This window comes from Arvicola amphibius, chromosome 11, assembly GCF_903992535.2.
Source record: "Arvicola amphibius chromosome 11, mArvAmp1.2, whole genome shotgun sequence".
Classification (NCBI taxonomy): Eukaryota; Metazoa; Chordata; class Mammalia; order Rodentia; family Cricetidae; genus Arvicola; species Arvicola amphibius.
In genome coordinates this window covers 28,855,099-28,999,277 of record NC_052057.2, presented here as the reverse complement: position 1 = coordinate 28,999,277, position 144,179 = coordinate 28,855,099, and positions in this window count along the sequence as shown.

Genomic DNA, 144,179 nt, shown 5'->3' with positions numbered 1-144,179 from the left:
ATGATTTAAAATACAATGAATCAGCCATCCTCTAAAGTAGGAAAAGATAACCAGAGGAGGTTCAAGGCTTGTTTTGTTGTTACTTCTTTTCTTCTTCTTTCTCTCTTTATTTTTTCAGTTGTGAAGGCTAACTTCAAGTAGACAAATGCATTGCTAATGTTTATCATAACTTAAAAGGGTGCTGTAAGAAGATTCATGGTACAGCACTCTCAAGAGAAAAATACAATTCCACCAGGACACAACCTAGAGCATCTGATAAAAAGGAAATTAAATGAAAGAATTGCCCACATCACATTGGCCTCTGGCCACGCTGTGTGATATTGTCTTTATGGGTGAGCGTTGTCTGAGGGCCCCACCCACTGTGGATAATGCCACCTCCATGTAGGTGGTCCTGGATTGTACAATAGCGCTAGCTGAGTATGATCTAGTCAGAAAGTGAGGGAGTAATCAGTGTTCCTACAGGGAATTTGCTTGAGTTCCTGCCCAGTTACCCTCAGTAATTGATTATGTACTTGAAGTTTAAGACAAATTATCTCATTTCTCAAGTTGCTTTTCCTTAGATTACAGGTGTAGAGAACAAGCTAGAACAGCTACTTCTCATGTTGCTATAACGTATGTGTGTGTGTGTGTATAACCTTACAATCCTTCCTATGTTACTATATATATAATATATATATATATACACATTGAATAGTACATATTACATATATTCACACATACATAAATACATTTATATAACACAGGAAGATGGATTTACTGTGGCTTAAAGTTTGAAATATAATCCCTAGTGGCAGTGAAACACAGTGGCAGAGAAGTGGCACTGGTAGCATTTGGTAGCAGCTAGTCATGCTGCATTTACAGTGAAGTAGCAGGGTAGGAAGAATTCTGGTGCTCACCTCACTTTGTCTTTAATATTCAGTTCAAAACCTCAGGTCAAGATATAGTACAACCCAGAGTAGGTGGGTCGCCAATCACAGCTAATATAATCAAGATAATACCCTATAAGTGTGCCCAGAAGAGAAGTTCCCAGATGATCCGAAATCTCATTAACCAGAAAATTGAGAAGAGCCATTATATTTACCAAGGAGTTACTTACCCACAGTCAACAGTGAGCTCAAAATTTTACATGGAAAATTATAGAAGTGAAAGTTTCATATATTTCATCTTTCACTGTTGTAGGAGATTGACAATAGTCAGGACTATCCTAGTTTGTAACCCTGGGACAGGAATCATCCCTTTGTCTGGTGGATACACACTGTATCTTAACTGGATGTTATCTACTTGGTAACCAACTCAGGTTACATATTGACCATCACAATATTCCCATTCTGTTAAAACCCAATGCTTGTATGGTCCTCACTAGGCTGAGAATAGGTTAGACAGCCACGAGAATTTATTACAAAGGAAATAAAATAAACTCAACTAACTTACACTGGTAGTGATTTTTTTCAAGGAACCAGAGCGAGGCAAAGTTTATAGCAAAAACGATAGTGAATAACTAAGAAACAATAGATAGGGAGGTGATATCGTATGCATAGAAGCAAACAGATCTGATGTTGAAGAGTGTAAAACTTACTTATGCACAGGAGAAATATTAGCACTGTTCATGTCAATAAATGGTTTATTTTAAGAATTGCATCAGACGTTTAAATTCGGATGATAACACAAAAAAAAAAAAAAAAAGAGGAGAAAAGAGATTGCTTTAAGGTACACCGGGAATGTAAAAATGACTGGTCAAATGGATGGCAGATAATATGGTGTCTGAGAACAGAAAAAAAATCAGAAGGATGGTTCTAGAATGACAGGAAAAATGTCATTTACAATAGAGATAATGAATATGTAAGAGAGGTATACTAGTATTGAAGACATTCAACATGTCTGCAACTATGAATCTAAAGGGACTCCTAAGGGACAAGTTTAAAATTCATCATATATACCTAGAAATATAACTCTGAAAAATATGTGGGCTATAAAGATGCATGTGATAATCAAGCACATAAATATAATAAATTCAGTGATTGCAATTCATGAGATATTTATGGAAAGAAAATGACTTTCAAATGACAATTATGTAAAGAAAAAATTAAACAGCAATATAAAATTGAGTTAATGAAAAGATCTTTAAAGAGCACATTTGTAACAGTAATCACTCAGAAAAAATGGAATAACTGTGATAATAGTGTCATAAGTATGTACATATGAGAATTAAAGAGACTTTAACACTTGTCATTAATTACGTGATAGCACACCAATAATATCTGTTAAAAGAATGGGACAGAGAGTCAAATATGGTGGACTGACATGTGAGTTTGGTGCAAAGATGTAAGAGTTTTAAGATTAGGTCTTCAGGAGCATAGTAATGAGAAAACAGAGAGGGAATGGGTCAAGTTTAAGGCAAATAAATTTCCATTTTTATAAATATTTGGTAGTTCTTTTGTCTCGATTATAGTAAAGGGTTCCTGGCTATGGTTATGCAACATACAATAAGACAAATAGATTAGAAAATATTAGGGCTGAGAATTTGGCTGTCACTCAAGTGACCAGTGCAAGCATGAAGAGCTGAGATTTCATCACCAGAGCTCACACTGAATAATCTGTGAGTATAACCTCTGTGCTCAAGGAACTGAAACATGTGGCTCCATGGAGCTCAATGGCCTGAAAATTCTTGCCAATCAGTAAACTGCAGTGAATGTCTCTGTCTCAAATTATTTGATAGAAAATGATTGAGGAAAAGACTCAGTGTTCATATTTTGGACCCCTATATACACGTACATATGCATGCACATGTGCACACATGCACACATACACACGCAAACACAATACATACACACATAAACACACAAAGAGAGAGAAAATAAAAGAAAAAAAAACTTCAATGATCCCAGGTAATGAAAAGATCTTACATTAGCTTATTCTTAGAAGTGGAGAAAGACAATTAAATCAAGGATAACAATAAGTAAAGTGATAAGATTCATAATTAAACAGCCTCTCATTTTCGGGAGAGAATGCTGTTTATTTTTTTTAATTTATGACCTGCTAAATAACTTTAGAATTTAGAAAATAAATGGGGGCATTGCAAAGACAACCGACTACATTCTTCTTTACCTAATGTGCCTCTTAGTGCCTCCTCTTTTTGTATGTCCTTTTGCTTGTTCATTTTGTATACTAATTTAGTAATACTATAATTGCCATTTTGTAAATATCTATAACCATATGTATATTTACAAAAAAAAGAAAAACATACAGGATTCTCAGTTCATCCTGAGAAGCAAAATGAAAGATCATATACTTTAGTAAGGAAGTATATACACATTGAGGTACCTCTGAACTTGACTCAAAGTCTAAGTGAGGTAATGCTAAAGGTTCTATTGCCTCTACAAGTAGTGACCTGTTTGTATTAGTCTCTCTACCTCAGGCAGTCAACAATTATCCATCCATAGCCTTTTGAAGAGTCTGACAGTTGTTGTCATACATACAGACATAAATCCATTAGGGAGATAATAAATCCAGATGGAATTGGATGTTAGTTTACAGACTATAAAGGAATGATTGATAGAATCAGTTCTTCACAATTCTAGGGATAGAGCACAGGAAAAGACCTGGCTGCTCCACATTAGAGGAACTAAGTTTAAACTAAGTCAAGCAAGGCTGTCAACTGTAGCTGTACACCAGTGAGCAGGATGGAATGTTCTAGACCAAGTAAGAGTAAAAATACACTTGGGAAATGGCCTCTCAGACACTTCCTGCAGCTTGCCACCTACAGAAGATATAATTTTGTGACAGTTGTCATGACTGTGTAGCCTGTCTCAATCAAGAAAGCATTGTTGATAATTCCATCAGAAATGTGTGGTTCTTCCTTACATTGCCAACTTGTAGAAAAATATGGTGGCCATGATTCCAGGATAAAGCCATAAAGTATGCAATAGTCTATTCATTCACACATACTTTAAATATACTCTGGAATTCTTATTATATAACTATCTCTAAAGACCTATGATTTTACATGAATAAAATATGTGATTTTTTGCACAAATTAAGAAAGATACCGACATGCTTTCATTTTTTTCAGGCATAATTACGTACTAAATTGCCTATGGTATGACAATTATTTTATTAAAGGAATGAGTGTACTGCATACTTCCATCAATGTAGAGTGATCAAATCTTGGCATTAATGACTCACATCAGTGCATTAAATCACCTCTTTAGGGTTTTAGTAAAATAAAAAGTAAAACTAACGGTTGAAAATGAGAACAAAAAAGATGTGTATGCAGAAAGAACTACTAATCAAAATTATTCAGAATTCTTTGAAGATAGAAGTGCAGAATAGCTTAAAATGAATGAACAGCTCAATGAGCAGGTAAATGAGAATGAAGAAAGAACATTTTATATAAAATATGTAAAATGAAGAATATATGCAATTTATATACATTTTGTTAGTTTCTTTTGAAAAAGTCTACATTTTATATTTGCTATTTTAGAATTAAAATTCTTAAATTAATTTGCTGATCTTTTAATTGCTTTTGTTTTTTTACCATTACCACCACTAAATGAAAACAAAATACAAAAGCTTTTACTTTCATCTATCTCCCACACTTGAGAGAGAGAGAGAGAGAGAGAGAGAGAGAGAGAGAGAGAGAGAGAGAGAATTTTGGTACCTGTTCTATAAAGACAACCCACCTAAATATATTTTGTATGTGATCTCGTTAAAATAACATTTTATAGATTTTTCCATCTAAAGATTAAAAGCTGCTATTTATAACATGAGAGTTACCTCTACCCTTGTGGTGGTTAATCTTGTCAACTCGATAGGATTCAGAGTCAATCACCTAAGAGACGCACCTCTGTCCTGTTCCATAAGAGTGTTTCCAAATGCATTAAACTGAGATGTGTTTCACTGGCTTTGAATGCAGTCTGCACCAGATCATGAGCTTGGGCAGCATCGTTCATCTCTACTTCCTGACTGTGGACACAGTGTGACCTACTGCCTCACACTAAACATCAGCAACTTCTTCCTCCTGTAAAGACCTGTACCCTAAAACTATGAGCCATATAAACATTTCCTACCTCAATTTATTTATTATTATATTAATATAACTGCTACTGTCACAGCAATTCTCAAGCAGACCTGTGAAGACTCTTCCTTGAGAAGGTATAGAACCAGAGGCAGGATTCAACATCATAACTGTCTACCTGGCATCTCTTCTCATAAATATTTTCCTCATTTCATATCAGTTCCTCCAAGGGATATTCCTTCACCCTGGGGAGCACATAGCTGACTCAGAATCACTATAGAATGTGAGTTTGAATTTGATCACAAAACTCAAGTTCAAAAATATCTTTATATTTTCCACAACCTACCAGGTTTTCCAGCATGAGCATCTATTTCAGAAGGTGGAAGTTAATTAATTTATTGACTCCTTAAGGTCTTTCTCAGTCCAACAAAAATGACATTTCTCTTACAGGTATTGGAGATGCCTGTATCTTACTCAGAAACCTGGGTTTCTGGGGGCAGCTTTAGGTTCTAGTTCAATCTGTGATCCTCCAGGAAGGACACTCTAACACCAGATTTTGCACAAGACTGAAGGATGCCAGAGTGTGACTGAAGGATGCCAGAGTGTGACTCCGTGCATAATAGTGTCCCTTCTGGTGCATGTCCTTTCTGAAGCCCATTAACTTTCCCATCCAGATGCAACTAATTGTCTTAGTATTATTTCTGGAGTTGACGATTTTCACTCTGTTTCACAAGTATCAGGACTATGCTACTGCCCTCTGGTTTCCAAGTAGCCCCAAACCTGCACAACTAAATCCTGCAATAATTTTCCTGTGAAGTATGGAGGATTCTTCATGATGTGTCAATTGCAGGTGACCAGTGTCTCTCTGAATTCATATTCGCAAAATTTATTTGGATTTCCACAAGCGTCTCTTTTTTCCACTCAATATGACTGTAAGTGAAACATTCCCTGATAATTATAGGAGAGGAATGCATAAAACTTATGAAGTTGAGTTCACTTAAAAAAAACACTTACAAAATTCAAGATTTCCCTAAAACTTAGCGGATTCATGAAACTTCACAGAAGTATGAAGTGGCTAGGGAAAGGGACTCTTAGATTTTCCCAACTCCCTATAGTTTCCAGAGAGACTGAGTGTTGGAACATGGCATGACTCCTCACTCATGCAGGAATAAACTCCTCAGTGATTTTCAAAGGTTTATTTGAGTGTGTGTGTGTGTGTGTGTGTGTGTGTGTGTGTGTGAGAGAGAGAGAGAGAGAGAGAGAGAGAGAGAGAGAGAGAGGCATGTGCAACTGCTTGAGTTTATATGCACCGACTGTGTGTAGGTACCTACAGAAGCCAGAGGGACTGGACTTATAAATACTTGTGAAAACCTGTTGTGAATGCTCAGAACCAAATCTGGATATCCTGAAAGCACAGCATATGCTGTTTACTACTGAACCATCTTTCCAGTCACTTTCCTGTAACTTTCAAGTTAAATATCCATCTATAGTTGTCAAAGAGTGAGTATTTGATGAGTATAAACAACCAAATAAAATCTAACATAATTATATTTTGTGTGATTAACATAAGGCAAATAAATATAAACCCCTCCTAAAGTGTTCAGCTACCTAGAACGTTAAATTGTATGTAAAGGAACATAAGTGAACATTTGAGATACTTGTGTCTATACTTCATCTTTAACACTGAGGTCAGGCTGGGTACTGTTCAGTGAAATAGAGGGTTTAGTGACTGAAAGAATCAAAACAAAGAAACAGAAAAACAAAAGTATTAAAACTTCCCTGATTCGGGTACCTTTCCAAATTTAAATTCACAAGACTTAACGTATTTTCTCTTTAATTTTTGAAAGTGACCCCCCCCACACACAGTTAATCAAGCATTATTCTGGAATCTATATTGTTACTTATTAATTTCAAGAATAAACCAAGAAGCATAAAGGTATTTTTTGTATACTTAATGACCGAACTTAAGTAAACAACTCTCTGAATATACTATCATTGCTCTTGTTAATTACAAAAAAAAAACAAAGCTAGCATTGCTATTGGCTAAATTAAATTAGCCAGTGCAATATTCACCTAAAGCTGTGCTGGTTGGAATGCGGTTTGGGAATGCCCACACAGAGCACTCGAGACTGTTTTCTCTTCTGAGAATTCTCTCTCTGCTTTTCAGTCTCAGGACTTGCATAATTAGTATGAATAGATAGCTTGTTTGTGTATTGAGGAGCTCTGGAATTAAAGGGTCTTTTTGAAGTTTTTGTTACAGGCGATAAGAAGAAAGCTGCATGTATTTTTCTACATTTTAATGAGTTATTTAAAGCTCTTTTCTTTATATAAAAAAAAAATAGAGCACAGGGCTTCGAGTTGCTAAACACAAAAGAAACCATGTTAGTTCCTTTCTCATGAAGGAGTGCTGTTTGTTACATTTTTATCTGGTTCCCCAATCCAACGAATATTCTTATATTCTTAACGGAAAGCTAAAGGCACACAGTTTATCATTCTGTATTGCCTATTAAGCAGTAGCCTGCTTTACATGTTCTTACAAGGCTTAATGGTGGCTCAGAGACACGTGCTGAAGCATCCTTCCTTTTTTTTCTCCCGTTAGTTGAATGATCGTCTCCTTTGTAGATGTTTGTGGTGATTCCCACTAGGCTCAACCACCCTTGCGTTTTCATAGGCAGCACCTATGGCTTGTGCTGCTGTCTGCATTGGGTAACAACCCACTTCCCCCAGCAGTCCTTTTGGTCATAGAGCCAGCTCATATATGTGTAAGGAGCATCACATTCATACTCACTGGGAGAAAGAAACTAGCTCTGTTTGACCACAATGTCTAAAATCACTTGTATGAATGCAGGAGGCCAATAGACACAGCACAGTGGTTTATTCTCAATGCTTTTTCCTCTGTTATATACTAGATATCCTTTAAAATGAAATCTGGCAATAGCTAAGTTTCATTTAAATAAGTGAAACATTTAAAAGTAATCCTGGAGATCAGGGAAATTCCATCAAAATTAACATTATATTTCACCGTTTCAAGAGTCTCTTTGAATCCTATTTAGCTTCTATTCATTTTAATGTGTCAGAAACAGTGAAACTGTCTCAGAAGTCCTCATTTTTCTCCTCTGGCCTATAAGAAGCAAGGAGAACGAAAGAACAAAGATAAGAACAGAAGAAAATAATCTAGTCATTGCCACAGAACAATGACAAATTCCTTCCAAATCACAGAAGACAAGAACATTTAAAAGATTGATAACTCTCAATGTAATATAAATCATATTTTCTATCTATCAACCTGGACCTATCTATCTATATTGTTCCTGGAGGAACCATCCTTTTTTGACAAGCTGTTGCTCATAGCAACAAGTCATTCTGATATTTTTTTTTGATTTTAACTAAAGAGTAATATCCATTCTTGTTACATGGGTGTAAAGTACAATTTAAAGCTCATTAAAAGTGTAGCAGGTGTTCACATATAAAATGCAAAAATGAAACAGAAATGTTTTTATGACTGAGCTGTCAGTGCTCTAAAAGCCTAATTTTTTTTGCATAACCTTTTAGCAAACAGACATGATTATACTAGAGAGAAGAGGAATGCAAACAATGTATAGAGAAAACTAAAAGGGCTTAGCTTTTGATTTGACCTTGGCTCCTGCTCTTTGATAACATTACAATCCTTTTCCAATTCCCTATCACAACATGGACTTCATTCCCAGGAGATAGGACATCTTCAGACATTTTTTTTTTTTTTTTTTTTTTTTTTTTTTTTTTTTTTTTAGCATAAAAGCTACTACAAAGTAGAAAATGAGTAGGTGCCACCTTAGCTGGAAGAGATTTTGTTTAGTCATGGCAAAGCCGGGAAGGGATAAATGTTCAAGCAGCCCTCAATTCACACATTCCTTCTTCATATGCAAATCTATGACTCTGTGGAGAGGAAAATCCTCACACTCAGACTCAAAGGTGACTAAATATCTCACTATAAGGACTGTTTATCAATATTTTCTTTTGTGGGATCAAATCTGATAATCGATGAAGAAAATATCAAAAGATGTAAGATGTAGAGTCAGGGCTGAGAGCAATTGTACTGTCATGACCATCAAGACTGTATGAACAGACTACAGGCTTGCTCCTTTCACTCCCCAAACCTCCCGCAAACAGAAGATTTGCTGTCCACTGCCTTTGAATATTTTTTTAATATGTGTCTGCTTTTAGAATAAAACAAAGAACTGCTGCCTTTAATCATAAACATTATTAGATTCCAAGCTACTAGACGAAATTTAGTGCTAAAGATAAAATTATTTTTGAAGCTTTAGAAGACAAATATTTACAAGAATAAAAGTGAAACAATATTTTAGTCTGAATGGACAGTTTCTCCCTCCCTATGTTTTCTAAACTGGCCATGAACACCTGGACTGAAGTCATTCTTTGATCAAAGAAATGCCTTAGCTTGTTGTTGCTGTTTTGCTGCTTATTTGTTGGGCTAGGCTCCTCTCTATCCTTGGCTGACATCAAACTCTCTCTGTATCAAAGGATGATCTTGATCTCCTCCTTACTCTGCTTTCAACTCCACAAATCCAAAGTGCTAGAGTTACTGGCTTGTGCTTCCTCATCAGACTACAAGGCAGAAATTCTAATAGATGGTTTTGATGACTCAGGTTTTGCTTGTTTTTTTAGTAAGTTAATTTGTCTAGAAGCAAATTATTTTGCATCTATGAAATATTGTGTAAAGTCATTTGGGGCCTTCAAGTCAGTGGCATTCAACAAATATTAGTATTGAGAATGCTGTCCCTCTTCTCCAACATATTAGAAATGGGCTAGCAGCTCACCAAGGTGACACAGTGCTTTTGTTCTTAGGACATTGAGCTCTCCAAAGTACTCTGCATTTGTGCTCTTTCCCACATTCAGTGACTGTATAAATTAGTCATTGTAACAAATCATAAAATGGTTGTACTTATTACTAATAAAATGTAATCAATTCATTCATTCCCTTTTTTCCATAAAGAATTCCCTCAGTAAATATTCAAAGGACTAGACTTAAATACTGGATCCTACCAACTTAAGAGGGACGTAGCTTTGAAACAATTAAAGGCAATGTGTTCTCATAAATGTTCAAAGGGATATTTAAGTTCATTTTATATCTAGAAATGTCCTCGGCTTTGACAATGTTTCAATTTCTGGAGAAATAATTGTATTATGTACTAAAAATCAGACGCCCCAGAATCCACACTCTGGGATACATATGTAATGGTCTGCATTTATCAGAAACTGATAACATGAAGACCTCATCAATTTTGAAAACATGTTATCTAACATGTTGAGTAAGAAATTGTATTAAATAATTCCTTTCTTTTCCTCATTGCTAAGATTAGAGAATTACTTCCTATTACTCCTTCAACACTATCAGGTGTGGTTCCTTGGCAACACTGCTGCTAAGACCCCAGGGAAATAAAATGTGTCTTGTACAAATCATACAGACAATGGCAATATGGCTTCAGGGGATGAAAGTATACAAGACACTGCAGTGTTAGAGGATCCGGCTTTCAAGTATGTTCAGTTTTATGCTGTGGTGATAGCCCAGTCAGTAGAAGATTTCAATCAGAATCCATAGAAAAGGCTGCCCAGTTGTTCATCCTCCCAGCATGGGAGAATCAAAGGCAGGATGATCCCTGGTATTGATGGCCAGCGAGAAACTCTGTCTTAAAGAATGAGGTGAGGAGAGATTGATGAAGACACGGGATGCTGCGTTCTGGTTGCCACACAGGCAACACGGCTGTGCCCATGAACCTGCCCTTGCACGAGCCCTCACACAAACATGTGCCCAACCTACACATCTGTCAAGTTTATGGAAAACTTTCATCCTATTGGAATAGAAGAATTCATAGTTCAGCAGAGCACATCTTGTTTCTTGGAAATTATAGAGCACTTCTCATAAAGACCAACAATTTTATTCACCTGAAGACTGAGTAAAAAAAAAATTTTACTTACTTTCAGAAGTATTTTTTTAAGGAAGCTAACATATAAAATGTGAATCATGCCCTCGAAACTATCATTAGAATAAAGAGATTTCCATATATTTATGGGGTGGTCATATTTAATGATTTATCAGCAATGTTTTTCTCAGATGTTCTCTGTTTTATGTTGTACAGTTTCAGAAACTACTTCTCTCCTTGATTCAAGAAGTAAATATGCTGATTGGATACACTGTAAAATTCAGGATGATAATATTTGTTTCTCTGAGGTATGATTTTTGAGGAAGCCTAATAACATAGTAACATGTAAGTTCAGTATTTTGTAGTAGGCAAAATGACCTGAGAAGATAAAATTACAAGAAAACTTTATTGACTGCAGCATTTACATATTTTATCACTGAGAAACAAAAAAATAAATAAACCACCCCAAAGCTATATAAAAAATATTCTTCATTTTTATTCTGTGTTGTATTGCAATAACAAAGTATTATGTAATGGAAATTTATAAAAATAATAACAAAAAAGAATTCTCACTGTGCTATTACATGGGAAAACACTTAGCTAGCATCTGGGAAAGACCTTTGTGCAACATAATCCATGGCATAGACAGCAGGTCAGAAGAGTGTCAAAGAGTACTTGAACCAGTAGAAGAATATTGGCCTCATTATATACATGAGTACTGTCTAAATATTAATCCCTTTCTATGATAATGGTGTCAAACCCTGTTACCTTTTACTTGGTTCCACTTCCCCATACCATTGCACTGTGTTTAAGTTTTCTAAACTTGAACTTTGGGGTAAATATTCAATCCACTAGATTGTATTACTAGAATAACAAATCTTACATCAAAGAAAGAACGCATTTAATTCATCCATTTCACTATCACTATAGTGAGAATTTATGTTACCCCTCATCATCCCAAGTATACATGGTTTCCAAGTTGATAGGATAGGCAAACAGTAGGGACAATTGGAAAATGGTCGGAACATGGCTGTTCTGCCCTCACGAATGTGATTAATACTGTAACGAAACAATACTGTCTTGTCTCTTTTTCCACATGAGAACACAAGCAGGTAATGTCCTGAACAGACCTCATCAATCACTCTATGTATCTAAACCTTGATCTTAGACTTCTTGGCAAAGAGAAGTGAGAAAATTAAGGTTCTGTTTCTCATAGTAGTTAGAACTTATAAAAAATGATAAAATCATCATCTTTAATTTGACTATCAACTTCTTTCTTATGGATTTTAATGAGTTAGATGGACACTGTAAAAAACTGTGGTTGTACCCACTGTAATAAAAAATAGTATCAGTGAAAGGCAATTCATAGAATCATCAGGAAGAGTGAAAAAAGGGATCATTGGGAGAAAATCATCTTGAGAAAGTATGACTGCCTGTAACCCAGTGATCAATAACAAAGTAAATGTAAGGTGAGGTAGATAGAAGATATGTAATGAAGTCAAGAGTATAGCTAAGGCTCTGAAGACTTAATTGAGATACTACAGGAAACCATGGCTCACAGATGGTTTGTTATGAATAAACTGAAGGATATCTATAATGCAGCAGGCTGAGTTGCAACATTACACAACTTAAGACTCCAATGGAAAACAAGAAAAAAGTCCAGAATCACCGAACTGTGCTCATAGAAAGTGTCTTAGAGCTTATGGGCATTCGTAGGGCAGAGAGGTCAAGTAGAACCTTCCTTTCTTCCAAGTTTAATGCAAATATCACATTTGCTTAATAACTTGTGTAAAACACTCATCAGTTTCTCAGATAAGCCATTCACAATGGTTTTAGATGTTTGTCTATTTGTCTAATTTACTTTAGACAAGTAAAAAGCGCTAATTTTTTTTTTCCAATGAAATATTTTATTTATTCAAGGAAAAGTAGAAAACAATGTGTTTTATCCTCTTGTAGTTCATAATTTCTTTCAAATAAAAGTATTTGTACTAAATTATTTTCAGTACTGCTTGAATCAATTCAGACCAGTCACTCAGTATCATTCACATTCTAAAGAGAGAATCTTAACTCCAGATTGAGGCTCCGTTCATTGTACTTCCACCTTGATGCTGTGAGCATCCTAGATGATTCTAAATTAAGATGTGGCTCCCTTTATTTATACTTCCCTGAGAGTTTCCGATAAATATTCATTTTTCACTCTAGCCTGGTGTGTCCCAATAACTGTCTTTCAAAAAAAAGTCTTTTGAACAATCTCTTACTGTACCAAGCCTTTTCTTTCTCTGCAGAATATGTGAAAGAAATATTGTTGAACTCCCCTCTATTACCACATGGGAGTTAGGTATAATGTTACCTCTAACAATAACCAACATAATAATATACTGCACAAGGGACACTGCAGAGAAACCCACTTAATGTATCCTTGCAACAACCTCACCAGCCAACTCTATGATTAGCCCAATTTTCTAGATGAGGAAACGAGACCTTAGTGTAGTTGAGTAAATTGCTCAAGATTGCTGAGCTAATAATTAGAGTAATCAAGGTTTGATCCCATCAACCCAAACTGAATTCGCCAAGAACAGTTTCTCTTTTTACATCATATACTTCATACAGACAATCCAGGATAAATTATTTGTTTGACACTACATAAATAGTGGTATGTTCTCTGAAAGCTATGTATCCTGAAAATACCACATTAGGTAAAGCACTCCTGGCTTTGTGACTTAGTTCACAGGAGTCTAAATTCATTATCTTCCTTAGAAAGGCAGCTAAGTATTGCCAGCTATGCATGTCCCCAAACTTCCATTCAGGTTCGTGGCATATTATCATATTCTTTATGGAAAGAAACCAAGTTGTATCCACAGCAAGTAGATTTCAGGGCATGGTATACTGATGGATGGCTTAGCATCTGTAGGAGGTTCTTCTTTCTCCCAGTCAATTGTGGCGTGAATAACAGACCTGATGTTGTTCAGTTTCCTAAATTCCCTGTGTTCAAGTAACTTCTCTGACATAGAAAATACTACTTCTTCACAACAATTCCTGATTCTTTATCCTCACTAAATAAATAGAATTTGTGATTTATAATTTGTAGAAATTAAGAAATTCCAAAGTTCTAAGTATCATGATAACCATGTCACAAACAAACAAAACTAGAAAGACAGATGATAGATAGATAGATGATAGATGATAGATAGATAGATAGATGATAGATAGATAGATAGATAGATAGATAGATAGATGATAGATAGATAGATAGATAGATAAATAGATAGATGATAGATAGATAGATGATAGATAGATGATAGATAGATGATAGATAGATAGATAGATAGATAGATAGATAGATAGATAGATAGATAAACATCGTCATGTTTATCAGAGTGACATCCGTATTCTCTGGTATAAACTTGTATTCTGGTTTATTTTCTGTTACTGTGATAAGCAACATTACAAAAAGCAATTTGGGAATAAAGAGTTAATTTCATGTATAGTGCCCCACAGACATGCTACCGGGACATTTTGCTGGAGGCCATTCATCAATTAATGTTCTTTGGTGACTTACCTATCTGTTGAATGCTAAATATAAAAGTATGTAGAAAAGTATAATGAAACAATAATAATGAGAAATTAAGAAAAACCCAAGTAGAAAAGAAAGTCTTTGGATTTGTTTGACTACTAAAAACACACAAACAAAACAGTGGACTGAAGAGATACCTTATTGATCAAGAACACTTCCTATTCTTTCAGGGGATTCCTTTGGTGCCTAGAACCCACACCTTCCTATAACTACAGATCCAGTGGATCCACCACCATCTTTCATCTTCTACTGAAACACCACCATCTGTGTTTATAAAATAGGCAAACACACACCATTACAAACGAATTAAAGTGAAACGAACGGTTACAAGGTGAAAAGATCCATATTAAGAGGGAAAGAATATATTGTGACGTGGGATTACCCTGTGTATGCTGTGATTACCATTAATGAATAAAGAAGCTGCTTTGGGCCTATTGATAGGGCAGAACATAGGTAGGCGGGGAAAACTAAACGGAATGCTGGGAGAAAGAAGGACAGAGTCGGGGAGAAGCCATGTAGCCCACTGGAGACAGATGCTGGGAACTTTACCAAGTAACCACTGCCACATGGTAATACACAGATTAATGAAGATGGGTTAAATTAATATATAAGAGTTAGCCAATAAGAAGCTAGAGCTAATGGGCTAATCATGGATTTAACTAGTACAGTTTCTGTGTGATTATTTCTGGGCTAAGTGGCTGGGAACAAACTAGCAGCCTCCTTACTACAATATTGTAGGTAAAAAGTTTTAATTAAAACATAAATAAATGAAAAGGAATGGAACAAAGAAAAAAGAATAGAATAAACAATTTGTAACTTGAGCATGGAATCTTCATTTTCTTCTTTAAATATTGCATATTTAAAGGACAATATTTTGTTTGGAAAGTTTGATTTTGTATTTCAAGATAGTAGTGCCCTATACTAAGAATTGCACAGTATACATATTTGTTTCATCTCCATTATTTCATTTGATCCTCTTCACAACCAAAGTTAAGTCCATTTGCAATCTAAGGCAAACACCACTACATTTTCATAAGCAAATTACAAAGTTTCTGACTAGCAGAGATCACACATTCTGGAATTATTGACTCACTAAGCATTGTTATTAAGACCATATTATCATATCCAATTTACAAATGGAGCGTGATATTAAGTATAATTCAGTGTTATTATGAAACATACAGTTACCTAGCATTTTGGATTAGCCCAAAAATGTCACAATAATTCAAGGGTTTGAGGAGAAATTTATGGAAAAAGACAGTTATCAGGGGAAATATGTAAATGGGTTATTACTGCTAATGAGTTAATGAAATAAGAATGATCATTTTTGCACTGAAAAGTTATAACAAAAAGAAATTCATTTTGATCATATTAAAAGTGAGAGGAAGAGTGGGCTGACATGTTTGAACAGCTATTGGAAATGAAGAACAGGAAATATTCTAAAAAATTAAAGCTACTTGAACTTGATGTAAGGCAAGAAACAGTGTAATATGAACCTTGAAATGTTAGTTACTGGAAATCTCACTTAGCAACCACAGTAGAGCTCCTTTGTCAGTTTCCATTCATTTGGAACCACGCATGTTGAAGGTGTCATGCCCTCTCAGTTAATCGCTGGAAACAATGGCACAGAGGTGCCCTGAGGTGTGTCTCCTAGACAATTCTCAGTCCTGTCAGGTTAACAGCCGAGTCAGTTCTCACAGTTGCTAAGAATGTGAAGCTATCAGCTGAGCAGATCTGCCCTAACAGTCACTCTGTCACCACAGTAAATACCCATGATTTCTTCACCTTAGGAGGCTTACATATCTACTGTGCGAGAAGACGTGTGGAAACATATTTCCATGTGTTTCTATCCTACCAGGTCATCAAAACATCCAAATTTTGATAAGTTAATCTTCTTAGGTTTTATGTATACTACTGAATATGTGGCACACACACATGTGCATGCTTTCATATACATATTCTACATATATATTCATATAGCAGTGTGTGTGTGTGTTGTGAATATGTGTGTGGTGAATGTGTTTGTTTTATGTCCACATGTATGTGTGCAGGTGTACCTGCACATGGGATGCAGAGACCTGAGTACATCAGGTGTCCTCTATTACTCTCCACTTTATTCGTTTGCAACTTAATTTTAACAGACAGCAAACTTCAGGCTGCCTCCTGTATCTTCCCTCCACAGTTTGGGGACATTGGCACATGTAGACGTACTCAGGTTTCTACCTGAGCCTCAGGGATTTGAACTCGGAACTTCATGCTGTGCAGCAAGAGCACTTAGCTGCTCATCCATCTCTCTAGCCACCACTTTATTTGGTTTTAATCTTCTGTTTCCTATCAACTATTTTTACAACTACTAATACAAAATAATTCATCAAAACAATATTAAGTCATAGTGAAGGAATAAAGTAAATTCTATGCACTGTCTAGCTCTGTTTATATATATCAAGGCTGCAAAATGTGACTATCTCCATAATTACATAATCACATTATATCTTTAAAAGTCATGTAACATGGAGCGGATGGACAGCACAAAAACAATGTGACATGCACATCTAGGTCCAGTTCAGAGGAACAGTTTGAAAACCACTCTCAGAAAGCATGCATGGAGTTATCTAAAGTCAACATTATAGGCATTGTTTATCTGTCTGAATAATAATGAGGAAAACTGAATTGTGAGTTGTTTCCTGGGAACATGAACAAAGATTAGCTGTGATATGACAGCTGTGGAGCAACCAGGTTAAAACTGGAACTGGAGTGAGGAAATTGGAAGCCACTGTGATTGAGTAGAATGATACGTACAAAATACTGGCTGGTAAAAACAAGTACAAGACACGTAAATATTTCAATGTGACTCTAGAAATAATCATAAGGGAACAAATATATTTATGATAAAGCCCTTCATAAGTATATCTAATAGCAGTACAAAGAGACAAAAAAAAAAGCAGCTGAAATCTTAGGGTGAACCTAATGAGACAACAAAAATACTTTGGGCAAGTTGCCAATATCTTTCATTCCCAGAAAGCAAATCTTTGAAATTTTACTGTATAAGAAATTGCAATTCATATTCTTTCCCTTATCCACACATCCCTTCCAGGAAATTGATGAATGCCTCCGACTTAATGAGAGATGAAGGGAATATGTTCATTAGGCTTGAAAATTTCCAAGAAACCTAGATTTGCCCAAGGCTAATGAATATTAAAAGTAAAGACAGTCTTTATTCTAACGAACCTTTTCTAAACAATTATAGAGACCACATGGACAACAAATCCATACATTCTTCTTGTGACAGTCTTTTATTATATAATAATTTAATATTACTTTGTGTCTCGTGTGTCTGGAAATGATCTCATCACTTGGAAAGTCATCTTTGCTTGCACTGTCATTTTAAAATCAATTTTATAATTGAAAAATCAATTAGATTTTTCTAATTACTTTTCTATTTTATGTGGTATCCCAGTGGCTGTCTTCAGGAAGTATGATAAGTTTTCCAGTGCTCCAGTTACTAACATGTGCCCCTGGAAACTTCTCACAAAACACTTGTTTTTGTCTCTACAACAGATTTTCCTGTCTCTAATTATTGGTATACAGTTTTTGAGCAGCAGTCTAAGATAAATAATAATATTCAGAAACTGTGCTCTTAAAGGACAGAAAAATAAACATGTACATGTCAGGGGAAGAATAAAGACCTCTCATCTTACACAAACCTATGAAGAGATATGCATTGAGGAATTAAATATTCTACCATCTTGAAAATTATAAAGAAAGAAATAATTTTAATTCCATTCCTTACGTTATCTTCTATCATCATATCGAGGTCTTTGATCCATTTGTTGTTGAGTTTTCGAAAGAGTTATGAGTATGGATCTATTTGGTTTCCTTTACACGTAGCTGTCAAGTATGACTAGCAAAACTTGTTGAATACACTCTTTCCCAGTGTATTTTTGTCTTCTTTATTAAAAATGTGTTGTCTATTAGTATGTGGATTATACCTAGGCCTTCAGTTAAATTCTGTTGATGGATGTGTCTGTTTTCTTTATTTCTATTATTATAGCATTCTAGGACAACTTGATATTGGTGACACTAATAAATCCAGCAACTCTGTTCTTATTCAGTCTTTTTAAAATTATTCTGGGATTTTTGTGTTTCCATATGTATCTGAAGATTGTCCTTTCAAGATCTGTAAAGAACTGCATTGGAATTCTCCTGGGAACTGAAATGAATCTTTAGCTTGCTTTTGGTAAGATGGCCATTTTACTATATTAATCTGACTGATCTATGAGCATGGGATATCTTTCCATCTTATGATGTCTTCTTCAGTTTCTTTCTTCAACAGTCTAAAGTTTTCGTCTTGCAAGTCTGTCACTTGGTTGGTTAGAGTTATCCCTGGCTATTTTATATTATTCAAGGCCATTTTGAAAGGTATTGCTTCCCTGATATCTGTCTCAGTCTTTTTATTGCTGCATATAGGAGGTCTACTGATTTTTTTAGCTAATTTTTTATCCAGCTACTTGGCTAAAAATGCTTACAATCTTTAAGAGTTTCCCAGTAGAATTTTAGGATTACTTATATATGCTATTCTGACTTCGGTAAATAAAGATACTTTGATTTCTTCATTTCCAATTTGTATAACTTGGTCTATTTCAGTTGTCTTATTATTTTAGCTAAGATTTCAAGAAATATACTGAATTTCTATGTAGACAGTGAACAACCTTGCATTGTTCTTTATTTTAGTGGAAATGTTTTGAGTTTCTCTCCATTTACGTTGATACTGGATATGTCCTTCTTATACACTGGCTTTATTATATTGAGATATGTTCCTTGTATCACTAAGCACTCTAGGACTTTTATCAAGAAGAGGTGTTGGATTTTGTTAAAGGTCTTTCATGCATCAAATGCTTTGATCAGATGTTTTTTCTTTCATTTTGTTTATATGATACAAAATCACATTCACTATTCTTAAGGGTAAGTTGCATACCCAGCAATAGATGGTCAACAAAAAAGATGAAATCAATGACATCTTTGGCAGTTCCTTGTATCATAATGTCATGTCAAAGCTTTTCCACTTTTTAAATTTTATCTCATGTTTTTATATTTATCATATTTTTCTTATATATATTTTTCTTTTGTTCTTTTTTCATAGAATTATAACTTCCAGTTTAATATTTGTATGGGATTCCTGAGAGTGTGATGAGTGGGTCAAGGCATCTTTTGTCTTTTCTTGGGATTCTTTTCTTCTGATTGCTTATATTGTCCAATCCGATCTGTCAATATTTGTTTTACTTTTATCATGTATTACATTTTATTTCATCAGTATCCCATAGCTGCCTGTTTTATCATGAGAGACAGAAAGAATATAGATCTGAATTGGAAGTTAGATGGAGATGAACAGGGTTTAGTTGAGGGAGGGGCATCCAAAATCAGAATATATTGTGTGAAAAAAATATTTTCAATAAAAATAAAATAAAATATAGGAATTAATTATCTTCAACAATAACAAAAGCATAATAATAAATAATTAAAATAAATAGAGATATAGGCAATTTACTCAAAAGTTAATGAACCATACACAAAGATAATTTATAGAAAATGTGTTGTGTCAAATTAAAGAAATCTATATGAGTCTGTTTTTTTGTACATGAATAAAAAGCCTGACACACATTTAGAGGGTAGGCTCCTATAAGAGAAGACTCAATGGAAAAATCCACAGGGAAGTGCAAACCTCCCAGCTCTGAAGTCTTGAGTATTTTACAATTTGGAGCTTAGCTATTACAGTGGAAATATTTCCTAAAATATTTGAATAATTGAATATTTGAAACTGTTTTATGTTGAAGTGACTTAAAGGTGTTTCTTTACTTGTTTTTTTTAGAAAAATAAAACAGCCTAATAAACCTTCCATGAAATTACATCATAATATGATATTGCCATCTTTCAATAAATGTATACAAGTACAGAAAACAAAAGAAACGAATGAAAAAAATAATCTGGCTATTCTGGAAATCCACTTGTACAGTAGAAGCAACAGTTCATTTTCTAGTACTTAGCAGAGAGAACACATTCATATCATCACTGGTTTAAACCAGATGTGTTAGCTAACATCATTCTTAGAAGGAGCTCAGGAGAGCTGTCTACTAGCATAATGGTGGCTATTACAGAAAAACTGCTGCATATAATTTTCCAAGACATAAGTCACAATGCAATGATGCTAAAATTCCCATTCTTCTACACAAAGATAAACAAAATATAGTTAATATATGCCATTGTTGCTAATATTTCTAGCTGCAAATGTCATTGTTGATACATAGGTGAGTTTACTGAAATTTAGCATTATATATAGAAATTTAGTATACAATATGTAAAAGACTTGTTTCTTTCCTGTTATCAGTACATAGTCATTCCATAATGGTGTGGGGGTTCTTTCTGTCTAGGTGTTGCTTTCATTGGTTAATGAATAAAGAAAGTGCCTTGGCCTGTTGATAGGGCAGAACTTAGGTAAGCAGAGAAGACAGAACTCAATGCTGGGAGAAGGAAAGAGTCAGATAGATGCCATGGATCCACTGGAGACAGACCCTGGGAATTTTACCTGATAAGCCACTGCCACGTGGCAATACACAGATTAATAGAAATGGGCTAAAATGAGATGTAAGAATTAGCCAGTAAGAAGTTAGAGCTAAAGGGCCAAGTGGTGTTTTAAGAATACAGTTTCTGTGTGGTTATTGCGGGGCTAAGGTAGCCAGGTGGCCAGGGCAAACAAGCAGGCCCTCCTCCTACCCCATAGTCTTCTTGGAATAGAGATTCCTTTAACCCAGTATCCATGACAATCAAACAAACAATATAATGCCGGCATGGCTGGGTTTGCAGTAATGGGGTTACTACACTCCCTAGTAGAAGGCTAAAATCATAAAAACAATATTCATCTGAAATTGTGAACTATGATTCTCCTCTACCAAACTTCACCCAACCCCACTGTCAAGCAATCATAGATATAAGAGAACCACAGTAATTGAAAAGTTAAGTGCATGGTGTGGGGTCACTCACATTTTTTTAAATAACCAATCAGCCATGCTTAGTAAAGAAACCAATGGACTCACTGTTCCACTAAATAGGACATATTAGAATCCTATTGTTATCTCCTACCACTAGTTATCAAGGTTTTATTATTTGTTTATGTCTCCCCAGGAAAAGTTAACACTAAATATGTCATATTCCTTTTTGTAATACTTCAGCAAATAAATACTTTGAGGCATCTGGAAAGAAGATATAAGTATTCCTTTAGGGGAATATTACATTTATGTTCAATACTAGACTTTCTGAGTATCTATGTAAGTATATCATAAAATAGATTCACGACTGTTACTCATTTATGTCAAACTTCTATGTTTCTTCATAGAACTCCAACAGTAGAAGAAATTAAAGAATGAGGTAGGAGGCATACTCTATAGAAGGACTATTTTCTATATCCTGGTAAGGAAGATCTCTCCTAATGGAAATGCATCTTTTTATAATTTTTATATGAGAGTAACTTTCAGTTCAGATGCAACTGTCTTCAGCTCTATATTTTTTTACTATTTTATTTCTATTTTCCAGCAAGGAATTAGATCCCCACATGGACTGTGGTAATAGTGCCAATGTTTTGATTTGCTTTCTTGGGAGTTACTGGTATTATAACTCTTCTTGATTCACATTTGTTTGCTTCACAGTTTGGATAGAAAATATTTGCATTTTATTTTGTCAAACACCAGGGAAGTTACAGAACTTGCATTTTTCATATTTTTAAGTCTTATCAATCTTTTATAATAAACACAGAATATATTAAAATACACATAAAATCTTTTAACTAATGATTTAAAACATTATGTAAGTAGAGATTATATTTGATAGTCTTTTTACTACAGCAAAGTATTTATTACAAATACAGAGAACTTTGGTATTGCCACAAATCTGTAGAATCATCTCTATATATCTAAGAGTATATAGAGAAACACATTTGAGGAAATTATTCAAGGTATTCTCAGTTACTCAAATCTACTGCAAAGAATCATACATCAATGTAAAAACCATGCGTGTACACAAATTTATGGCTCACATCAATGTCTTCCTTTGAAGACAAGTGACAATATCTCCTTAATGGAAGTCATTGTTTCGCCTTTTTCTTTAAAAAAAACTTTCCTTTTATTGTGGGAAGCTAAAGTCACACTCAGAAGCTATGATTTAAAAAGGAAGAAATAAACCACTTTTTGGAGAAAAAAATTAGTATTTTTAATTTTTCATATTTAATATTTAATTATTCATAAATACATTCAATAAAATAAATCTGCAGTAATATTTCTATGGAAGTGAGAATACCTTCACATATATTTTTCTCTCTTTCAACCTTCAACACAAAGTGACTTCTTTTCCTTTGTGAGATATTTTCTGTCAAACACAGCCTGCCCCGTGACACAAATGCATTCAGTTCCTTGATAGACTTTGATACATCTGCGCTCTTCCCTGTGTCCTGACATGTGTCTGCTTACAACATGGAAAAGAAACTTCAAGAATGGGCTTCACTCATCACAGTAATTGGTATTCCAACCTTTTAGTTCAGATAAATTATTGTTAATGTGATGGGCAGCTAACATTAGTGTCAAATTAACAGAAATTCTAAGGAGGGCTGCATGCTGGAATTTGCATAATTTTCTTCAGAATCTAAAGGCTTTCCCAAAATTGATGATCAGGGGGCAATGCAGACATATTAGTATACTTAATATAACATTTTGGGGGATGTCATTTTAAACGTTGCATTCTAATATTTTAAGCCAATGATCTGCAATTTAAGATAATGAGTGATATGTGAATTTAAGACACAAATAATTTACGTGAAAACATGGCTCCTCATAATTATTAGTTACCCTGTATATGGACTAAAGAAAATAATTTTAATATTTAAAAGATGGTACTGAGTGAGGCAGTGGTGTCACAGGTCTTTAATCCCATCACTTGGACTGGAAAGGGAGAGGAAGGGAGAATGTGGGAGGGGGAGGGAAATGGGAGGAGGGAAGGAGGTGAAAATTTGTAATAATAATAATAAAAATAAATAATATCAACACACAAAAAAGAATGTGAAATGCCAGTCAGTATGAGGATTAGGATCCTGGAAGTTAACCAAAGCATTTGGGACAGGCCTTGCTCAGTCCACTAGGATTCCGACAGATAGATAAAGCTACACAACTGTCACACATATGTAGAAGTCCTAAGTCAGTCTATGCAGGCTCCCTACCTGTCGGTCCAGAATCTGTGAGCTCTTATGAGCCCAGGATAAAAGCTTCTATGGGTTCACTTGTGATGATATTGATCCCCCCCCCCCAGTCTATAAAATCCTTCTTCACTCTCCTCAATGGGATTACCAGAGCTCTGCCCAGGGTTTAACTGTGAATCTCTGCATCTGTTTCCATCAGTAACTGGATGAAGGCCCTCTGATGACAACTCGGGTAGTAGTAACTAATCTGGCAAATCAAAGCAACTCTGAGATTTTATTTTATAAGTATGAATGGAAAGAACACTAATGAAAACTTACAGTGGAAAGAATATGAAGCAAGGGGAACACTCTACCACTGTTGGTGGAATGTAAACTTGTACAACCACTTTGGTAATCAATATGTCAATATGGATGATTTTTAGAAACTTAGGTATCAATCTACCTCAAGACCCAGCTATACCACTCTTGTGTTATATCCAAAGGATGCCCAAGCATTCTACAATGATACTTGCTCAACTATGTTCACAATAATGTTTATTCATGATAGCCAAAACCTGGAATCAACCTAGATGACCCTCAACTGAAGAATGGATAAAAAAATGTGGTACACTTACATAATGAGTTATAATTCATTTGAAGCAGTCTTATCAGAAAATTCAAAGTCAAATGGATAGAACTAGAAAAAAATCATCCTGAGTGAGGAAGTAACTCAGACCTAGAAAGACAAACATAGTATAGGCTAGCTAAAAGATAGATCAAATATATTTTTCTTTATTAAGAGGAGCAAATAAAGGATACAAGAAAGAGAAGTCCAAGCTCAGCCTTATAGATCAGGAACCAAAGAGAGCACACTCTAACTTGGTCCCAACTCTTAAAGATAATTGACTGACAAAGATTCCCTATTAGCCAGGGAGGCTTAAAATTCTCTGGGAAGGGGAAATAGAGGAGATCTCTTGGGTAAACTGGGTGCTGGTCGAGATGGGAACAAAGAGCAATAGGTTGTGCAGATGATGGAGGATCTATGCCAACCAATTAACTTTAAGAGGTGGAGCAAAGATAGGGTGTGGTTTTCTGGGACCCTGCTCAGGTGTGCTCTCTCTGTGCGGTTCCCTCCCAGCACAGCTGAGCTTGTACTTCTCACTCCTGTTTCGTGGGTTTTCCCTTTATAATAAATTACATATAAGATTACATATATGTAATATTTTAGCTAGCCTGGTTATTTCCTACATCGAGCTAACTTCTACATGGGGATGGATAGAGGGGGAAAATAATGAAAGATACATCTTCATCTGGAGCATTTTGGTGTCAGATAGAAACCTGATGCAAGGGAAACTCCCATGCACCTACAAAGATGACCTTACCTTAGACTCCTAGCAAAAGCGAAGTGATAATAAACAACTCTTATGAACAGAAATAACCAGATGTTAACTCTCTGTGGTTTCAATGCTCCCTGTACCACCCAATCAGTTGCATCATCTTGAAGTCTGATTGGTAGTTTCTCCTATCCCCAGAGGCTCCGGAGAACAACAGTGTGGGAAGAGTAGGCAAGAATGCCTACAGGGTATCTCACATAGTCCTTCAGGCAAAGATCAGCTTCTCCAAAGCTCTTGGTGGAAACACCAAAGCCACCAGTTTTTATCCTGTGCAGAGACAGTAGTGGGTTTTACTAATGATCACATGTCATTGACATTTATTTGAGTCATGCTTGCAATTTGTTAGGGCCAGGTGTTTGACAATAGGCTTTATGTTACCTCTGAGGTGTATCTGTGAATCTGAGGAGATAAAAACCCTTGGTCACAAAAAGAGCTCTTCTAAGTACGAGCATCAGTCAGTCCCTGAGATGAGAAGGCCATTGCTTTGAAGAGGGAAAGAAGATCATAGTGGTAGGAGAAGAGAAATGTAGAGCTGCACTCCTGTAAAATGGTGGCTCTTGAGGGACTCAGTCGGGACGCAGCAGGACATCAAATGTGCTACAGAACACATAGCAGGTCACGTGGCTTGGCAAACAGAAGTAGACAGCTTGCCTCATGCTCTCAAGAGATCCTCATCCAAGTTCACAGTTAGAGTTGGCTATCACACTCTCCGACTCAATTATGCTCCATTTTCCCAATGAGGAATACTTTGCCACCAGTGCTGTTGGCAAAGTTGTATGTTTGAAAGCAGAAGACAGGAGAGAAAGTATATACAGTCAGAGGAAGCAAGGTACAGGTGCAAGAGTTTATATTACTTCATGGTGGTGCCCAAATTGCTTCCCTTGAGTTCAAACAGTCAGGATCAGCAAGTCTCCTGTTAAGGGAAGAATAGCTATGTGGGCACCTACCTATAAGACTTGAAAACTGCTTAGACAAGAACCCCAATGAGCCTACTGGGGACATTAGCAGCCATAGTAAATTAATTCAGTATCTTAAGGCTCTTAGAAAGAAGACAAATCTCTTATTTGTCCTCTAGACACTATGAGAAATATCTTATTTCCTGGGACTCAGCAGTGGGAATATAACCTTACTAGGAAATTCACATGAATCAAGTGTCCTGGCTGAACATGGACTAGTCTAATAACAATTCATTAACTGCAGCATGGTACACAATGTGTCAAGGTATCATGCAAGTGAGTACTCAATCAGAGTATTTATCTCTACCCTGAGAAGAATAGCCTAGCAGTGTGCATATCCAAATAATTCTAGTTAAGGACCAGAGTGTTTCATCATCAATATTCTCAACTACAAAACTGAAGTTGTATTTATCATATCCAGTGTTGACACAGAGGTTGGAAGACATACAGATGGCAGTATCTGCAAGTATAGTTTCCTAGGCCCCATATTGAAGGATGAGGATAAACTCTAAAAATTTATCTTCTTATAACTACTGTGATATCTTCCTAAGATGAAAACTTCTTAGCATGACTGACATTATTAAAATGATTAAAGTGTTTAGCATTTCCCAAAGCTACTTGGAGTTCAATGTTCTTATGGAATCCATACAAATGCTGTAGTTCTGACATGGCCAATAACTAAACCTTGAATCCTATTTTCATAGACGTAGCCATAATAGAGTTCATCTTTGATCCAGAATCCAGAATGGAGAGCCACGCTCCTGATCTGGACAGGATGAGCACATACTCATCACAATTATTCATCAGGTCTCTATTGATTCACACACTGAGAATTTTCTCAAGTCACGAGACTAGAGTTTCACCTCATGAGACCACAATACCATGTCTCTATAAAAGGCATACTCTTCCATAAAAGAGGTATGAAGTTCCAGGACAGGATCCAAAGCCACAGAGAAACTCTGTCTCGAAAAACCAAAAAAAAAAAAAAAAAAAAAAGAGGTATGAAGAAGCAATCATGATCTCTTGCATGTGTGCACAGGTTTTTTCATGTCTGTTCACAAGCTGTACAAATTCCTACATAGTAACAGTTTTCATATGATGTGTACAAGTGGGTTAGATGGGAAAATTCACCAAAACTTGAAAATGTAAAACATGAGAAGCATCTGCCTCAAAATAAAAATTACAATATCCAAGATTTTCCATACATGGAGGTCTTATGGATGAAGACATTTTAATCTTAGAAGAGACCACATCAGTGATGGAATGAGTGCTTTAGTGAGTTTATCCTCATTTTTAAGTGTGGTATGTAGGATAGGGACATGCAGACATTGAAACCTGCCTCTTCATCCTGACTGCTGGAACTAAAGGCACATAACTACCACACCCAAATGTTTCTTAAACATAAGCAACTTGTTAAAGCACATAGGAAAATAAGTAAAAAGAATGAAGAAAAAAATAGTGAAGAAACATCAAGAGAAGACAAATGTCCTGGCATGAACTGAACCTGTGATAAGATATTTAAATCAAAATGATATATTCTAAGAATGGGAAGAAAGACAAATAAAAATAGAATGGCAAGTAGAAAAAGACAAGATCTTCTGAGTAAATCAGGAGCATGGGGACCATTGGAGAGAGTTGTACGGGAGAGGAGAAGAAAGGAGGAGAGCAGAGAAAAATGTATAACAGAATAAAATCAACATAAAGAAAACAAAAGATAAAAGGAGGAGACCCAGAAAGCATCTGGTTGAGCAAAATTCTCGCATATTATGGGGGCTATTTCCCATAATGTAGAAAGAATACAATATTCCAAATATTATGCCTTCACCTTCACTGGGGCTTCAGCACCCAGGAAGACTCCTGCATAGAATATTCCTCTCATTAGTCGGTTGACTAGGCCGTACCAGTAGTAATTTCTTTGAAAATAAAATACATATATTGTTCAGAGTGTTATACACTCCTATTGGTTGGATTTTTAGCTGGAATGTTGCTGTAAGTAGATGTTCTATCAGCATGCTCTCAAAGGGACTGACATTGTGCAAAAGAACATGGCAATCCCACTGTTATATTGACTAAACAAGCAGAGCTTGGTGGATATGGACTATATCCCCTTCAGGCATTCCCAGATATAACAATTAAAAAATAATTCCCTGTGGAGCAAATAGAAAATAATGGAGCAGAGAGATATGCCCCAACTATAGAATGAGAGGGTAGTGAAGATAAAATCACAGTCCACAGTAGAGTAATCATGGAAAAAACTTAAACTTCTCTATTACCAAATATCCCTCCGTTCTTCCTGATTTCAGTGAAGAAGAGAGACAGGGAATTAGAAGGGGAGGAACAAACATCCATCATCTGGATTATTTTTATGAAAGGGACAGAATTTAAAGCATTGCCTCCTTCACTGAGTAATAGAATATTCCAAGGCAATGTAGCTTCAGATGAAAATGAAAGATTCACTATCGCTGGCCTTTTAGTAACTAAAGGAAAATCTCCCAGCATAGATATAGATACAAAACGTAATTTAACATCATCTCCTTGCCCAGGTGGAGCAAGTAAGCTGACAACAATAACATTTAAGTAGTTATTTTTCCTGTAATCGTGAAGATGGTCCCTAACTAATCTGCTACAAATGGTACTGGACATGGAGCAACAAAGTATGCCTTCTCTGTGTGCCCTTTTTTCTCACTTTAGACAGCAGCAGAGCACTTGGTCTTCCCAGTCCTGCAATTTTTCTACAAGGGCTACAGAAAGCTGAGCCTGCACTCTGGTATTCCTAGTATGACTTGTCTCATCTGGAAGTCCTTGGCATGCTAATTCTACCTTAACCTTCAGTAAAAGGCACTTCAAAGATTCAGCAGAGTTCACTATTTCAGGACTGCCCACCAGTCTCTGCAAAGTGTATCTTACTTTACTTTAACCTCCTTTCATGAAAACTTGCTTAACTTTGCCTATGATCTGCAGATAGTTCTTGGTCTGGAAAGGAGTAGACTTGCCTCCATTTACCCAAGGACCGCAGTGAGTTTCCAGTCCTTTTGTTAGACATAGCAGTTGATTTATCTGAATATCATCATTGTAGTAAGGGCTTAGAATTAAACAGTGTTGAAAATTTGCCTTTTCAGTTCACAATTTTTTTTTCAGATTAAAAACATCATGTAAGCACCTACTGGAAGACCTAATAGAGTTCCTGAGGTATGTAAACACAGTATAATACATTGGGGAGTCAGCGACTTTCAAGGAGATAATGCATTTTGCTGATTGAAAAGGTGTAGGTATTGATTCCAGTCGTTGAGTGGGCGATGGCCGCTGTTTATACATGTAGTCATGGTTCTTCATATTCCCTTGGACCACATCCTTTGAAATTTGACATTGCACTTTTTTACATAGGATATTAATCTTTCTTGCTCGGTGCTTTAACGCTCAGGTGGATATGAAGAATGCTTTACCCAACATTAATACAATGAAAGTGATGTGACTGTAGTGTCATGTCTCAGCAAGGAGCAGCCTGTGTGTCAGTCTTGGCATCCTTTCCTCTGTGCAGAGTGCTTTCACTCCTCTCGAGAGACCCTGGTCAGTTGCAGCAGCTGAGGCCCTAGACAAGTGAGAAAACACATGTGGACATCCTTGCCAGTTGGCGACAGATATACTGGCAAGATGTAGCTCTTCCTAGCTCTCTCATACAACAAAACCAGTTTGTGCATCCCTAGACTGGTGAGCCCAGATAAATGTTTATCCCTGTTTGCTAAGGAAACTTTGTTGCTAACTGGACAGATAATTACTTATGGACATTTCAACAGGCCAATGAAGACAGAAAAAATATCTCTGCCATCTCATCGAAGGTGTTTGAATCTTTCCTCCTCCAAATAATACTGGGAAGCAGTGGACAACTCTTCATGCATCCTACAGTGAGTATTTTCTTATGAGAATGTAAAGAGCAAGAGTCTGACTCACAGAGTCGTTTTGAGGTTTAACCATGATAATGTATCAAACTACACAGCCCAGTGTTTGGCACTTGTTATATACTAAATAAATTACGAGTGTTTTCCTGCTCTTTTAAAATAATTTATAAGCTGTTTCTGCATAATAACAAAACCTTTAAATGGATCTTAGCATTAAAATTGTATGGCATAAACATATTATTATGTGTCAAAATTATACTTATAAATTATTATTTTAAAAATTCTTAAGTAAATGATAAAAAAAAACAGGTTCCACAGCACCCTGTAATTTTCTCAAGGGCAAAGATGATGTTACAAGCAACTATTTTATTTCTATCACTTAGCATATGTGTGGCCAGATTGTAGGTGCCTTGCAAGTGTTTGTTGGATTGAACCTATGCATAATAACATGGAACAAAGTCTTCATTTTTGCTGCCATCACTTTTCTGGTTGAAGATATAATTAATGTAAGCTAATATCAACATTAATTAAATAAAAACATTACCTAACTCATGGTGGCCACTCACTAAGCATTTATGAATTGGCTATGAAACCAAATAGAAAAACACGCAAAGGTCATAGAAATTAGGTAATTAGCTTTTCGGAGGTGAAGAGGGCAGGATGAATTATTCAACAGAGCTTCTGTATTTCTAAATAATTATTACACGATTTATCAAATATCAGCAGAAAAGACTACTGAAGTTTGTGAATAAACACAACAAACGGGAATAGCAATTTGCCAAAAATTTAAAAGTAGTGTAGAATACACTGAAATAAATGTATTTTCTGTTTTCACTATATATTTTTCTTACACCAGGAAAGTGAGAAAACAGTTGACAATTACAGTGTCTTTTTTCTTTGTTGTATAAGACATCATTACAAACTGATTTTAGTATGGTGTTATAGTTTATGGCTTTTTGTATGCAATTAGAATAATACAATCATTAAAAATTTTTGTTTTTCCTCATATGTCCCTTTTTTCATAATTGTGCCTGGTCATAGAAGAAACCCAGTTTATAAATTAATGTCTACTTTCACATTCTAATATCAGGAGGGTCTTGTTTATTTGCCCCTTAAATCAGAACATGCCATGTATAGATTTATTCAAGCATACAACTAAGAGTGTCCCATGCACTGGTTCATTGAATGGTGTTCTAGTTACCTGTATTTTCAGATTTACATAACCAAGGATCCCCTGGGAAGAATGAACCAGAGCTGTAGGATTACCAGGTCAAATTGACCTGTGGCCATGGCAAGTCTATGGAGAATTCTCTTGGTTACTTATTGGTGTGGGATGGCCGAGTTTACTGAAGGAAGTGATTTCTCTGGGCAACTGGTCCTGAGTTGTGTAAGAAAGGGCCTAAGCATCAGTGAGAAGAGACAAGGCAGTTAGTAGCCTTCCTTCAGGGTTTCTGCTTCAGTTTCTGCTTAACTCCCTACCCCTGACTTTCCTCAGTGATGAAGTATCACCTGCTATTTGAAATCAAATAAACCATTTTCTTCCCCCAAGTAGCTTTTGGCCATATTTACCCCACAACAGAAAAGTACCAAGGGAAAGCGGACAGTATCCAGCCCTCTGTCCTGCCCTGTTTGGATGGAGGCCTTTTGACATCATCATTTTGATTTTTGATACATTTTTGGATCTAAGTGTTACACTTTGATTTTCCTTGACTTAACACCATAAAATTGGGAAACTGTACTTCCTATATGTCATCCAAGAGAAAGACATTAACCGTGGCATGTGCTGGTTTTAAAAGAATAATGAAAGTCATTGTGGGGACAACTTCTTCGGAAAACCTTGAAGCAAACAATAAAGTCACAATAGTTAGTATAAACCAACTGTGCAATAATCAAAGTTAAAAATGGAACTGGATAATGTATTTAAAATTTCATAGAGAACCATGTATTACATAGTATCAAACCTTATGCAAATGTCACTTTTGGTCAAGTTTACAAACAGGAAGGTTTTAATTCATGTCTGTTTCCTGACTGACACTTGTTACCCTGATCTTGTAAAATGATGATACATTGAATCATTTCAAGTTTTTGCTTAAACAGGAAGAACAAGACATTTTAGAAAGGAGAACGGATGCAACTCCTAGTAAGCAATCCTCTCATTGGATAATTGACTGTGAGGGAAGATTCATTCATAAAAAGTGGGTGAACACACTATTGTGAAGGCAACTACACAGACTCCAGAAATGACTGTTAACAGTTTACACCTCTCCAGAGACATGTTGCTTGCTTGACTGACTTCACAATCCCTGCTGTTGGTAAGAAACACAATATAAATCTCTTCTCATTTTCAGAATTACTGTCTCAAATGAGGAGCCTTTTTATCTCAGAATAACTCATTGCCAAATAAAACCTGATAATTCTAAGGCCCATGCAAAGCGCTCAAGCCAAGCTACACCCTTCAGAGGGCCAGGTTCCTTCAAAATAATTTGCTATATGTGATCTTACTATTTTCTTCTTTCTGCTTTACAGGGATTATGCTCTGCTTTGGTTGTATTCAGTGTGTTGTTTAAGGAATTGTTTTTTCTCACTCATGCTGTTATTGGGAGTGGTTCTTTTTACAGATTCTGCCAAAGTTCACATTAATAGAATCTCCTGCTGAGCAGCTCCTTAAGTGAGGAGACTGGTACTCTTGCCATTCCTGTTATGCCTTCCTGTATACAAGTTGTATGGATGCCTCAGGTGAAATAAGCAGTTATGGGGCCCTGAGCATGTAGCAGAAAGCTACATGCTCAGGTGTCCAAATAAAAAGACAGGAAAATCCTGCTAGTAACAATTCCATGCTGCCTTGGAGTCTCAGTGTGAATATCTTAACTGCTCTTTTGTATAGATAACAAAAGTTGAATTTTTTATATTAATCCACAGGTATATTCAATCTTATTTGGTAGATTTAGATCTGATATCAAGAAGAAGAGAGGAAATAGAAATACATACAAACATATAATATATATACATATATTATATATTTGTGTATGTATATATCTCAAAATGACAGAAGAGGACAGGAGTTTAGGATTTTTGCAAGTCAGCTGGCATGAGCTTCACAATGTCCAGTGAGATGACTTGCTGCTGTGCCTGAAAATGCTAAGTTTGATCCCTACAAGTTACATGGTGGAAGAAGAGACCAAATACTCAAAATTGGTCATTTGACCTATGAGTGCATGGTATTGTATATTCACAAGCATGTCGACATGGATACACACATATGCATACATACTCAGTGCCAAAAAATAAATGTAATTTAATGTTTAAGAAAGAAACTGAGGGGCTGGTGAGATGGCTCAGTGGTTAAAAGCATTGCCTGCTCTTCCAAAGCTCCTGAGTTCAATTCCCAGCAAGCACATGGTGGCTCACAACCATCCGAAATGAGATCTGGTACCCTCTTCTGGCCTGCAGGCATATATGCAGACAGAATATTGTATACTTAATACATAAATGAATATTTAAAAAAGGAAAGAAATTGAGCCATCATTCAAAATTTAAATGGAAATCTTTGACAGTTTTATAGAAAAGTTTTGTTTAAGAGAATAGTAATTAACTACCAATGGATCTTACAAATCTGAAAAAGAATATAACTGAAAGGTTTTAATTTTAAACATTTAAATGGAACTAGATTTGTTTTATACTCTCACCAAAGTCAGGATCTTCACAAATAATGATAATGGATGCAATTATTGTGAAATTTATAATTTTAAAACAGTTATCAGCAATCATCTGGCCAAATGTAATCAGAACTACAAATAACCTTCTGATAAAGCTCAGTGAATATAATTGTCTTTATTGAAAGGACTTTTCACATATCAAAGTTTGATTAAGATATGGAGATAAAATAATTATTTATATTGAGAACTGGAGGTGCAAAACTTTAATCCCAGCACTCTGGAGGCAGAGGCTGATGGATCTCAGTGAGTGTGAGGTCTGCCTGGTCTACAGAGCTAGTTCCAAGACAGCTAGAGTTATACAGAGAAACCCTGACTCACTGAAAAGGAGAATCATTTTTAAAGGTGAATTTTCAAATATGAAATTACTGACTTGAAAAACCAAATAACAACAATGTTACTGATGTGTTTAAACATGAGTAAAGTGTTTACCATCCAAGTGTAAGAACTGGAGGCTGAATCGTTAGAACTCATAAAACTAGACTGGATGTAGTTATGTGGGTCTGTGTAGGCAGAGATTGTTTGTTTCCCAGCTGCCCAGACTCTAATAATAACACAGAAAGTATAGCAATTACAACACTGTTTGGCCAATAGCTTAAGCATATTTTTAGCTAACTCTTACATCTTAAATTAATACATAATTCTTGTCTGTGTTAGTCATGTGGCTTGGTACCTTTTATCAGTGAGTCATTTTTATCTTGTTTCTTCTGTGTCTGTGTGATGTCTGCAGACTGAGCCTTTTCTCTATCCAGAATTCTTCTATTCTGGTTGCCCTGCCTATACTACCTGCCTGGCTACTGGCCAATCAGTGTTTTATTAAACCAATACAAGTGACAAATCTTTGCAGGACACAAGACCATTATCCCACAGTAGGTCTGTAACCCCAGATTTCTTAGAGAAAGAATAAGTTTGAGAGAAGAGACATTAGTAAAAACAGGAGTTTCTGTCTCAGTGTAGAAAGGAAGGACCAAGACTGATCCCCAAGGTTGTTCCGTGTATGACATCTGTGCATATGTCTTGGCACATAAACACATATACGGATTATAATCATCTTCATCATCATCATCATCATCATCATCATCATCATCATCTTGAAAATTATTAATCTTGCATTAGGCAAAGTTGTACTTGGAAGTGTGTGTGTTTTCTTCAGTGCCCTGTTCTTATTTCCTGTCAATAATTAAAGGTTGTATATTACACATGCAGAAATAGAGTTAGAAAAGAAGTAGATGGAAAAGAGTTAATTCATCATATTAGTATAACAAGGTATATGATTTGTAATTAAAAGAAAAGCAATTGAACAAGAGTTATATCTGGAATGCAGTACATGAAAAATGCATAACTACACTCTCTTGTCATATTTACAGAACACTCTTTTCTAAAAGGACGGGTGATATGAACACTTTAATTCTTAGGTCCTATAAATGTGCTAGGATGTATCCTTGCAGAGTTGTCACACACTATAGTCTGTAAATGACAAGCAGGGTGACATAGTAAATAGTGCTTCTGATGCAGAAATAATTGTTTTGAATTGTTTTGAAAGCTGAGAAGCCAAAGGACAAAGAGGACAAGGTATTAAAATAAAAACTTAACATTCTAACAAGTATGACAGATAGAAAGCAGTCAGTGGGAAGGACTTTGCCATTTCACTATGGAAATTCTTCACAGGATCCTAGACTTAGACCTTGAAAACAAAATTGTATTGTGCTGTAACATTCCAAATCCTGAATTCCGTGATTTTCTACCTTATCACAATCGTTCCAAAATAGTGTGCCTGTCATGGAGCTGGAGTTATATCTGTTTTAAGAACACTTGATAATCTTATAGATGATCTATGAATGTTTCCAGTTCCCACATGGTAGTTCGCAACTATTTATTCTTTCAGTTCTGTAGTTCCAGTAATCTCAGTTGGCACCAGACACCCATGCAAGGAAAACATGCATATACATCAAATAAATACGTCTAAATAAACATGTCTTCTTTAAAAAGCATGTTATTAGGTTTTTTAAGAAAATTGTGTGTTATAATATAGAAGAAAGACAAATAGTTATCATCCTTGCAAAAAAAAAATCAGATCTTGTTTACACTTGCAGATAGCAGTGTTTGCCAATATGCTTGTTATTCTCTAGAACAGTCATACAAAGGTGCAAATTAAGCTTCACCTGCAATAAATACATCTGTACACTTCACAGTGTAATTCAATTAAAGTGTGCAGTCAGCATAACCATGGAATTCCCAAGCTCATCCCAGATAAACATTTAAAGCCACATGGAAATGTCTCAGTCTTTTCTCTTGACTGTCATGTTTCAGCTCAAATGAACCGACCTTGAAATAAAGCTCATTGAACCATAGGTTTTGAATTAATGGAATCTATATGTTTATATTTTCATGTTTTCCACTTGGACATGATGCACTTCTTTATACACAAGAGATATGAAGCAGGTAACCAGCAACCCTGCAAGGGGTTGTAGGAACATTCATCAGTGATAACTAGTATTTAACTGGTCAACCCATCAGGCATATTATTCCTGATGGGAGTGCCTCACCAGGCAAGGCCGTGGGGTCACTGGCTGTAAATCACTGTTTGTCTCTCTCTGTAATTTCTCTCATGAGACACATCATTTCTTCCCTAAGAACAACTGTGGGGTTGTTTAGCCCTTCGGTGATGTCTTTTATACTTATTGGGCGCACATATAGCTGTGGATAGTTAGGAACATGATCCTGTATAGTTATGATGAATAGAAATAATACCTGGATATTTTACATTCTCATACTCATATATGATTCTCAGTCACAAAGACAGCCTTGTCCACAGACAGATAATTTTGGATATCAGAACAAATTCAAAGCAAGGTGATTGCCCCTGGAGACAAATATCTGGTTGTCACTAGAGACAATTATACAAGGTCATTTCCCCAGGTGTTGTTTTGCTGACTCAAAGTCAGAGTTTGAAGCAACTTTAGTCTGCAGGTACTCTCCAAGATAAAGATTCAGTCAATTGTTTATAATCTGGGAACCCTCACCAACTCAGAGCTATGTGCAAGGGTCAATGTGACATTGCTAGCCTAAGAGAAACTAAGTGACTCATCTTGTGTTATGAGAATAGGTCAGGTCCTGAAAATGCAATTTACAAGTGTCCAAAGTTTGGCTGTGTAAAGAGAGATGCAGTGGTGGTATGGAGAGAGATGACTGTGTAAAGGTATATGACAGATACTGCAGAATATGAAGGTGTGTGTGTGTGTGTGTGTGTGTGTGTCTCTGTGTGTGTGTGCTGACTGGGACATGGAGAAGGAGCGTGAGAGAAGTGTGAGAGTGTATCAGTGAGAGTGAGTAAGTGAAGAGTGTGAACAATGTAGAAGTATATGTGTGTGTGTGTGTGTGTCTGTGTGTTTGTGTCTGTGTGTGTGTGTGTGTGTGTGAGAGAGAGAGAGAGAGAGAGAGAGAGAGAGAGAGAGAGAGAGAGAGAGAGGGCTGTCTGAAAGAGCTACAGCTAAGTAGAGATGCTGCACATAGAAACTGTCTAAAGTGCTATATATTCTTTGAGTCTCCTCTAAATTAAACCAAACTAAATTAAAGGACACACTCAGTATTTTTTTTTCAGGGAAGCCACCGTTTCAAAGTTTCCTGGTAAAAATCATCAATAACTTCAAAGGGGATGCAAAGAAGCAGATGAAACCCATGTAGATAAATATCATGAAAAAAAAAGGAACACTTCAGCACTGTGGAAGAAAATTTTGGTAAGGAAATTTTTAATTAAAACAACAAGCCAGTGTTATAAATGAAAAACACAGTAAACCAAATATAACACCAATGAAAATCTCTACCAATAGTCTTGACTAAGCAGATGAGATGAATATCAGAAATTGGCAACGAGGTCAAGAAATTGCTACATAAAAACACCAATATAAAAACAAAACAACAAAAAAAAAACCAGACAAACAAAAGGTTTGACCATGACATCAAAATTCTGTGATTAGAACCAGAGACCAAAACAGAGAAACCAGGGACTAGATAGAAGTAAATTTAATATCAGGGACTATGATAAACTCGTTGATGAGGTTATATCAGTAAATTTTCCAAACAAAGGTGATAAAGTGGACTTTCAAACACAAAAAGGATTCAGAAACATCTCAGACAAACTAATTGAACATTTTACTCAAAAATAACTAACAAATCAAACAAGTGAACAAATAGAACATAACAATAAATAAGACTCAAAGAGAGTAAATGGAAAAACGAAATATTGCAGGACAAACATTCATGAAACAGAGCTCACAAGAACAATGTAAAGAATCTATCAAAAAGAAAAAAATACAAGATTGTCAAACCCTTAGAAAAATAAACCAAAGGAAGGGAAACGAGGACCAGACCCACTGAATGGAGAGAACAAAAGAAATGGCTACAGATTCTGTGAATGTTGAGTACTATATTTCAAAGATATGGATAATCTAGAGGAAATTAATAAATCCTAGATAGATGTCAACTCCCAAAATTAAATCAAGAAATTACACATAACTTAAGTGTATATGAGGGCATAAGGCTGAAGCAGTAATGAGCTCCATCCCAAAAGATCCTCCAAGGATGGAAAGATCCACTGTTGAACTCTCCCAAAGTTTTACTTACCACCATCATTGCTTTCCACATTGATCCATACAGCAGAAGGTGATGGAGCACCAACAAATCAGTCCAACAAAATCAGCATTCCCTTGATACCAACATGGACAATGACAAAACCCGACCCTACAGAGACTAGTCAAGAAGAGGGAGGAGCAGTAATACGAGTATAGTGGTCAAGACTATGATGGGGATACCCATAGAAAAAGCTGACCTGAGCAAGAGGGAACTCACTGACACTGGACTGATAATGAGGGAAATTGCAGAAGACCAAACTAGGCCTTCCGAATGTGGGTGACAGTTGTGTAGGTTGGGCAGGCTGTGAGGCCACTGGCAGTGGCATTAGGATTTATCCCTAGTGCTTGAACTGGCTATTTGGAGTCGATTTTTTTTAAAGGTTATCTTGCTCAGACTAAATATAGGGGGGAGGGCCCTGGTTTTGCCTGAAAGTGATGTGTGAGACTTTGTTGACTCTGAATGGGAAGCCTGACCCTCTCTGACTGTGGAATGGGTGTAAGGAATGTGGGAGGAGCAGGAGAAGGGGAGTGAGTGGGAACTGGGATAGATATGCAAAATGAGAACAGATCATTTTAAAAAAGAAATTAAAAAAGAAATTAATAAAATAAAAATATTATGGCCTGACTTCATTGATGAACTCAGGCACAATATGAAATGGCTCTCACTTCCTACTTCCCAAAAGTGAAAAAGACAACATGGTACATATACACAGTGGATCTTTTGCAGCCATAAAAGCAAATGAAATTATGATGTTTCCAGAAAAATGAAGGAAATGAAAAATCATTAAGTTGAGCAAAATAGTCCAATCTCATGGAGAAATACACCATTTTATACATAGATGGTCAATCTGCATTTGAAGTTATACAGAACCTTACACACACAGACACACACAGACACACACAAAATATTAAAAAAAATAACTTGTCTTTAATATTTCAGCTATTTCAACCGACCACATTTTACGAGGGGAGTTTGAAACCAGGCAACGAGGGTATTCAATTATTGCTAAATAGTGTTAAAGCCTGTGATTAATACATTACTCAAAATTAACAATAGTGGGAAATTTTAGCAGACAAATATTTCAAGAATGGAGTACAAAAGCCTAGACCTGCTGTTTCAACCATTTCAACAACTCTAACAGTAAATCCGGGCTTCAAAATTCAGTTAAAATAAGGGTAGCTCTTCGCCACAGAGAGTAGATTGGTAGGAGATAGGAAATAGAAATGGGTGGGGGTAAGGAAACTATAAAATAATGAAATGGGACATATTGTTATCTTCCTGGATATTGGAAATTGACAAAATTGCCAGGCACAGGTTGGGAGCACGGGGGTGGGGGTGAGGTGAGGATAAGAGGAGATGGGGGGAGAGAAGGGAGAAAGAGAGGATGGGGAGAGCTTGAGGGAATGGGATGGTTGGGATGGAGGAGGGGGGATATGGGAACAGGGAAGTAAATATCTTAATTACGGGAGCCATTTTAGGGTTGGCAAGAGACTTGACTCGAGAGGTTCCCAGGTGTCCAAGGAGATGTCCCCAGCTTGTTCCTTGGGCAGCAGAGGAAAGGGTGCCTGAACTGGCCTTGTCCTATAGCCACACTGATGATTATCTTACATATCACCATAGAAACTTCATCTGGTGATGGATGGAGATAGAGACAGAGACCCACATTGGAGCACTGGACTGAGCTCCCAAGGTCCTAATGAGGAGCAGAAGGAGGGAGAAGATGAGCAAGGAAGTCAGGACCGCAAGGGGTGTGTTCACCCACTGAGACAGTGGGACAGATCTAATGGGAGATCACCAAGGCCAGTTGGAATGGGACTGATGGAGCATGTGATCAAACCGGACTTTGAATGTGGCTGATGGTGGAGGCTGACTAAGAAGCCAAGGACAATGGCACTGGACTTTTATTCTACTGCATGGACGGGCTCTGTGGGAGCCTTGTCAGTTTGGATGCTCACTTTCCTGGATCTCGGGGGAGTTGGGAGGACCTTGGACTTCCCATAGGGTAGAGAAGCCTGACTGCTCTTTGGCCTGGAGAGGGAGGGAATGGGGGTGTAGGTGGAAGGGAGGGGAGGGAAGTGGGAGGAGAGAAGGAGATGGAAATTTTTAATAAAAAATAAATAAATAAATAAAATAATAAAATGGGCATATGACTGCTGATTCTGTTAGAAAGCATCAATTCTTCACATGGGCCCACGAGATATCTAAGAGTAAAAAGAAAGTCATCCATGTCTGCCTGCAATCAGTGCCCTTTTTCTGCGTGACTTTGAATGAAAGCAATGCCATTAACTACTATTCACCTGGGTTCTGGGAAGAGCATCAGAGTTCAGAAGGCTGATGCCACCACAGGGAGAACTGTCTACCCAAGACAACACTCTAGAGAGACATTGTGCTCTCTTGTGAGCCATCTCCTCTCTAGGCATCAAGGACTTCTTCAGACCCCCTTGTGGGTCATAACTAAGACCATGGTGAAGGAGGTCACACCTATACCAGGTCTTTGTAATTAGTTATGAATTTTGTTCCTGTCCCCATTTTTTCCCATTTAAATCTATATCTCATGCCAATGCCACAAAGTTAGACTTGAGGTGACTGGACACTTTTATTTTGACTCTCACCGGTGTGACCACATTAAATAACCCCTTCCACTATCCTTTCTGATTCTATGTGTCTATAAGTAGTATAGTGAAGGTGAACAGATAAGTCTACCTTATTTGGAAAGACTGAATCATCTTTTTGACCCTAGAAGTCCAGTTTCAATGACAGATGAGGAGATCATTATCGGTGTCTTAGCTGAGTACATACCTCCATTTAGGAAATGGTTCAGGCAGAATCAAGATTATAAATTCTGTAGAAACACAATTAAGTGCTGTTCATATGCTTGTACTATATTAGCAAACTAGGGCAAAGTAAATATAATCCATTCCTTGTTAACAAATCTATATACAATTTGAATGCAATTACTGTTGAATAGAAAACTTGAATGTAAATTACCTGCAAAGTACAGTTATAATGCGACTTCAGTTTTGTTTTATCCCAGAGACTGTCCCTTAGCTAAGTACAGTCCTGCCATTCTAATAGGAGAATAGAGAGACAGGGGTTTTGGAGATAGGAGAATGTGCCCTGTGAGAGACAGGAAAAGCCAGGCAAACTGGAGAAGGGAACAAACACTCCAGCTTCCAGTAAGCGGTGTTGCTTGCTTCCCCTCCCTCAGGCTTTCATATGTAGCATTTGCTATATTAAAATAAACCGAAGGTAAAGATAAGGCAGAAGAAAGATAATACAAAATTAAAAAGTAAAATGAAAAATAGATAACATAAAGGGAAATAATTAAAGCAAAGCCTGAAGTGATAAGAAGAAAGTAGGTAAATAAATAATATGGGAACAAAGTAAACACAAGATAAAAGTCTTGTACCAAGGTAAAGAAAGATAAATCAGCTGAGAACAATTAACTGTGAGATTATAAAAACAAAAATACTAAAAGATTAAAAGGAAAAGATAAATATGCAGAAAGCATTTTACATGGAGGCAATAATAAAGGGGAATAAACTAGGGCATAAAATGTTAACTGGAATGAAAGAAATGAAATACACGCGTTCCAGTTTCAAACACGCATGCATGTGTATGGTGGCTGTGTCAGGCATTCGACACAGAAATGCAAACATTCTCTTGACAGCAAGTGCCTCGCAGCACAGTGCTTTGCAAATCCTTTGGGAAGTCTCAGGTGCTATCCAGGCCACTGCCTTCCTCTCTGACCCCTCTCTTCAACCTGACCATGCCATCCTCAGACTTGCTTATCGACTCTCAGATTGTTCCTCACGGTGCTCTGCTGGATACCCACAGAAGCGCAAATCCATGTATCCTTGGGGTATTCTCTTCCAGCCAAGTGAGAGCCTCTTGCCAAAAGGAGTTAGCATAATACCATTTCGCAGTTTATCTGAGAAATGCAATACAGTTTCTCTTGGCTTCAAAATGTGGCCTGAATTGTGCTGGGTTTGGGGGAGATTTATTAATAATTCCTGTTGTACTGTCAATCATTCCCAGAGAACATAGCCTATGAAGGAACATGCTTACCCATTCATTTTGGGTGGAAGGAAAAGAAATGCAGACATGGAAAGGTAATGTGGTGTTGTATCAACTGAAGTGTTCTGTCTCCAAGATGACTCTCCATGGGCCTCACCTCTACCTTTTGGCACGAGGCATGAAAGAAGTGAAAGCTGTCGGAATGGAATCTTAGAACATGTGTAAGGCTTAAGTCACCTCCAAGTTCAAATGCTGTGTATCTAGATTTAAATATGATGTACTCTAGGAATAAACAAAATAGTGATTAAACTTTACTGTGGCCACTGCTTTCTATTTCCTTGTTATGTTAAGACTCACTTGATCTAGAAAGAGAAAGTCTTGGTAACACACAAATAGGGACATTAAATTTTATAGGGGAGATTCTTTTTCAATTTCCCTCGAGAAGGAGGCTGTTTTTCTTTCACAGATGATAAACTGCAGAAGGTAGGACTCAAGCTTCAGAACTAGGTAATATATGCTGTAGGGAAGCAATGGTTTGAGCAAGGAGAGGTCTTACTATCATTTATATGCTGGTTATAAAGTAGACAACTGTAGGCCCGAGAAGACTGTAAACAATTTCTATATTAGACATGGTTCTATTGGTGTGTGTGTGTGTGTATGTGTGTGTGTGTGTGTGTGTGTTTTAAGAGGGAACTTACTAGGTCTTGAAATTGCAGAGACGGGGTCATGCAAAAGGAGCCTTCTCCATGACAAAGTGGCTGAGAACCCAGTAGCTTCTCAATCGCAGAAAAGAAAGTTCCAGCAGTTCCATTCTAGCATTAACAGCCTGCAAGACATCTCTACTTGCTAGTCTTCAGTTTGTAATGGGAGGCTGAGAATGCGGAATTCTGAAGGCATTGAGGGTGGAAACTGAGAAACGAAGGGAGGGATGAATTCATCAGCAACATGGTACATTCCCTCTCTCTCCCTCTCTCTCTCTCTCTCTCTCTCTCTCTCTCTCTCTCTCTCTCTCTCTTTTTCTCTCTCACACACACACATACATACTCACGTGTGAACACATGCATACACTTGTGCACATAATAAATAAATCTTTTCAAAAATATCACAACAGCATTAGAAGTTAGAAGCATTGTATTTCCAATAAATTGTGCAAAGTGTCAGGTCTTATGAAGTAAATTGTAAATGTCATCTGTACAAGGAGATATTTCTAATCCTTAAAATGATCACATTATTAGAGGCTTGAGAGACGTTGACTTTGAGGGACAAACACTTACTTTTCTTTCAGAGGACCTGAGTTTGGTTGGCAGCACCCACATGATGCTGTAAGTCCAGCTTTAGAAAACCCCAGACCCTCTTTCCACCTCTCTGGGTGCTTTTCCATGCACATTTGTACATATGCATATCCAGGCAAAAAACTCAAATACATAAAAAATAAAAATAAATAAATCTTTGAATGTATTTATATAATCCCTTTTAATCATCAACAAACATTGCTTATTTAAAAACAATAGTATTTATCAAATCATTTATTTTTCAAAAACCATATTCAGGAGATAGGTGTTTGTTTAGTAATTCCTAAAAGAGAAAAAAATAAAGCCCATAACTGTACTCTTGTACACAACAATGTATCAATGCTACTATCAGAAAGACAGATTAAAACATGGCACAGACAAAACAATTTTTCAGTATAATACTCAATATACCTTTTAAGAAATTTCCTAAAGAGAAATATTTAGATCAAAGTCTTTTGCAAAGTATTTTAGAAATGCAAAGATATAATTTATAAATAAACATAATCATAGATCATCCTTTTTAAATGTTCTCAATTGGATTAAAAAAGAATAAGAAAAAGGAAGTTGGGCAGTGGTGGCACATGCCTTTAATCTCAGCACTTGGGAGGCAGAGGCAGACAGATCTCTGTGAGTTAGAGGCTAGTGTGGTATATAAAAGCTAGCTCCAGGACAGGCTCCAAAGAAATACGGATAATTCTGTTTTGAAAAAAAAAACAAATAATAATAATAATAGTAAAAGAATAAGAAAAATGAGATACTCACAGCTATTTAACTAAATGTGGGAACCAATGCGTCATGCCAACACAGAATTTTAGATAGAATCATGTCAGTCTCTGGAAATACCCAATGGAGTGGTACATGGTAGCCCCTCCCCCCCGACTTACCTGTTTGGTATTTAGCATTATTTGTTTTACTTCCAGGCACCAGCTAAACACAAAAGAGCTTGTCATTCACATTAAACAAAATCATCTTGACATCTCTTGCAGGATGGAGGTGCGAGCTAGACACTGTTGGGCTCATGGACACAGTTCCTTAAACAAACTGAGTGTCTCAACACACACCGCTCTCCATGTTAACATAGGATGCAGGTGACACGAGGGTGCCAACCTGCTCTCTCATTCTGGTACTGGTTTTATGTTTCAGTGTTTTCTGAATTTGTTGTTTGTTTTCCTGAAATTTTTATTTTCACTTAATATCAGAAACCATAGTCCACAATAAAAATCCCATTTTTATCTTTATACACTTTAAATTCTTTCTTTGTTTTCCATAATAGAAGAATTGCCCAAAAGCATTTCTGTTGACCCACACCCAGGTTGGGCAAGAAAATATTGCTTCCTTCAGAAGTCAAGAACTCTAGAATGAGCAAATAGAAATTACTGCACTTCCTGAGCATTTTTGTGTACTCAAAAATCTCTTCAAAGTTTTGTATATTAAATGTATTTTTATTTTTTTGCTTAACATTACATATGTATATATAATTTTTAAATTATAATCTAATTACAATTTTTCCCTTCACTTTGTTCCCTCTCAATCCTCCCATACACCACTTTGTATCATCGTTAATCTCTTGATACTGCATGCTTGTATTTGTACACACGTATATGTTCCTAAATATATCCTGTTCAGTCCATATGTTACTTGTGTATATGTTTTCAGGGGTGCCTGTTGAGCAGTGGGTAAACAATTGTTGGGCTCTTCTCTGGAGAAAGCCAACTCTCCCACTATCAATTTTACTCTATTGCCTGTAGCCCTTTGTGTGGGATTTAGGCCTCATAGGCTTATCCCCACTACTTTCCCATGTCCATTGCTTTTGTCTTTGTTGTGCTCATGTTTAGGTCATCACGTTGGTGACACTTCATGGGTATAACATTTAATAATATATGGGACACAGTCTCACAGCAAACTCCCTAACTCTCTTACAATCTTTTCTTTCGTCTTTTACAATGTTCCCTGAGCCTTAGGTGTGGCATTGTTCCGTAGACATTAGAAGTGAGCTCCAAATTCTGTATTTTTGTTGCTTGTGCTTTTCTGTAGTAGTCCCCATCTATTGTAAAAAAAGAAGTTTCCATGAGGAGGGCCAAAGACTACATTGATTTTTAAATAAAAAGTCTTATTACACAGCATTTGCCATATTAAGTGCAAAAACTGTCATATTCTTACCTGTATTTCTCATGTGGCTTGTGAAATTCTTTGCCATAACAAATCCATTGCTCAATAATGTTTCATTATGAATATTTATGGAGCCTTTCCACATTTTTCTATCTTTGCTATTGACTGTATAAATTTCACACACTTTTTTTCTGGTAGTACGATGGCCTATTAATTGCCTTCTTCTATCAGTTGTAGGTCTCCTACAAACCACTTTTAAAATGTAACAACTGAATAGTTTCAATATTTACAGCAGCGTTCCCCATTCCTGACAGCAGGAGTGGAGAGGGAACCCTCCTATAACCAATGAGGCCTCCTGGTGTGGGTGTGCCTTCCCTCTTGGCTTTCTTTAAAATTATCAGACCTCTCTCTGTATTTCATCACCCTACCCTCATTTCTCTCCTCTGACTTAATCAGCTTCTCTCCTTTGTTTATAAATGTCTCTCTGCGATGACCTCTTTCTATTTCTCTTTTCAAATGAATGAACTGTAAACTAATTGAACTTAATCAGTCCACTTAGATGATTTTCAAACTAAATAAATTTGATTCACCCTGACTTCTCACTGTACTTTCACATGAGTCAAAGAACTTTACAAATAGAACAGTCTTTCTCATATGTGTTTGTGTGAGTTCACATGAAGAAATAATCAGATGAAGGGGAAAAAAACCTCACATACCAATTTATAACATTGACTTTTCAAATGAGAACACTGAACTGCTTCCGGAACATTTGGTCCCTTAGCACAAATTAAGTAAGAATTAAATCAATTAATGTCCAAAAGAATTCACTCAGAAATAAATAAGTTCACTACTGAGCTATGCATTCCCTGGAAATAAGTTCTTCAGAGGACTAGCAAGCATGGGATTTCTCTAATAGCACATTAGTGAAACTCTCTAGGCTAATAGAGTTTGTCCTTCTAATGAGATGAGGCAAGAGTAATTGAAAAAAATATTTCTAACCTAATAATAATTGTGTGAAATCCTTATCATTTTAATGGATAAATAAGCAATTCAATTATTAACAGAAACAAAGTGTTTGGAGTCCTGGTAATTATCATTTCTATGGCATGTTTTAAAACTGTATCTCTCGCTTAAGTAAAATCAATGTTATATATTTTATTTTGGTTTACTAACATTCAACTAAAATATTGTTTATCAAATAATTTTTACGGTTCTAGATTTCTAATGACCACATACACACCCACATGTATATAATTAGATCTATATACAATTATTTTATTTTGTTTTATTTGTTTGTTATTTGGGACAGAGTATCACTATGTAGCCATGGCTGGCTGAAACTCTATGTGGACCAGGCTCCCTCTGTCGCCTTAGTGCTGGGCTTGAAGGCATGTGCCACCACACTCAGCTATATATTTCAAAAGCAATTGGAACGAAGTAAATTTATATAATGTATTCATTAATGAAACAAACTCAGATGTTCTACAATTAAGTTGTGACTATGTTCAAATTATGGTATGTAAAACTCTAAAGAAACTGAAAGCATACATGTATGATTATTTAAAAAAATATTTAATACTTAATTTTTGCTAAAGATATTAATTCCTCATGTACAGTTCGATCAATCACTGTCCTCAACATGACAAACTGGCAGGAATATCATTCTAGTGAGGCAAATGAATATGTGAAGAGTTCATTGGCCTAAAGGAAATAGGAAAAACATAACTTTTTTCAAACTTTTCTGATCCCATCTTCCTTCCCTCCATCCATTGCTCCCTCCTTTCCTTTTTTATTCCTTTTCCCTCCCTCCCTCTCTCCCTCCTTCCTTCCTTCCATCCTTCCTTCCTTCCTTCCTTCCTTCCTTCCTTCCTTCCTTCCTTCCCTCTGTTTCTTTTATTCCCCTCTATTTTTGTCATGAGACATGTTCTGGTTTTGTAGCTCTAGCTATTCTTGAACTTCTGATCCTAATGCTTCAGGTTCTTGACTGCTGGGATCACAAAGTTAGTTTATCTGATTCTGTCCCACTAATCTGATACATTTGTGGATTTAAGTGCAAATGAAAAATGTGTTACATTAACCTGACAAGAATTACATTGTAAAATGTTTATAGATATTGAATTCATGATCATTCTCTAGTTGTTAACTACGTCATTCTTGAGTTTCACAGCAAGAGAAGAGGGAGCATACAGTTCAATCTGTTAGTAAGATTTGTTCTATTTGGTTAAAATATCTGAGAAAGACAGACTTCAAGGGAGAGGTCAAAAGAGAACAATAATGCTGAGGAAACACAATTTGAGCAGCTAAAGTTTACAGAAAAATGTAGCAGAGAAAAGAAACACCTTGATTCAAAGACTCTGCCTCTTGGACAGATGTTCTTGTGCAGATGTCTCTGTTTTTGAAGGAAAGAAGTTAGCAAAAATAGGTAAGAGTCAATCTGTAAGTAAAAGAAAAGGTATACAATGGGGAGGGCCAGAAGGGCCTAGAACTAACACATATCATTCTTTCAATGCTTTAAATTCTTTATTTATTATATATTTATTGTTATCATGTATATTATGATGGGGGAACTCACAGGATGTATGTGGAAGTAAGAGGACCAATGCGGCTGATTTTTTGCTACATTCAAGTGAATTCTGTGAATAACATAAAGCTTGCTTGGCATGAACTTTCACCCATTGACTTAATTCCCAGGCTTTTCATTTATCCATCCTTGTGTTGTCAAGAGCAACACTTTTCCTAACATTAGCATTATTTTAAATGTATTAACTTTTTTGAATATGCAAGAAATGCTACAGGCAGGTGCCTCTGAAGCACAAAACAATCTCAAAGACTTGGAAATTGACTTAATACATTTTAAATACATATTCAGTGCACTTATTGTACAAACAACAGAAACTTCAAATAGATTTTTGGTTTCTATATTTATGTTTCAAAATCAGGTACAATATATAATTCCAGATTAGATTTACAAAAATGTTTAAGAAGGGAATATATTTTTAAATCACTTGTTCACTTTTATTTTATATATAAAAAAAAAAAACATGGGGATAGAGAAACGTAGTGTGTGTGGGGGGGGGGAGTAGATTTCACAATAGAAAGACAAACTAGAGCCATTCAGCTAGAACTTAAGGAACAACAGAATTTGAGCTTCTGAAGTGCACGAAGGGGCAGCCAGGGAGGCTAACACAATTATATATTATATTATATATTAGATGCTTGCTGGAATTTTGAGACGGTGGTAAAACTGTGGTAGCTGACTTTAGTGAAATCGCTGTGCACCTTTGTCTGGGGATAAGATGCCCAGATGTTTTCTCTGAAGTATGTGGACTTGCAAGTGAGTTGTTTTGGGTTCATCATGGTTGGATTCTACAGAACCGCTGGAGGAAAACAACAGAGGTTTTATTTAAATGTGCACCAAGGCATAAGCGGGAAATATTCAAAGAGCAATATCCCTGACTTTCCCACTAAGTGCTCGCACAACAAGCAACTTCAAATGTCTGCCATGCAGATGGTTATGAACTGGCTTGTATACCAAAAAAAAAAAAAAAAAAAAAAAAAAAAAAAAAAAAAAAAAAAGATACCAAAAAAAAAAGAGGCTATTATTCATAGTTTCTCCCTCATTGCTGTTATTCATGACTTTGGTAAACAAGAAAAAAGATGAAGAATTTTACAAACAACAAACACTGATAAAGTTGGCTTATTTCATTTCCTATCTTAAGAAAAATTGAGCTATAGGAAGAAAAAACTTTGTTTTTGCTAACTTTGGGTATTTGATTTTTATGTAAGATGAAATTCCTTAATTACAGAACTCATTCTGCATTTTGTTGCTTATTATCATTATATTACCTCTCAGTAACACTGAAGGATTGAAAAAGAAGTGGTAGGTTGCACTAGATTCCTCCCAGCAGGGTAGAGAAGTTAGCCCACAGACGTGCTCTAGAAAAAGTGATCACAAAGAAACATATGCATATTTTTAATCCTGGAATTTGACTTCCCACATACTAACATCCTACTGCATCCTACTGCATACTTGCATACTTAGGAAAATAGTTTTGAATGCCTAATTAAGTGATGAATTTTTGTGGATTTTTTTTTTTTTTTTTTTTTTTTTTTTTTTTTTTTTTTTTTGCTTTTGGTTTTTTTGAGACAGGATTTCTCTGTAGCTTTGGAGCCTGTCCGGGAACTAACTCTTGTAGACCAGGTTGACCTCGAACTCACAGAGATCTGCCTACCTCTGCCGTCCCAGTGCTGAGATTAAAGTTGTGTGCCACCACCACCTGGCCTTAAGTGGTGAATTTTTAATCAATAGTAAAGTAAAATAGATCACATACACAAAACAAACAAAAAAAGGATGCCCCTCAACAGAGAACCTGAAGGGAGGTCCTAATGGGCTTTGCCCTTTTTCTTGCATGTTTCTTTCTGCATGTTAATCATCTCAATTTTCTAATCCTTCCCCTGTTGGATTTTACAGAGAAAAAAAAATGGCAGAAGAAATAAAACACCAAGGATCACATAGATAACTTCCCTAAGAAAGCGGAGAACTCTGATGTTATCAAACATGTTTCCAGAGAATTCTCTTTAGACACAGGCAGGAGACTGTACCTGCTCTATGAACATAAATACTGATGAAGTCGTTGAGCAGCAGCTGCCGTGAGGGCACTGTAGTAGATGGTCCCTACAGAAGAAAAGTGCAGTGCTGTGTGCCAAGGGCTGTGATGCATGCCACTAAAGGCATGTTCTCTCCTATTCTTGTGTTGAGCTTTAGGTATTGCTTTGTTTTGTGCTGCTCTTGTGGTGTGTTTTCTGTTTTAGCTGCTCACATAGGGAGGATGTCACTAAAACACCCGTGACTGTGGACAAGTCTAGAGTCACAGCTTTGCAATTAAAACTCACATCAATTCTGCGTTGTTGATTGCTGGCAACTATATAAGAGAAATAAAGAAGATACCACCTTTGGTATCACCTTTTCCTGCCTAATTTATACAGGTACTCTCTTAGTCGTTTATTATGCTAACCTTAAAAGAAAAATATTTTATAATGGAATGCTGACTTGATTCTATTAACTTTGCCTGTAAGTTCATCTGATTATGTTAAGTTTTTATTAAAGTTTAACAAGTATCTATGCATCCACATGCACATATTTATAGTTGATATCCTGTACAGACAAACAGCAAAATAGACTCAGCAGTTTGCTTTAATATATTTGTGCATACATATAGATATATAAATAACAATAACGATGAAAAAAGGCTATCAACTTGAGAGTGGGTTGGCACAGAAGGGAATGAAGGAAAAACACACCTGGGAGAGGATGAGGGAGGAGAGGGGTTAAAAAAAGTAATATAACTCTATTTCAATTACAGGCATATTTTGAAGAAGTTCTAATTGTATTTTCTTCCTTGAAGAAAATTAATTTCCTTTTGATAAATATCAATCAACCTTTTTGTGTTGTCTTACCATTTGAAATGCAGTGTCATGGCATTTTTGTTAATGCCTTTACCTTACTATTGTGAATGGGACTCTGACGTGTCTCTTCTTTTCGTTGTCTCCTATTGTCCAGTCATTGTGTTGCTGGCCAAACAACTGTGCTATCACTTCAGGCAATGTCATTAAAGCTACATTTCATGACCTCCATCAGATCACATTTACCTCAACCTTAACTGAGAGCACTAGAGAAGCCCCATGACACGAGGAACGTAGAACCATAGGCTTGGGGGAATGCTCTAATTGTATGCTCACAATTTGGTCCATTGTAGCTGAGAACACATGCCTGAGTTCTATTTGTGGAGCAGCGATGAGGGTGAAACTTTCTGCCTGCTTCCTCGCTTCCAGGGGAGTGAACTTGCATATTGTTGGACACTTCTGCATCCTACTACTGCAAAGCAAACCCCTTTCTTTCATCTAGTTACTGTCCTTAAAAGATCTGCAGCCTTCTTCTTATTCATGAAGATGTTCCTTTCCTTGTGTGTGTCCTGCTCTTCACCCTGACTTCTTGAATCTTATTAAAACACCAAGTGGATTTCTAAAATATTGCTACGATAAATCATTTTTAAGAGGTACACTTTTCCTTTCACTTGCAAGATAGGATTTCCTCTTTATCAGACTGTAGTGTGTTTCCAGGAGTTCAAATTCATTTTCTTACTCATTATTCATCCTCTAAGAAGCATATATATACCTAAAATTAAATTCTGGCATCTAATCTCTGTGGGAAGCATGCAGTGCTTTCTCTTTTCTCTTCTGTATGTTTCTGTAGTTTCAAATTTCTTTCCCTTTTCTACAGAATGGAAGTTAATTTAAAAAAATTAGAAACAATAGTGTCCAGTTTTTGCCTCTGCTGTGATAATTCCTCTTTGTAGTCCAACTCTGTTGTTGTTCTCGTGTTTTTGTTTTGTTTTCTTTTAATCTGATTGGACTATGGACCAGTATGCAACTATCATTTTTGCAAGGTCAGTTGGAATCCTTCATCAAATATATTCATAGCACTTCAGCATCATCTTGCAGCTTAGTCCCCAGTTTAGTTCACTGGGGACAACAATGAGGGGTGAATCTCCCTAATAATAGACCAACAGATATGCTGAAAAAGACAGAGAGTCTCTGTTCAACTCAGGATAGAATGGAGAATATGTGGGTGCTGGCACTCACTATACTTCCTTAAACTGATCTGAACATCCATCTTCATTGGTTTGCATATACAGAATCATCTTTTCCTGGGATCTTTTTGTAATTTTCTTTTATTCATTGATTATTTTAATTGTATTTACTTTTATTTGGGTGTATGTATGTGTGCCTGTTTGTCTGAATATGTACCACATGTATAGATCAGAAGATAATGTCACATCTGCAACTGAAAGTACAGATCACCATAGGTTGCCTGCTGTGGGTGCAAGGAACCAATACCAGGTCTCCTGCAAGAAGAAGAGTTCTTAGCCATTGAGTCATCTCTCTTGTGCTGATGTTGGGATTTTAAAGACTTGGACAGACTCTTAATTCTACCAAGCGGTCTGTGCCAATATTTCAAATGTTATCTTCTAAGTTAAGGTCCAGCAATTTCTTTTCACTGTTTGGTGACACAATATGTTATTTAGTTTCATGCTAGTGTTTTCCGAATATGAATTTTTATACTTAAAGAAAAAAGACAAACCAACAAGGCTACCGTTACAAATGTATGAAAAGAAGGCATAAATTAATAGTCAACAATGCCAAATATTTATGCAAAGGAACTAACAATACTGTAAAAAAAATCCAAGAGAAAAATAAGACAACCACACTAATTCATAGGGAAACCCAGGTAGGCAGAGCTCTGAGTTTGAGGCCAGCTTGTTCTACAAAGTGAGTTCCTGGTCAGCCATGACTACACATAGAAACCTTGTCTCAAAAATCAAACAGTAACAATAATGGTAATAATAATAATAATCCTTTAATTTTGGTGTGTGACTGAGAGTGGGCTGATGACTCAAAATCTTTTAGTGACAAACTAACAGTAACATTGCAACATTTGTTTATGGCAGAACATAGTCAGACATAATATGATAATTAGTTTTTATTTATCCCTTCTTCAGTTATTTTAGTTTATGTTTGTATAAACGTTAACTATATTGGTTCATGTATCAGGATGACCGCCAGCGTTATGGAAGTCCCAAATGTGTTAATGAGGCAGATGTGACTTTTTTTGTACAATAGGGATGCAGAGTGGTGACAATGGTCAAGGCAACCACAATATGAAGTCAGGACAAGATGGCATCACCTTGACTGCATCAATAGAAATGCTTCGGATTTTATTTGCTTTGGAAGTTTCTAAGACAAAAGTCAAATAAAATAATTGTACTTAAATCTCTCTACATATAGAGCAAGTAATACATAATGCCTTAATGAATAAATGTATTCATTGTAGTTTATTCTTTCTCTCCTTCACCATCCCCATCCGAACAGAACTCTTAGATATACAGGGTACACTTTATGCTCTATTTAATTCCTAGAAAATACTAGTGGACATGAAAGGCTGATGATTTTTGGACACTCAACTCATGGATGGACATGAATCTTAGTTCCTCCTTCTAGCCTGCAAGCAGTTACTGAAGACTGAAAATATTGGGAAAGTGCAGGAAAAACTTGATACTAGAACAGATGCTCTCAGCATTCCCTCTCGGAGAGTGCATGTACAAGCTTTTGATTTAGTTTTTAAACAAAACTACTACTTTATTCTCTGATGTTATTTTACATAATACTCGTGGGGAATTCTCCTCATCTCCTATTTTGTACACCTCCTGCTCAGGAGCACACTGGGAGGGGAAACTATCATTCATTGAGAATGTGAATCCTGGAAGCAAAAGCCCAGGAGACAGTAGTTTGCTTTACCTCTTTTGAAAATGCATTCCAAACCTTTTCAATGCTCCAGATACTAAATAAATCCTTTAATGATTCATGACTTATATTCTAAAGAACCCCTCACAGTATTCAAGGCAATCAGACACATACAGATTCTCAGAAGGAGTTTTGCATTTGCAGATCGTGAAAAAGCTGGAGGCAGTTGGAAATGAATACTATATAAGGCCTGAATTGAGATAATAATAAAAGCTGTTAATATGCAGATTCAATTCAGAATTATAATTTATTTTTGACAAAACATGAGGCTTTTGCTTTGCAAAATTTAATTGCTCTTATTTGGATACTCAGTTCACATTGTAGAAACATATAGGCTCCAGGGAGCCGTATTGTATCCACAGAAAGTACTTGAAAATACAAAAGCTTACCTGTCACATGTATTGTACCATCAAAATGAAAGCCTTACCTTGACACTGTCTACAGAGAGAAAAAGACAATCACATGTCTACTCCACTTGCTCGTTTACAGGTGCAATTCAGCTGAATATCTATGTTCCCAAAATTAGATACTACATTAGAAATATAGCAAAAAATTAAACTTATACTCCTTCAATCATTTACCTTAATTAATATATTTTAAATGAAATAGCATTCTGTAAAATTTGAGTTTAGGCTATTAGTAGTAAACAGTTTGACTAGACTATTGTAGTCATCTGATAATAACACGGCAAGGGCTCACGGTGGCCAATGGAGAGTTTTACATCCAATGGAAGAGTCATTCAGTGTGGGTTCTAGGAGCCAAATCCAGATCGTCTTCAAGAGCAACAAGGGATCTTAACTTCTGACCTGTATTTCCAGCTCCAAGACTTCTCATGAAAAGAGAATATTCACCAGAAAAATAATAATTGAGCCTATAAATGAATGAAAAACTGGGTGTAATTTTTGTGTGTTTGTTTAATGGTACTGGAATTGGCCTGGGACTTTATGCATGCCCAGAAATTATAATTCCCATCCCTCTTTTATTTTTTTTTTTATTTTCAGACAAAGTTTCACTTAGTTGCTCTAATTGGCTTGAACTTGGGACCCGTTCACAGCAGTTTACTCCAGAGTTTACCACATGGTTTACCACTACTGTTCCCACAGTGTTGGCCACCAGGACCCCACCACGACTAGCTCTAACTTTTAAGTCTTAAAAATAAGAATTCAGAAAATGTTCTGTCTCTACTCCAACTGTGTATATTTATAGACATGTTATCCTTTAGAAACAGGAGTTACAATAAAGGACTATAAAGGACATAGAGGTCACAAGGAGAGTCACTCTGCATAGTTAAGTTGGATCTGATGGGATGAGTAATACAGTCTACAATGGTTACCTGCTCTGTTAAGAGCTCTGAACGTCAAGATTTTTTATTTTATATATGTACTTGTGCTTTTAGTTTGATATATTAACCTAAAATTTTGTCTCTAATTTCTAACCAGACCGTGATATTAGTTCCTTAACAGACAACACAGTTTACAAATATATATGTCTATATTTTCATATAAATGATACATATTTACATATATATACATATACATACATACACACACACACACACATATACACATACATACATACATGCAAGCATGTATGAAAGTATTCAAGTTGTGGTAGTTTGAATGAAACTAACCCCCATCGGTTCATAGGGAGTGAGTGACATTATTGGAAAGGATTTGGAGGTGTGACCTTGTTGGAGAAAGTGTGTCACTGGGTGTGGGCTTTGTGGTTTCAGAAGTTCAAACCAGACTCAGGGGCTTTCTCTCTCTTCGTGCTGCCTAATCATCTGGATACAGAACTCTCAGTTACTCCCCCAGGATCATGTCTGTATGCATGCTTCCTTGCTTCCCACCATAGTAAAGGTTTAAACCTCTGAACTTATAAGAGAGTTCCAACTACATTCTTTGTTTTCAGTGTCTCTTCATAGTAATTGGACATTGACTAAGACATAAGCAAACCTATTTTGTATAGAAATATGTGTATAGATAGTACAATCACTTATACTTGAATATGAAAGTAAACATAAAATAAATGTCTGCAGCGTTATAAGTTTCAGTGGCAAATATGTCCTGACTTAACACTGATGAGTCATGGCAGACGGGCCAATTAAACTCGAACATTCTCTTTGTGCTGGTCTGATTTTAATTTGCCTTAATCCTGCCTCCACGTCATGTGACGACCAACTTCTGTTTTTCCGGAAAACTCCTTTCCAACGAGTCTTCACCGGACCCCCAAAGTTCTCTTCATAACTTGATAATTTATCACATGCTTTTCATCTGCGAATGACAAGGAACAAAGCCCGTGGGAATATCTGTGGCAGTTGTTTATGTCCGACTCTCGCTTTCCTAATTGAGTGACTCTTGACTGGAGTGGGACTGCTTACATCCTCTCTGGTATTCATTTGTAATGAGGACAATGAAAGCGCTGGCCTCCTCGGTGGGGGATGAGGCTATGAAATGATCGACTACTGTTATTCCTGTGTGGAGCAGGGAAAAGTAAAGGAAGAAAAAAGTTGCGTGTGGGGACAAAAATGAAACTGGAGGCAATCACGCTGATGGAACCTCTTATTCCAGTATTTGGTTGGTACCTTGTTTTGGTTTTTTTAAAGACAGGGTTTCTCTGTAGCTTTGGAGTCTGTCTGGGAACAAGCTCTTGTAGCCCAGGCTGGCCTCAAAATCAAAGAGATCCGCCTGTCTCTGCCTCCTGAGTGCTGGGATTAAAGGCGTGCGCCACTACGGCCCAAATGCCACTGAATCTCTTATCCGTTTTTATAAAGACCTTTTTCATCTCTGCTTGATGTGAGATTTTATATTTAAGAACTAAATAGTCATACCAATGCAGGCAAATAACCATCTGCATTATTACGTTTGTTCCCTGCATCGCTCATATTTTGTCTTTAAAGAATACATTCTAGAACATCTGGCATTTCAGTTTCAATGTATTTCTCTGCAGATCCAGAATATTTTGGAAAAAAAATTGACATATACAGCTCTTCCTACACTGTCTGCTTAGAATGAATTCTGTAGATTTTCTACATCCAATGGTCTTCTTGGCGAAGAGACACCTGTAAGCTACAATGTTTTCCTAAGGACCATCACATATTGCTTATTTTGATTTTATTGCTCACAATTTGAGCAATCCGTGTGTTTGTGTTGGAACTTTTGCATTTTTAATGTCCATGATGCTGTTAGAATTTAATTTTCTAATCTAATATTTTTAATATTAACGTGCAAAATAAAAATTAAAAACACTGTTGCTTACTCATTTGTACTTTGGAAGAACTTCAAAACAGTTTTGTCATGAAGGATAATGGATATATCACAAATTATGCCCCCTTGGTGGAAGTCTTATTTTGTGTTACAGGACCTTGAATGATGACAGACCACTTGGCTTTTCTATTTCTTCCTAAGAAAGAAGAAGACACACCCTTTTTAAGGGTGATTTCTTCTCTGTAGTAGAAGAAAAATGATCTTATCATAAGTGGCAAGGACGTAAGGCCCAGAGAAATTTGTGAATGCAAGTCTATCAACCAACAGCTAACCACAAACTCCCTTCTTGTCAGTTCCCCGTGATTATCAAACACAGGCCAGATACCTTGGCCTAGGTAATTGATACAGCATATCATTCTTTGTCCAGTCCAGGACACAGATAATTGGTTTTACCTGCTACATGGATTCACCGTTTCCTTCCAATAAATACCATATCATGTGAAAGTTAGACTATCATTTTAATTCTTTGCTTGGTTAATCTTTCTTGATTATTTCTTGGTTAATCTTGAATATTAAATTCTCAGGCCTATGCCTGAGCACTAAGTACTGATGTCAAAATTTCTCTGTCTACAATTATAATCAAACTCTTCCATTTTTACTTTGGCCTTCCAACAACTAGAAGAAACCGATTTTCCCTCAAAAGCCCCCGTAATAGCCAGGCATGGTAGTGCCTACCTTTAGTACTATCACTCAGGAGGTAGAGGCAGAAGAACTTCAGTGTGTCTGAGGCCAGTCCGGAACAGACAGTGAGAGCATGTCTCAAAATCACAAACCAAAAAAGTTCTCCTTCATAGGAAATGTAATGTATGTTCATCTTATACTCCAGATGCCTACACACCTATATTGTTGATTTCTCAGTTTTTTATGTCATGTATGTAAACTGAAAGGTATATTTTTGGAATATTTCCCAGGATCTGAATGGTTTCCACACTTAGTATCTGGGTTCAAGTTACTATCTCCTCTGCCTCTAAAGATGCTTCAGAACATGAACCTTTTATCACTTCCTTTATTACACATCTTTAGGCATTGTCCCCAGCAGAGCGTGTCTCACTAAATCATGGTTGGATTCCATCTTTCTTCTCTACCTCCCCCACAACTGTTTCTGATCTAACAAGTGATCTAACACATCCCCATACTGTCCGTGAACATTTTCCACAATTGTGTCTGACAAAAATTAAATATGCCTTATTTAGTTTATATATTTTTCAAACAAATAGCGATTCACTTCTGATAACAAGTATAATCACAAAGAAACAGTAACTCGTTGAGTGACAACATCTTTCTATGCCCAGGATCACTATTTATGCACACAACTTGCAACAGTAAATGGGGACTGACACTTTTTGTCAACCCAACAAAGAAGGATGTGTTTCCTGTAGATAGCAGTGCAACATTCTCCACAGTGAATATTTGATCTGGTAACGACAACATACACTTTTCATTTGTACTGGCTGTGTCGAATCATTGATCCTGTAGCTGTCCTAGAAAACAGTTTGAAATACGTCCTTGGAGAAGTAAAACTATACTACTATTTAGGCATAACTGGCTATGTTCTCAATGCAAGAAAAATGAGTTTATTTTCATAAACATTTTCATAAATGTTTCATTCTTTGCTACTGATTTAAAATTTATCTACAAGAAAGCAACTAAGAAGCATCTACTAAATACAATTAGTAAATCACTATAACTAAATAGTGTTATCATTGGTAAATATGTAAACATATGAAGGGAAAATTCATGTTGTGTTGCATAAAGTCTATTTTATAGCCTTAGTATCATAATTTGTCTGAAATATTCCTATAGCATTGTCATGGAAGGTAATTCATCATATCAATGTATGTTCTTTAAATTTAAAATTATTCTGTTACTTAAAATTCTATCTTTCTGTATTTTAATATGATATTAAAAATTCAAATATATAATTAACACACTGATAATAATAGAGTCAAGCAGTTATTAGATGATGAACTACATACTAAATATTGATACATCTCATGCTAGTTTTGTTAAGGAAAGAAAGTAAATGACAGAATAGCTAAAATTATATCACAACAAAATAACTTTGCTGAAATATCATTCTACTTGAAATAACATCTCTGTATGAAAAATCGAACATCACCATGAAAGTGCTTTTATAATTGGCATCTCTTCCTCTTTTATTTGATTTAATCATCCTTAGGCATTTGATAACAAGAGTAAGATTTGAGAGGATTTCTTCCACTTTCTTTGATGTTTGAGGCAGGAAATGCTTTCCAGTCATGTACTGTGTATAATCAGAATCCAGGTAAAACATCCCCCCCAACTTGTCAGAATGCTAATTAAATGCAATAATAATCTCAGCAACCCACTGTGACACTAAGGTTTTCCCTGGCAATTGCTGTGTTTCCAACAAGAAGAATTTGTTTTCATGAATGTCTAATTTTCAAAGTCCACTGTTCAATTATCATACTATTCTTTTATTGACTTGTAACTACACAAAGCTTGTGTTTTAATCATCATGCTTTAATGATTTATAATTTCTACTAAAATTGAATCTATGTCCTATGTACAAAATACCAACATCAAGTAATAATTAAAGCATAATGAAAAAATATCTCAGTATCTCAGGAACTGTCTAACAATTTCTTGTTAATGTTTTTTGTTTTTGTTGTTTTGCATTTAACGATTTCATGATATTTAGTGATTAAGAATGATTCTGAATTCACAGATAAATTCTCGCTTGCCATAAAGGGCTGGTTCTGCACAGCAATGAGGCAAATGTGCAGTAAGTAATAATACTATCAGCTTCTAAAAGAAGTTGTATGGCATTAAACCTCTCTTTTACAAATATGAAACTTTTTTATTTAGATTGTCACATACTCTTGAAAATGTTTAAGTCTTGCATCTTAGTTATTTTTGTAATCCCATTTCTTTTCTTATTGTATGAATTTGCCTAATTCATAAAGAGATATCACTTTATTATCAACCTGATGGGACTTCCAATGAGTTGTCGAAAGCACTTTTTTTTTTTCATTTCACAAATTAAAAGTTTAAAATGGTGTTACACGGTGTCGTTTCTATAGTATTCTATAATATTTATTTCATTATAAAATATCAAGATAGTCAGTGTTTCTACTAAGAAACCAAAAGATGCTTTCTGAAGAAGAATATTATGCATCATTGCCCCTTGAAGCAATGTGCTATTGTTCCAGGCAGAACTTCTAAACTGAGTCCTAAGCTATGTCCCACTCTAGAACTGGAGACATAATAACATATCACTTAAATATATTGTGTCCTGTAGCACAATGGACATGGGTATCAGTGTGCATGCACACATTGAATATGATTTCAGGAGTCTTTAGAAATTGTTTTCTGACTAGCACTTTGAGGTGAGATTTACCTCTGTATGCTGTCATTATCACTGATTAATAAAGAAGCTGTTTTGGGCCGATAGCAGGGCAGAACAGAGCTAGACAGGGAAAACTAAGCTGAATTCTAGGAGAAAAAGGGCAGAGTCAGAGAGAAGCCATGTAGCCACACCTAAGACAGACACCAGACAGAACTATACTAGGTAAGCTACAGTCATGTGGTGATACACTGATTAATGGAAATGGGTTAGTTTAAGATACAAGGGTTATCAAGAACTATGCTTACACTATTGACCAAGCAGTATTGCAAATAATACGGTTTCTGCTGATTCCTATTTATTTCCTGTCCTTCTCTGCCATAACTATGCTCATTGGTGAGGTATGATGTTTCATTCTTTTGTTTGTTTGCTTCAATTTGCCTTTCTCTAGAGTTGACTGGTATAAAGCATCATTTTCTTTGCTTATTCAAACTGTATGTATCGATTCTGAAAAAAAATCTGTCTCAGTCCTTTGATTGATATTATAAATTGAGCTTTATCAAAGGAAGAAAGAATAGTATTATCATGGTAGCATTTGGAGTTGTACTAGCTTTTATATATTTTAGTTAGTAACCTTTGTTTTCTTAGATGTAACACTGGCTTCATCTGCAGGTATTTCTACCACCCTCTGGTTTAACTTTTTATGCTATTGATAAGATCTGTGTGCGTGTGTGTGTGTGTGTGTGTATGTGCTTGTTCTGAGACAAGGTGTTGTGATGCAGCTGGGATTGTTCTTAAATGCATAATCATCGTATATCAAACTCAGTAGTGCTATGTTGAAACACATGTCTCATCAAGTATGTCTAAGAGATTGAATCTTAAATTTTGAAAGCTATGTTATCTGTTTTGTACATTCATTCACATATTCATGTGTGTATTTAACTGGAGGCCTACATGTTCTACTATACATGAGTGTATGTCAGAGGGCAACTCTTATGAGACGAAATATGAAATTAGATAGTTTAAAGGCCTATGGCTACTTATTTCTTGTATATTATACAACACAGAACTATGAATAAGGCCATTTAATATTGCATGCTCTGACATTTAAAAAACTGAAGATTGTGGGATTGAGTTTAAGATTAAGGTACTCAAATTTGGGTCTGTTTTGAAGGAGATAAAACTTTGATTTTGATTTCATCACTGTCTGCCTTAGACAAAGAAAAAAGGAAACGATCACTTCTTTTGCAGACAAAGAAAATGAAGTTTTTCATAAGTGAATGTACACCTAACATAGAAAATCTTCATAATAAATCATTTAATTATAGTCACCTGAATCAAAGTATGTTTAGGACAGAACAGTTTGTGATGAGTTTGCTGCTAAAATTTTTATGGCACAACATAATATTCAGATGTCAACTAACAACATAACCTTTACCTTTAAGGGGGAAAATCATATAACAAAGAGACAGCAATTTTTTTTTTCCTTAAAAGCAGCCATTTCTTAAAGGACTGTGGAGTATAATTACAGAAACCTGTATTTTTCTTTGATTTCACCAGCTGTCACTAATGGCATGAATCTTTCAACATCATTAAGGACTCTGGCTGTGAAAGGCAACAGAATAGGAATTTGGGACAAGGATTCGGAATGTTGAGCTATTAGGACAGATTGTCAGACTTTAGTGGGGCAATGATATAGGTTGGATCCAACAGATACAGACACAATGAGTACAGAAATGAAATATTTCATGGAAATAGGGCAGAAGGACTGATCTGGCAGACAGACATTAACAAGTGGTTCAGGGAAGACGTCAGACATTTAGAAAGTGAAGATTGTAAGGGATTAGAATAAAAAATAGGAATAAATATATTTTATCAGAACACACTTTTAAAGGCAAGGGTTATTATACTCAAGACTGTTTTGCCAAATAATATTGATAGTTAAAAGCCATATTAAACATATTCTGCCTGGGAGGAGAATGATGTGCTGTGTTTCAGAAGAGGGTAAAGCAAGCTTTTTAAAAATTGTATTCCTCTGTAGATTGGTTCAGACACTTGAAGCTGGCATCTTTAAACAGGAAGAAGTAGAAAATTTAAGGCTGCAATGGAGTGTTTTCTGTGGGAAGACCCCTTCTAATATTGTCTAGAATAGTAATTAAGGTTTACCTGCAGCTGTACAATCTCTGTTGATGAAAATGTAGTCACAGGAACAAATATATCTAAATCTTAAATTCAAGTTCAACATAAGCAGACATATTTATGCTAATTTTAAATGTATACAAAATTAAAAAACATTTTCTTGAAAAGCATATGCAGAATTAAGAAAAATATTTTCTTGAAAGGTGTTTACAGGTCATGTTGGTTTACTTTGAAGTAGCTGAAAACTTATAAATACATGTAAAACTTAACAAGTATAATTATCAGGTAAATGAAGCAATTTCTAATTATAAATTGCTAAGTTTTCATTATGTCAACATCTGGATTCTAAAATCACATTATATACTGAAGTAATTTAAGATAATCATCAGTCTGACTACAGGGCAAGTCAAGATTAGGTCCCCTCTCCTCTATTGTTTAGGGTCTTTCATTCACTATTTGTGATATTGCTTAAAGCAATAATGTGCCACCCCACATAGTTGGCTTCAATTAGTCTCCGTGGTTCTTGAAGACAGGCCACAATCACTGTGGAAATGCTACTGGTGAGAGGAGGCAATTTTCAAAGGTATTAGGAGACATCAAAGTGCCAAAAATTTAAATCGTCAGAGAATACGACACATGAGAAGGGATTGTAGACAAGGCATTACTAGAAATAATGTCTCCTATGGGAATGACAAAAAAAAGGTCTCAGTCTTCTGGACTATGTAGATGATGTGGCAAAGGAAACACTGGACCAATAAATGTAGATCAGCAAAAGACAGACAAGGCAACCCATTACCATTGGGAAACTCCTTGGGGGGCCTCTCATAGGCCCCCAGGACAAATTTGGTTCAGTCATTCCCAGTCACTGTGGAGGCCACGTCTCAACAGGAAAATTGAAAAATCCAGTGCCTGCTTTAAAAACCATGCTGTTGGGCTGGAGAGATGGCTCAGAGGTTAAGAGCATTGCCTGCTCTTCCAAAGGTCCTGAGTTCAATTCCCAGCAACCACATGGTGGCTCACAATCATCTGTAATAGAGTTTGAAGTCAGGGATTGTATTGCCTCCAGAAGTACCTTTATTGTATAAGATTTTTTTGGCTATCCTGGGTTTTGTATTGGATTTGGAACTCTTTTATTTAGACAAAAGGAAGACTGGGAAGTCCTTCAGACAATAGCCTTTAAGATACCTTCCCACTTGGGTCTCTTGTAATGTAAATGCAGATGTAAAGTTTACTGGGCACTCTCTTGGCTGCTGAATTAGGTTCCCATTCCCCATTTGTGCAGAGGACTGTGATCTGTGAGTCTACTCCTAAATAAAGAACTTTTTTTATACTTCAATTGGAGCTCGTGTAGGTTTACTTCATTGTAATTGTCTACAATCAGGAAAGCAATAGGAATAACCAATCACACGGAATTTCTTTAAAAATGATAAAAAATACTATCTGGTGTTGTTGTCACTATTTAGTGGAATAAAACAAATAAAACATATGTATAATAAATCTTCCTCTACAAATTTATTATACATTTTCAGAATCAGAGGCAATATATTCTCATAATTCTAGCCTAAGAATGAATGGCACAGAAGACCTGTAACTTCTTAGCCTGGTGGACTGGAAGTGCCAAAAAGAGAAGGTAAACAAATGATACAGTCTTCAAACAAAGCACGGAACCTGACTTCTCCTCCAAGAGTGACAGGCATGGACCACAATGAAAGACTGGTGAGACTGAAGTCAAATATTCACAGACAATGAGAGGCAATAGTTCCAGCTGATAAGGAAAAAAGAGGTTAAAATCACCAGGGTCATTTTTTTATTCTTTGTTTTTGTTCTATCCAAGTTCTGAGTTTATCTGATGGTCTACACACTTTCACTTGGTAGGGAGGTCATCTCTCCACAGATTGCTAACTCATTTGCCAGTTATTCTCTGAAAACACCTTAAGCCACACCCAGATATGTTTTCCTAATTTGATACATACCTTTCAATTTAACCATGTTGATGATCAAGCCATCACATATATCTAGGGAATTGTGTAGCATAAATAAAACATGACCACACATGCTAGAAAGAACAAAAAAGACTATGGTATCAATCCCATGGTACTCAGTGGATTAATACTAGAATTTTGAGTATAGATTAATGTCGACTAAAAGAGAAGAAGACAATATAATTCAGAGTAGGATATCTGAAAAGAAAATATATCTGATCTGTTATTATTTCATAGAAAGCAGAAAAAACTAATAAATTCTTTGAAAACTCAGTGCATCATAGAGAGAGTGGTATATTTTTGTAGTATTCACCCTGCCTTCTGTTAAGACATTATGAGATGATGTTCAATAATTTCTTAGAGTTCTGTATTGAGTGCATTTTAAAAACTTATATTCACTTTATTAATAACAAAAACTTATAATTCCCAAGAGGAAATAATTGCTAAGCTGTGACACAATACTGAAATACGGACCTTCACTCACGCAACAAGTTCTTCTAGTTGGTTGCTAGCTCTTCGTGGTGTTGTGAAGCAACATACATATTCAGGATCCAACATTTTTGAAAGACTTGGTGGCATATTACAATTAGACAGAATACACAATTTTAAATATGATTCAATGTCACACTTCAAATTCTTCCATCATCAGATTTGTCATTCTCAGTGTCTGAATGATGAGCTAGTACTATTTATTCTTTTCCTTTAAAAAATAATCATTTCAGGCTTTATATGAATAGTACAAATTGATCACAGTTATCATGAAATTTCCCCTAACTTTTGCTCATATCAGTTCAGTAAGAAATTGCATTGACCATTTCGTTTTGTGCTATTAAGGAATATATTTATAAAATATTAACCCATTGCATATTTTCAAAAACATAATTCTTTGTAAGCCTATCCCTGTTCTCAGTATTTATTACATTAGATTTAACAACTAAATAAACAACAGATTTTCAAAATTGGTTTGTTGACAGCGCTCAATCTATTTATCAACCTCAACCCTTTGAACTTCTGAAATTGACCAAGTCTTTTCTTTAGGGACTAGCACTTTCTTTTCTTAAGCTTGAACATGATTTGTAAAGTCCTCAGCTACTCCATACTACTCCCATGAACATCTACCACAATACACTTCTGTTCATTCAGCACTAAATATAGGGAATGCTTAACACAAATGAGTATGGTAGACTTAAATTCAAAGAGCAGATACCATGAACCTAAGAAGTTCTAAGATCTAAAACAGAATGTGTAAATTTGACATTGTGATATGGCTTTGAATAAGTTTATTTTCCCATTGCTGTGATAAAATATCTGATAATAGCAACCTAAGGAAAGAAAAAATTAATTTTGGTTTACAATTTGAGAGTTCGGGTCTATCATGACTTTAACGAGATACCAGTAAAGCTTGAGGTGGATAGTCACATTGCTTCCATATGCAAGAAGCAGAGAATGAAAATTCTCACTCTTGACTCATTTTGTCAGACACTGGAATGCTAATACCCATAGTTAGGGTGGATATTCCCATCTCAGTTTTTAACCTAAGATAGAGTAATTCCCTGCAAAGGTGCTAAGGAGGCTCATCCTTTAACCGTTTCAAGATTCTTCCAAGTTAAGAAAATTTAACCATCACAAACTTTATCTACAAATGTGTTAGAGTTTATTAAACGTTACCCTGGGACATTAAACTTCTTGGGCTTAAGTAGAATATGCCTGGAATCGTACAACTACAGCAAATCAAAGCATGGAATAAGATTGTGAATTATCATCATCAAGAAAAGTTGAACAAAATGTTGTTTAGCCTTGAGAGCATTTATTTGGAATTAACTTTAATGCAGTCACACTTTTAGAAGATGCCAACAAACCAAACAGATGGTACAAATGTCTATGGAAGAACTGATGGTCTTTTCTCAATCTGATAGAAATGTCATAATTGTGTGGCATATGGCAAAAAGGAACTGCAGAGTCATGTGTGCATGCGCGTGTGTGGCTATACTAAGATCAGAAAAACTTATAAGGACATTATAATTAACAAAAAGGCCTGGAAAACACACCAGGCAACAGTCAGGGCAGAATACATTATGATGCTCCAGTCTCTGAAACATTAGCCCTGTGGTTATTCTTTACTGACCAGATAAGCAGATGGTGCTAACAAATGTGTATAAACAATCAACCACACTCCAGGTGCTGCTTTATATTTGGGGTCTATTCTAAAATATTTGAACATGACATTAACAGAGGGCAGATAATCTCTGTTCATAAAGAATCATTTTGTCCACACCACACAAACTGAGAATCAGGTAGAAAAAAGTAACTTTCTAGTCTTGCAGTAGATCACTACAGTTTACCAAGCATGTAAATTCAATACGTGTTTGATGTCCTACCCTGTTTCACTGCAATCCTAAACATGATTAAAACAGAAGCTTCCTAAAGCACCTGAGAAATATTTAAACCTCTTATGATTATCTACCTTATACTTTGCATCTTCATTCACCAATAAATATAGTGGATGCATAATATGGAGGATAATAGTAGACAAAAGGAGCTAGATAAGAAAGATTTCTCCCAACCTTCTAACCTTAATTTCTTTTTCCCAACAAAAAGAAGAATATCCCTATGAAAGTACAAGAAGCTTACAGAACACCAAATAGACAAAAACAAGAAAAGAAAAAAGAAAGAAAAGTCCCCTCTCCATATAACTAATAGAAACACTAAGCATACAGAATAAAGAAAAAGTATTAAGAGTTGAAAAAGAAAAGAAAAAGCAACATATATAAAGGCAAACCTACCAAAATTATAACCGACTTCTCAATGGAAACCATGAAAGCCAGAAGGTGCTGGACAGATGTGCTGCAGACACTATGAGACCACAGATGCAAGCCCAGAGTACTATACCCAACAAATCTTTCAATCACTGTTGATAGAGAAAAGAAGATATTCCACTACAAAACCATTTTTAAACAATTCAGCCTGTCTACAAAACCAGCCCTACAGAAATTACTAGAAAACTCCAACCCAAGGAAGCTAACTATACCCACAAAACCATAGGCAAAAGATAACCTCACACCAGAAAACCCCAAAGAAGGGAAGCACACAAACACTATCACCAGAAAATAACAGTAATTAACAATCCCTAATCATTAATATCTCTTAATATCAATAAATTCAATTCACCTATACAAAGATACAGGCTAAGGAAATGGATACAAAAACAGGATTCGCTCTTCTGCTGTATACATGAAATACTGCTCAACATAAAGACAGATATTATCTTAGAGTAAAGGGTTTTGAAAAGATTTTCCAACCAAATGGACTTAAGAAACAAGTGGGTGTAGCTGTACTAATATCTAACAAAATATAGTGCAAACTAAGATCAATCAGAAGACGGAAAAGGACAATTTATATTCATCACAGGAACAATCCATAAAGAAGTCTCAGTTCGGAACATCTATGTCCCAGACACAAGAACACCCACATATGTAAAAGACGCAGCTATACCACTCTTGGGTATATACCCAAAGGATGCTCAATCACATCACAATGACACTTACTCAACTATGTTCATTTGTAATAACCAGAACCTGTAAACACTGACTTTTTTAAACATCAATCAGAATACAGCATTTATCTGGTAAAATTAAATGACAATCTCACGTTTTTAAAAGCAATGAAAATTTTTTCATGACTTATCTACATTTCATGTCCACACTATACATCTCTTAAATTTTTTACGTTTAAATGGAATTAAGTGAAATCTTTAATTAGGAAATAAATATTTAGGCTTTGTATGACATCACAACTAATCCACAGAACTCATTACAGATGTCATATGCCATATGAATAGATATGAAATTAATTATGAAATATAAGCTGTTGATTTTGATGGATATAGAATAGATCTCAGCTTTAAACCTAATGTTAAAATTTGACTAAGAAATCCTGAAATTTAAGAGAATAATTGTTATTTGTTCTTTTTTACATAAAATAGCCTTTTTCTTTAGTGTATTACTAGCATTTCATTTCTATTTCCAATAGTTTAGGAAATAAAACTATATTTAAATCCTTGAATACTATGCATATTAATTTATGTTTGTGCAAACATTTTTTTTATAATTTATATAACATATGAATAATGGTGTCTTATATAGTATGGTATTAGTATAACATTTCTCTTCCAGTCCTCTGCCCCTCATTTGGCTTCTACAACTAATATAAAATACACTGTATACATTTTAAAAGATATATGGTAATAGAAACAATTGTAATATCTATCAGTACATGAGGAGCACCCTGCAAAAATCCAGGCAATGAACCAAATCTAGAAAGAGATGAGAGTGAAACCCATTTCAGACATATCAACCTGGGTCAGACTTCAGGGAGTTTAATGCCAGTCAATTCACTGTCAGTGTATTTTAAACACAATGTAATTGGTAGAAAGTTTCCAGGAAACACTCAGTCCAATTCCAGATGCACAAAAAGGCTTAAGGTGTGACTACATGGAAAGTCCTTTACAAAGTACATGAGAACACAAGTGTGGATTGCCTAGCTAAAAGTGATAGCATCTAATGCCATCTCTGACTGAGATAGTATAGATGTCATAGGCCATAAAGTTCATTTGATATCTCCCCTAAAGACGGATGATGGTCCAGTCAGGAAAGAGTTAAACATTTTGGAGAATTTGGGTACGTTCTGTCTCTACAGCAAGAGGTGGGTGAGATCTGCCTCCACAGATAGCAAAAAAGTCACCAGGTCTTTAACAAATTCCATTCCTAGTCTTCTCTGAGAAAATAGGTCATTTATCTCCTCCATTTAGAAGATGTCCCTGGTGTAATAGGAGGCCACTTATTTGTTTCCCGGCCACTCCAAATCACCAAATAATCGCACAGAAACTACATCATTCAAATCACTGCTTGGCCCATTAGCTCTAGATTCTTATTGGGTAACTTTTACCTCTTAGTTAAACCCATTTCTATTGATCTGTGTATTGTCATGTGGCTGTTGCATACTGGCAAGATTCCACCTGGGGTCTGACTCTGGCTGGGTTACATGGCTTCTCTCTGACCCAGCCTTCTTTATCCAGCATTCAGTTTAGTTTTCCCCACCTAGCTCTGCTCTATCTACCCTATCTCAGGCCCAAAACAGCTTCTTTATTAATCAATGGTATTTACAACATACAGAGGGGGAAACCCACATCACCCTGTGTGCTTAGTACTCCTGGTTTCCCTAGAGATCAGTGCACAAGGATTTTGTACCCCTTAAAAATTTTTACCCATGGTCAGTATTTTATTAACATTTTTGTCTGTATTTGTTTTTTACATTTTTTAGACATTAACTGTTGTGTCCTAAAAAGCATGGCATGCACTGCACATTAATGCATGATTATTTAAAATGGATACAGAGAATTTATACAGATGTAATGAGTCAGAATTGTTTGAAGAGGAATAGAGAACACCAGCTACACTTGTAATTGGAAATAGAAATATGTTCTTGTTGGAATAGAAGGCATTGTAAGAGATGAGCTTAGTAGAATGTATTACTGTGCTTAAATATAAAACACTGTCTGAGAATTTTAAGAACTCTACAATGGACTCTTAAGTGTGTCTAAGGTAGATAAAGTATAACTCAACCTGTTCTAGGTGGATTTATATGGTATTTTACTCATGTAGGAACTACTAATGACCTTAGGGACAGAGTAGACTGAGAAGAAAATAAGCTAGTGAGGTGGTTGGAATGTGAGTAGCCGCATATGCTACATTCCTTAATTTTGGGCCCCTAGATGGTAGAATTGTTTTGGAAAGGAAGGAGATGTGGTCTTTTGGAAAAGGTGTCACTGGAGATGGGCTTTAAGGTTTCAAAATTCAATGCCAGGCCTAACCACCCTCTCCCCCAGCTCCCACTTGCAATTAAGATGTAAACTCTCAGATACTGCTCCAGTACCATGTCTGCCTATCTTTTGCTAGTCCCCCCCCCTACCACAGTGGGCATGGATATATCCTTTGAAACTGTAAGCAAACATTAAATCAATATTTTCTTTAATGAAGTTGTTTGGGTAATGAGTTCTCATCACAGCATTCAAAAACATGCCTAAGACAATGAAGCAGAATAAGAAACAGTAAACAACAGATTGAATTGGTGGTACCCAGAGGAAGTCATTTGAAACATGACTTTTCAGTACAGTTTTGCTGTAGTTGAATGCTAGGTACCTCTATATATTTGGGTGATTTGTACTGAAATTTGATAATAATATTGATTTTTTCATTGTAATAGGATACTGGGTTAGGACATGCCTGTTTGCTGTTTTCTCAAACAATCCTGGGTTGTAATCTACTTCATTTTCATGATTTGCTATCCATTTTAAGAATTCCTAGGACTCCAATGTAAGCTGTGCTGTCAAGTTTTTGTTCAATGTCAAGTAATGCTCATTAGTATTCAGGAATGCACATCAAGAGATGAAAACAACCAAAAATTTCATTTGCCTCAAGTACTGGGGAGTCAGATGTTGAAGAAGTTTCAGTCAATTATATTCCCTTCCTGTCTTACTGATGAACTGACCACTTTACTAAGCTGTTACATAGAATTGAAAAACAGAAGGTATCCGATGAGTTCTCACAATAATTCTCAATAATCTCATTATGAGTATCCCACCATCATAAACTAATCTTAACCTGTCGCACATTGAACACTAGGACTTTCACATAAATTCTACATGAGAGTTTTAGAGCGACACAATCTTATACATAGCCGTGTGTGTGTGTTTTCTTCTTGTAGAGAATACTTACTCAAGCTCTCTACTTGAGTTGAAAAAAATAGATAAGAATGTATTCCAGCTAAAAGCAAGTTGATAGCATTGTTAAAATATTCACCACGTGTGGTGAACCAGGCTTTTGTTCTTATTTTTTTCTCTGAACAAATAAGAACTGTGTCAATCCCCTCAGGAACATTTTATTCTCAAGGGATTGATCCCACTAACCCCTTCATCCTCCCAGGCCTCTGAAAGCTGAGGTTGGGATCCTGAAATGCGCCCGTGGGGACAGTATCATCTGTGCATTGTACAATCTCTGACTTTGATTCTGTCAATAGCTTTTTAAATGCTGGCATATTGTGGCTTTAAGGTTTAATTAAAAGGATTAACATAACAAATCCGGGAAAAAGATAACCATATTACATGGCTTTGGGATTACCAATGGGGCATATAAATAATTGAGATAATTTGATTTTCTGCCTTTGGCAATACCTCTTTTTTTTTTTCCTGGATTTCTGCTAAGTAGTGTATACTGAATATCAGTGAGCAAAAACCAGCATTAGATACACGTTCAGCATGGGAACTACCAGAACAGGTAATAATGGGCAGTAATACATACTACTAACTTTAGCCATCAGTGAAATATATTAAGCCGGTACTCATAACAATTCCTAGTCATTAGATTTCATTCAGTTGGGATTTTTCAGGCATATGAAGAAACTAAAACACGCCTCTTCAAGTTTTATGCTTTTAAGCACAATTTGTCTGAACTAGTTCATTTTGGCAGGAACGGGGCAGCCTGGAAGAGGTGAGATGATGCCCATCACTGTTGGAACAAGGCTGCGTGATTGCTGCGAAAGAAACAGCATCCAGAAGACAATTTACATTTTCAAAACTAGCTTCTAGGCCACAATATTCTTACACCTGAAAAATGAGTTTCACTGTGCCATGCATTATTCAGACCTCTTGCCAAACAAACTAGGTTCTCAGTGACTGGTGATCTGAGATGTGGGAGGAGGATAGGGGCATTTACGTTCTCACTTTAACCCCGGGTGTCCCTCCATTCAGTGTCACAGAGGACACTAGAATAGAGCTGTAGATGCAAAGGAAAATCATGTCTTATGTTGACTTTTTCTTTCATTCTAATAGAGTTATGCTCCCCTTCCTTTCACTTTTTAAGTACATAGAATACTAGAAGAAACATGCCCCTGCAATTTTTATATTTTCATTCAGACACTGGGAGACTTTTCTCTTTATAATTTAATGCACTTTATCATAATTACTAGAGTGTGTATAATATGCTTGTGTCAGTGCTGTTGTTTGAGGAGCACAGAACATACGGGGTGTTCAGAAAACAAGTTTTGGAGAAGGGTACGATAGTGCTCCCTTTAATGTCAACAGTGGAAGGCAGAGAAAGGTAGATCTCTGTGAAGCTAATGCCAGCTGGATTTACAAAACAAGTTTCAGCTGGCCAAGGCAACAAGCTGGAAAAAAAACAGCGTTAGGGATCTGATTTTCACCCCGGCCATGTTGGTTGTAGAGATCAAATTCAGGTCAGCAGGCTTGCACATCAAATGATTTTACTCATTGAGTCATCTTGCATGCCCAGGGACTGTTGTCATTTGCCTATAGTTTACAGTTCAGTTGTACTTGGCAAACAGGAAATCTTCCCTGTTTAATCTGGCTACAAATCCAATAGATAAGTCAGTAATCCATGGGCTGCTTATCCCAGTCTGTCTTACACTCGCGGATGTTAAATCAGCCAATTGGATATCCTATGGCTCTCTTGTGTATCTATCCTTGAATACGCATATGCTGCCGACTTGTTTAAAGTTTATTGCTTTGTGGGACTTGGGATTAGTAGGTAGCAGGAAGGCACAGGAACTGCATATTCCCTCTCGCATCAGTTGAGCCAGATAAAAGGGAAACAATAAAAAAAATAAGTTTTAAATAAAAGAAGACTTCTCCATAAAGCAATAAAACAGAGCATGCAATGTTTATTTGGAGACTGTCCTCAGTCCCTGTGGACAGTCGGGGGACAGCATCCTATCCACAAGCAGCTCTCTCGGTGAGCGCTGGCTGCTCTGTACTTTTCAAACAAACACTGTTTTCAGAGGGGACGCTGGCTCAAAATAATAACCGAGACTTTGAAAGTGGTTTGCATTTCTGTAACATATTTTCTGTCTGGGATTACAATGTGGTGAATAAATGAGAAATTAGTCATTTGTGAAGATCTTTGCATTTTTCATTCGAAGACACACTCTGAAAACGCACGGATGATGGAATGTCTGTTATTGAGTCATTGGGAAAGAGTCAATTTAAAATGTTCTTATTAGAAAGGAGGCTGGGAGTGGCAGCTTTCACATGAGGTAATGGAGAATGAAAGACAGAGTCAGAGACTGAACATGGCGCAGACTAAACGGAGGCTGAAGAGCCCATCAATGTCACTTGGAGGAAGAGTTATGGAAGTTTGTGTTCTAGCTCACAATTATTCCTCTTTGCAATTAAGACATACTTTCAGTGAATATCATTGACTATTGTGGGAGAAACATGGCTCGTAAAGGGCAAAAAGGCAAGTCAATGCATTTCAATACTAAAGGGAATCATGGGCTTACCTAATTACCTGAGAGTGATCAATAATCTTGATCCATGTTCAAATAATGGCCCTCAACTTTCCACTCCTTATCTCTTGGTTTTATTTATTTATTTATTTATTTATTTATTTGAAGCTGTTGCTTCTACGTGATATCTTTTCCTTACTTCATCAAAAAAGAGTCATAAGCATCTCAAGGGAACCTCCTTCCTCCCTTTGCTCATGGGACAGCTGAACGAAGTCATTTGTTTTCAAGGACAGTGAAGAAACCCCCTTAAGACTGCTGTGATGGCATCCACCTAGGCCATGCACAGAGACTGAAATAGCCGTAGCAGAGGACATCAGACTGCTGAGGTGTGGCCAGTCACATGTGAATTCAAAAGTCTATAAAAGGGAAGGGAAGACTGTTTCCCAAAGAAAATGTATGTGTTCCTAAAATGATGGAGAAGGGGTGGGAAATGGGTGCTTATCACATAAATCTTAAAATATTCACCGAGGAAAGCTAAATTAACACTCAGAGAAGGGAGCCTGCTACTTTGACTCTGTCCATTTTTAGCTCCACCTATATAGCGAGTTAAAAATGACACCCTCTTGTCACCTCACACTTCTGTAGCTCAGAAATCTTGCTTACCCCTCCGGATATCCAAACTAAAGTCAGGGTGAGGACTGGCTGTTCTTCCTCTTAGAGATTTCAGTTTTAAAAATCCTCTAACAAATCCCATTTCTGTTGAAATAAATCATGTTTTGTGTGTTTGTAGAACTCATCTTATCCCTTCTTTCCCTCTCTCCACTCCCTACCTTTTCTCCCTCCCTCCATTTGTCTCTCTCCTCTTCTTGATTTTTCTCCTTAGTACTGAATATAAGGCCCTGTCCATGGTAGGCAAGCTCTCTAGCACTGATCTATCGCTGCCCTGGTCTTGTTTCCTATTTCATTAGTGCATGTTGTTTGCATCACAGGCAGTAAAGTGTTTGATAGTGAAAGGCATGCAGCATCTTTGGTTACACCTATCTCTTTGCTACCTGCACCTTGCTCTCACCTTTACCTCTGATCCTCTCCTCAATCAGTCTCTTTTCTGTTTTAATATTCTTTTTCTCTCCCCATTCCTTTCTCTGTGTGTCTGTCTATATTTCTAACTCCGTCTCTCTGACTCTCATTTAGAATTCACATATGAAGGACAAATGTTATTATTAATTTTGTCTTTCTGAGTCTGATTTCTTTTCCTAAAATGCAATGATTTGTAGATACTTATATTCTCCCTCAAATAACATAGCAACTTTCTTGTTCTTTTTTAAATTGAAATTTTATATAACATACTGCAAATTAAAAACTTCACTCAATGAAATGAGTCAGACAGAAAAAATTGTGCATACTTCTGTATGGTCAAACAAAGTTCATATATATATATATATATATATATATATATATATATATATATATTAGAACTTTGATTTAAAATATACCATATTTTAAATACCTCTTCTCTTAATATTTTATCATCTGACCTTGCCCTTTCTCCAGCTCTATGACTTCTTTGCTTCTAGAAAATATCCTTTAAAGGCTCAGTTCAGAATCACCCAGAAAAGCCTGGCTATCTGAAGTCATCAGTACCATGTAATAAGCATATTCCTGGGAACTAAAACATCCAATGCATGCTTAGGGCATGTTCAAGAGAAAGCACGCTACCTTTAGGGAAATCTTAGGATTCTGTTTAACACATTGCTCTAATGACTTTTGGCCTAGTATTTGATTGCTTAAGCAAGTTCCTCACATTCTTCCTGCTTCAGAAAGTATTTTCAATTATCTTGCTAGGTTTATTTTTAGTCATAAAAATTGATTATCTTACAGTTTAAGTAATTTGGGCCTTTGAAATTGAGTGTGATAAAATAGATTTTTTAAACTGGATTTTGAATTTGATACTCCAACCAGAACTGATCAGCCTCTGAAGCCATTTTGAAATGGTCTGTGGCCAGCACATCCTTGACAATGGCAGAACATTTCAATTTCCTGGGGTCAGTTTTCCTTACTCCTTTATACTCCTACTTAAATATGATTGCTGCTTTGTTGTCATGTATTTCTAAAAAAAAAATCCCATTATGCAATTGATGCTTTAAAACGGTCATTTATGCAAGTCGATGAAATGTAAAAGAGTTTGGTAAGGAAAAAAAAAAAGACTTCCAGGATTTCAGTGAATGCCATGAAATGGAAATACAGCCAGTTTCTGACCACCAATCAGCTAAAAGAGGGTATTTACTTACGACAAACAAACCCTCACTCCTCTCATTTCTGAATCACCTCCTACAGTTTTTGCTCAGTAGGCAGCATCTCAGCTAGGTGATTAAGGAAACATAACCGCCGAAAAAGAAGCACATTTCATCCACCTCAAATTCCAAGCAGCCTCTCGTGTGCTTCCATCCCTTTGTACAAGATTGCCATTCTCCCGTCTTTTCTTCTTTGATTCCTGCTCCTGGTTTCTACTTCAATAATGACAGCACAAGTACCTCTGAGAAAATGAAGAGAATCTGCCCGTCTTTCTTCCACTGAAGTACATATTGCGACTGCAATGACGGTGAGCATGCTGCATTCCACACTACCAGCCTGGAACACTCACTGACCTCCTAAATCTCTGTGTGTTTTAACTAAGAGGCTGGTAGCCTAATTGCCTAAATTCTAGAGACCCTTCTGTAGGACTTGCTTTTAACCTCTAATATCTCCTTTACGGCTCCCATTCTCTGATTTTTCCACATTCTATTCTACTCATGTGCAATGAATTTTGTGCACAGGCAAGGCTTAAACATTATTCTCTAAAAAATGTTTTAATGTGTTTGTTTATTCCACTGTCTCTCTGAGAACTCTTCCCTCTTATCTAGTTTACAAAGCTCCTTTCATCTCTCTACTCTAAAGCCTCTGCCTCGTTCCTTCAGCTAATTACTAGCTGTAGAGTATACTGAAGCCAAAGCTCTGGCTAAAAACAAATTTGAATAGTTCCTTCAAGGTGAGGTTAGCATCTTACTACCTTCCTGCATGCCCTTCCTTTGCCTGAGTTAGTCCTAAGCCTACACTTCACCTCTCTGCTTGCCTGCAATATTTTGTTTTTCAAGGGCCACATGGTGCTTGATACCAGCTTCAAGGAGTTTTAGTCTGGTTATTTTCTGTGTCGCTGAAGAGCAAAATGAAAAGTTGCAGTGCTCATGCCCAGGATCCTTTCTTTCTGGTGTACTTTCAATTAAGTGCGGAGAGTTATTTAATTTTCCACAGGCTTTCCTGTTTGCAGTTTGGTTCTAAGGTGAAAGGAGATTATATTGTCTTTGTAAATAATGGAAGAAAAAAAGAGGGAAGGAAATGGCATAAGAAATGGAGAGGGAGAAGAAAAGAGAAAAGTGTAGAAAGGATGGGAGGGAATGAGCAAAATTTCATATTTGCTCATGCAACCTTTCAAATAAAGCATCTCACTAACTGACCACCAGTCAAGGAATGATCTTTGACACCGCTTTACTTGTAGATGCTGAGGTTGTTTTAAAAATATAGAAAAGCAATAAAAGTAGACGAAAATGAAATAATGAGTCACAGTTCCATGTGTCTCTTTCTTAAAGGGATGGTTGCTTGCAGAGGTGGTTGCTTGCACCATTTCATGAAAGGTGCTGATTATACTCAGTCTGTGATTGAATGATTGCAGTGACTAGAGACAGAGAGATTGTAGCATTCTGTGTTGGATAAATGATGTTGTATTTTTTTCTTCATCTTTTGCTAGGATTTTAGGCCAGCATTCAAAGAAACCATTTGGCTAAGGTTCATATATAGGAATTATAGAAAAGGAAGAACTGTATGGGGCAGAGGCCACTGATGATTACTTAGGATATCTGCCATTTCCTTCAGTGGTTTCTGCAATGTAAACCCAGAAACAGTGTGGATAATATCTGAAAGAGTCACACCTGATGCTTTAGGCCTGCAGTTCCAGCTTCAAAGCTAAAGTTTGACCTCAGTTATGAGGTAAGTTAGAGGCCAACTACACACACACACACACACACACACACACCACACAAACACACACACACACAGAGGGAGAGAGAGAGATGATAGAGGGGAGTGGAGAGGGAGAAAGAGAGGGGAAGGGAGAGGGAGAGAGAGAAAAATGTCTTGGAGATTTGGGTGGAAGGAATCAAATAAGTGTTCATAAGAGAAGATCCTCTTATTTTCAAGAAGCACTGACCAATCAGTGCGTTATGAAATTAAATGGTAGCTTGACCTCGAGCAGCTCCTCCTAAGGAAATACCCGTTGTTTGTATTTGCCTTTTTGTTCTTTTAGTTAGGCACTGTGAGCCTTCAGAGAGCTAAACCACCTCAATAAATTGACATCCTAAGGGTCTTCCTTGGGTGTTGATGTTATGCTGTCCCATTTAGAGCCACAGATAGAGAATACTTTAAGTTATACTGATCTAAATAATTTAAAAGTGGGGTTATAGAAGTAGCAGGTACCACATAGAGACAGATGTTGTCTGCCGTCTTCTCATCTGAAAGTTTTTAGTAAAATTAATGAAGTAATATGATAGCAGTGGTAAGATACCTTTAGATATCACCTTTGTTCATCATCTCCTGGATTAAGGCCAAGTTCTTCATCAACGCAGAAAAGGAAGCATCTCAATGACTTCTCTAAATATTTAAGAAGGTTATAATGACATTGTGAGATCTGTAGTACAGAGAAGAGCTGCAAATTTTACAATTCAACACTTAGGAAGGCAAAATTGTAAATTTGATCCAAATTCATAAGTACATCTATGGCTGTTGATGTACTCTCAATCGCTGGTCCACTTTCAGGGACGCGCTTCACTGAAGGACAAGATCAGGCAAGATCAGGGTTCCACATCGGCTTCAGCAATTTAGTATTAGTAGGAACTTGTCATCTGTAACTCAGAGCCATATTTATATCTATTAAATGGAGATTAGAAATTCCTGTCTCCTAGGGTTGTAATGAGGCTTAAGTGAGAAAATGAGGTAAAATCGCTTTGCAACGGCGAAGAGGAATCATGAATCCTCTCCATGTTATTGCTATCATTAAATAAACTCAGAAGTGTAAGCTAAGAAAGTGTGCTTTAAACAGAGTAATAACCACACAAATTGCTTAAGATAGAAGGGGGTTGATGTAAAAAATTATTCTAAAGTGAGTTTATTGAAAGTGTGAGATGTGTGATTAATCGTAGAAAATGGATTGGTATGACTATCCAGCATTTTGAATATATTATTGAATTCACTTTTTTCCAATTAGAGTTCTGCAAATATTTTATGTTTTTCTCTGAATATTGGTAAAATGTAGAATATATAAAAAATTGTATAAAGAATATATACAGAATATATTGTATAAAGAATATATAAATATAAATATATATATGCAGAATATATTGTATAAAGAATATATAAATATAAATATATAAATTGTATAAAGAATATATACAGGATATACAGAATTATATAAAGAATATATACAAAATTGTATAAAGAAGTTCTGACTAGTGCCCAATGACAAGTGACTGACTATTTGAGAGTCCTTGCAAAGCAACTGCCGCAGTCTCCAAAGATGCTTTTTTCCATGGATACGATAGCATCAGAGAGAATTTCACTAACATTTTTGTGGTTGCATACCATTTGTGTGATTTTTTTTGGCAGAAGACTATTCCATTTCTCAACTAAAATTTAATTTTATTGTCCGTATTTATTTTCCCATTGTATTTATGCATAGGTTAAGGAAGTTAGTAGAAAACTATAGTCTGCTGCATGCTACTGGACTGTTCTCTGCTACCTTAAATACCTAAAACATCATTTGTTCATTTCTACTTGTTGCTTTCATCTGTGATTTCAGTCATATTTTCTTTTACCCTGCACTTTCTTTGTTTATTTTATTTATAATTAACATTGGACATACATGAAGCAGAAACCGGAGTATGCACTTTTTAAACCCACAATAGTATTCCCTTCATCATTCATGAGCAAGTTTGGGTGTGAACACAATTTCACTATAGTTAGATTGAGTTGTAACTTCCTCATTTCCACTTTATTCAGCTTTGGTGCCAAATTAGAATGTATTGTTTTGGTAGAGGGATGAAAATTTTATAAACAGTTTTGCGTTTTGCGGATGTTTTCTTTGCTGATACCTGGTCTTGTTATGAGCACACCAGTGTTTTCTGAATATACATGCTACAGTGTTCCTTGAGTTTTCTCTCCTGAGTAGTAAGTATTAGAGGCATGTGCCTTCCTGACAGCTGGATGTCATAGTCGGGCAGTTTGCTTCCAAAGGCACCTGCACTGGTGGCTTTGTCTTTCCTTTATTGTGAGATTTAAAAGTGGAAATTTGAGGGAAGAATGGAATCACTAGGCGCAGATCAATGAAGAGGAACCATAGCTCCATTCTCCCTGTCTTTGCATACTGTGTACCACTTGGTACCCTCTGCCCCATGATCGTACCACCATGTAGTCAAAGCTACCAAGCCAAAGAACAAGGGAACAGACTTCGTGAAACACTGAATAACTTATCTCTGAGATCTTATCACAATAGTGTAAAGGAAACTAAAATAGAGCCATTCTAAAGATTTTTTTCGACAGTAAACACAACAGGAGTGACACGCTTCATTCCAGTGACATGAGAGCTAGTAGACATTTTTTTCTTCTAATGCTGAGTTTTTAATATAATTGCATATTTCTCCTTTTTCTTTCCTCCATCCAAAACCCCCTACGCACACCTCCTTACACTCCTTCAAATTAATAGTCTTTGTTTTACATTATTATTGAGTGCATATGTATGTTTGCATATGTGCATGCATTCTTAAATATAAGCTGCTAAGTCTGTATGATGCTACTCATATTTATGTTTCAGGATTGATCACTTGGTATCAAATAACCAATTTGTATGTGTTTCGTTAGAGAAGACATTTCTTCTGTTCTCAGAGTCCCATACTTGACTGTAGTCTTTGTACAAATCTGAGGCTTTGTGGGCTTTCCCCATCCATTTTAGCATGCCTTTTGTTGTTATTCATGTTCAGCTCATGTTTGGGCAGTCATGTTGGTGTGACTTTATGGGTGCAACTCTGGCATTTCTAGGAGACACAATCTCACAGCAAATTCCCTGATCTTCTGACATAATAAATTTTCTAGTATCTCTTCCACAATTAGCCTTAGATGGGGAAGCGATTTTACAGGTATCTCTTGGGACTGTGCTCCACAGTTCTACATTTTGATTGCATGTGGTTTTCTGTAGTGGTCTCTGTCTGTTGCAAAGATAAGTTTCCTTGATGAAGGCTGAGGACTACACTTTCTGTGAGTATAGGACAGATATTTAGATTGTTGTTAGCGATTATGCTGGCTTAGTCAAATAGTAGTTGTAGGTTCTCCTCCAAAAGCCATGACTTCACTAACATTGAGTAGTTGTCTAGGTTTCCAGTGCTAGGCACAGTTATCTTCTAGTTGAATATGTCTTAAGTTCAATTACAAGGCTGTTGATAACAACGAAGGTCTACAGGCTACTACGGCATCTTTAGGATTACCATGCCATGCTGGTTGTAGTTATGGTTCATATACATTAAAGCTGCACAGGACTCTGGGTTACTTCACTCCTTTGGAAGCTTGCTTTGTGACTTTGGTAGCATAAAAGCTAGTTCTCTAGGACAAGACATTCAGGTCAGCTCTAACACAGTGACCTATGGACCTGTTTCTAAAGTGCATGATGCATTAATAAGCAATAGGGACTTGTTTCAAATAAAGGCATTAGCAAAAGCCTTTGTGGTGTTTCCAGATTCTTTTGGACAACCCTGACCAACAACACAAAATAAGGCTTTTCATGTCTGGTACTGGGAATTTTGTTCGATGCCCTTTCAGCATCGAACCTTTGATGACAAAGGTTCATTAAAAATTTCCATGTAGATTAGATCCATGTATGTCTCTCTTAGGGTCCTCATAGTTATCTAGGTTCTCTGGTATTGTGATTTGTAGGCTGGTTTTCTTTGCTTTTATATTTAAAATCCACTTATGAGTGAATCATATGATAATCTACATGGGAAATAGAAAAAGACAAGATATCCTGAGTAAATTGGGAGCATGGGGACCACGGGAAAGGATTGAAGGGGAGGGGAGAAGCAGGGAAAGGAGCAGAGAAAAATGTATAGCTCAATAAAATCAATAAAAAATTATATATAAATACCATAAAAATTATACATGTATAGTTATAAGCCAATTTATCTTTAAAATAGGAATTTTTAGGTGGTTACTAATATAATTTATTATGACTTTAACAGCAATTTTTAGTGTTATTTTACCCTTCTAATAACTTCTTTGGATGGCCCCTTTCTCATTTGCATAATCACATCACTTTTCTTGCTTCCCTCCTTCTTTTGTATTCAATTCCTTTTCAATCCATAAAGACTCATTATCTTTGATTTCTATTCCCAGTCCATGTCTCAGATGCATATGTGTTTTGAAAGATGTCCATCTTGCTGCTACAGGACTGGATGACTGCTTTCTATTTTTTTTTTTGTGGTCCCACATGGTGAGACTAGAAACTTGGATATCTGATTAACTATCTCTTCAAAGAAGTTAAAACTCAGGAAGTATTTGCCTTCAAATATTCCAATAGCAGCACTCCATGGTAGTTTTCCTTGTGTTATAGTTTTTTATCATTTAGTTATTATACAAACTGGGTTTCAAATGACATTTTTTGCATATACATCATAGCCCCTTGCTCATATTCATTCCCTCACTATCAGCACTTCTTTGCCTTCACTAGCCTCCTTCATATCTCCACACCAACGCTACCTCTTCTGAGTTTTTGTTTCTCAACATAGATATCAATGTAGTAGTACATTTAGAAATATTGATGTGGGATTCCCCTCTATGCTGTGAATACCTTTTATATGTTTTATTACCATTGGTTAATAAAGAATCTGCTTTGGTCAGACTGTCCTTTTCCCTACTTATGATTTAATTTACTTTAAGTTTTAAAATTTAATTTAATTAAACACTTTAATGTTATGCACATAAATGCTTGGAAACATGTATGTATATATGTATGGATGTATATATGCATGCATGTATGTGTGTATGTACTTACATGCATCACACTTATCACTGCCCATGGAGGCCAGAAGAGTGTGATGGATCTCCCTGAGTTGTATTATAGACAGAAGGCCCCTTTTGAGTGCTCAGAACTAAACCTAGTTCTCTGAAAGAGCAATAAATTGTCTTCACCATTGAGCCTCTCTCCAGATTCTCACTTTGAGTTTTTTTCGCTTTAACTTTCTTGTAGGCTAACAGACATGTAGCACATATAAACTACACATACAAATATTTTTGTAGTTTTTACTCGTTTAGTCGCATAACTAAAGAGCAGTGAATAGCCTCATAAGATCACAGAACAGATAACCTGTGTTCAAAGGGTCTCACAGAGACCGAATTGACAACCAGGGTGTCAATATGGGACTGATCTAGACCCTCTGCATATATATTATAGTTGTGTAGCTTGGTCCTCTTATGAGATTCTTAACAGTGAGAATAAGAGCTGTCTCAACTCTTTCATAGGCTTTTGGGACCCTACTCCTTAAACTAGGTCACCTTGTCTATCAATAATACATGGGAAAGTGCTTAGTATTACTGCAATTTGATATGTCATGTTTTGTTTATACTCAGGGAAGACCTACCTTTTCCTAAACAGAAACAGATGAGTCATTTGGGGGTGGGAACTGGAGGCTCCATGGAAGAGACTGAGAGGAGAAGAGGGAGGAGAATCTATATCTAGGATGTAAAATTTGAAAAATAGTTAAACAAAAATGATGTTGCTTATTTCATGAAGTCATACTTTGGAGCTATGGTGTGTGTTAAAATACAATAGTTTCAAGTCTCATGTTTAATAAATTATTGAAGCATAATTATTTTATCATGCTCATAACTGATACGATTTTCTCTTTAATTTTTATCAGGTGTTACTGTGACTGGGAGGAGAAATCTATACATTTTATGTATTCCAAAAGTTATTTTTATACTTACAAAATAGACTGTCCACCATCTTTCTGCATGCCTCTTAAAAGTTTTCTTTTATTATACTTTGTTCTTCTACTCATCCTTCAATCAACAGAAAGCTCTTTAATGCTTCCTACGCACTTCTTCCAGCATTCAATGTTCATCTGCTTACACTATTGACACTATAAATATTATTTATACATTTTAATAAATTAATGAACGACATAGTCAGCCTATGAAAAGATTTTCTGTTACAAATTTAGACTTCATAAGATTTTAAATTATAAAAATATATATTTAGAGTTGTGTATTTAAAGTTAGAAGTTCTATTATCAAGGCTAGTGCATCATGGATCACAATACCCTTGAATAATATTCATAATATGTGATAAATTCAAAGGAAACTAATTACAGTTTTTAATGTATAAACATTCTTAAGTAGATCAGTATCTTCTGATAAATTTGGTGCTCAATGCAATGATATAAGTTACTTTTTCCTTTAAAATGTCACTCCCATTGTAGATAGATGATAAATAAATATATTGTGATTGATATAGATATGTGGATAGATATAAAATGTATAGACAAATAGATAATAAAATAACTAAAGCAATAGTATCAGCCTTGCTTTCAATGTGCTGTAGCTTTATTGTTTTCTTTAAAGGTATCTCAAATCAATTTTCACAGGAATTAAAAAAGAAGTACGAAATTATGTTATAGTTATTTAATTCTGTAAATTCGTCTTTCAATGAAAAGCAGAATTTTCATTTAAAGTAGAAAAAACAATTAATAAAGGATGAATAATCTCAAAAAATGTTAGCTCTGAACTGCAGAGTTAAAGGTAGCATTTCACTTTGAATTAACAAAGCTCTCTCTGAAACAATACTGGCTGGTTTTAGACATCTAGCCAAAAAGCAAAGAGTTAAAAACAGTGAAGAACTCTCCTAAGTGAATTTGTCAATATGTAGGACATTGACAAGCTGCCAAGCTACTTCACGTCTCAGGAGACATTAAAATGAACTTCAATTTTTATATGATAATTGGAGACTTCAGAACCTACTCTTCCATCAGTTAGCAAAGATAGATCTATACAAAGATATGGTACCAATTTGCAAAAATTTTGCAGGTTAGTGCAGATATCCGGAGAAGGATAAGTGAGTTCAAGTGACAGAAATTGTTGTAGGAAAATAATTATGAAATATATGGGAACTTTTCAATTATTCAGCTGTTGGGATTTTTGTCATATTTCCAAATCTTACCAATTTTACAAAAATCTATGGAGAATAAATGTGAAGCACAAAACCACTATATATATTCTATTTTATTTCTTTGTTTTTATTATCATATTGAAGCATTGATAAATAGCTGGAATGTTTGCAAGTTTCATAACATTTGACAATGTCTAAATATTATAATATTTGTATATATGTGAGTGTATGTAATTCAATTTATTACATCTAGAGACAAAATACTGTTTGTTGTCAGTTGTTAAAATATTAAAGTTACTTCTATATATCTAAATGTCTGTTTAAGATTGAGATTGAAATTCTTTTTAATCCCTGCCAATTATCTCATTCCTGAACCATTCAAATGCTAGCTGACATACAGACACATGCTTTAAAATGCTAGGTATAAATCTTGAGAAATCAATCTTTAAGCAATTTTGTCTTCATGCAAATATCCTAAAACTTACCTGTACAAACCTAGGAGGAATAACCCAATATATGGTGTGTCAAGGTACTGATGCCTGTGGCATACATTTGTTACTGTGGTGAATAATAATAAAGGTTATAGAATAGTGAATACATTCACTTTCTACAAATGCGATGTCACACCCGAGACTTCTCATAGGAGGAAGTGCTTACCCTTCCTCTTACTTTCTCAGGTGCCAATGAAGGGTTGCATGGTATAACTCCTCCTTGGTTTATATGAAGGCAGCACAAGTTGGTGGGCAGAAGATGTGGAAGGAATTTAAATTCACAGTGAACGAGAAACAAAGTGAGAAATGTATGAGAATGGGGTCCTAATATCTCCTTCAGTGGCATACACTCACATGACCAGAGGACTTCCAAACCAGTCCCACCTACTCAAAGCCCAACCATTTCTCTATAGTTCCATTGTGTGAAGGACCAGTCTTTTATTTGATAAGATTTTTGAGATGTACAAATCACTGTGATAAATAACCCACAAAAGACTTAAAGTCGTATATATTGTGCTTTAATCTAGCTCAAAGGATTAAACCTAAGACCTTGGACATGCTAGACTAAAGCTCTCCAATTTGGCTAAAGCCCCATCCCGGGTTTCTTAAATGGGATCTTTCTATAACTCGGTCTGGTCTTGAATGATGCCTCTGTTTTAGACTCAAGGATTATTATAGGTGTTATAGGTGTGTCGCTCTGTGCTTCACAATGCTATACTTTTATATGATATTGTTTGTAGTAGCATCCCTATAAATATTAATATCACACATGCCACAGCATTGAAAAGCTACAACTTATAGGCAGAAGGCTATCAACCTATTTGCAATGTGTATCAGACCAAAATATGGCACGGGACAGGAGCAGAGAGATGGCTCAGCAGTTAAGACCACTTCCTGGCGTGCCAGAGGTCCCAGGTTTGATTCCCGATGGCGGCACGGAGGCCCTCTGTCGTGAGGTCCTGTGCTCTCTTGTGGCGTATGAGGAAAAAAAAAATGTGCTTATATCTTTAAAAAAAATAAAAAATATGGCACTGGACTGTGCATAGCCATACTAGTTTAGAATCATTTTTCTGGTGAAAATTGAGTATGTGACTGTAAAATATGGTGATTATCAGGATGGGTCTGCCCATTAAATACCTTAAAGCAGAATATTTCATCTGATAGAATCAGAAAGGGACTGGGGACTTTCAAGCATAAGAGAGATTCCATGTAATTTTGGTGACTTTAAGCGTGGAGAAGATCACAAGTGAGGTCTTTAGGAGGAAACAGTAATTAGGGGCAGAGAGAAAGGCATGGACACCAGCTACCAATAAAACATGAACCACTCTCATAGAACTACAAGCTAATGAACCAGGACTTAAAAGAAGTCTTCACCAATATCCACAAATGTAAATACACTCTTTCAAATTGGTTATTTTTTAATAATATTCTGAGTAAAGCAACCAAGACATCTGGATATATTTCAGACAGAGAATTATAAGCTAGAAAATGACCGTGTTGTTAAATTGTGGATCTTGTATCCATAATTTTTATACTATAGTAAAGTAATCTAAGTTTGCCCTCTATGAAGGTCAATATTCTCAACCTAACCAGATCCAGAATAGCTAAACTCTGGTTGTCTGTGATGTGTAATCTATATCAGATTAGCTAGGATTTTAACATATTTATGAGTGATGATTTAGGTTAGTAAAAGATGGAAGACCCACCATTAATGTGAACAAGAAATGGGATTCTGAATTAGTAAAAGTGGGGAAAACATGAGCTAAGTGCTAGCATTCAGTGCACATCACTTGCTTCCTGACTGTGGATACAATGAAACTAGCTACCTGCAAAGGCCACCACGACTTCCCTGCTATAGATTCCATGTAAGAACCAGCCAAAATAAATCCTTCCTTGCTTTAGCGGCTATTGCCAAATCAATGAGATGGTAATTAATACCATCACACTGCACAAAGGAGCAAATCCAAGAAAGGAAATCTGAATTCTCCTTCTTCAATTTCTTTATCTCATCTAAATAGACTTAAAAAATCTTTTGGTGAGTTTCTTCTCTCTCAGATTTTAAAATGCTCTATGGCATGTAATGTAGTTTATGCTAGACTGCTTTCTTCCCCATTAAATTTAGAATAAAGAGAGAGAATTCTAGATAACCTTTATAAGAAAAAATGGCAATTAAGCTCAGCTGCCTTCTTGAGAGTGTTCTTCCTTTTAAATTTTAAGAAACCATTATGCAAATATAATAAAGTTATGCTAAATAGTGCAGTTAAGGCAAAATAAGATTTATAGTCTTTCTAAGCCTGACACTTTGTAGATTGCCTTTCACAAGTTAGTCAATCAGCAGTGGAAACTGATTTCAAAATAATTTTACTTCCTGTTACTGTATTGTCCACGGGGTCTCATGCAGATCTCTAAGTCTGATAGACAGTTACATTCTTGCACTAACAAGACCAGTTTCAGAAGCCCTGCTTCATCCTAAATATCACATCTCTGTCAGTTGTATCATTTTTCAAAGCCTTCTCCCTTTGAGTTGCAAAAGACCTGTTGACCCTGTACCCCCGACTTCTGGAAGTAGCAGTTATGTAATCTCTCCCGAGTACAACTGATTTTCAAAGCATTCTCAGGTAAACTCGTCCTTGACTAACAAAGTGAAACATTTTTATAGCATCATTCAAAACAGGTGTTTTACGTATATAGAAAGTTTCAACCCACAATCCTAAGTGGAAAAACACTGTCGTAGTTATATTTGCGTGCAACCTTTAAAGATCTGAATGAGGTATCAAGACCAAAGAGACAAGTCAGTCCCACATCATTCTTACACAAGAGAGGCAAACAAAATCCTCAACTGTTTGTCCTGCTTGTGTTTTAGAACATTCTTGACGGTGACAAGAATATAAATAAAGAAATCACTTAACAAGCAAACACATGGAAAATGAGGGGAGACCAGGAAGGGGGAAGGCAAGAGAAAAAGCAGTCTTGAGTCTTCTCACCCTTTAGAGGTCTTGTGGATCACACAAAATGCCATTTGGCTCTGCAAAATCTTCAGTCATCTCAGCCCAGCAGAAAAAAAAAATTCATTTTTCCAAATCGTTATTGAAAACTTGCCTGTGTCTTTTGTTATCGTATTAACATGATTTTTATCATATCATTCAAAAGCAGATCTTGTCCAAAATGTCATGTTGTGTATGTGATCATATAACATCATCCTATGACCTGCCTCAATATTTTAGTAAGTATAATTTTTCATAATGATATCATCAGTTTCCTGTCACCAGCAATATTTTTTTCACTGGTTAGTAAGGTTGGTTTTTTGGTTTTTTGTTTGTTTGCTTCGGGGTGGGGGGTTGTTTAAGGTTTTGTTTTTTGTGTGTTTGTTTGCTTGTTTGTTTGTTTTCTGGTATTCAAGACAGGGTTTCTCTGCAGCTTTGGAGCCTTTATTGGAATTCACTCTATAGACCAGTAGACCAGGTTAGCCTCAAACTTAAAGAGTTCTGCATGTTTCTGTCTCCCGAGTGCCGACGTTAAAGGTGTGCACCGCAGTTACCTGACTTGGGCAATAAATATTAATGCTGAATATTTGTGAGGTTTTGTTTTTTTAAACTACATTAGGTTTTCTTAGTTATTGTCACAACCATTTAAAATAGTCACCACCTTTAAGCCCAAAAGTAATAGTTTATGATGAAGTATTATTTCAGGAGTGCTATGTTTTTAGTTCAACTGGGGAAAAAAAAGCATAAAAGTACAGGAACCACTATAAGAGGCCTAGGAACAGCACATGACACGTGCATAAGAACTCTTTACGACAGTGCTCAGCTTTTTGTACTCTCCTTGTAGTGTGACCGAGGAGTCACAGTGTTTGTATATAGCTTTACCTGAATTATTCACTGGCCTTGGCAGTCTACACTTTCTTTAATCTCGCCTTTAAAAGTTATATGCTCAATTGTTTGCTTTTTATAATCCAAGAAATTATAAAATATGAATGTAATAAGTGAGCTATTTTAAATATGAAAACCTCAGAAACTATTTATTTCTTTACAGGAAAGATAGTTACAGTATTTAAAAATTCTGCTATGATCTCAGCCTCCATGACAGCATTTCAGTTAATTTGGGAATATATGTTGGAAAAGACTATTTCATGTTGATTGATATCCATTATCCTGCTATTGATATTCCCCAACAATAGTATACCAATCAGTGAAGGACAGCTTTTATGTAAGTGTTATACCTTTGATCATACCACTGCGGATATGAAATATACATAAAAGTCATAACAATTTTTAAGTCTAGAATAACCTATAAATATGCATAATAATTCGGCACTAAGACACCTAAACCTGTAACGTCACTGACAATGACGCTGTGATGCTGAGAATGTCATCTCCATTTGGAGGGCATCCTACAAATCAAGCAGAAACAGTAACTGTGATTTCCAATGGGCCGCTTTCGCAAGATTGCTTCCACTCTCGTGTGGCTGTTCCTGTGTTCCAGCAGCAAGCAGGCCTTCAATAACAGGATCTCCTTTATTATTTTTGTCATAAATTCTTATTTTTTTTTACTTTCCTACCACTTGGAAAGTTATTCAGGCATTTTATGAGATAAGACTTTATGAAATTCTATACTGTACATATCTTTACAACTAAATCTTATTTTACTGTCCCTGTAGGAAAGTGAAAGCCCAAACTGTCACACGATTAATCAAATCACAGCCACACTCCCTAGTCAAGTGAACTGAAGACATCAAAACTTCAGTAAATCAAAGGAAGGAGAGTCCAATACAGACATCAATGCAGAATTCATTGTAACTGTGGGCCGAGTGCAATCCTGTCCTCTATACTAGTCATTTGTCCCCTGGGAAAGTACTCGTGGTCGGAGTGCAAATTAATAATGTCACCATTCTTGGCAGTTGTCCTAAATACTTCTAAGACTAAGTTCAGCCAATGTAATTACAATGCAATAAAATTACAAGTAAAGCAATATGAGTCCTTAGTCTTGGCAAATGTCCTAAACACTCTCTGAGATTACGTTTTCTGGGTACAATTTGGAAAAAAAAATCATGCAAAACAGTAAGGGTAGTTGTCAACTTGGTATTATAAAATTAACCACATATCTATATTTTTATTTGTAGTTTTCTTTCCAAGTTCCACAAATCAAAATATACTATAAATTTTTTGTATGATAATTGAACTGAATTGTTCTCAAATTGTACCTAGCTATCATGAGTGAAAATTAATAATAACAAATAAATATATAATCATGTGTGACTATACCAAAACCATTCAGACTGAAACGGAGAAACAGGCAGCAACTTTATATTCCTCTACAAGTGATTATGAGGCAGAAACTGAGTTGAAACTCTCTGATCCAATAGTATAAACATTTGAATCTCATCTTTGCACAATTAGCAAATAAACTGTGTTTGTGGTGATTTCATTAGAGCCTATGAAAGCTACAATAAATCATTCATTCATTCATTCAGGAATTTACTCATGAAATTGTCACTAAGTGACTATTGAATATATCATTTTCTAGGAAGTTTAAATGCAAAAATGAATTAGGCATGGCTCTCACACACAAAAGAACTCACTGTGCATGAAAGCTAAGCACACTACAATATTATAATACAGTGTAGTAAATGCAGCCAGTAAGTACTGCAATGCCAATTCTATAAATTGCTACAATCAATGATGTATCAAGAAAGTGGAGAGTGTTTGTGTTTGAGACATCAATTCTTCAACTATGTTTTATAGGTTTTTTTAATTGAATGTATGTGAAGGAACCAGATGAGATCTCATCTTAAGAAAGTGCAATAGCAATTGAGAAGTTCCAAGAGAGTAATGGCTGTATATTAAGAGTGGTAGAGAGTTGCTGAGGAAGGATGGAAGACAGTGCTTGAATTCACTGTGGGATGCTTAATATCATTCACTATGGCAGGGATTACTACAATTTTAATTCAAATATAGTGAAAGAAAATGAAGGTTTAAAAAAAGAGCAGTAAAACAAAACTGAGTAAGGATGGTTAAAGATACATCCATATGACTATTCAGTTTTATATTCTTTCAAATAACAAATTAAAAATGTATTAATATTATTTTCTCATTACTGAATTCATATTAAGACCACCACAATGCAGAGCAGTGGGAAAGTACAAGGTATTTGCAGACATTGAGTGTTTTATGTCTTCTAAGAGGAACTTTAATGTTATCCTCTGTATTCTCTGCAAATGTAAAGACAAGTAACTTCATCAGCGTTCGGAGGAGCACTCTTGGGACCAGGAAACTTTAAATCTGGGGCAAAATTAGATTTTATTTTTATCAAATCAATTCTGTCATGGTGGAAGGAAATGTGGTGGGAACAAGATTGCTTCTTTTCTCACAAATTGTTAAGATTGCATTTGGGTCAAGTTTGCTATTCCAAAATATTTAACTTCTTTTACCCAGAGGCTATAATTTAAAGCATCAACTTTTGGAACTAAATTGTTTGCATCAGGTTCATTAATTTACAATCTTCTTCATGGGACAGAGCTCTGTTTCAAATCATTAACAAGGCAATCACACAGGAAAGTGCTTTAAAAAATAAACCTATGCAGCAGCATGCTTAGAATGTTTGACTAAGAATATAAAAACTAATATTTTCTTATAGAATATCGGAAAATAGATATTAACTCTCTTGATATGACTGCAGACCAGTGTAGGAGATTATTATACTTACCCTCATTCATTTCTACGAGAAATTGTTACTAAGCTGACTTAAGATTCACTTTATGCTTTTCAAGACCACCAACCGCCCCCCCGCCCCTGCACAAATGAATCTCTTGAGCTTTCTATGAAGTTTGCTTCCAGAGTACTAATTACTTAAGGAGACTGGAGAACAGGAGCGGAAATGAGCATGCGGTGCTACAGTTTTTGCTCCTTGAAGAATTATCAAAATTAATTCACGATATTAAATTCCAAATAACCACAGTAGAATTGTGCATTATAATTATTCCTCAGCTATGATGTGCATTGCTTTACTTCAGCCTCTCAGCAATCATTAATATTTTATTTGAAGTAACTCATATTATCAATGGACACAATATAAAACAGCTACTACCTGGACATTTCAGAGACCCCAAGTGACTATACGAATCATATTAAGATGTATGGCTGATGCAGCCATTTGCCATATGTATGTGCTTATTGTCACAATTAATATTGTATAACAAGAAGAGTATTTCAAATAAGATCTCTGCATTTTAACTCTATTATTCCTAGTTATGCATAAGGGAGTATTATTTTGTCTTACAATTTTTTGTCATCTGTAAAATTATTGTTTCATATAGTTAAATAATTTATATTTCCAATTAATTATCAAAAATAGCTCAATATGTTTGAAGATTTCTGATGAGCTCGTTGCTAGAATTTCCTATATACTTACATTTTCAAGATGAATTGTAATAAATATTACCTTCTTAAACATACTATGGAAGTATTAATTATTATGGACCTGACTTTTTGTTTCCTTATTTATTTCTATTCAGAGATAATACATGCTGGAGGAATTTGGTGGTGTTATGTGGTTATTCAAAGAAATAAATCATTTCATGGTATTATTTATATGAGTAAAGAGAGAAAATAGTTTTCATTTCTCAGAATTGTTTTGGCTTAGAATGAAGAAAAAAAACACTTCACAGTTGCCAGTGAATTGAAAAGTACAGATTTGCCAACAAACTCATTGATGTTTTTTCCATTCCATTCTCAGTTTTCCCTCTCTCCTCTCTTCCCATTCCTTCCCAAGCCTGCCTTCTACCTGTCCCCAACAACATGCACTCCTTTGAGGGGGTGCCATTTCAGGGTTAGGGAAAATCCTGGTGCTCGGGAAACTCCCAGGAGTTCATGAGGATGACCCCAGCTAAGACTCCTTGCAATGGTGGAGAGGGCACCTGAACTGCTCATCTCCTGAGATGACCACCTTACTGCCATCAGAGAGCTTCCATCCAGTAACTCATGGAAGCAAGTGCAGAGATCCACAGCCAAGCACTGGGCCTAACCAGTCCTACTGAAGAGAAGGAGGAGAGAGTGTCAGGGTCATGATGGGGGAAAGCCACAGAGACAGGTGACCTGAGCTCATGGGAGTTCAAGGACTTTGGACCAACACCTAGGCAGCAGGCATGAGACTGACATAGGCCCTCTCTGGATGTTTTGACAGTTGTATAGCTTGGTCTGTTTGTGCGGCTCCTAGCAGTAAGATCAAGACCTGTCCCTGGTGCTTGAGCTAGCTTTTGGGAACATATTCCCCAGGCTGGGTTGCCTCGCCCAGCCTTGATGCAGGGGAAGGAGCTTGGAGCTTGGTACTGTCTCAACTTAATTTTCCATGCTTTGTTCAAGGCCATGGGGTGCCTGCACTTTTCTGAATATAGCCTTTCTTAGACAAATATCTTCCTCAAGTTTTGGGTCTCAGTAACATGTCATTGATGAATTACACTTAATATAATGTACAATAGAAACAGAGTTCCAATTAACCCCTTTTAATTTAATTTAAAAATATCTCTCCTCTATCTGCTGATTTAAAATATTGTTAATTATAAAATCTAAGCGGAAGGAAAGTATATCTACAAGTGATAATGCATTCTGAAGGAAAATATCTTAACTCAAAGTTAAGATAGACAAAAGTCCCACAGCTTGTGACTCACTGTAGGTATTTAATGCTCCCTGTCTACAGTCCAGGAGATCCAAAGTCATATGAAAGTGCTTTAGATTCTTGCAAGAGCCCCATTCCTTTTACTGTTGTAAGGTCATTGTTTGTTCCCAGCAGCTCAGCTCCAAAATAATCACACAGAAACTATATTAATTAGATCAATTTGACCTATTAACTCTAGTTTCTAATTGACTAGCTCTTACATATTAATTTAACCCATTTATATTAATCTGTGTATCACCACATGGCAATGGCTTTTTGGCAAAGTTTCTGCATGTCTGTCTTTGGCAGAGGCTCCATGGCTTCTCCCTAACTCTGCCTCTTTTTTTTGCCAGCATTCAGTTTAGTTTTCCCCACCTAGCTAAGTTCTGCCCTGATAGAGGTCCAAAGCAGTTTTTTTTATCTATTAATGGTAATCACAGCATACAGAGGGAAATCCCACATCACCTCCTCTTTTCTGTTTAAATAAAAAAGAACGTTTTAACTTTAACATAGTAAAATTATATATAACAGAACAGATATCAAGTAAGAATTATAATTACAATATATATATATATATACTTTATCTTTTATTATAACTAAGTAAAACTATAACTATAAATTCCTCAACTCCATCAAAGACTCCAGAAGGATATAATGCTACCTAAGTAAACAGGAAGTGCAATGTAAGCAACTTCCAAAACTCTAGAAATGGCAGAGTCATCTTGCTGCAAGACAGTCACCCAAAGTTCTTCTGTATTTTTGGAGCATCCATCTTCAGCTTACAGGCCTAGACCCATAATATGCCAGACTTTTCCATAAAGCAGGAAATTTCAAAGACAGTTCCATCTATATTAACTGTTTGTTAGTCACTTTCTTCTGTGTCCTGCAGAATGTATGGCAGAATCTTTCATTTAGCAGGAACCCCAAAGGATGGTCTCACCTTTAGGTAACTTCAGCAGTTATTTCTCTGTGGATCCTGCATGTCCAGTTCATCAAGCAGTTTAGGCAAGGTTAATTTTATCTTTTCATTTCATTTGCAAAGCATCTAGTTTTCAAAGATAGTTCCAAAATGATAAAATGATATTTCATTTTTCTTCTGAAATCGTTAAATGTGAGAATAGAATGTTCTGTGTCATTAAACAGATGTTAAAATTCCCTGTTTAATATTTGTGTTAATAAGAATCACAAGATTGGACTTTTCAAATGTACGAAAATTAAGATTGTAAGAGTGCTAATGAATTTATTCATTTAAAATTAAAAGAACTTTTAGATGTTATTTCAATGTAAAAATATTCACACACTGGTATTTTTGTACGTAATCTCCTAATAGAATCTATATCCATGTCTAATCCTTTCATTAAAAATGATAAAAATAAGTTATAGTCCATCATCATAATAACCCAAACAAAGTAATGTAAGGAACAAAATGTAGGAGTACAGTCATTCACATCTTCCCTAATAACTCTGACCTATGAGAAAATTATTTTACTTTAGGGTAGTTTCTGAAGAACAGCATATTGGAAAATATAAAGTCATCTGAGATTCAAAATGAAGAAAAATAAATTGTATAACAAAAGTTCTTAAAATGCAAAACTATAAAAAAAATCAAGAAGAAATTTTAGAAATTAAGTTGATATAAATTACAACTAAATATTCATTTATGGAGATGTCCCCAGCTAGTTCCTTGGGCAGCTGAGGAGGGGGAGCCTGAAATGGCCCTTTCCTATAGCCATATAACTGATGAATATCTTGCATATCACCATAGAAGCTTCATCTGGCGATGGATGAAGATAGAGACAGAGACCCACATTGGAGTGCTGGACTGAGCTCCCAAGGCCCAAATGAGGAGCTGAAGGAGGGAGAACATGAGCAAGGAAGTCAGGACTGCCAGGGGTGCGCCCACCCACTGAGACAGTGGGGTTGATCTAATGGGAGCTCACCAAGGCCAGCTGGACTGGGACTGAATGAGCATGTGATCAAACCTGACTCTCTGAACGTGGTAGACAATGAGGGTTGACTGAGAAGCCAAGGACAATGGCACTGGGTTTTGATCCTACTGCATGTACTGGCTTTGAGGGAGCCTAGTGTGTTTGGATGCTCAGCTTCCTGGACCTGACTGGAGGGGGGAGGACCTTGGACTTCCCATGGGGCAGAGAACCCTGACTGCTCTTTGGACTGGAGAGGGAGGGGGAGGGGAGTAGGAGGAGGGGGAAGAAAATGGGAGGTGGGGAGGAGGTAGAAATTATAAAAAAAAATTAGTATTCATTTGAAGTGGTGCAGAAATTGATTCATGTATTAAACTACCAATCTCATAATAATTTCTCTGTCAAAAGCTTTTGGTAGCAAAAGTAGTTTTTCACCAACATCTAAATAAAATGCCTTATAACATGGTCATATAAGAGCCTATTTTTACTGATGATTGAATTTAGAACCTTTCATATGGGGAGCATGTACCACTGAACTATAGTCCAATTTAAATATTTATCAATAATGATAGATAAAGGAATATGTAAGAAACATTATGAAGACAGAATAACAACTTTGTGATAATGACTAGACATTGTAAATATTAGATAATTAGAAGTAGTTATAAAATACAATAGAGCTAATGATTTTTGACATTTCAAGGTAACAGGCTAGCAGCATCAAAGACAACTTGTCTGTCTTTGATGGTCATTGTTTATTTTCAACTTAAGAGAAGGTAAATTCACCTGGGAGTTAGGCCTTTGGCATGTTGGGGGTATTTTCTTAGAGAGAACCACCCTGCTATGGGAAGAACCATATCACAGGTAAGATGCTAGAATATATTAGAGTAAGTGAGTTAATCGCCAACATGCATTTATTGCTCTCCTTACTGACAACAGAGTAGCAAGTCCTCACTTTCTACCATTGGCTGCTTTACAGACTGGATTATTTATGTGGTTAAGTACTAAAGAAAGTTGTGGTGAGTTCAGTTGTTGGTTTAAAGTTTCAACTGTGAGCTGAAATAAACCCTTTATTTCTTTGTTTTTAACCAGAGTATTTTATCAGTAACAGGAGAATAAACTAATAAACTATTTCAACTTTGAAGAACTTTCTAATGTACTGGAGATTGTGATTGCAGCCAGAGACCAGCAACAGGATTTGATGGAAAAATCAAAGCTCTGATTTATCCAAGGCTTCTATGGCTTCAGGTTTGGAAATAGATAACTTGACATTTTTTCAATAACTACACTCTCAGAATACAGTTATTAATTTTTGTATAAAGTTAGAAAAAGAATATTTGTATATGTAAACTGTCACTGTTGCTACTAACAACTGTTCATAGGACCAAAGTTAAATGACCTCACTATCTACTATTGCCTGCTTTACTGAATGGATTATATATAGGGGAGAGTAATAAAGAAAGGTATGTTAAGTTCCAATAAGCTGCCATTAACCAGAGATAGAGCTTTCAAGTTATTCAATAATTGGCGATTCTTGGTCAGATACTGATGAATCATACTGAACTCCCAGAGGAGTTTAAATGAATCTGTAAGAACAAGAAATACTGATGAATTTAACTGTGGTCCAGTTTTCTCTCTATGCCTTTTTTAAATATCGAGAACATAAACCTCAGTTGTGGAAGAGGAACTCCAGATAGTTGACAAATATTAAGTCCCATCAGAACAGAGATTTGTATGTTTAAAGAGATACATGTAGACTTACTACAGAACTTATAATTTAAATCTCAAAAGTTAATTGATGGTTTTCAGCCATGACTCAAAGTTGTGAATTCTTGCATCTCTTACAGAAAACCTGGTTTGACTCCTCAGTACCCATATGGTCACTCACAGTCACCTGTAACTCCAGCTTTAGGAAGTATGGTGCCCCTTTTTGGTTTCTGAAGGTACCAGGTATACACATAGCATACATTCATACATACAGCCAAGCATTCATACAGAAAATTAAAAATAAATCTTTTAAAAACATGTGAAAGAATACACAATTTCCCATTCCCATACTATAAAGATGAGGATTTTTGCATATGTGGAGAGCTGAAGGTACTCTGGTTTGGCCTTTCCTCTAACAAAAGCTACATCACTGAACTTGTGCTCCAAGATCTGTGAAGGAAGGGACAATAATGGGATAAACCATCAATTTCATGGTATCAAGTATGATGAAATTAGCGAAGAATCGGACACGTTTCAAGAATATGAAAGGAAGACTGATAATCTTGGTTAACAAATGGACAGCAATAAAACCAATGAGAAACTTATGCATGGTTCCAAAATAATATCTTTAAAACAATATGTCAAGTGCTTTCAAATTATCATCCTCTCCCTCTGTTTTATTACATTATAATTTCCTAAGTACTTTTATCCAGTTCAAAGATGTGACTTAGTTGCAAATATGATTTGGCAAGAAACAAAAGGTATGTCCCATTTTTTAATTATAGCAATACTTTCTTATTCAAGCAAAGCAAGAAATAGATGCAAGAATATGTGAATGGATTATATATATTCCAAAATTAGATATATTCCAAAATATATATTAGATATCTTTCAAATGAAATAATCTAGTGAAGGTATTTACCTGTTCTGTGTATCAAAGGAAGACCAATTAGAAACCACAGAATAATTTGAATCTTCCATAAATAAATAAATATTGTATTAATAATAAATATATTTATAATTATACAACTATGGATATATTAAATTTTATGTTAATTATAAATATAATTATAATTACTAATATTAACAGAGTGATGACAAGTGATTAGTAAAATATAAAGTCTAGAAAAAAGAATAGGAATATTTTTAATAACAACAACTATTATTGACTCATGAACTAAAATGAAGCCCCAAGCAAGAGTGATAGATTTAGTCAAAGTTGAAGGACTTTAAAAAAAAAGTCACAGTTCAGAGTATCTAGAGGGTGGAGAAGCAGCTAACATGCTCAATTGACAAAACACAGTTCTTTGAGTTGCCAGGGACTCAATCTGTATGATATTAATATATGGCTTGTTTCTTGAAAGAAGCCAGAATGGCAGCCTTGAAGAAATAATGATCAATCCGCATCTCTCTGAGGTAAACATGATCAGGAAGAAGCATTCTTAACCTCTGAACTACATGAGTATGATGTTTGATATGCTACCATCTTGTCTCTGAGCATGAAAGGAAAATAAATTTTTCTCTTGAAGTATCATCTAACATCAAAGCCAGGTATGATGCCAGCAAAGAAAGAAAACATCTGTAATTACTTTTAACTCAGTTTAGCTGTTTAAGAACTAGCTGTGAGTAAATGAAGAACTAAAAAGTCGTGCTTTTAGTATTTGTTACAGCACATCTTTAAGTGTCTATGGATCTTAGTTCAAAGATCTGGTCTACATAGCTTGAATATTCTTTTTCTTCTCCACTATTTCTAATCTTCTAGGTAATTTTTTTTTACCCATTCTAGTGAATATGAGTTTTTCAAACTTGATACTATTTAATGACATTTTGCACTTGTAATTTACATTCTCTATTGATTTAATTTTTGTAATTTTGCTTGCTGCATGGATTCTGTCAATTCACACTAACTTTGGAATTTTCTAGATTTTGCCAGCACAAGATTCTTTTCAGTTTTTTTTTTTTTTTTACCAATCACACTTTAAAAGTGAGACTGGCTACTTTATATTGATCCTGTCCAGTTAAAATTGAATGATAGGCCATTTCATAATCATTTAGTTAAATGTTGTAAATATGACCTCAAGAATTAGGCTCCAGGGACTATCTGCAGTCCACTTGAGTCTGAAGAGGAGAGCAGACAAATACTACCCACACAGGAAGACCATAAAGGGTCAGTGTTTGCAATGTTTGAGATAAAAATATATTTAATTTTGCATCAGACTACGATGATTAACTATATTAACTCTATTAATCATCCTAGTCTGAGTTGACACTAACTTAAAAAAAAAATCACACAATACAAGTAGTCCCTCAGAGGATGAAACAACTCTGTTTAAGATTTTATAAAAAACGCACTCCTCAGGGTCCTGACTTCACCCACTGAGACGGCAGGACAGAACTAATGGGAGACCACCAAGTCCACTTGGAATGGGACTGATGGAACATGCGACCAAATCGGACTCTCTGAGGGTGGCTGATGGTGGAGGCTGACCGAGGAGCCAAGGACAATGGCGATGGGCTTGGTCTCTACGACATGGACGGGCTCTGTGTGAGCCTTGTCAGTTCGGTTGCTCACCTTCCTGGACCTGGGGGGAGTTGGGAGGACCTTGGTCTCAACATAGTGTAGAGAACCCTGATGGCTGTTTGGCCTCAAGAGGGAGGGAGTGGGGGTGTGGGTGGAGGGGAGGGGAGGGAAGGGGGAGGAGGAGAGGAGGAGATGGCAATTTTTAATAAAAAATAAATAAACTGGAAAAAAAATAAAAAAAAATTAAATAAAAAAAAAGATTTTATAAAAAAGTAGAGGGCTTTGGATCCATATCTTGAAAACGATTTCAATATCAAAAACCAAAATTATTTTTCTTCAAAATATTAAAAATCATTTTTTGTTTTGTTTTCATAGAAATTCGAATGCTTAGCTCAAGCAGTTAGAATATACACTTTAAAATTATTCAAGTTATTTTTAGGGAATTGCTGATTTATAAATGTAGCCTATAAATAATTATAATAAGTTATAAAGCCATCAGTGGAAAACAATTTCATTTCTAAAAGAAAAATAAAACGTCATAAACATATTGGAGGACGATTAAAATTCATTTTCACATTCTTGACTTCAATATCATAAATAGCAGGAAAATCTAAGTAATAAGAAAAATAATCTCAACTGCCTGTCAGCAAAAACAATTCAGTTTAGTTCAAGTTATCAGTGTGACTTGTGCAAAATCCCAAGTATCAAGAATATAAGCAACTCTGGCTATTTAATTTTATTTTAAAAAGTATGCGTGTAGTTTTCCTCTTTAATTAGCATTTTATACTGGGGCAAGTATAGGCCATAATGGTTGACTTTGTGTTTGACTCTTTGAGGTCAAATACAAAATGAAGAAAGAACTAGAATTGCAGTCACTATAAATAGGCCCATGGGAAGAAATCTCTGTTCCCAATCATTCTCACTTTATTAGAAGCATGTTGGGATACATGACACAGGCCATATACATTCTCAGATGCAGCACAGCGGGGGCTGACTGAGAAGCAAAGGACAATGGAGCTGGGCTCTGATTCTTCTGCATGGACGGGCTCTGTGGGAGCCTTCTCAGCTTGGTCGATCACCTTCCTGGACCTGGGGGGAGTTGGGAGGACCTTGGTCTTAGCATAGAGTGGGGAACCCTGATGGCTCCTTGGCCTTGAGAGGGAGGGAGGGGAGGTATGGGTGGAGGGGAGGGGAGGGAAGGAGGAGAAGGAGGGGAGGGAAGGGGGAGGAGGAAGGGAGGGAGGGGGGAGGAGGAGGGAAGGAGATGGAAATTTTTAAATATAAAAAAAATATAAACCATGAGAAAAAAAAAAAAAACCTAAAACTGCTCCCCAAATCATTAGCTGCGAGTTCTGCTACTTTTGTTTTTAAAGCTGAAACACCAACTATACCTTGTAGTGCATCTTACATAGTAAATATCTTCTCAAATGTGCCTGGCTGTAAACAAAAGGAAGGCTGGTTATTTTGAGTCAACTTGTGTTTATTTTGAGGTTCTCAAGGGAACTAAATAATTAAATAGAAACTTTAATACCCAGCACCAAAAAGGACAAGAACCAAAATTTAAGAATTTTAGTAGCTAAGAATAAACAAAGCATGCTTCTTTATAGCTCTCTAAGGTCTTAGACAATGTCAGGGGAAAGAAAGCAGTTCTCTAAGATACGTGTGTGTGTGTGTGTGTGTGTGCGTGTGTGTGTGTGTGTTTACCCAAAAGAAGGTGAATGGATATTGAGTTATTGAGTAACAGAAAACCAATAAGCAACAAAGATGTAAGGCATAACGTAATTCACAGGAAATATGTTCTACAATTTCAAATAGACATAGACAATCATAGACAGAGTGTTTATGAGACAAATTCTGCCTGCATTGTGGTTTGATTTTGCAATGTGCAATATGAGCTGATGTGTTTGAACACTTGGGTTCTCAGCATGAGGAATTTTTTTTTCTTTTAATTCATTATTTTATTTCTTGAGATTATAATACATTTATATAAATTACAATTTCCCTTCCCATTCTTCCCTTCAAAATCTCCCATACATAAGGTGTGATATTGTTTTGGACCTTTAGAAGGTAGAAACTCACAGAGTAAGAGGACCACTGTGGGTGGTCCATGAGGTTCTGAAGCCTGACCTCACATTCTATCTACTCTCTGCTTTCTGACTATGAGCACGATGATCAGCTGCCACATCTCCTATTGTCATCAAGCTTTCTCCATCATGATGGACTGAAGTACATCTTTAGCTATAAGGCAAAACAAACGTTTCCTCTTTAAAGACTGTCTTTAAAGATATGGCCAGGTATTTGGTCATATCAATAAGAAAGGTGACTAACCTATTGAACAACCTATAAAATCGATGGTGAATGAGATATCAGCAAAGTAGTGTGATGTCATAAATACAAATTGATAAAGAGTACTTGTCAGTATTGCTATTGATATCAGGTCTCCTCCTGGTTAACATCATAATCGTTTCCTTTTATTTATGATTTATACATCAAAAAAACTAATTAAAATGTCATAATAAATATATTATCAAAGAGCAAAAATAAAGTATTTAGAAAGGAAATTAAGAGAAAGTTCTTTTGGAAAGTAACTAAGGGCCCACTGAGAGGCCCTTAAAATCAATTTTAATTGATTTAAGGGCTATAAAATCAATTAGTTATGAAGGGTCAAGGAGAATTATGAAACAGGAAGGGATATATTGGAGTGGGATGGGGGAAACAATAGGTTAGAAAAGGAAAATTGGAAGGGAAAAATAGCACTAAAGACTTTTTAAAGAAAAGTCATATATAAAGTTAGTACTGTAGTAGCTTCCTAAATTATATCTGTCTTTCCACATACATAAAGAGTCAAAATGAAGCTATCTGCTAACAGGATTCCTTACTAGACACCAGTGACTAACAAAAAGTTCAGAGCTAGTCCTGTGTTATGTCTTTTGAAATTATTGGCCAGTGAGTTTACTCAGACCCCTAAACAGAAGAGGCTATTGCTAATGTTCTTGGTTACCCTCAACTTCAAATATTTGTTGAAAATATCAAATAATCAAGTCATAGAATACAGAAAAATCAAATTGGTGGATCCTAAATGCCTTGTCCCTTCAGACTAGTTTTCATAGTCCTACAAAGTGCTATGCACAATATAGGAGGGGAAAAATCATTGCCATTCTTTACCAAGTGTGATCTTACTCAACTTCAATCACAACTGACCAGATTGAATTACACTCACTTGTGTAATAGGGTCATTAATGCCATGTGAATAACCAACCACTTTCTGATTATATTTACCTCCTGATACTATTATTAGGACAAAGATCCTATGACAAAGGTAGATAATAAATCTAGAAAAAACAACAACTACTATTATTCTGTTTGATGTATATTATATTAAACCAAGTCCTAATATCTTATTATTACACTCTTAGATTAAGGCTCTGATAATTTTTATCAGAGATGTTTCTGTATTCAGAGATCTGCAGCTGGAAACTGGCAATTATTGGTATTAGCATAGGATCAGTTTTTATTAAAAGTGTTGAACTTCCATGTTCCAACTGAAGGCCTCACATCCAAGAATATTTAAGCAGCAAAATTGGCCTTGATGGGAGGAGGAAGATAAATTTGTATGGGAAGGGAAGAATGTGGATCTGGGAGGAATTCAGGGAGGGAAAGTGAATGTGATCAAAACAATAAACACAATTCTCAAGGATCATATAAAATTACACAATATATATAAGCTTGAATGAAGTGAAGTTTTTGGTGATGTTATTTCCCTTCAATATCCCAATACTATCAACACAATATCCATTCCAAGGATGGGAAGTCTCCCTTTTACTTGTTGGTCAGGGGTTCCGAAGGAAATCCTAAAGTCATGGAGGCTGTGTCATTGACCATGTATTATAGGCAATAGTGGCTGTTAAGAGAGGGAGGAGAATCAATCTTCTCCAGAGACAAGCTGACAAGCTCTCTGATGGATTATTTGATCCCAAGCAGCTAACTCTAACTCTAACATGTGTGTGCACATATATATCTATATAGATAGATAGATAGATAGATAGATAGATAGAGATATATAGATATAGATATAGATATAGATATAGATATAGATATAGATATAGATAGAGAACTAGTGAGAGAGCTCACTGAGTCCATTTAATGTTGTTTTTATGAATATATTCATTAGTATATGTGGCAATAATTAAAGCAAAACCATGAACTTGGGAGTTGTTGTACAAGAAAAAAGTTGGAGAAGGAGAGAATGGTAAGAAAATGATGCAGATATGCAAATAAAGAAATCTTTATTGAATTCTCAACTAAAAAATTTACCTTAAAATTTCTTTTAACATTCTTAATTAAAGGATACTGTGATTGATTGAATGAGAATGGTCACCATATGTTCATATATTTGAACACTTAGTCACTATTAGGAAGAATTAGGAGGGTTAGGAAAATTACCTTTTTTGTAGGTAGTGTGTCACTAGGGGTGGCATTTGAAGTTTTCAAAGCTCATGCTAATCCAAAGAACTCTCTTTCTGCTTGTGGATCAGGATGTAGTGCTCTCAGCTACTTCTCCAGCAACACCTACCTGCCCACATGCTCTCTGCCAAGATAATAGACTAAGCCTTTGAAACTGTAAGTAAGCCTCAACTAAATGTTTTCTACTGTAAAAGTGCTTTGGTCATGGTGCCTCTCCACAGCAAAAGAACATGACTAAGACAGAGATGCTTTATTACATATTTTATAAAATCCTCAAATAACTGTTTGACTAGCAATTAAAATCATAGCTAGCTATTTATTTTCTGGTAGATTTAAATACTTAAAGATAATTTATGTTAATTGAAAAAGGAGATGATCAATGTGTAATGATAGTATCAGTGCCAGAGACTTTCGAAGTTAGCGATGTGACTTTCTTTCCCAGGAGAAAACTGAATGCATTCTGAGCACCTTACACTGCACCTATTCAGAACCACATATCATAAACCTCATTTGTGACATCTCTTCTTACATAAGTACATGTATTGTTTTCCAATTTTATACACACACATATACACACACACATATATACACAGAAACTCTCAATGAATTTCTCGGACAGTACCCATATGGGGCATTTATTTAATTGTCAAGGGTTTGCTCTCAAGGATGGAAAAAGAAGACTATGACCAACAGGCATTCCATAGCACAGGCTTCCCTTGACGTCCCCATGACTGCTTCTTAGATGCACATACTTTGCCTTTAACTCACCTTATATATGCAAGGACCCCTAATTGTTTTTAATTATTTTCAATGTGTGGGGATCTTTTTGTAGGGGCCTATTAAAGATTCTCATATTAACAAAATGAAGTAAACTTTAACAAGAACATCATAAACACTCAGTGAAGAAAAGAACAAAAGTCCATGTGTGTGAGTGTGTATATGGCTTTTTGCGCTAGTGTGGTGTGTGTATATATGTGTGTGTTTATGAGTGTTTTGATGGATAATCAAGATTTTATTCATCATAACCTGAACTTCCCTAATTTTTGCACAGTCAAAAATCTACTCAATGTGGGAATTCAGCAACATCTTTGTGACATCAGCTTTTTATGGCCACCATGTCATGTCTGTCAGTCAATTGATTCTCATTTACCTGCCTATAGTTGGGATCATTATAGAGGTCCTAAAGACTAAATTCAGAATGGATTGAAGTTGCCAGTCACCACCTCACAGATTTCTGCTGTGTTGATCAATCTGTGTCAACTAGAGAAGATCATTGTGGATTGATCGCCGCAGCTGCAGGAGTCTTCTCTTCTTGAAAGGCGTGTTAGAGTTCTGCTGAAGGTCAGAGGAGAGAGACTTTACAAGTAGCTTTTGTTTCTCTTTTTGAATGATCTTCCCATGTATTATTCGTAGTCCCAACACTAATGTAGTAATTGAAGGCTGCCTTCTAATACAGCTTGCTTTGGTCATTCCTTTGAAGTTCTCGATTCCTTTTAGTCCAGTCATGTTACAATGTCCCCTTTCTCTTGCTAGGCATTTAACAATACCTAACATACATAATACTCCACCTATTTACTATGTTTCTAACTTTTATGAGAAGCTTTAAGAGGTGGTCTCTTTTTATGATGTCATTTATAAGAATAATATGAAAATCTATCAAAAATGTATACATTCCTGGTAATTAAAAGCATGTTAAATGAAAGAATTAATGAATCAACTGTAGTGATTGACCCAAGATATACTAAAAAAAAAAACAGTCATGGAATATTTACTCCCTTTGATCTAGAAACTATACTTTGCTTATAAAAATAAAAAATATCTTCTTCTCAGTGAGTATACACCGCCAATATTTCACTAGAGTGACGCAGATTCTAAGATGCTCCATGAAATATGGAGCATTGTGTTATCTGGGCAGAGATGAACAAGCGGCATTTTAACTAAAGATTACCTGGGCTGAGCTTTTGTGGCTATTATCAAAATTTTGAGTCTTACATACCACATTAAATATATGATGTAATACTGCGTAATCTACTGGCTTCAGCTCTTGTTTCTAACAATTACTATCACCAAGGAAGCCAGTGGTACATTTAGAAAATATATATCAAATCATTGCTCAAAGTTCTTTCCTGTCCTTATAGTTGCAGATAAATCTAAACTCCTAAGCCACGCCTTAAAATAATTTGCTCCATTTACTCTCTTACTGCTTTTGTCACCTGCATTTCTGTGTCCTTGAAATATTTTCAGTCATATCCTTGTATGTATACATGCTTCTCCTTAGTGTGTACTGGGACGCCCGGAGCTTTCTTCATGCTGTGTATTGATCTTCCACAGTGTTTCTACCCTGCTCCTAGCCTTATTCTTAGTGTTTGATCATATTCCATTTTTAATGAAGTTTTCTTATTATTTAAAATATAGTATTACCCACTTATAAGTAAATATTATACATAATGCAAAGGAGAGCCAACCTACAGTCCACAACCCCAGAGAAGCTAGGTAATAAGGAAAACCCTAAGAGAGACATCCATTCATCCCCTGGAAAGGCAAAACAAATAAGATCTCCTGAGTAAATTGAAAGCATGGTGGGAGGGAGAGGAAGAAGGAGAACTAGAGCAAACAGGATGTTGAAGTTAACAGGATGGTGAAGTTGCAGGAGGGACAGAGAGGGAAAGTAAGAAAAGGGATATCTTGATAGAGGAAGATATGGGGTGAGGGAGAAACCTGGTAATAGAGAAATTTCCAGGAATCCACAAAGATGACTGCAGCTAAGACTCCAAGCAATAGTGAACAGGGTGCCTGAACTGGTCTTCTTCCTCTGTTATCAGATTGATCAGTACCCTAATTGTCATCATAGATCCTTCATTCAGTAACTGATAGAAGCAGATGCAGAGAGCCACAGCTAAGCACTGGGCTGAGAGTCTGGAGCTCAGTAGAAGAGAGGGAGAAGCCATAATATGAGCAAAAGGGTCAAGACCATGATGGGGAAACCCACAGAAACAACAGACTCGAGCTAGTGGGAGTTTATTGACTCTAGGCTGATGGGTGGGAAACCTGCACAAGACTAAATTAGACCCTGTGAATGTGGGTGACAGTTGAACCAGGATTTTCCCTATTGCATGAACTGACTTTGTGGAGCCCATTCCCTGTGGAAGGATACCTTTCTCAAACCAGATATGGGGGGTGGGCTTGGTCCTGCCCCAACTTGATGCGCCAGATATTGTTGACTCCTCATTGAAGGCCTTATCCCTTCTGAGGAGTGGATCAGGGGTGTAGATGGGGCGGCAGGGCTGCGTCCCACCACTTCACTAGCTTTACACCCAAAATAATTACATGGAAACTGTATTCATTTAAACACTGCCTGGCTCATTAGTTTCAGCCTTTTATTGACTAATTATTATATCTTGCTTTAACCCATATTTAATCATCTGTGTAGCACCACAAGGGGTGGCTTATCAGGAGAGATCTTAACCTGTGTTCAACTCAGAGAGGAGAGGCATGGTGACTGCCTATGGTGACTGTCTGAAGCATGTGCCTTCTTTCTCCCAGTTTCTGTTCTGTCTACTCTGCCTCCCTAATTTTCTGTCCTATTAAAGGGCCAAGGCAGTTTCTTTATTAACCATTGAAAGTAACACATGACCCTCTTCCATAAAGGAGTGGGCTGGAAAGAAGATGGAGGAAGTGGGAGGATGGGAGGGAAGGGGAGCTGGGATTATTATGTAAAATGAGAAAAGATTGTTTTTAAATATAAAAGTAAATAAAAATAAGAACATATTTGTTTTTCTAAAATAATGTTCCAAGTTCCTCTTAACCTGTTTCACTCTGTTTCTTCTTCATGAATCTAGGCATCTTCAGATATCTCTAATTTAAATGTTATTCATTAATTATATAATTTCTGACCTTCTTAATTAGAATATAAGATTTTCAAGACAAAGATATTTGTTGGAGTTTTGATACTAGATAGGTCACGTACCAGAAAACCATCACCCTTTGCTCTTATGAATAGAGTAAATAGATGCAAAGGAAATATTCATGAGAGATGTTATTTTGTTTTAATTTTTATCTGTTTAGGGTCTATTTCTCAGTGAAATCTATGTGGTAAATGGGTGATTAAATTATCTGTAGTTCTAAATCTGCAGTAGAATGTACCACTGCTTATGTAACTTCCCATATTTATGTATACTCAGGGTAGGTAGTGAGAGAAATGGACAAATTGAGCTTGTTGTACATCCTCAGGCACAGTGATTATGTAAGTCATTTGGACAATGTACAGCTAGGGCCATAGCGCGATCATACTGTCCTTTCAACATCCCCAAAGTGCTCACTTTGCTTTTAAGTTCTTTGCTGAGTAATAAAAGAAATCAAACATAGTGCAGTCTTCATAAAGTACCCTGCATTATAAATAATAAAGTATGTGCACAAGTGTGCCTCCATTTCTGGCTATAGCATCTACCCTCTTTAGGGCATAAGCATACACCCAGAAGGCAATGTGAGCCACACTTGTTTGGGCTATCTATTCATTACACCACTTTATTGTGCATGAAATACACACTAAAGCTTCTACTTCTTAAGTTTCAAGCCTATTTCACTGAGAAAGGATTTTTAATGCTAAGTAAAATTATTAATGGCCCATAACAGGCTGATTCATTAATTTCTTTCCTTTTGTGTGGAGATGAGTTTGCAGACTTTTAAATGATCAAACCTTCTTAGGTTTGCTCTACCCGAGGGGGGTCGTGGATCTTTGCTGACTGTTTTGCCGGGGGCAGCAGAATGAGTTCATCTACTTTTTAGTGAACTGTAAGCTTTCTGCCTCTGGGTCTAGAGCACCACCCTGCTCATCAGGCCTCTGCTATCTTGCCAAGCACTGCAGGAGAGTTATCATGGGGATAGCTGATTGCTAGGCAGCACTTAGAGCTGATAAATATGCAGAAGTGTAGAATATTAAATGATTTTATTAGCAATCAACTTATTGTGTCATTATGCTCATTTACCTGTATGATGGAAAAATTAGCAAAAATCAATCAAACATTTTAAAGCCCTGCTTTTTTTTTCCATTCCTTTTAAATGGATTTCCAGTTAGTGCAAGGTGGCTAATGTTAAGTGAAATGACTAAAACACTTCAACTCTATTGCTGTTCTCTCTAAATAAATGAACAGTGGTATTAATAAATGTAAAGAATTCACAAGATGAGAAGCAAAGGCTAAAGCATATAGAATTTCACAGCACAGAAAAATTGATAAGCTAGCATACCCCAAATCAAATGTCAAATAATAAGTAAAAATAAAAGAATACATCAAGTTCTAAATTTATGTTAGTTCTTTAGGTAATATATAACAAAAATAGCCTATCCATTTTCATTAATATTTTCCTGCAATATACTGTGATGTTTCTAAAACTGATGTTTATATTCTGATACACGCACACACACACATTTACTGTTATGTTATGTTAAACCTATTATTTGACTCAAAATGAAATATTAGAGTATGGCCATATTTTCAGCCATCTAGTCAACTCTATTGAAACCTTCCATTACAATCTTGGAAATTATTTTGTAAAATTATCAACCTCTCTCTCACTTTAGAAGAATTAATTGCCACTCCCCAATTACAAATGCCAATTTGGAACTGAAGGTTAAGCAAGTGAAACCCCTGTGGAAAATAGAAATTAGTAGTAAGACACAAGCCAAAGCAAATATACAATAATAAAGTATTTGGGTAACTGACACTTAACTATATTTTGTCATACTAGTTCTCAAATGTGAATGAAACAAATTTAAATACTGACCTAATTTTCAGTAAAAAAAAATTGTCAAGGGATAGTCAATCATTTTGATTAGGAACTGGTATTCACTTATAAATAAGTGTTTTCTTATCAGTGAATACACCACCAATTTTAATTCGAGTGCCAAAGATCCTATGATACTAAATATGTCATTGTACAATAGGTACACAGACTCACAAGTGAGAATTTATCTATAAACTGAAGATTTTGTAATATTGTAAATAATCTAATGAATAAGTGAAAAGATATATTTTGACAGGAAAATTCTGGTATTGTAACTACTTCCATAAGAAATCCTTCTGGTTTTTATAGCTGGGCTACTCTCTTTAAAGCAGTAAGGGCCCTGCTGTAGAAGAAACTCCTTTGTCTGGGCTTGAAAAACTATGACTGAATGAAGGAATAGATAAGAGGAAATTTGCATCATCAGGCTTTGAAGGATTTTAGTATTTAAATAGAAATAAATCTATTATAAGTGCTGTAGGCAAGACATGGCAATGCTTCTCTATGGAATGCTGTCTTCCTGGCATGCCAGACCTGAAATGACAATTGGATTGCTAGTTTCCATTTCCTGACAAATTAAATATTTCTTTCTACCTCAAAACATATCATTTCAAAGGAAGCCCACTTATAAAAGGATTTGTGGAATAAGAACAGAATCCAGCTAACTTTTTTGCTTGTAGACTTAGGCAGGGGATCCAATAGAACCAATTAATATGCTCATAGATAGAGGCACAGGGATCTAATAAAATGATCAGTTGTTTTTTGACCCTATAAGAAAATTGTGGGGAACAGATAGAAGGAAGTCTTCCAGACTTTAAAATTCCCCAAACTAAAATCACTTCATCCATGCCCAGATCTGGAGTACCTTCTGCGTTGGAGGAATAGTATTAACTTTGGATAAGCTTTCCTGTTCCTTTCCCCTGAACTCTCTCTTTGTCTTTTAATTCTTTGGCAAAGAACAAGAGTCCAGAAGCCTTGCTGTTCTTGTGTTTAAGGAAAGGTGAAAAAACCCAGGAAACAGTTGTTCTTGGTCTTGCAATCAATGATTTCTTTCACACTCAATTTTTTGAGTTGACATTTAAGAGCAAGTGTTCCTTCTTATTTACAGTAACATTTTGCTTTTCTATAACAAGGTAAAAGTCAATGATTCCTTTGAAGTACAGGTACTGTGAAGATAGACATTCCTTAGTGAAGGAAGTCGTTTTGTTGAGAAAAAAACACCCAATAACACTAAACCAAAGCATACTATATATTTGCTAATTTTTAAAGGCATGGTACAGTCTCTGAAGTTTGGATTTACCCTAAACTCAGGATCTGCCTGCCTCAGATTAGTGCTAAGTTTAAAAGGGTATATCATCACATAAATGTCAATATCTATCATATCTTTTCCAAGAAATATTGCTTTATTGTTGTTATTATGTTCTTAACAGAAATCTAAAAAAACTAAATAAAATCAAGACCTATGTTAGAAAAGCAAAACGATTATGATTATGGACATGACTGGACCAAATCAAATTATTTGTTTCTTCAGAAACATTTACATATGACAGATACTTACAACACCAAACACCACAAGCACCAGTTGTTTCTCTCTGACATACCCCGTCACACAAAATGTAGGGTTTTCTAAAACAAATAGTGTGAAACTAGGGACTGAGGTTAGGCAACATACTTTCTGTCCAGTGTTGTCTATGTGAGGAAATTACTAGATAAACAAAATCATTCTAGTATTGTCAACTAAAATCAATGACCACAGGACAATATATTCTAAAAGTGCCTGAGTGTAGATGCATATTTGTTTTTTAGACTGTCTTTGGTTGATAATTAGCATACAAATAGTCCCAAATAGGATTTGGAAGTTAACGTTTCATTAACCTCACTTACAATACCTAAAGGAGATATCTACATTTAAATTCAGGTGGAAATTTTGTCTAAGTTCTTCTAATGTAATATTCTTTAAAGAGCTGCAGCTATATAGAGGATCAATAAACCTACTCATATATTAAGAAACGCGAACACAAGTATTTAGCAAAAATGAAAACATAACCTACTGATAGTATATTCAAACTCTCACTTTTAAAGTGCTTTATTTTATATTTTATTTATACTAATTTTGTAGTTCACAAGAATCAGGGGCCTGTGCATTTTAGGCAATGTTTTCCAAATAAGCCACATTTCCCGCCCATTAATGATATTTTGTTAAAGAATATTGTAAGTGATATTTTAAGAAATTACTGTCTACTGTTGAGACACGTATTTCATTTTAGAAGACATACTATGTACTTATTCTGCTGTCAGACAATTCATTTAATATTTTCTCACAGATTCACTTGCTTCTTTATAAAGCACCAATTTCAAAGATAACCCCATTCTGAACCAAAGAGGAGATTCAAAACGAAATAAAACCTAGGACCTACCTTTGTATGGTCTTCTGTCTTACAAGGAAGATTGAGAACATGAACAGGACCAAATTCAAAAAGTATGTGAGTTTTTAAAACTTCTTTGTGCCAAGCATTGCATGAAGCAACTACTTCTAAGCTATAAAACTGAACTGAAAATAGTAACCAGGATGTTCAAGAGACTTTGACCCTCCAGAAGGCAGAGTAGGGGCTGGTTCTGAGCAAGGTTATCCACTCCTGGTGACTCAAGTTTTCATCTAGGCATGGTCATTACTTCCACTCTTCTTTTAGTTGGAAAGCCACTTCATGTCTTGCAGCTGCATTCTTCTGAAGTATGGAAAAGGAAATAATGAAGGCTCCTACCTTATAGCACCACTCCGGCATGTTTGATGGACAGCCTGGACCAAATCAATTTCACTTCTCATGCCCAGCTCACGTCCTTCACACAGATTGAATTCTGGGCTTTGTTATTTAATAGCCTCCCAACCGAATATAGAAAAAAATAAAAATAAGTGCAATACAATGCGATTTGTATTACATTCAAATCTTTAGAAAAAAATTGTATTACATTCAAATTTTTAGAAAAAATAACAACACATTATTGGAGTTTAGAACATTGAAATTTAGCATGTAGGAAACCAGAATGAAAAGAAAATCTACAGAAAAACTTAAGTGCTCTGAGTCTACTTGTTATAACTGTAATTATTAAAGTCCACCAATGCATCTAACACATATCTAAATTACAATCCTCTGTAATAATCATTTATCTAGCTTGGAATCGATGTTGTCCACGTTGAGTATTTGCAATCTAAGCAAATGGTTAATGATGTTAAGTTGGTAAAAGGTTTTCCTAGCACGCACATTGCCCTTGGCTCCATTGCTAGGACTGCAGAGTGTAGTGGTACACAGCTGAAATCGGAGCACTTGGGAAGTGGAAGCAGGGCTATCAGAAGTCTGAGAGCACAAATGACTACCTAACAATTGCAGGCCGCCCAGACTGGAGAAAATAAAACAAGGTAAAATAAATACCAACAGTAGTACACAAGGCTTATTTGATAAACTTAGGAGGCATATAATTGCCTCATTTTCTTTTGATATATTGCTAATTTTATTCTGCGAAACGAAACTGGTAATGGATGGATTAGTAGGAAGACGCCTATAGTTTACTCACTTATGGAAGCGAGACACATGGAGAATGAAATTCAAACAAAAAAACAAAAGCCGCAAATTCGAAATGTGAAGCACATTTTAGAAGATGTTGAAAATATGGTTTTGAGGATTTAAGAGGAGATGGTTATGCAAATTATAGAGGGAAATTGTACCTAAGTGAAAGTTTCCTATTATCAGATACGTATTTGTCACAACAATCATCAGAAAAGAAAAACCAGTGATATCCATGTCTGTATGCACCAGATGATTCACTCCAAATTTCTTTGTCTAAAGGAAAAGTATTTCCCAAGCAACTAAGGCAAATTGTTTAGAAAGCCTGTACCTCATTTGGTTTCATTTTGGTATTTGGGCTTTTGTTTGTTTGGGATTTTGGGGGTTTTTTGTGGGTTTTTTGTTGTTGTTGTTGTTTGGTTGGTTTTTGGTTTTTGGTTTTTTGAGACAAGGTTTCTGTGTGCAACAACTCTGTCTGTCCTAGAACTAGCTCTTATAGACCTCCAGGGTGGTCTCACACTCACAGAGATCTCCCTGTCTCTGCCTCCAGAGAGCTAGGATTAAAGGTGTGTGCCACCACAGCCTGGCCGTTTGCTGTTTCTTAATGTAGTTTAATGTTAGCTTGTTTGTAAACAAAGAAAGGTAGCTTCTAGTTCATTCCTATCTGGAGAGTCTTCTAAATAACTGACTCTAAGTGAACAAAGAAATATATTCATAGTATGATTCTTGCTTCTCCATATAGGTGAGCTGGACAACAGAGCGCATCTTGGTTTCTGCAACATAGTGACTGACCCTGTGAGTGAAGGCACAGTGATCTGGAGAGCTTTTAAGATGCAAGCGCCTGCCTGCATTGTGTTCACTTCATCCATCCCCAAGTTTGTTGATTTCCTAGTGATTCAGAACTCAGAAAACCTCTTCTCATAAGGATTTTTATTACAATATAAAGAATCAAATTTAAATCACGAAAGTCCATATGGACATAAATATAAAGATCTAAATATCTAGTCCCCATTGAGTCTTACTCCTTATGGTGCAAGTGTATGAAAAAAAATGAGAATTATCAACTACAGAAGTTCACCAAATTCATGGTACAGAACATTTCTGGGAACTGTCCTGAGGCCATGTAGCAATCTAAGGCTGCCCTTCCAAAATCAGGCTTCAATGTCTTCTGAGGTCAAACTGACCCACATATGTCAAGGTCTCCACAACAAATTGTACTCTTAGCATGCACTCTTTGATGAGGAAGAAGGCACTGGATAAACAAATGTGATAATTCTACATAATATTGTTAGAGCCTGGATATTGTGTCTTGGGAGCTGCTAAAGTCTAAACCTTTCTTTGGCATGTGAAGGGTTTATACACTATGGTAGTACATACAGGGTTAACTCTTCAATATACAGTGTGCATTTAAATGGATGTTATTTAGAGCAACTAATTAAAAATGTGTTTATAACATCAACAAACCCAAACTCCTGAGTGTGGTCCTGCCCAGTGAGATTTTAAAACAAGTTTATACAGGACATAGGAAAATGCATTCTGGTATCTGGGTATATTCCAAATTTCAGAGCCACACTGATAGTTTTGGTGTAAGAAATATATATTCTAAAAAAAAAAGGAAAAACTGCTCACCATATTCTGAAGTAGCTGAGAAACATTATGAGAAATTAGTAGCTGCAGCAATGCCCTGCCGGCTTTAGAAACCTCTGGAGGGTATCAGGAAACTATTCTATTTGAATACTGAGTTGGAGGAAGTCAATCTGGCCTGATCTGTGCAATTTGGCCTTGAAATGCCTAAGTGGCTGTCAGTCTTCCTTTCTGAATTAATGTTTCACCCAGCAGGAAACACTAACTTATGCAATCTAAACTACTGCCAATAAGAAAAAAAAATGAGCTTTGTATTTGCAAAAAGACACTTTATTGTTCAGGTGTTTGGCTACTTTAAAGCCATCTTTGTAACTATGCAAATAAGTTGCATGATAACTAATATATTTATGCTATCTGATGATAAATTAAAATATTGTGGTATAGTATTTATTTTTCCTTTTAATGTTTTTTATATTATATAAATGGATTGACCATGGACACAAAACCAGGGCACATATTTGAAATAGTATATAGTGGGACCTATTTAGATATGAAAGAAAATTATTATTTTTATACTTTATTTTATTCTATATTTTATTCGTTACCCCTCCCCAAGTCTTTTTAGATGCTCCTCCCTCCCTTTAAAATATAGTTATAATTTAGTTTTAAAAATATATCTATTAACTGCACAGTATATTTAACCCATTAATAAAATTAAACTTTGTGTGTGTGTGTGTGTGTGTAGGTGTGTGTGTGTGTGTGTGTGTGTGTGTGTGTGCCCGGTTGTTGTATGAGTGTATAGATAAGCATGTCCATGTATACACACTCAGAGACCTGAAGATAACAGGCATTTTCCGTTACTACTCTCAGCCTGATTGCTTGAGACAGCTCCTTCAGTGAACAGGAAGTGCAGTGCTTCACCTGGACTGGACAGTAAGTCACTAGGATCTGTCTATCTCATATACCCCATTCTGGGGCTGCAACCAGGTCCATCAATGCCCAAATTTTGCCATGGACCCTGGGAATTACAACGTTGTTTCTCATTCTCACACAGCAAGACTTCTTACATACTGAGCTATTTCCCCAGGCTCAGTACTAGTTTTTTTTGTTGTTGTTGTTGTTTTTTCGAGACAGGGTTTCTCTGCAGCTTTAGAGCCTGACCTGGAGCTAGCTCTTGTAGACCAGGCTGGTCTCGAACTCATAGAGATCCGCCTGCCTCTGCCTCCCGAGTGCCCTGCCTCAGTACTAGTTTTTATCCAGGGCACTGGAACTACAGTGTGAAAAAAATGTAGTATTTTTAACCTTATATTGATAAGACATATTTATTTTATTGATGTAGAAATTAAATCAGCTACCATTGCAATTTAATTTATTACTAATTGTTTCTTAATATGGCTGAAAGTAATAAGTGAAAAATAAAACTACATATAACTTATATCGAGTTAATATTATAAAAGAGTACAACTTTACATTATCTTTATAATCTCTCAAAGGTTAATGTGTGTATATTATTAATAGTATTCATACTTATTTGAATAAAATATAGTCTAATCTATTCTAGCTATTTTTTAAAAATCAAACCACACTTCTCAACTTTTCAATACACTTGATAGAGGAGTTTAAAAAATATTTTTGTCAACATATAACCTTTCTTGTGATATTTGTTTGCAAGGCCATGAATATTGTGTCATCTTACAGGATGATGTATATTTTCTCTTCTCTTATTTAACTAAAACTAATTCTAAGGCCATGTAGTTCAGCATTTTCTCAGATATTTTGAAGGCATTAGGAAATGTCTGTTAAGTGTTAGTTACTGGGCTGGGTGTTGGTGGCACATGCCTTTTATCCCAGCACTTGGGAAGGAGAAGCAGGCAGGGCTCTTGAGTTGGAGACCAGCCTGTTCTATAAGAGCGAGTTCCAGGACAGGCTCCAAAGCTATAGAGAGACCCTGTCTCAGAAAACAAAAGAAAACAAAATTTTGAAATCCAGTTTCTCAGGCTCTACTTTTCCTGTACAACTTGCTAACTCTAATAATTGTTTCTATGTAGGATACTAATGTTATACAAATAATAATGGATTCAGATGGATTCAGTGGGCTAATTATTAAGATAACTCTTCATAGACCATGTTAGTTTATATATACTCAATAAATAATTGCTATTCCTGTTATCATCTGCTTTAACACTTTAAAGGCCCCCTCAGCAACATATTTTTTAGAAAAAAAAGCATTTGATTCTACAAGTGTCCTGAAAAATCCCGTCTCCTTAATGTATTCCACAGAATATGAAACATTTCAAGAGCAAGGGTATTTTCTACTTCAATTCCTATTATGGATACTTTTTTTTCGATACATTTCCTCATTGCTTGCAGTGATTGCTGTAGCTCAACTGCCCTCATATTAAGGGAGTATTATTGAGTCTTTTTTGAAGTCCATTAGACAGAAAAATAACAGCTTTTATTTATATACCTTTAGATTTCATGTTACAATCTTGGTTGGACAACCAGGGCTGACAGTAATCTCAGAGAGGAGCCCCGAGAACCATGGCCTTGCAAGCATACACGGAAGCTCACAGAGGTTTGAACCTATCAGAAGCTAGCTGCTTTCGATACCTGTTGACGAAGCAGTGACAGCAACTAATATAGAAATCTGACAGTGTCTTCACATTCAAAGACCAAGCTGTATAATTTTAGCTGATTCAAGCTTTCTCCTGAGCCACCTAAGAGGGGTTCTAGAAATTTAAAATCCTTTTTCAAGCTTCTCTCTCTGGCTTAAGATATTGTCCCTTAGTAAGGGTGGCTTAAGCAACCCAGGAGCTTCCCTCTGGTGACTACAGACAAAGGGTAGACCATGGAGACAGAACTACTGGGCTCAGGCAAAGAGAAGATGGGCAAAAAAGACCGTTATAAACAAGAGGAAGGATAAACTACCCTCTGCTTAGGATCGTGATGGTAACGGACAGTGTGTGGGAAGATTACTTCTCTACAATGAACTAGGTTAGTAGAGAAAAATGGACGAAGGGAATAGACCTAATACAGAATCATCCAACACTGAGTACTTTTTCCAACCCACAATTCTTTCCTTCACAAAATGGCTTTAAACTTAAGTTTTTCAGATTTAATCTATTTACATTTTGTGACTATATTATTTCTTCCTAGTGTAATTTTAGCTATATTAGACTGATCTCTTGCTTTCCTTTCCCCATGAAAGAAAAATAAGACTCCTTTTTTATTGTAAAAATGAAAGAGTATTTCTTTTTCTCAGTTAAATGAGGCTCTGAGATCAAATAATGTCTTAATGTCACATAAATTGGTTCTCTAGTGAATTAATTTTGTACTTCAAGATTAGTGGACTTATACATTGATGTTTATCTTCCTGCAACAGAGGTCTGGAGGATCAGATTATAAAAAGCATGAAGATGACAGAAAACACAGAGGGGGTCTGTTCATCCTGAGGACTCCAGATAAGGATAACAGAGCCTCCCTCCTGCTAAACATTACTTGGTTTCATCTGTGTTGGTGATCCAAGGTGTTAGTCATATAAGTAGCTAGCAAACACAAATAGAATGATGCAAATGCACTTAAATACCATGTTTACAACTGACTGACTCTATCAGCTTATTCATCTCATAAAATAATATAGAAAGTTAAGTGATGCCAGGCAGAGCTGTGAACTCTTAAAGTCCATGGCTTTATATTTGATTTGGAATATTGCGGAAAAGCTGGAGAAGTGGTGAGAAGCTGCTGGAGGCTCAGGAAATGGGAAGAAGCTCGCTTCTAAAAATGTCTCTTGCAGTGTGAAAGGATGTAGACAATGTCCCCAAAATATCTCCGAATGAGAATATGAATAGTTTCAACAGCTACTGAACATGTCCATGGGAATTTCATAGCAGTAAGCTGAGGGTAAACGGAAAAAGTCAGAAATAATTGCTTTCTTTTCAAGCATAATTTAAAGGAAATACTAATTTCCTAAGATTTCTTGTTTTGTGTATCAAACTCTCTCTTGTTTTCAGTTTCTTACATAGTGAAGGAAAAAGGCCAAAATTAAAAAATGCCTAAGGACTCTGTATGCATCAATACGTGAGTATATCACCTTCACATGAAGTTCTCATTACTTTCAGGTCATGTTTACTTGGGTCCATTGCCTAGTCTCACAACCCAACAAATCATTGCAAAAATGTTAGCCCCCGGGGACTCATATATGCCTCTGGGAAGTGAGGCTTACATAATAATTGTTTGAACCAACAACAGACATATTTTGCAAAATTAATATGACCTTACTTTAGTAAGATTTCTACAATTAAAAAAGCAGTTATTTGAAGTTGGTAACATAGCTGAAAGTAAAAATCGCTTGCACTAGGATGTGAAGATGGAAGTTACAAAATAATCCCACACTAGCTCAGAATTGCATATAATAAAGGGTTATTTATTTAGGTGTAAACTCACAGGTCACAGTCCTCTGCATGAATGGAGAACAGGAACCCAATACAGAAGCTGGAAAAGAGAGAGCAAGAACATTTTATGGTGGCATTTAGAGTATAAGAGGCCACGCCCAAGTGGGTTGGTTTTAAAGGTTACTGGCTGAAGGAATTCCTACACTACCCCCTTTTGTTTAAATAAAAGAGTTCTAAACCTAATACAAAACTATATATAATAAGAACAAATATCAAGTATAAAAATTAGAACTATAACCAGCATAAACAATATTAAACAAGGAACATATGCTAAGTGTTTCAATAATAATTCTATCCTAAGAAGTCTTATATTAGAAATGGTGTGGCTAAATCATAAGAGGAAAGTAACTACAACGATTTCATCTTAAACCCCATCAAAGACATGAGAAGGGAGATAATATTACTTGAGTAGGCAATCAAGCAGGTTCCAAAATGTGCAGTATATGGCAGAGACAACCTGACTACCTGGGCAATCACCCAAAGTCTCATTTGCAATGTTGGAGCCATCAATTTTGACTAAGACCTAGAATAACTGACAGACCTTTTGAGGCTGGAAAATTTTCAAAATCATCTTACCCTCTCTTGGCAAGGTTTGACAGTAATGTATATCAAGATGTTGCAGGCTCATAAAACAATAACATATTGGCTATATTTGTTTTTCTATTGATGAGGACTGTATGATCTCCTAGCTTGAGAGGTACGAGGCCTCCTGAAATACCATTCTCCCTTCTATAAAACAATTTTCCTGAGAGTCCCCTCTGTTCATGACCCATTGATACACTTTACTGAGTTGATATTAGTTGTTCATATTGACTTACTAAGCCAAAGTTGCCAATTGATTTTGATAATCAGCTAATCAGAAATATGCTTCCTTTCCAACATCATGCAAACCGTTATCTCTTTTGACCTTCCCCCATCATAAGTATTTAATGACTGAGACATTATAGAGCTCTTAGGTTTGCAAACAATATCTTCCTTCATAAAGCACACAGCTGACTAGAACTAGACATTTCACTCTGTCTTCTCTAAACACAGACCAGTACACTGTTTTGAGTTCTTTCGTCTTTAGGTTGTGCCTTTAACAATGAGTTCACTATATTCTCCAGTGTGTTTGAGACTAAATCCCAATCTCTAATGCTAGTATTTAGTAAGTCAACACATACAGCCAGATTTGTATGAGGTTGAGAGATGTTGGAACTTAGTATTATCTATGATCCAACTGAGATAAAAAGTCATGAAAGGAAACCCTGTGATAGGCCCTTACATGAAATATTATATGCATATCGTAGAAATTCTTAATGTATTACAAGTGGTGGTATACAGGGTTTTTTTAGACAAAAATGTTGATCCTTTTTTTTGAATAATAATAAAACGTTTGACCAGTGAATACATTCTTTGTTGAGTTTTTGGAAACAAAACTTGATGATATGTTGACTTAAAAGAAAGTAATAAGACAAAAATATTTATTTAAAAAATTGAACTGTGAAGCTTCAGTAAGGCAAAGGTTACACATGGTCAACAAGACAAAAAGAAGCTGACGGAATGGGAAAAGGTCTTCACCAATCCCACATCTAACAAAGGATACACACGGTCAACAAGACAGAAAGAAGCTGGGAGAATGGGAAAAGGTCTTCACCAACCCCACATCTGACAAAGGACACACACAGTCAACAAGACAAAAAGAAGCTGACAGAATGGGAAAAGGTCTTCACCAACCCCACATCTGACAAAGGGCTGATCTCCAAAATGAATATAACTCAAGAAACTGGACATCAAAATACCAAATAATCCAATTCATAAATGGGGTAAGAGATAAATACAGAATATTCAACAGAGGAAACAGGACCTGAAAACAACCTATGTGCTTCTCAAGCAAAAAATGGATAAGGAAAATGTGGTACACTTACACAGTGGACTACTGCACATTTGGAAAAAAAAAAACAATGACATCTTGAAATTGGCATGGAAATGGATGGAACTAGAAAAAATATCCTGAGTGAGGCAACCCAGACCCAGAAAGACAAATATGGTATGTACTCATTTAAGTGGATATTAGACATAAAGTAAAGATAACCAGCCTTTAGTCCACAACCCCAGAGAAGCTAAGCAACAAGGAAGACTCTAAGAGAGGTATACATGGATCGTACTCGGAAGGGGTAATATATAAGATCTCCGAAGTAAATTATGAGAGTGGGGGATAGAAGAGGAGGAGGGGTAAAGGGAAGGGTGAGACGAACATGAGGGAGCAGAATGGTTGAGTGGGATAATGACAGCTAAGAAAGGTATATCTTGATAAAAGGAGTTATTAAGGGACTAGCAGGAGTCTGGAATTAGTGAAATTCCCAGGAATCCACAAGGATGAACCCAGCAAATCCTCTAAGCAGTACCTGAACTGGTATACCCCTGTAATCATATTGATGACTACCTCAATTGCCATCATACAATATTCATTCAGTACCTAAAGGAAGCAGATGCAGAGATCCGCAGCTAAGCACTGGGCTGAACACCTGGAGTTCAGTTGAAGAGAGAGAGGAAGGAGTCAAAAACATGATGGGGAAAACCACAGACAGCTGACCTGAGCTAGTGGGAGCTTAATGACAATGGACTACAGCTGTGAAACCCACAAGCTATCAAACTAGACCATCTGAATGTGGGTAAAAGTTATGTGGCTTGATCTTTTGGGGGAAGGCTAGCAGTGGCACTAGGATCTATCCCAGGGTTGTGATCTGGCTTTTTGGAGCCCATTCTCTGTGGCAAGAAACCTTTCTCAGACTTGATATGGGGGAAGGGACTTGGTCCTGCCTCAAGATGATATGCAAGACCTTGCTAATTTGCTAATGCCCCCAAAGAAGGCCTTACACCTCTGAGAAGTGGATGAAGGTTTGGAAGTGAGAAAGATGGGAGTGGGAGAAGTGGGGGGACGGGGACTGATTTGTAAAATGAAGAGTGAACATTTAATAAAAATTATGAGAACAAAATATGGGGTAATTTATTTCATAAGAGCTAGTTAGCATTTAAATCTGAGCAATAGGCCAAAGAATTTATAATTAATACAAGCCTCTGTGTATTTATTTGTAACTGAATGGCTGCAGAAATGGGCAGGACATAGATTTTCAGTTGCAAGTGGCATACCAACTATATGCTCTCAATTTTCCATAGGACCCAGAAAGCAGAGAAATGGTATTAAACTGGGCTTCGTAGTCTCTCGGTCCTATGCCAGCAGCAGTGTAGAGATGTCTCTCTAAACAGCTGCATGCAAGATGGAGCATGCCACCAGGCACCATGAGCTAAGCAGTGTGGAGGGTTTCCACAGTCTCTTAGAGGACACACTACACAGTGTGTGTAGATTTAGCTTTTACTGTGTGGCAGATTTAGCTTTTACTCATACAGACAAAAATGGTTTGTGGGCCAGCTGCATTCTAACTGATGGAATGGGGGGGAGGGGTATAAGAGAGATAATCTTTGTTACCTAAGCCGTGTTGAAAAAGCCGAGTGAGACAGAACCAGCAGCCGAAGACACCACTTATATTGCAATCATGCCTGCTTAACAGTTTAAAGCAGTGGTTAAAGAAAGATTACAGTGGGTATACAATGAAAACAGATCCAGACAAAAAGAATCTTCTAGACTCGTCACAGTGTCTTTAAAAATGCACATAGGCTTAGGAGAGAGAGGAAGAAAGAGTATAGGCAGTTATAGAAAGAAATAGTTTTTTAAAATCAAGAATCAAGTCTTACATGGAGGAATAAATAGCAGATTATGCCCATGTAGAGGGACAGAGAATGTGTTGACATTAATAATAGGAAGTGAAACCCTGGAACTCTGTCTAATACAAATACTAGCTATTCACTATCAATCTGCATAACCATGTTCTTGCACGATCATGTGGATGCATTCATTATGTATAAATAGCAATGCGCATTTCCTATCATATATACCTTAAGTAAAGGCTTTCTTCTTAATATTATTGGAAGATTATTCATGCCAAGATTAATATAAAAGATGGGGAAAACAAACAAATTAACTGACATGAGTAATATAACTTGAGCTAAATACCATGTTTAAGTTTATTTCCCTATTAAATGAATCTGTGGCTGGAAAGGAAAAAAAGTCCTTTTAAGCACCATTCAAAGTTGTCTTGGATTTCTAATGGAATGCCTGCTTGAGATGTAAGAATGCTAATGTTATTGGTCCTATTAAGATTAGGTACAATTCAGATATCAGAAATTACTAACTGAACTCTGATGCTTATTGTAGTTTTAGAGGATAGCGTAAGATTACACAACTTTCATTAATTTGTACTTTCAGACTGTTGAGCTCACAACTATTTTCTGATTTCTTCTAGATGTAACTTTCTCAAAACCACTGCTCCATTGTTAAAGCACGCTGTGTGTCATCTTTACATCTTTCTTACACTGTGACAACGCTCTCAGGTATTTTTTTTCTTTCTCCGTGATTACATTTTGCACAAACAAAATCAGCTTCCATTTCTAAACAATTCAGTCAGGTCTGAAAACACTACTTTACTATGTAAGTTATCGTAATCATAGGCTCTGAGAAGTCTGATGTGCACATCTCCGGGAGGCCATTATTCCACCTACCACAGTTACGTGGAAGCTTATTCTCTTTTAGGAATAGGACATCAGTAGATAGTTAAAGGGTCAATAAGGCTCAAATGTATGGTCCTCCATTTCTACTTTGTCTGTCTCTCACAAACATACAATGACTGTGTTAAGGAGAAAGAAAGGGAGAAATAAAAGCACAAATTGAAATAGGAACATGGCTGATAACACATCTTAGTGAGAAAGAGCACTTATCACCAACCCAGATAACCTTAATTTGATTCAGAGGATCCACATGGTTCGGAAAACCGGCTCTCCAGTGTTTCCGAACTTCCATATAAACTCTTCTCTCAAATTTGTTCACATGAACACAGTGAGTAGATACAGTACACTTTTTTGAAAGAGCACATTTTAAAAGAGTTCTTTCATATCTTATCTCTAAATACAACGATAGGGAAATGAAATATTTCGCGCTCACAGTAGAATTTTAGAGAGAAAAATTTAAAAATGACATTAAACTTAAAATTTTTGAAGTTGTATGAAAGTATATCCTAAAATTTCAATGACTTAGATAAAGTATATTTTATTAATTATTTGAGAATTTCAAGCATACATAAAATATACTTTGATCCCATTCAACACCATTCACCTCCTACCCACACACCTCCAACTTTTCTTCTTCTTTTTGTCAATCACAATTTATTCTGTAAATATAAATGCTGAGGATAGGGGCTATTCTTTACAGTATGGTAAGATCATAAAGAGCCAAATCCCTCAAAAGAAGTGACACCCTCTCAACAACAACAGCAACAAAAAACCTATCTCTCCTGTCAGAGTCTCCACAGTCAAGGTTTCAGGCTCACGAGCCTCTCTGTCCATCTATGCTAGAATATTGACTGGCTTGCTGTGAGACCAGTACAGTGATCTTCTCATGTCCAGAAGATACTATTTCACTTTGGACTTTCCCTAATTCTTTCATTTCCTATTTTAAAATAGGCCCTGAGTGAGCTTTGGAGGTCGAGGTGACATAGGTAACATTTTTGGCTGAGCACTCCACTGATGCTTTCCTGAAGTTTGATGTGTTGTGAGTTTCTGCATTAACACCTTTAAGCTTCACAGAACCTATTTTTTTTAGGTCTAGTGCTGTAAAAATCAGAAAGAAAGATTATCATACTAATTTTTAACTCAGAGCAAAATATTTCATATAAGCTTTTCTACTGGAACAAGTGATGCTTTGATAAATGAACCTAATTCACAAGTCATCTTTGTGGAACTAGTTTATTAAGCATTATTTGTCTTTTCAGGAATGCAGGTATATCAGTTTGAAATAATACTTATTTCTGCATAGACTTCCATTAGTCCTATATAGTCCCCCTGTCTTAACTACTTTTAAATTGCTGTGGAGAGATACCAAAACTGTTGTAGAGTATTATTTTAAGATGTGTTACATTTGTTTATTCTGTGGAACACTTGTTTTACTAATGCAAAGATTTGTTGGATTCTTTTATGTTGCATTTCTTTAACTCTGTGAAGTTGTGTAACAGGCTACTGCTTGTTCGTTCCTGGCTGCCCAGAACCCAAATAATCACATAGAACTATACTAACTACAACACTGCTTGGTCTGTTAGCTCAGGATTCTTATTAACTAACTCTTATATCTTAAGATAACCCATTTTCTATTAATCTGTGTATTGGCATAAGACTGTGGCTTACTGATAAGGGTCCAGCATCTGTCTTCTTCGGCAGCTACATGGCATCTCTTTGACTCCACCTACTCTTTCTCTTTAGCTCGTTTCAGATTTCCCACTTGGCTATATTTTTCCCTTCAATAGGTCCAAAGAAAATTCTTTATTAACCACTGGTAGTAAAACACATTTACAGCATTCAGAGGGAAATCCTACATCAAAGCTGTGTTACTTTGCCTATGTAATAGATCTAATTGGTCTAATAATGAGGCAGGAGAAAAGATAGGCAGGGCTGAGATGCAGAGAAAATAAATAGGAGAAGAAGGAGAAACAGAACAATGATAAAAGAACATCAGGGGCCAGTATACAGCCACAAAGCAAGTCACAGAGAAAGAAGTAAAGAAAAGTGTACAGAAATAGAGAAAGATGAAAGGTCCAGAGGCAAAAGATAGACAGGAAAATTTAAGATTAGAAAAGCTGGCTAGCAAATAGCCAAACTAAGGCCAGACATCATAAGTAATAATAACCCTTTGTGCATTTATTTGGGAACTGGGTGGCGTCCCTCCACCCCAAAAAAAAAAAAAAAAAAAAAAAAAAGACACCAACAGAAGAATGAGTTTATTGGAGGTTCAAAGTTCCCGAAGTTAAGTCCATGGATAACATGATATGGAGCATGACAGCAGGCAGGCAGGCATGGTGTTGCAATAGTAGCAGCTGAGAGTTTGTATCTGATACACAAACATGAGCAGGAGAGAGAGAGACAGAGACAGAAACAGAGACAGACGGACAGAGCATTAACAGAATGGCATGGGCTATGGAAACCTCCAAGCCAATCCTAATGATGTACTTCCTCCAACAAAACATTTTGTAATTTTTCCGAGTCAGTTTTAATAACTAGAGAACAAACATTAAAAATGAATACATATATGAGCCTATGGAGACCATTCTCATTTAAACCACCACACCCATGTTATTTTTTTTCTATTTCTTCTTGGGTTTAGAATTATGAATGAATGTTTAGAAAGTGGGTTGTATCAATTTTGGCTGTCAGTGAATAAGAGATGTCACCTTCACCTTTTTGCTTTCCTCTTCCGTGGTATTATAACCAGAAGACTGTCAATCAACTTTGTCTGCATGTATTTTCAGAGAGAGTGGAATACAGCAAATGGACCCTAGAAATGAATTTTGAACAGTTAAACAAAAAGAGGTTTCCTCTCAAAGGAACAAAGCATCCAGCAGGGGCTAAGGTCAGAGCTACAGTACTTCTGTCAAAATGCTCCCAGACTTATACTTTGGAAGCCAGAGTCGTCTTGGAATCCCCTGTCTGTCCTTGTATGAAAAGGGATTTGAGCAGTCTTGACACTCTCGGCAGTAAACAAATATTACTTTTAAACTGGCTTAGTTTAAAACACACTGAACATTGCAGAGCTTTGTCTATTTCCTTCAAGTGAAGATATTTTGTAACTGATAATTATTATTTAAAAATTTCAATGAATAATACATTATTTTATTCTGTGTATAACATAAAGAGGACAGTGTTTATATAGAAAAAGATATAGTAACCTATAGAATATATTTGCTGCTTCTTTGATTCAAAAATAATTCTTCCCTAAACAATAGAACATATGAAAAATTGTTGGTTGATATTTAATGTATTGAAACTATATTAAATTAGAGCTGTATTTGGTTTTACCGCCAAGAAAATCAAAGTTAATGTCTATCTTTTCAATAAGAAAAAGGAGACATATACAGAATAGATATTTCTAAATGGCTTTTAAAATAACTCAATTGCATATATATACTTTGCACCTAAATCAAAATGTTACAAACTGTCTTTGAGATTTTAACATTAATTGGATGGCTTTCTGAATTGGAAAAGGAACCCATTAGAATTTGAGCATCATGAAATAAAAATATGAATACATTTTTTCTAATAATAGATCAAAGTCCCAAAGATTTTAGAATTCAATCATAATTTATCTGTCAAAATTAAATATCTGTTAAAATACTTCCAGCATTTGATTATACATTAGTGGAGCCCAGAGCTATCATTAAACATGAAAAGCTTTCATCATGATGAAGATACTACAAAGTTAACTTTAGGGAGGGCACTATCTTCTACCTGTTTCCATTCTACATTTTGTCTATTATACCCAAATATGCAATAGTTCCTATTAGTTCCAAATAGGTTCTAAGATCTCTGATAAGCCAGAAAGGAAAGTGAAAAACAAAAACTTATGTGCATATTGATATTATCTTTTTACATTTTGTGATTCCTGGTTGCTAATTTTTACACAATGAAGCATATGTTTAAGAATAGATTCACATTTGGGATGTGTATGTTGGTGTATATTTTACACATTTATGTACATGTTGTGCACATTTTCGTGAGTACACATGTATGTGGATGCCAAAGGTTGAAATTGAGTATCTTTCTCAAATTCTCATCTGTTGTCAGAGGCTGTTCCTTCGTTCTCGGCCACTCAGATCTGAAATCGCCACACAGAAACTATATTAATTAAATCACTGCTTGGTCAATCACTTAAACATACTGCCAGTAGCACTTATACCTTAAATTAACCAATTTCTATATATTTGTGCATTTAAAGGCATGGGTATCACAATCTGTTATGTTAAGACATTTTAATAAAAGTTGTTAGTTTTGATGATACTTGAGCTTGGTGTTTTAGAATTTGCAATGGATTCTGATTTAATATACTTAGTAAGTGGCAGTTGCCTTAGATTAACCATGTCTGAGAAGTTTGGCTAGGGACCATGTCTCTAGGGGCAACATGACATCTATTATAATATCCCTACCACCTACCTAGTGGACTTAAAATTAATGTACTGAATATGGGAATGTATTTCTTAATAATTAAATGTGTGAGCTTAATCTTACTACTCTCAATGAGTAAAAATCAAGAGTTTGTTTTTGAATTTCAGCTCAATCATGATATAATCTGAAATTATAGTAAGATTTTATTTAAAACATAACCTATGCATATGTAGTTCAAAGGTATGAAAATTTTGGAGTCTTGAATATCTACTGCAATATATGTTAACATGAATGGTGACAGCATGTACTGCTAACTTTTTTTCATGAGAATAAAGCTGTCAGTTTATTCTCAAAGTTGAAACTGACCAAAGAGTAAAGTTATATCTGAAATCAGTTGATAAAATTCCTGTGGTGGTTTGAATAGATATGGTCCTCATAGACTCATTCATTTGAAATCTTGTCCTATAGGAAGTTGTAGTTGGTTGATTTTTACTCTTTGACACTTTGGCGGACCTGCCACCCAGATCCCAAATAAAACACATGAAGGCTTATTTTTTCTTATGATTTCCTGGCCTTAGTTTGGTGTGTTTATAGCCAGATTTTTTATATTGTTTTTACTGAGCTATATATTTTTTCTCTGCTCCCCTCTCTTCCTCTTTCTCCCCTTCTATTCTCTCCCACGATCCCCACGCTCCCAATTTACTGAGGAGATCTTGTCTTTTTCTACTACCCATATAGATTAGATCCATGTACATCTCTCTTAGGCTCCTCTTTGTTGCCAAGGTTCTATGGGATTGTGAACTGTAGGCTTTTTTTTGGTTTATGTCTAAAAGCCACTTATGAGTGAGTACATATTATATTTGTCTTTCTGGGTCTGGTTTAGCTCACTCAATATGATGTTTTCTAGATCCACCCATTTGCCACAAAATTTTAAGATGTCATTGTTTTGTTTTGCTGTGTAGTACTTTATTATGTAAATGTACCACATCTTTATCCATTCTTCAATTGATGGTCATTTAGGTTGTTGCCATGTTCTAGCTATGGAAAATAATGCTGCTATGAAAATAGTTGAGCACATGTCCTTGTGGTATGATTGAGCATCCTTTAGGTATATACCCAAAAGTGGTATTGCTGGGTCTTGAGGTAGGTCGTTTCCTATTCTGAGAAATAAACATGCTGATTTCCAAAGTGGCTATACCAGTTTTCACTCCCATTAGCAATGCAGGAGTGTTCCCTTTACCAAACATGCTCTCCAGCATAAGCTGCCATCAATGTTTTTGATCTCGGCTATTCTTACAGGTGTAAGATGGAATCTCAGAGTTGTTCAGATTTGCATTTATCTGGTGGCTAAGGATGTTGAGCATTTCCTTAAGTGTATTTCAGCCATTTTAAATTCTTCTATTGACAGTTCTCTGTTCAGGTCTCTACCCCAATTTTATTGGACTATTTGTTATTTTAATGACCAACTTTTTAATTGCTTTGTATATTTTGGAGAATAGCCCTGTGTCCCATGTGGGGTTGGTGAAGATCTTTTCCTATTCTGTAGGTTGCCATTTTGACTCATTGACCATGTTATTTGCTTTACACAACCTTCTCAGTTTTAGGAGGTCTCATTTATTAATTGTTTCTCTCAGTGTCTATGCTACTTCGGTTATATTTAGGAAGTGGTCTCCTGTGCGAGTGTGTTCAAGTGTGCTTTCTACTTTCTCTTTTATGAGGTTCAGTGTGATTGATTTTATGTTAAGGTATCCATTTGGACTTGAGTTTTGTTCATGGTGATAGATATGGATCTATTTTCATTCTTCTACATGTTGACATCCTGTTATGCCTGCACCATTCATTGAATATGCTTTCTATTCCCATTTTATGGATTTTTTTGATTCTTTGTCAGAAATCAGGTATTCGTAGGTGTGGATTGATATCTAGGTCTTTGATTCGATTCTATTGGTCCTGCTGTCTGTTTTTATGCCAATACCAGGCTGTGTTTTCAGTATTGTAGCTCTGTAATAGTGTTTGAAGTTAGGGATTGTGATGCCTCAAGAAGTTCCTTTATTGTACAGGATTATTTTGGTTATCCTGTATTTCTTTTACTTTTCCATATGAAGTTGAATATTATTCTTTCAAGGTCTGTGAAGAATTTTTCTGGGATTTTGATGGATATTGCTTTGAATCTGTAGATTGTTTTTGGAAAGATTGTCACTTTTACTATGTTAATTCTACCTACCCCAGGTCATGGGACATCTTGCCATTTTGGTGGTGTCTTCTATTTCTTTCTTCAAAGATTTAAAGTTCTTGTCATACAGGTCTTCCACTTTTTTGGTTAGAGTTACCTCATGATATATTGCTATTTGTGGCTATTGTGAAGGGTGATGTTTCTCTGACTTCTTTCTCAGCCCATTTATCAGCTGTATAAAGGGGTGCTCCTCATTTTTTCAAGTTAACCTTGTATCCTGCTAGATTCCTGAAGGTGTTTATGAGTTGTAGAAGTTCTCTGGTAGGATTTTTGGGGTCACTTAAGTAAACTATCATACTCACAGTAAATGGTGAGAGTTTGACTTCTTCTATTCTGATTTGTATCCCTTGATCTCCTTTTGATGTCTTATTGCTTTAGCTAGAACATCAAGTATTATATTGAACAGATATGGAGAAAGTGGACAACCTTGTCTTGTTCCTGATTTCAGTGGGATCACTTTGAGTTTCTCTCCATTTTGTTTTATGTTGGCTGTTGGCTTCTTGTATCTTGTCTTTATTATGTTTAGGTATGTTCCTTGTATCCCTGCTCTCCCCAAGACCTTTATCATGAAGTGATGTTGTATTTTATCAAAGGCTTTTTCAGCATCTGAGTTGATCATGTGTTTTTTTCATATTTGTTTATATGGTAAATTACACTGACAGATTTTCATATATTGAACAATCCCTGCATCTATGGGATGAAGTCTACTTTGTCATGGTGGATTATTTTTTTTTTGATGTGTTCTTGGATTCTGTTTGCCAGTATTTTATTTAGTATTGTTGCATCAATGTTTATGAGTGACACTGGTCTGTAATTCTCTTTTTTAGTAATGTCTTTGTGTCGTTTGAGTATCAGGGTAATTGTAGCCTCATAAAAAGGGTTTGGCAGTGTTCCTTCTCTTTCTATTGTGTGGAATATTTGAGGAGTATTGGTCTTAGTTCCTCTTTGAAAACTGTAGAATTCTGTGCTGAAACCTTCTAGTCCTTGGCTTTTTGGTTGGGATACTTTTAATGACTGTTTCTATTTTTATAACATTTATGTCTATTTAATTTGTTGATCTGGTCTTGATTTAATTTTGGTAAGTGATGTGTATCCAGAAAATTGTTCATTTCCTTTAAGATTTCCAATTTTGTGGAGCACAGATTTTTGATGTTTGACCTAACGATTCTCTGGATTTCCCCCATATCTGTTGTTTCATCTTTTTCATTTCTATTTTTGTTAATTTGGTTATTTTCTCTCTCTTTCTCTCTGCCTTTTGGTTAGTTAGTATAAAGCTTTGTTTATTTTGTTGATTTTATCAAAGAACCAACTTTTTGTCCCTTGATTCTTTGCATTGTTTTCTTTGGTTCTGTTTTGTTGATTTCAGCTCTCAATTTGATTATTTCCTACTGTCTAGTCCTCCTGAGTGAGTTTGCCTCTTTTTGTTCTAGTGGTCAGGTGTGCTGACAACTCAATAGCTTTTCTATGTAGGCATTTAGTGCTATGAACTTTCCTCTTAACACTGCTTTTATTGTGCCCCATAAATATGGGTATGTTGTGTGGTCATTTTCATTGAATTTGAGGAAGTCTTTAATTTCTTCCTTTATTTCTTCCTTGACTCATTGGTGATTTAGGTAAACACCATTTAATTTCCATATGTTTGTGGGATTACTGAAATTAGTGTTGCTGTTGAATTCTGATTTTAAACCATGGTGATCCAATAAGATACATGGGGTTAATCTAATTTTTTTTTTGTATCTGTTGAGGTCTGCTTTGTAACCTAGTACACAGTCAATTTTTGAAAAGGTTCCATGAGGTACTGAGAAGAAGGTATATTCTTATGTTTAGATGGAATAATCTACAAATGTCTCTAAAGTCCATTTGAGTCACAACATCTGTTTGTTCCCTTGTTTCTCTGTGAAGTTTATGACTGGCAGACTTGTCCAGTAATGAGAGTGGGGTGTTGAAGTCTCCAACTATTAGTATGTGGGATTTGATGAGCAGTTTAAGTTTATGTTAATGTTTAATGTTTATGTTTAATGTTTCTTTTACATATGAGGGTGCCCTTGTATTTAGGGCATTGATGTTCAGTATTGAGATTTCTTCTTGATGTATTTTTCCTGTGACTAGTATGAGATATCCTTCTTTGTCCCTTTTGATTGATTTTAATTTAAGTCTATTTTGTTAAATATTAGGATAGTTACACCAACTGGTTTATGTTCATTTGAATTGAATGTCCCCCCCATAACTTTACTCAGAGGCAATTGTCTGTCTTTGAGTTTGAGGTCATTGGGAAATCCTTCTGTACTGGAAGCACTGCTGTCAGCTCTACTCGGTGAATATCATATTTAAATAATTCCTTTTAATTTCCACTATTTTTCGACTTATAATAGCATTTTCCTCATAAACTCCTTGTATATTAAATAATTATGAGTGTACCTACACACAGGTTCTTTTTTTTCTTTTTTTCTCATTTTTTTATTAAAAATTTCCATCTCCTCCCCTCCTCCTCCCCCTTCCCTCCCCTTCCTTCCACCCATACCCCCACTCCCTCCCTCTCCAGGCCAAAGAGCCATCAGGGTTCCCTTCACTATGTTAAGTCCAAGGTCCTCCCAGCTCCCCCTAAGTCCAGGAAGGTGAGCAACCAAACTGACAAGGCTCACAGTGAGCCTGTCCATGCTGTAGAGTTCATGCTCATCGCCGTTGTCCTTGGTTTCTCAGTCCTCCTCCACCGTCAGCCACATTCAGAGAGTCCGGTTTGGTCCCCTGTTCCATCAGACACACAGGTTCTTATGTATGTTTTAAGTAGGTCATGTTCATCTCTTCTACTAGTGTTTGCATCATGTTGGAATCTGTTTCTATAGATGCCTTTTTCCTTGACTATACATTATTTATTTCTGCTTCACTCTCTTTTCTTTCTTTGTGTCTGATGATTTCTTTTAATATTGTATTTCTGAATAATATTTTGAAAACACTCTTGATTTATATTACTGTGAAGAAGTCTAATTTCTCTTTCAGTTAGTTATTTCATTTGAGCTTTTTTTTCTAAACTGTGTTTCATCTGGTAAAATGAAGCAAAACTACTTCCTCGCTCTAAAAGATATCAGTTGCTGCCATCACTAGATATTCCAACATCTCCTTCCTACATGCAAAACTCAAGGGAGAAACAATCAAAGATTGGGACAAAGTTTATAAATCTATTTTCTAGCTCAATCCCTCTCTGCCTGTCTATGATTGTGATGTCTGAGTGGCTGGCTTTGATTATTTCTGCTTCTCTGCTTTTACTGATCTATTCAACACTTCAAACAATTAGTTAACACTGGTTACTTTCCTAAACTTATTTTAGGAATTTGAGTCATTCCCTCAGGCAAACTGTGGTGACAATGAATGGAATTGGGCTCAGTTTACTCTATACAAACTCTTTGTGATATTGACTTACATAAAACCATTATCTTTTAAAATTGTTTTATCTATTATTTTGAAAGATTCCATAAGAGACACAGCAATGACTAAGGCAATTCATGGGAGTACATCTAATAATTTAAATAAAATTATTTTGTACATAGAACAAGAGAGAAAAATAATAAAATGTTACTCAGGATAGATTGCAGTATTGATTACTAAAGGCTAGAAATTCAGCTTCATCCACATGAAACATTCTCGCAATTTTATTCACAAATGACATGAGTGAATTCATTTTGCAAAAACTCTTTAGAAAATGTGAGGATAATAAAGCTATTTTAAACAATAGAAAATTATGACTTAATTAATTTGCAGGATCTTATATGTGATATGAGGAAAACAATAGAGCTAAAACTCTTTGTCTCATCTGCTTTCATGAAACGTTGATTCACTATCTCTGTAAACAAACCATTCAGGCAATGGACTTTCTTATTTAGTCAACATCTGGCATTAGGAACCAACTTATGTTTTTCTGGCGTGCAGTCATAAATATTCAGTGATATACAGGAGGGTTTGTGGGTCACAGCCATGCTTAAGCCAACTCTTATCGACTGATGGAATTCAGGGACTTCTAACAGTGTTGTGCTGTGAAACCCTTCTTTTGTCTTCAGACCAAAGACTGGAAAGAGAAAGGAAGGAGGAAGAGGTTGGTTCATCAGTTCCATGCACCAACCCAGCTGCTGTGCTTCAGCATATTCCCGCAGCATGTGAAAACACCCAAAGACAAAGGCAAGGATGATCAGGTGTGGTTGCCTGTCTTCAGCAGCATTCCAGCTCAGCATGGAGACTGTGGCATCTGTGAAGGAACAATGCTTGAGAGGACCGCTTTGGTTTTTAGAATTCCCTTTATCCTAAAGTTCAGAAGAGGTAGGTATCAAGGGAAAATGAAAAACTTTTCAGTTGTGCTTAATAGTGCACAGGCAGAAAATGGCATCAGCATTTCTAGCTTGTTCAGATTAAACAGAAGTGGTAGGTGGGGGGGTTAATCATCTTAGGTATTAAAGACATGGAATTTTATATATCTAGCTGAAATAATTTGACTGAACAGTTTCATAAGATCAGTTTTCCTCTATCTAGGTGAAAAAAATGACTCTAACATAGCATTATTAGAATAACTGGAAGCAAATATAGCTCCATAATTTCAAAATAAACCCATTGACCAAGGAACATATATTAAATAAATGGACTCACCAATCAAAGCTTGTCACAGAGCAATCTCATAAGTTTTTCAATGATGTGAGGTGTTGATTTTGTCAGCAGTTTTGAGGAGCATGAATTCTATAGACATCCCTCTCCTGAACACAATCAACTCCATCCAAAATGATGTCAGATATTGATAATTTAGCTTAATTTCTCCCACATGTTAATCGCTAGGTAGGCAAATCAAATGCAGCAACTTTCAGCAGAAGGTCATTTCTTACCCGCCAGTCATTTTTACTAAGCACATACCTTGGGGCTTTATCTGTGCCTTAAAGAATCAGGTTTTTTGTTTTTTTTCAAATTCAGCACTCTTGCAGTAATGCTGGTTTGTATTACCAACTAACTTGAACTGGTCAAATATGTTACTGCTTCAGTATAGAGCTAAATGCATGGCAACAAAATACTATGTTGCTGCTGCGAATAGCTTTTCTGTGTTTCTCAATTCTCCCCTTTCAGTTCTGTTCTCTGGCACTGAATGTTTTTCAAGAAAACCTTATTGCACTACTTTTCAGTAAATGCTTCAGTACACAATTAGATATTTGTTTGCCAAAGTGATGACTTAAGTAAGTCCTGTATTTAAAGGAAACTGCCATGTAAAATAAATACGATACAGAAAGACACATGGAAATTATTCTAACTGGTTATATTACATAAAAGCACACATACAAAAGAAATTTGAGACTAACGTTGAACCAAAATAATGAAAGATCAAGCAGGCAATATGTAACCAGAGTGGCCTAGGCCAACTGTCATCGTAGGGGCGTCATTCAGGAACTGATGGAAACACGTGCAGACACACAGCCAAACATTAGTTTGAGTTGGGGGAATCCTGTAGAGGAGGGAAAGAAAATGCAGGAACTGGAAGGTCAAGGACACTACAAGAAAACACACAGACTCAACTAACTCAGGTAGGTAGAGGCTCACAGAGAAACCAACAGCCAGGGAACCTGCAAGGGACTGACCTCGGCACTCTGCATATATGCGATAGTTGTGTAAATTGGTCTTCTTGTGGGTCTCCTAACAGTGAGAGCAGAGGCTCCTGTGACTTTTTTCCTGGCTTTAGAATCTTATTCCTCGTACTGGCTTGTCTTGCTCAGCTTTAATCCAAGACAAAGTTCTTAGTTTTACTACAACTTGATGTGCCATGTTCTGTTGATGTACATAAGAGGCCTGCTCTTTCCTGAACGGAAACAGAAGAGTAGTGGACGAGGGGTGTACAAGGGGATGGGGGGGGCAGAGGGAAGAGTGGAGGGAAGGAAACATTGGCTGCAATGAAAACTAAATAAATAAATAAAGTAAGTAAGTCAATTTATTTTAAAAGAGAAGATTCTGTTACTGCAGAATGAGAGAAGTAGAAAAGTGAGAAAACAACATTAGTTAGTCTTCTCCTCCATAAATAGCTGAGAACTTCAAAATGTCATGCTCTTTATCTATTTCTTACAGAGAACATACCCGCTGACAACCAATTATGATGTAACTTAACTAAAATGAACTAACATTTGGAGTTCTTTCTATGATTTAGGCACTATGTCTAGAAGAGTTCATATAAAAACTCTCTTAAACTTGGTATGATTAAAAGTTTGCATTGTCAAGATAACACTCTTAGTTTTATATATATATATATATATATATATATATATATATATATATATATTTCAAGGTGTATAAAACAATAAAGGGCATAATTTTTAATATATCTATAATTCTAATAAAGCTACATAAGGGGAGATATTGTCTCCTTTCACAAAAGGCATCCCAGTCAAGAAAGTGATTTCTGAAACAGTAAATGTAAATGTTATAAAGTAATTTCAATAGTTCCAAGTCACATGAGTGTAAATCCTAACTAATCTACTATCCCTCAAATTATTATTTTTGCTGTGTATTTTCCTTCTCTTCTCTATATTATTACGGGCAAGTACTGTCTTGGTGGCTAAACACGGTTTCCTAGCACTTGGTTTGTGCTTTGTACTATACGCTAAACACAAGATTCATTAGAAGTGATGCTATTGTTAATATTTTAAATACATAATTGTCATTTAATGCTGTAGTGTGCATTCATATGATAGTCCTCATTTAATGTCTGGCTGAACAAAATGACGTCATCAAGACATATTCCTAAAGAAAGTAATTGAATACTTTATTAGGTTTTGCCCACACCTCTCCTCATCACTTGATATTTAAGTCGTTCACTATTTCAGGCACTTTGTCACTGTCCTTGCCAGTGGTCCTTTTAATTTTAAACTAGCGAGCTCATCCAGATGCACAATTTTCAATGTTTTCTATTTAAATTTGCTGACTTCATTAAAGTCTGCAACACCTTCTTTAAATGTATGCAAGTTCATCTTGCAAAAAAATTCCCTTTTAATGTGAAGTGTTTTCAGCATCTAAAAATAAAAATAAATTCTAGTCATGGTTCTCTGTTAGTCTTTATATACATGAACAATACATACATGTGTTTGAGAAGGAGAGAGGCGATATTTGAGCAGTAAATTCAGTCTGTTATATGTTAATGCCAATTGTTCCTATTTTAGATTTTTCTGTAATCTTGCAATTGCAGGGACTAAAACTTAGAATCCTTTTATGGTAAAATTTTCCCTTCATGGAACCAATGACAGGATTCCTAAAGTAAGGAACAAAATTGTCAGGCTGAAGGAAAAGACATGAGACAGAAGCAAACTTCAAGAAAGTGACTTCAGATTTAACCATTACCAATATTTTTGCAAGGATGATTTGCTCATATCTAATTTTTCACTGATAAAGACAGACAGGAATCAGATTCTAGAAGCACAATAAATATGTATTACCCCTTCATAATCTTTATTTCTAGTTCGCACATCAAATTGAATTTGAAAATGCCTGACCCATTCCAAGCATTTTGCTATTGATGTTGCTGTTGTTATCACTGCATACTGTCTTGAGAATCCTGTATATGTATCAACATAACTGGATGAAAACTGAAGAAAAGCAAATGGTCATATCACTTTTAAACTAAATAAGGGGATAACAAATCATAAGAAGGTAAAACTTTTAGATATGGAAAGATTACTTCTAGATAGCAGAGAAATTAATCAATTTATATTTCATTGGATACTCTAGAGAGAGTGTAGAAAAATGGGAAGCAGGAAAGGTAATAGAATGTTCCAGATGACCACAGAGTTTCTCATGAGAAGGTTTAGCTACAAAGGAACAAGAAACAGCAGGAATGAATGAAACACAGAATGGATTCTTGATATGCATTAAACTTGGGAGCTTTAGAAAGAGTAATATCTAAGTTTCAATACCAAGCTTTATATTGTATGGTACATGTAATTGTGATTGTATTATTATCAACACTTCATGAAAAATTTCCTACAACCAACAGCTTTGTGCCAGTTGAGCTGTGGAAAGTAAAGAAAAAAGAGAAAAATAAAAAAATGTTCAAAAGTGAAAAGAAGTCATGGGTCCAACAGTCAAGAAAGATTACAATAAGACATAGAATTTGGATGTCAACAAAAGTATACAATAACCTTATATCTGCCTCCTTCATGAAATCCTTAGAAATCACAAGGCTGTGAAATTTAGGTTGGATATTTAGAGATTGGTATTGAGAGGTCTAAGACTTAAGAATTTATCATTTCAGGCAATTTGATATGACATGGAAAGAAATTGAGTGGGGGTTTTAAGTTAAGATTCTTATGCACAACATAAATCATATAGTTTATAATTGGGTTAAAACCACTAGAGCTCCCTATCCCCAGCAGCTGGAATTTAGCAGTATGAAAATCACAGTGGAAGTTTCTGGCTGAGTTATAGTCTTCTGATAGAAGCCTGTGACATCTTCAGCAATAGGGTCTTACTATTTAGTTTTAATGTGTAACCAAAAGTCATCAAAAGCGACTGCATTGCTGTGGAGATTTATAGTCCTCTCAGATCAATCAACAATTCATAAGGAAATATCTCACAACAGGTACTGGGATTTGATATATAATGGTTTCTAGGAATAACATTTTCCAGCCATGCATAATATCTTCCTTCTTATTTTAAAATTATCTTTATTTTATTTTTAATTGTGTTTATACAAATGTTTCTGTCTTTGAGTGTGCACATGTGCACTGGTACCTAAGGAAGACAGAAGGGAGTGCTGTATCCCTTGGATCTGGATTTACAGATGGATGTGAGGTACCAGGATCTGGAAGAATAATAAGTACCTTAACTGCAGAACCATCTCCTTTGCACCCTAATTTATTTTATTTATATTTTCTGATTGGGTAGCAAAATAGTAAGTTTCCATACAGTTTACATACACCCCTTATTTTGGTTTGCTCTCCATCCCTGGTTTGTTGACTCTCATTCTTCCTTCCCAGTTCTGTTTAAACATTTCTACATGCAGAACTCCCCTTTGTCCTTTTGTATCACCATGATCTACTAACTACCCCCTTTATTAAACATCTCAGCTTAAGTGCCACTTTCTAGTCCCCAGACATCCATCCATGTGTCCTCCAAAATAAACATACAAGTAGAAAGATTAAAAGCAAGGCTCTCTATATTAAAGAGAACATGTTGTCTTTATCTCTCCATTTCTAAGTTTAGCCATCAATTTATGGGCAAATCTCATTTTTTCTTCATAGGTAAAAAAACAATTTCATTATATATACTTACCACATTTTCATCATTGAGATATTTCTATTGATAAACATATGGCTGCTTTCATTTCTTTACTACTATAATAGAAAAGCATTGATCATAAATGCACTTGTTTTTTTTTTTTTTGTTTTAAAAACCCAATTAGAATATTTTTTCTTTCTTTTTTCTTTTTTTTTCTCTCATGGTTTATTTTTTATATTTAAAAATTTCCATCTCCTTCCCTCCTCCTCCCCCCTCCCTCCCCTCCTCCTCCCCCTTCCCTCCCCTCCTTCTCCCCCTTCCCTCCCCTCCCCTCCACCCATACCTCCCCTCCCTCCCTCTCAAGGCCAAGGAGCCATCAGGGTTCCCTACTCTATGCTAAGACCAAGGTCCTCCCAACTCCCCCCAGGTCCAGGAAGGTGATCGACCAAGCTGAGAAGGCTCCCACAGAGCCCGTCTATTCAGAAGAATCAGAGCCCAGCGCCATTGTCCTTTGCTTCTCAGTCAGCCCCCGCTGTTGGCCACATTCAGAGAGACGGGTTTGGTCGCATGATCCATCAGTCCCATTCCAACTGGAGTTGGTGATCTCCCATTAGTTCTGTCCCACCGTCTCCATGATTGAACGCACCCCTCACGTTCCTGACTTTCTCCCTCATGTTCTCACTCCTTCTGCTCCTCATCAGGACCTTGGGAGCTCAGTCCAGTGCTCCAATGTGGGGCTCAGTCACCTTCCCCATCTGTCGCCAGCTGGAGGTTCCCTCACGGTCCTGACTTTCTTTCTCATGTTCTCTCTCCTTCTGCTCCTCATCGGGACCTTGGGAGCTCAGTCCGGTGCTCCAATGTGTGGCTCTGTCATTTTCTTCATCTATCGTCAGGTGGAGGTTCTATGGTGATATGCAAGAAATTCATCAGTATGGCTATAGGAACTGGCCTTTTCAGGCTCCCTCTCCTCAGCTGCCCAAGGAACTAACTGGGGGCGTCTCCCTGGAAACCTGGGAACCCCTCTAGGGTCAAGTCTCTTGACAACCCTCAGGTAGCTCTTTAAATTAAGATATATGCTTCCCTGCTCCCATATCCACCCTTCCTATATCCCAAGCACCCCATTCCTCCGAGCTCCCCCCGTTCTCCCCTTCACACTTTTCTCTCCCCATCTTCCCTTGGCCCAGTCTTGCCCAACCCTCAAGTTCCCAATTTTGCCTGGCGATCGTGTCTACTTCCAATATCCAGGAGGATTACTATATCTTTTTTTGGGAGTTCACCTTCTTATTATCTTCTCAAGGATCCCAAATTTATAGGCTCGATGTCCTTTAATTATGGCTAGAAACCGATTATGAGTGAGTACATCCCATGTTCATCTTTTTGGGTCTGGGTTACCTCACTCAGAATAGTGTTTTCTATTTCCATCCATTTGCCTGCAAAATTCAAGATGTCATTGTTTTTTACCGCTGAGTAGTATTCTAGCATGTATATATTCCACAGTTTCTTCATCCATTCTTCCACTGAAGGGCATCTAGGTTACACTCATCCGTTGCTGGTGGGAATGCACACTTGTGCAACCACTTTGGAAAGCAGTGTGGCGGTTTCTCAGGAAATTCGGGATCAACCTACCCCAGGACCCAGCAATTCCACTATTGGGAATCTACCCAAGAGATGCCCAATCATACTACAAAAGCATATGCTCATCTATGTTCATAGCAGCATTATTTGTAATAGCCAGATCATGGAAACAACATAAATGCACTTGTATCTCTATAGTAGGATATAGTCTTTGGGGTCTTTTCCAAAGAGTGGTATGGTCTGACCATGTGGTGGTTAAATTTCTACATTTTCGTGCAGCATTCACATTGATTTCCACAGTGGCTACATTAGTCTACATCTCCACTAACAATGAATATTTGTTATTTCTGCCATTTAATGTTTTCTATGAAAATAATCCTTGCTGATATATCCACTGGAGCAATCTTGGAACAACAGGCATGCGGGTAACCAGCTGTTCCTGGATTGGATTAGAGACCTGCTTGACGGGAGGGAATGCATGCCTGGGTCAGTAAATCTAGGCAAAACCCCCACAACTTACAGGCCATAGTGGGGAATTTAATCATATTGTTTAAAGACATTGATATTGTGCCAAACTGCCTTCTAAATAATGACATTTGGGCTCATAGACAAAAGAGTCTCAGCTTTAATCAGAGAGCATTGTCTTTCGAGTGAACCGGTGATTGTGTGATGATTGAATGTTCATCTCTGAAAGGGACATTTATACATCTCCCTTTGAGGCCCAGGGATGATGGGAGGTAAGCACCAAAGTCAGGAAGTAAGAGTGTGAAAAGCTGTCCTCAGGCCATGGCACATTCATTTCAACAGCAAATCATCTCACAGCAACTTAGGTTGCCTGTGCTGGGCCTGTACAGACTGGCTATCTATAGCTAATCATTCAGGGAGCAGCGCCTGGGGCTCCACCTCTCCTTTTAGAACTTTGGGCTAGTGATGGATTCCTGGGCAGAGAGAGTTGGTGTGTTAATTTGTGTATGCAAAAAAAAAAATGAGCTAAGCAGGCTGGTGTGGGAGGTACTTCTTTTATGTGTTGCTTTTATTGGTTAACGAATAAAGAAACTGGCTTGCCCTATTGATAGGGCATAAGTTAGGTAGGTGGGGAAAAACTGGACTGAATGCTGGGAGAAGAAAGGTAGGGAGAGAGATGCTATGGAGCTGCTGCCGGAGTCATACATGCTGAAACTTTGCCAGTAAGCCACTGCCATGTGGCTATACACAGATTACTTGAAATGGGATAAATTAAGATATGAGTTAGCCAATAAGAAGCTAGAGCTAATGGACCAAGCAATGATTTAATTAATACATTTTCTGTGTGGTTATTTTGCGGCTAAGCTAGCCAGAAGGCCAGGAAGAACAAACGTCCAGCCCCCTGCTACAGCAGGCTTCAATAAAGAGTTGTCAACCAGTGATCACATAGCAAGGCTGATCAGTCAGTGAATAACAGAACAAAATAAAGGGAAATGCTTAGTCTTGGGTAAACCGGATTGACGGTTGGCAAAGCAGCACCTATGACCCACTTACTGATTGTGCAGTGTGAGCTCACAATTCATACCACATTGAACTGTGGGATTGCTAGTATGGTTAATAAAGTGATGAATACTAGGAGTATTGAGCCAACACTTGGCAATTTTAACAATAGTTTTATTCCAATATTTGTTTTCTA